The sequence below is a fragment of the Eretmochelys imbricata genome, chromosome 1, assembly GCF_965152235.1.
Source record: "Eretmochelys imbricata isolate rEreImb1 chromosome 1, rEreImb1.hap1, whole genome shotgun sequence".
Taxonomy (NCBI): Eukaryota; Metazoa; Chordata; order Testudines; family Cheloniidae; genus Eretmochelys; species Eretmochelys imbricata.
The window spans coordinates 217,220,904-217,347,413 of NC_135572.1; the positions used below are offsets into that span (position 1 = coordinate 217,220,904).

At 45.0% G+C, this 126,510-nt stretch overlaps 3 protein-coding genes across 3 annotated transcripts; 1 reads left to right on the top strand and 2 right to left on the bottom strand.

Annotated features, from left to right (window-relative positions):
- Positions 1 to 23,826: 23,826 nt before the first annotated feature.
- Positions 23,827 to 26,827, bottom strand: SYCE3 (synaptonemal complex central element protein 3). Its single transcript, XM_077807367.1, has 2 exons — positions 26,719 to 26,827; positions 23,827 to 23,996 (listed from the first exon to the last, which is right to left on the bottom strand). The coding sequence occupies exons 1-2, from the start codon at positions 26,825 to 26,827 to the stop codon at positions 23,827 to 23,829; spliced, it is 279 nt and encodes a 92-aa protein (XP_077663493.1).
- A 27,620-nt stretch (positions 26,828 to 54,447) lies between these two features.
- Positions 54,448 to 68,841, top strand: STYK1 (serine/threonine/tyrosine kinase 1). Its single transcript, XM_077807368.1, has 9 exons — positions 54,448 to 54,514; positions 60,025 to 60,162; positions 61,249 to 61,515; positions 62,118 to 62,299; positions 62,894 to 62,977; positions 64,396 to 64,604; positions 64,901 to 64,941; positions 66,174 to 66,270; positions 68,637 to 68,841. Exons 1-9 carry the CDS (start codon positions 54,448 to 54,450, stop codon positions 68,839 to 68,841), a joined length of 1,290 nt encoding a protein of 429 aa, XP_077663494.1.
- A 7,945-nt stretch (positions 68,842 to 76,786) lies between these two features.
- LOC144267908 (oxidized low-density lipoprotein receptor 1-like) lies at positions 76,787 to 112,956 on the bottom strand. The gene is made up of 10 exons (XM_077822376.1): positions 112,847 to 112,956; positions 109,201 to 109,304; positions 104,691 to 104,789; positions 103,587 to 103,684; positions 90,562 to 90,637; positions 85,556 to 85,692; positions 85,318 to 85,336; positions 85,020 to 85,171; positions 77,017 to 77,159; positions 76,787 to 76,925 (listed from the first exon to the last, which is right to left on the bottom strand). Exons 1-10 carry the CDS (start codon positions 112,954 to 112,956, stop codon positions 76,787 to 76,789), a joined length of 1,077 nt encoding a protein of 358 aa, XP_077678502.1.
- Between the last annotated feature and the right edge of the window lie 13,554 nt (positions 112,957 to 126,510).

Sequence of the window (126,510 nt, forward strand, 5' to 3'; positions counted from 1 at the left end):
TTGCTGGCACTTAAAATTACAAAGGTTATAGAGTAGTTTTTAAACTAAGGGCTGGGGGAAAGCCGACAGGTGCAGAGGAGCATGTGGTTCAGACAGAGACATCCCTTAGAGGAGGATCTATTAATGGAGACTCTCTATGTCCTAGTGAGGAGGAGAGGATGAAAGATGATAAAATACGGGTAGGATATGTGAAAGAAAGCATAGAAACAAATGAAGTAAAAAACTTAAATGAACCAAACTGTACCATAGATTCTCTATGGATAGTAATTCCATGTTCTAATAAGAATATAGCCATAGAGATATATTACCCACCACCTCACCAGGATGGTGATAGTGACTGTAAAAGTTATAAAAGAAAAGAAAAGCTATAAAAATAAAAAACTCAATAATAATGGGGGATTTCAACTATCCCCATATTGACTGGGTACATGTCACCTCAGGACAGGATGCAGAAATAAAGTTTCTTGACACCTTAAATGACTGCTTCTTGGAGCAGCTAGTCCTGGAACCCACCAGAGGAGAGGCAATTCCTGATTTAGTCTTAAGTGGAGCACAGGATCTGGTCCAAGAGATGAATATAGCTGGACCGCTTAGTAATAGTGACCATAATATAATTTAAAATTAACATCCTTGTGATGGGGAAAACACCACAGCAGCCCAACACTGTAGCATTTAATTTCAGAAAGGAGAATTACACAAAAATGAGGAAGTTATTTAAACAGAAATTAAAAGGTACAGCGCCAAAAGTGAAATCCCTGCAAGCTGCATGGACACTTTCTAAAGACACCATAATAGAGGCTCAACTTCAATATATACCCCAAATTAAAAAACATAGTAAGAGAACATAAAAAGTGCCACAGTGGCTAAACGACGAAGTAAAAGAAGCAGTGAGACACAAAAGGCATACTTTAAAAAGTGGAAGTTAAATCATATTGAGGAAAGTAGAAAGGAGCATAAACTCTGGCAAATGAAATGTAAAAATATAATTAGGAAGGCCAAAAAAGAATTTGAAGAACAACTAGACAAAAATTCAAAAAGTAATAGCAAAAACATCAGAAGCAGGAAGCCTGCTAAATAACCAGTGGGGCCACTGGACAATCAACATGCTACATGGGAGGGAGGGATAGCTCAGTGGTTTCAGCATTGGCCTGCTAAACCCAGGGTTGTGAGTTCAAACCTTGAGGGGGCCATTTGGGATCTGGGACAAAAATTGGGGATTGGTCCTGCTTTGAGCAGGGGGTTGGACTAGATGACCTCCTGACGTCTCTTCCAACCCTGATATTCTATGGTTCTATGATTCTAAAGGAGTACTCAAGGATGATAAGGCCATTGTGGAGAAACTAAATGAATTCTTTGCATTGATCTTCACAACTGAGGATAGGAGTACTTGTGGCACCTTAGAGACTAACCAATTTATTTGAGCATGAGCTTTTGTGAGCTACAGCTCACTTCATTGTGAGCTACAGCTCACTTCATCACTTCACTTCATCACTACAACTGAGGATGTGAGGGAGATTCCCAAACCTGAGCCATTCTTTTCAGGTGATAAACTTGAGGAACTGTCCCAGATTGAGGTGTTACTAGAAGAGTTTTTGGAACAAATTGATAAACTAAACAGTAATAAGTCACCAGGACCTGATAGTATTCACCCAAGAGTTCTGAAGGAACTCAAATGTGAAATTGCAGAACTACTAACTGTAGTTTGTAACCTATCATTTAAATCAGCCTCTGTACCAAATGACTGGAGGATAGCTAATGTTATGCCAATTTTTAAAAAGGGCTCCAGAAGTGATTCGGGCAATTACAGGCCAATGTACTTAGATTTTCAGAAAGCCTTTGAAAAGGTCCCTCACCAAAGGCTCTTAAGGCAAAGTAAGCTATCATGGGATTAGAGGGAAGGTCCTCTCATGTGGATTGGTAACTGGTTAAAATATAGGAAAGAAAGGGTAGGAATAAATGGTCAGTTTTCAGAATGGAGAGAGGTATATAGTGGTGTCCCGAGAGGTCTGTACTGGGACCAGTCCCATTCAACATATTCATAAATGATCTGGAAAAAGGGGTAAACAGTGAGGTGGCAAAATTTGCAGATGATACAAAACTACTCAAGATAATTAAGTCCCAAGCAGACTGTGAAGAGCTACAAAAGGATCTCACAAAACTGGGTGACTGGGCAACAAAATGGCAATTGACATTCAATGTTGATGAATGCAAAGTAATGCACATTGGAAAACATAATCCCAACAATACATATAAAATTCCGGGGTCTAAGTTAGCTGTTACCACTCAAGAAAGAGATCTTGGAGTCTTTGTGGATAGTTCTCTGAAAACATCCGCTCAATGTGCAGCAGCAGTCAAAAAAAGCAAACAAAATGTTCATAATCATTAAGAAAGGGATAGATAATACTGCCTCTATGTAAATCCATGATACGCCCACATCTTGAAAACTGAGTGAAGATGTGGTTGCCCCATCTCAAAAAAGATATATTGGAATTGGAAAAGGTTCAGAAAAGGGCAACAAAAATGATTAGGAGTATGGAATGGCTTCCGTATGATGAGAGATTAATAAGACTTGGACTTTTCAGCTTGGAAAAGAGACGACTAAGGGGGGATATGATTGAGGTCTATAAAATCATGACTGGTGTGGAGAAAGTAAATAAGGAAGTGCTATTTACTCCTTCTCATAACACAAGAACTAGGGGTCACCAAATGAAATTAATAGGCAGCAGGTTTAAAACAAACAAAAGAAAGTATTTTTTCACACAACGCACAGTCAACCTGTGGAACTTTTTGCCAGAGGATGTTGTGAAGACCAAGACCATAACAGGGTTCAAAAAAGAACTAGATAAATTCATGGAGGATAGGTACATCAATGGCAATTAGCCAGGATGGGCAGGGATGGTGTCCCTACCCTCTGTTTGCCAGAAGATGGAAATGGGCAACAGAGGATGGATCACTGGATGATTTTCTGTTCTGTTTATTTCCTCTGGGGCACCTAGCATTGGCCGCTGTCGGAAGACAGAATACTGGGTTAGATGGACCTTTGATCTGACACAGTATGGCCGTTCTTATGTTCTCAAGGGTTTCCCTAGGCTCTAAAATTTGCTGTCTCTCGATGCAGCCAGTACTGCTCCCACTCCCAGCACTGGTCCCAGCACTGCAGAGCTGTGGACTCAATGGCACCAGGGGTTGTCTGGCCACCTCAGTGGCAGAGCCCAGTACGATGGCCCTTTTGGACCCCTTGGGCCTACCATCAGGGTCAGGGCTCCAGGGTGGCATCAGTGGTGTCTGCACCCCATGCCTCCCCCTCAGCAATGCTGCTGGCTCACCACAACCCCAGGGCTCCTGAGGACCTGAACGAGACAGGGACTCTGGGCTGTCACACTCAGGCGCAGCTCCCGAACCAGTGCCACCAATTATACTAGAGCCGTCTCCAGTCACGGTGGGGTCTGAGGTACCTGATCCAGCCTCCGGAGAGCCAGAAGGGCAGGAAAACCCAGTCCCACGGGCCGCCTCCTCCTTCTCGCCAGATGAGGCGGTGGCAGGCACCCCGCACCACCCTTACGACAATGGACATCAGGACCTTCTCAGGAAGGTGGCTCTAAACCTAAATCTCCAGGCAGAGGTGGTCACGGAGGAGTCGGACCCGATGGTGGACATCCTTGCCCCGGAGGGTCCATCTAGGGTGGCCTTGCCCCGATAAGAACGATCCAGAACACCACTAGGGTGCTCTGGAAGATTCTGGCCTCAATACCACTCACCGCTAAAGAGGTGGAGAGATGCTATTTTGTGCCACAGAAAGGGTATGCGCAAAAAGAAAAGGAGTACTTGTGGCACCTTAGAGACAAACCAATTTATTTGAGCATGAGCTTTCGTGAGCTACAGCTCACTTCATCGGATGCATACCGTGGAAACTGCAGCAGACTTTATATACATACAGAGAATATGAAACAATACCTCCTCCCACCCCACTGTCCTGCTGGTAATAGCTTATCTAAAGTGATCATCAAGTTGGGCCATTTCCAGCACAAATCCAGGTTTTCTCACCCTCCACCCCCCCACACAAATTCACTCTCCTGCTGGTGATAGCCCATCCAAAGTGACAACTCTCTACACAATGTACATGATAATCAAGTTGGGCCATTTCCTGCACAAATCCAGGTTCTCTCACCCCCTCACCCCCCTCCCAAAAACCACACACACAAACTCACTATCCTGCTGGTAATAGCTCATCCAAAGTGACCACTCTCCCTACAATGTGCATGATAATCAAGGTGGGCCATTTCCAGCACAAATCCAGGTTTTCTCACCCCCCCCACCCCCATACACACACAAACTCACTCTCCTGCTGGTAATAGCTCATCCAAACTGACCACTCTCCAAGTTTAAATCCAAGTTAAACCAGAACATCTGGGGGGGGGGGGTTAGGAAAAACAAGGGGAAATAGGCTACCTTGCATAATGACTTAGCCACTCCCAGTCTCTATTTAAGCCTAAATTAATAGTATCCAATTTGCAAATGAATTCCAATTCAGCAGTTTCTCGCTGGAGTCTGGATTTGAAGTTTTTTTGTTTTAAGATAGCGACCTTCATGTCTGTGATTGCGTGACCAGAGAGATTGAAGTGTTCTCCGGCTGGTTTATGAATGTTATAATTCTTGACATCTGATTTGTGTCCATTTATTCTTTTACGTAGAGACTGTCCAGTTTGACCAATGTAAATGGCAGAGGGGCATTGCTGGCACATGATGGCATATATCACATTGGTGGATGTGCAGGTGAACGAGCCTCTGATAGTGTGGCTGATGTTATTAGGCCCTGTGATGGTGTCCCCTGAATAGATATGTGGGCACAGTTGGCAACGGGCTTTGTTGCCAGGGACTCTAGTGGTTGATGCAGCAAATCATAAGGAGTGACAGGGGCAGCCAGGTTCCGCCTCTAAGTCATGGGACGCTAAGTAGCTGGACCTTTTCGGCTGAAAGGTCTACTTGACCAGGAGGCTCCAGCTTCGAGTAGCCAACCAGCAAGCAGTACTCAGCCACTATACTTTCAATTCTGGGAGTTCATTGGCAAAATTCCAGGAGTCGCTCCCAGCTGACTCGTGCAAGGAGTTTAGCGTGCTCCTTGAGGAGGGCAGGGTGATCTCGAGAACCTCCCTTCAGGCCATGTTAGATGCAGGGGACTCAGCGGCTCGGACTATGGCCACCGCTATTACAATGAGGCGCCGCGTGTGGCTGCAGGAGTTGGGGATACCACCTGAGGTCCAGAACACGATCCAGGACCTCCTCTTTGACTGTACAGGCCTGTTTGCCCAAAATATAGACTCTTGCCCACACAGCCTTGAGGACTCGCGGGTGACTTTGAAGTCTTTGGGGATTCACACCCCTGCGCCCCAAAGAAAGCTGTTTAAACCTCAGCCCCCCATCCCACTTCTACTCTGGGCCTCTGAGGCAAGACTCGTCCAGGAGACGGGGCAGAAATAATAGGAGGTGCCCTCCACAGTCCTCCTCAGGCCAAGGCCAGGGTTCCTCCAAATAGCCCCTGGGCCCGAAGCCAAACTTTTGAGGATGTGCCCGAGGACGGAGCATCAGTATCAACTCGAATCCTTACCCCCCGTTTGTGAATTGAATCTCCCACTTCTATCGTGCTTGGTCCCAGAGCACGTCAGATCGCTGGGTCCTGAGCGTGGTAGGGGTGGGATAGTCTATCCAATTCTGTTCCTTCCCTCCCACCTCCCTTCCCCATCTCTTTCTCACAAACAACTCCTTCTGCAGGACGCACAATCGCTCCTCGGTCTACGGGTAATAGAGGAGGTTCCTCAGGAGTTATGGGGCAAGGGTTTCTACTCACACTATTTCCTCATCCCCAAGGCTCCAGGCTATCCTGTGTCTCTGACTTGGGCCATCTTCCGCAGGCTGGGCCTCATATTGAATGTGCCCAAATCCACAGTAGCCCGGACATAGAGAATAGAATTCATAGGAGCTCTCTTGGACTCCATACAGGCCAGGGCATTCCTGTCTGAGCTGCGCTTCCAAGCACTCATGGACATTATCAAAAACCTTTGCCGATTCCCCACGACCACAGCCAGAAATTGCATGAAACTGTTGGGGCATATGGCAGCTTGCACATACGTGGTCCAGCACACCAGGTTACGCCTTCAGCTCCTCCAGACATGATTGGCGCAGGTGCACGGGCCAGGCAGGGACCCACTGGACACGCTAATGACCCTCCCCCTTTGCATTCTCGAGTCTCTCCACTGGTGGCTGCAGCCACAAATGGTCTGTGCAGGAGTACCCTTTGCGAAACCCCAACCTACGCTATCGCTAGTCATGGACGCCTCAGTGCTCAGTTGGGGAGTGCACCTGGGCAATATCAGAACCCAAGACCTATGGTCCCACGCAGAATTATCGCTGCATATCAACATAAGGGAGATGAAGATGGTTCATCTGGAATGCCAAGCGTTCCAGGCCCGCCTTCAGGGCGCATGTGTGTGGGTGCTGACAGACAACACTGCAGCAATGTTCTATATAAATAGACAGGGTGGTGCTCGCTCCTCTCCCCTGTCCCAGGAAGCTCTCGGACAGTGAAACTTTTGCATCGCCCATTCGATACACCTAGAGGCGTTGCACCTTCTGGGAGCGCAAAACGAGCTAGTCTATCACTTCAGCCACGCTTTTCATGGTCATGGGTTCTCCCCAGATAGACCTGTTTGCAACACAGAGCAACAGGAAGTGCCAGCGGTTCTGCTCTTTCCTGAACCACAGCCCAGGCTCCATCACAGATGCCTTTCATGGACCTTTCACCTTTCACCTGCTGTATGCATTCCTACCCTTCCCTCTCATACAGAAAGTCCTCTTCAAGACTCACCGGGACGGGGCTTCCTTGATCCTCATAGCGCCAGCACTCGTTCACCATGCTGTTGAACCTCTCAGTAGACAGACCAGTAGCCCTTCCTGTGTGCCCGACCCTAATCACACAGGACCACGGCCATCTAAAACACCCCAACCTGGAGTCCCTCCACCTCATGGCGTGGAAATTCTATGGCTGAACCCTCTTGAGCTTCAGTGTTCAGACCCAGTTAGGGAGGTCCTGCTGGGAAGTAGGAAACCCTCCACTCATGCCACGTACCTGGCAAAGTGGAAGCGCTTTTCCATCTGGTCTCTGCAGAGGGGCACTGAACTGTAGCTAGCACCTGGACTACCTGTTATAACTCAAGCAGCAGAGGTTGGCAATATCATCTCTCAAGGTACACCTGGCTGCCATTTCGGCCTTCCACCCGGGAGCAGTGGGTAGGTCAGTCTTCATCAGTCCCATGGTGGGCCATTTCTCAAGGGCTTTGTCATAAATATAAAGGGAAGAGTAACTACTTTTCTGTATACAGTGCTATAAAATCCCTCCTGGCCAGAGGCAAAGTCCTTTAACCTGTAAAGGGTTCAGAAGCTCAGATAACCTGGCTGGCACCTGACCCAAAATGACCAAGGAGGGGACAAGATTCTTTCAAATCTGGATGGGGGCGGGGAAAGGCTTTTATCTATCTGTGTGATACCTTTGCCGGGAACAGATCAAGGATGCAAGCCCTCCAACTCCTGTAAAGTTAGTAAGTAATCTAGCTAGAAAATGTGTTAGGTTTTCTTTGTTTTGGCTTGTGAAATTTGCTGTGCTGGAGGAAATGTGTATTCCTGTTTTTGTGTCTTTTTGTAACTTAAGGTTTTGCCTAGAGTGATTCTCTATGTTTTGAATCTGACTGCCTGTAAGATTATCTTCCATTCTGATTTTACAGAGTTGTTCTCTTATCTTTTTTTGTTCTTCTTATAAAGTTCTGTTTTTTAAGAATCTGATTGGTTTTTTTGGGGTCTTAAAAATCCAAGGCTGGTTTGTGCTCATCTTGTTTATTCTCAAGCCTCCCCAGAAAAGAGGGTGTAAGGGCTTGGGGGATATTTTGGAAATAGGAACTCCAAGTGGTCCTTTCCCTGTTCTTTGTCTAAATCACTTGGTGGTGGCAGCATACTGTTCAAGGACAAGATGAAATTTGTGCCTTGGGAAAGTTTTTAACTTAAGCTGGTAAAAATAAGCTTAAGGGGTCTTTCATGTGGGTCCCCACTTCTGTACCCTGGAGTTCAGAGTGGGGAGGGAACCCTGATAGGCTTGGACAGACTTTATCCCCAGGTACTATGGCCCATTCCTCAGTGGTGCCTCAACCTGGCTCTGTCCAAGCTTATGGGGCCCCCTTTTGAGCCCATGGTGACCTGCCTCTGTCCTACCTTTCCTGGAAAGTGGCTCCATGTCTAGTTGGCAGCCGGTATCAAGTGGAGTGCCCCAAGGGTCGGTCCTGGGGCTGGTTTTGTTCAATATCTTCATAAATGATCTGGAGGATGGTGTGGATTGCACTCTCAGCAAGTTTGCAGATGACACTAAACTGGAAGGAGTGGTACATATGCTGAAGGGTAGGGATAGGATACAGAGGGACCTAGACAAATTGGAGGATTGGGCCAAAAGAAATCTGATGAGGTTCAACAAGGACAAGTGCAGAGTCCTGCACTTAGGACGGAAGAATCCAATGCACCGCTACAGACTAGGGACCGAATGGCTAGGCAGCAGTTCTGCAGAAAAGGACCTAGGGGTTACAGTGGACGAGAAGTTGGATATGAGTCAACAATGTGCCCTTGTTGCCAAGAAGACCAATGGCATTTGGGGATGCATAAGTGGGGGCATTGCCAGCAGATCGAGGGACGTGATCATTCCCCTCTATTCGACATTGGTGAGGCCTCATCTGGAGTACTGTGTCCAGTTTTGGGCCCCACACTACAAGAAGGATGTGGAAAAATTGGAAAGAGTCCATCGGAGGGCAACAAAAATGATTAGGGGACTGGAACACATGAGTTTTGAGGAGAGGCTGAGGGAACTGGGGATGTTTAGTCTACGGAAGAGAAGAATGAGGCGGGATTTGATAGCTGCTTCCAACTACCTGAAAGGAGGTTCCAAAGAGGATGGATCTAGACTGTTCTCAGTGGTAGCAGATGACAGAACAAGGAGTAATGGTCTCAAGTTGCAGTGGGGGAGATTTAGGTTGGATATTAGGAAAAACTTTTTCACTAGGAGGGTGGTGAAACACTGGAATGCGTTACCTAGGGAGGTGGTGGAATCTCCTTCCCTAGAAGTTTTTAAGGTCAGGCTTGACAAAGCCCTGGCTGGGATGATTTAGTCGGGGATCGGTCCTGCTTTGAGCAGGGGGTTGGACTAGATGATCTCCTGAGGTCCCTTTCAACCCTGATATTCTATGATTCTATTCTATGATTCTTTCTGGTGGCCATAACCTCGGCCAGAATGGTATTCGAGCTCAGAGCACTGACTTGCAAGCCCCCCTATATGGTCTTTTATAAAGACAAGGTGCAGCTATGCCCTCACCGTGCATTTCTGCCAAAGGTAGTCTCCCAGTTTCATGTGAACCAAGACATGTTTTTACCTGCGTTGTTCCCTATGCCCCATGTCAGTAACAGAGAGCACATGTTCCATTCACTGGACACCAGGCATGCCCTAGCATTCTACAGTGAGCACACAAAGCCACTTTGTAAGTCACCAAAGCTCTTTATTGCAACAGCAGAAAGGATGAAGAGGCTCCTGATCTCATCCCAGCACATTTCATCGTGGATCATGTCCTGTATCAGGACGTGCTACGACCTGGCTAAAATTCCAGCCCCTCCGCTTATGGTGCACTCCATGAGTGCGCAGGCATCATCCGCAGCATTCCTGGGGCAAGTCCCTATCCAGGGAATAAGCAAAGCAGCAACATGGTCCTCTATCCATACCTTCACGTCACACTATGCCATTACTCAGCAGACAATGGACGATGCAGCCTTTGGCAGGGCAGTCCTGCATTCAGCAACCAGGTGAACTCTGACCCCTCCCCCAGGGAAACTGCTTGGAAGTCACCTATTGGAATGCACATGAGCAATCCCTCGAAGAAGAAAAAATGGTTACCTACCTCTCGTAACTGTTCTTCGAGATGTGTTGCTTATATCCATTCCAAATCCCACCCGCCTCCCCTCTGTCGGAGTATTCCAGCAAGAAGAAACTGAGCAGGCGGCGGGTCGGCAGGGACCTATATACACCGCCACTCCAGGGGTTTCCACAACCGACCCGATGGGTACTGCTAGGGGAAAAACCTTCCGATGATCGTGCATGCAGTGCGGGCACACCTATTGGAATACACATGAGCAACACATCTCAAAGCACAACAGTTACGAGAGGTAGGTAACCAGTTCTTTTTAATTTCACATTCTTTAGGGCAAGCTGCTAACTCCCCTCAGATGCTTATACACAATCCAGAGTTAGCACTATTCAGCTATACACAGTTGAACCTCCACAGCAGAATGCTAAGGATCAGAAAGTATCTGAGATGAACAGTAAGGGAGGGCAGAGTTAATGATTTCTTGAGACACACTGGTACCAATGGCTGTGGCAGTAACCATCCTGCTGCTGGCTCAGCTTCAATGAAGGGAAAAAAATAGCAGGACAGTTTCTGGAATCTGACATAGCTAAGAGTTTGTAGTGGATGTGACATCTCGGAGGACTAGATTTAACTTCAGCAAGTAATAATCTTTGCCTAAGTTTCTCATCTATATTCAGTTCCAAAAGACTTCAACCCCTTTGGTTGAAGGACCCAATGTTTTCTGATTTTAAGAGGTCTGGCCCCTTGAATTCCCTAAGTGATGGACAACTCAAATATTTTGGCCTCCCTTATATCACTCCAAAGTTCATTGTCCCTGTTTCAAGAGCCAGGAAGGCTTCCTGATGTTCTTCCCTTCCTGTGGACTTCCCATCCCCCTGCTGATTTGTATGTAAATGGGGCTTCCATTATTTTGGTTCTACGTCGCTTAATTTACGTTAGAGACCAGTAGACAGCCTTCTCACTTGTCTGGGGGAAAACCTGTTTCTGCCTGTGTTTGGTCACAGACTTTAAAGCATAATATCAGTGAGTGTCCCTAATTCCTTGTGTGGTGTGTGACAAAGTTCCTCCTCTACCTTGGTGGGTCCTGCGCTTATTGGTGGATTTTGCTCGCCTCAGAGATTCACGGCAGCCCTCAGTTTGGCCACTTTTATGGCTCAAATTTGCCATTCACTCAGATAATCTCATCACTGGCCAGCATGGGGAAAAAAGAGTAAGAACAATTCCCACAGTTTCTGCTGATCGACCCTGTGGGTCGGGAACCAGCTCAGAGACCTTCAGCTCTGGTGGAAGCTCCTGTGTTGGGTCAGGAGTTAGGAGGTTTGGGAGGGACCCGGGCCCGCCCTCTACCCCGGGTTCCAGCCCAGGGCCCTGTGGACTGCAGCTGTCTAGAGTGCCTTCTGGAACAGCTGCACGACAGCTACAATTCCCTGGGCTACTTCCCCTTGGCCTCCTCCCAACACCTTCTTTGTCCTCACCACAAGACCTTCCTCCTGATGTCTGTTAACGCTTGTACTCCTCAGTCCTCCAGCAGCACATCCTTTCACTCCCAGCTCCTTACGCGCACAGCTCACTAACTGGAGTGACAGCCTTTTTAAACCAGGTATCCTGATTAGCCTTAATTAATTCTAGCAGCTTCCCAATTGGCTACAGGTGTCCTAATTAGCCTGCCTGCCTTAATTAGTTCTAGAAAGTTCCTGAGTGTTCTGGAATAGTCCCTGTTATCTTACCCAGGGAAAAGGGACCTGCTTAACCTGGAACTAATGTATTTACCTTCGACCACTCTCTTGTAGCCATCTGGCCTGACCCTGTCACAGGTGTTAATGCATAAATTTCACAATGATATTAAACACCAGTGTGTCACTGGCTTTCCTAAAAGACCTTCCTGAATACACAATAATATTGTATACAATCAGTTGATTCAGTCACTTCTGATTTGAGGTTCAGACCCCCTGTTTTTATAGACCAGTAGAGTTTTGCAATATATTCTCACATAAATTATAGTTTGTCCTGCTTGGAAGAGACATCATATGGTCTGGTAAAGACTTCATGCTGGTTCCTCCTCTTGTTAGCTTGATGGTTTTGTTTACCTTTTATGTAAATACACTTCCAATGTCTCTTGATTTACCTTGGAGACACATTCAGTCAGGTGGAACCACATTGCAATCAACGACATGAGACCCAAGAAGACGATCACCTTCTGGTATTGACAGGCCCAATAAAATTAATAGGCAGCAGGTTCAAAACAAAGAAAATGAAGTATTTCTTCATACAACCCACAGTCATAGAATCATAGAATATCAGGGTTGGAAGGGACCTCAGGAGGTCATCTCGTCCTGCTCAAAGCAGGAACAATCCCCAACTAAATCATCCCAAGCAGGGCTTTCTCAAGCCTGACCTTAAAAACTTCAAAGGAAGGAGATTCCACCACCTCCCTAAGTAATGCATTCCAGTGCTTCACCATCCTCCTACTGAAAAAGTTTTTCCTAATATCCAAACTAAACCTCCCCCACTGCAACTTGAGACCATTACTCCTTGTTCTGTCATCTGCTACCACTGAGAACAGTTTAGATCCACCCTCTTTGGAACCCCCTTTCAGGTAGTTGAAAGCAGCTATCAAATCCCCCCTCATTCTTCTCTTCCGCAGAATAACCAATCCCAGTTCCCTCAGCCTCTCCTCATAAGTTATGTGTTCCAGTCCCCTAATCATTTTTGTTGCCCTCTGGTGGACTCTTTCCAATTTCTCCACATCCTTCTTGTAGTGTGGGGCCCAAAACTGGACATAGTACTCAACCTGTGAAACTCTTTTCCAGAGTATGTTATGAAGGGTTCAAAACAGAAAAAAATGGTTACTAACCTTCTTGTAACTGTTGTTTTTTGAGATGTGTTGTTCATGTCTATTCCAATTAGGTGTGCATGTGCTCGTGTGCACGGCAGCTGGAAGGTTTTTTCCCAGAATTATCAGTTGAGTCGGCTCAGGAGCCCCCTGGAGTCGCACATTTATGGGGCTGGATATAATGCCCTGCCAACCTGCCACCACATCAGTTCCTTCTTGCTGGCTGCTCCAAGAGAGGGGTAGGAGGGTGGGCATTGGAATGGACATGAACAACACATCTTGAAGAACAACAGTTATGAGAAGGTAAGTAACTGTTTTTTCTTCTTCAAGTGCTTGTTCATGTAAATTCAAATTAGGTGGTTACAAAGCCCAGGATTTGGAGGCAGGGTCAGAGCTCAAATATTCGCTGACTGTAGCACCGCTCTACCAAAGGCTGCGTCATCTCTGGCCTGCTGGGTAATAGTGTAATGTGAGGTAAAGGTATGCATTGATGACCATGTCGCAGCTCTGCATATTTCCTGCATAAGAAAATGGGCCAGGAACACCGCTCGTGGAGCGTGCTGTAAGTGGAGGGGCAGGTACCTTTGCCAGGTCATAGCATACTTGGATGCAGGACGAGATCCAAGACGAGATCCTTTGGGAGGAGTCTGGAAGCCTCTTAATTCTGTCTGCTACTGTGACAAACAGCTGAATGGATTTCCGGAACAGTTTCGTTCATTTGATGTAGAAACTAATGCCCAGTGAATGTCCGAGTGAAGTTTTTGCTCCCTGTTGCTTGAGTGTGTCTTAGGATAGAAAACCGGAAGAAAGATGTCCTGGTTAATGTGGAACTGGGAGACGACCTTTAGGAGGAATGCCGGATGAGGTCTGAGATGAACCTGGTCCTTATAGAACACCATGTACTGAGGCTTAGAGGTTAGTGCCTTGAGCTCTGACACTCTCCTGGCCGATGTTATCACTACCAGGAACACCACCTTGTATGAGAGATACAGCAAGGAACATGTTGCCAGTGGTTCAAAGGATGTCCCCATCAGGCTGGAAAGGACCAGGTTAAGGTCCCAGGTTGGGACCGGCTGTCATACGTGAGGGTAAAGTCTGTCAAGAGCCTTTAGGAAAAGACTCACCGTCGGGTTGGCAAAGACTGACCGACCCTGCAGCCTGGATGGAAGACAGAGATAGTGGCCAGGGGGAACTTTATTAATAACAAGTTTATTAACAACTTTATTAACAACAAGTTAAGCCCTTGCTGTCTGAGGTGGAGAAAGTAGTCCAATATGATAGGTATGTATGGTAGAGTTGGAGACAGAAGGTATTGTGAAGACCAAACTGAGAATCTCTTCCTTCTTGTCAGGTATGTAGCGCTAGTGGAAGGTTTCCTACTACCAAGGAGGACTTGCCTGACTGGGTCTGAACAGGCGCGCTCGATCAGATTCAGCCATGGACCTTCCACGTCATGAGGTGCAACGATTTGAGGTTCGGGTGCTGGAGATGGCTAGGATCCTGAGTTATCAAGTCCGGGAAGAGTGGCAGGATGACTGGGGTTTCCATGGACATTTTCACTAGGAGGGTGGTGAAACACTGGAATGCGTCACCTAGGGAGGTGGTGGAATCTCCTTGCTTAGATATTTTTAAGGTTAGGCTTGACAAGGCCCTGGCTGGGATGATTTAGTTGGGGATTGGTCCTGCTTTGAGCAGGGGGTTGGATTAGATGACCTCCTGAGGTCCCTTCCAACCCTGATATTCAATGATTCTATGATATACTTTGACTATGAAGCTTTTGATACTGTCTCCCACAGTGTTCTTGCCAGCAAGTTAAAGAAGTATGGATTGGATGAATGGACTATAAGGTGGATAGAAAGTTGGCTAGATGGTTGGGCTCAACAGGTAGTGATCAACGGCTCAATGTCTAGTTGGCAGCCGGGATCAAGCAGAGTGCCCCAGGGGTCGGTCCTGGGGACAGTTCTGTTTAACATCTTCATTAATGATCTGTGATGGATTGCACCCTCAGCAAGTTTGTGGTTGACGCTAAGCTGGGGTGCGAGGTAGATATGCTGGAGGGTAGGGATAGAGTCCAGAGTGACCTTGACAAATTGGAGGATTGGGCCAAAAGAAATCTGATGAGGTTCAACAAGGACAAATGCAGAGTCCTGCACTTAGGAAAGAAGAATCCCATGCACTGCTACAGGCTGGGGACTGACTGGCTAAATGGCAGTTCTGTGGAAAAGGACCTGGGGATTACAGTAGATGAGAAGCTGGATATAAGTTAACAGTCCTTCCTTGTTGCCAAGAAGGCTAATATCATATTGGACTGCATTAGTAGGAGCATTGCCAGTAGATTGAGGGAAGTGATTATCCCCCTCTATTCGGCACTGGTGAGGCCACATCTGGAGTACTGCACCCAGTTTTGGGCCCCGCACTAGAGAAAGGATGTGAACAAATTGGAGACAGTCCAGCAGAGGTCAACAAAAAATATTATTGGGCTGGGGCACATGACTTACAAGGAGAGGCTGGGGGAACTGGGCTTATTTAGTCTGCAGAAGAGAAGAGTGAGGGGTGAATTGATAGCAGCCTTAAACTCCCTGAAGGGGGGATCCAAAGAGGATGGAGCTGTTCTCAGTGGTGGCAGATGACAGAACAAGAAGCAATGGTCTCAAGTTGCTGTGGTGGAAGTCTAGGTAGGATATAAGGAAACACTATTTCACTAGGAGGATGGTTAAGCACTGGAATGGGTTACCAAGGGAGGTGGTGGAAGCTCCATCCTCAGGGGTTTTTAAGGTCCAGCTTGACAAAGCCCTGGCTGGGATGATTTAGTTGGGGTTGGTCCTGCTTTGAGCAGGGGGTTGGACTAGATGACCTCCTGAGGTCTCTTCCAACCCTAATCTTCCATGATTCTATGATTCTTGGACTGTTCAGATTAGAACTGATAATCAAGAGTTGAAAGGTATTTTTGCTGAATAGAACAGGTATCCTAAAAGTGGGACTTCATCTCCATACTGTTTAAGTTCAGACACATTCTGTGCCTGTGACCTGAAGCTGGGTTAGAACCAATGCCCAACTATATAGGTGAAAAGTTCTATACTATCTGCCAACTATTTATCTATATGAAATGAGTGAGTGAGTCTTAGTTTGGTTCCAAGTATCTGTCCAGGAGTCCATGTAAAATAAATAAATGAATCGCCATCACAACTGACACAAATTGACCTGCTTGCTAGTCTTAGCAGAGAGGCTAAGGAATGAAATGGACAGTGAAGCTGGACTCCTTCTCCTTCCTATGGGTGGTCCCTCCAAGTCAGAATTTTGGAATATTGGTGGTAAGCACTGGAGAAAGCGGCACTGCATGCAGCCTTTGCAGCTGTATCAGTTCTGTAGAAGGGAACTTTCCCCTAATACTGTAATAGTAACCATCTTTTGATATTTGCACATAGGTTCAAACGCACTCCTAGTATAACTGTCACTTCAGTGGAGTTCACTAGGTGTTAACTCAGCCCATAAAGTCAAACTGCCCATTTTCATCTGCAACATTTTTGCATTTGGCTTCATCTCTTCAGCACAGAATACTTCAGTTTCAAGAGGTGTCAACCCAGTAACTTTGGTCAGTTTAAAATGCCAGTTTATGTACCAGAGAGACAAAGCTTGTCTCTCTCACCAACAGAAGTTGGTCCAATAAAAGATATTACCTCACCCACCTTATGTCTCTAATATTCTGGGACTGATATGGCTACACCTACACTGCACACAGTTTATGTACCAGTTTACAATCACAAGATGGTGCTGTTGCTTCACATCCTGACCACTGAAAAATTGCTGCATCCCATACCGGTAGGAAACTAGTGTATTTGAATGTGGGTTCTCTGGTTTCCGCTGCAACCCCACACTACCCAGCAAAGCGGAAAATCTACACAGGTGGTGAGATGCATGAAAGAAATAAAACCACACAGTCTCCACAACAAGCTAGTTGATTCTCTCCTTGTAAAAACAGACACCAAAATTCTTTTACTAGAAAGAGAAAATCTATCTTGCTATATCGGATTATGAGGAACATAGGATGTGCCATATAGACCACTCCAACTTTTCAGGATTGAAAACACCATGGGTCTAGAATTCAACTACCCTGATATATTAAGTTCTATCATGCCAGTGGTCTGCCTAGTCCAGATGTGATAATATCTTCTGCAAAGTCACGGCTGAATCCATTGCATTATACCCTGCCTGAGCATAAATGATAATTCAACATCTGAAAATGGAAGTCAGTCCTCTTTCTTAATGTTGGTCCTCAAAGCCTGGCACTTGTCATGCTACTGTAAAGGGCTGATCAATGCTCATTTCTTTCTTTCGTGTGCCTGCTTGGATTCAACCCTGGAGAAACCCCAGGTGGGGAGATCTGAATGGTATTGTTCCTTCCCCCAGCTAACTCAGTACAGGTCTGTTACCTGATACCAAGACAGAACCCTGGAGAAATCTGACCTCTTCAGAGTCTTGCTGGTAGAACAACCAGGAAGTTCTGAGCTGTTCTGGTACCTCTTGGTGATGGCTCACCACTGTCCTGCTCTCTGGTGTTAGGTGAGGAGGTACTGAAGATATCTTACAATGCTTGCTACCTGGGTGGGCACCCCGAGAGACTGTGCAGATGTGAAAATGGAAAGAGAGAGAGTTCTGTGCTGACAAGAGAGAAACTAACTTGTGGTGCTGGGAGGGACCCTGCAGATCCCCAGTCTCTAGTACCTGGACATGATCTTGGCTCTGCTGCTCAAGGAAGAAAGTGGAGCTTTAAAAAGGATACATGTTCCCATTTCTCACACACTGTTCTCCAAAATCCTCAGAGTTGCGGTAGTAAAATCCCAGGAGTTCAGGACTGAAAAAATGCTACCAGACACCCCACTCCTTTTGTGATTGTATTCCCTAATTTCGCCATAGTAAGAGGACATGAAAATCTCTGTACCTTTCATTGTCTGACTCTTCTATCCTGGCAGGCAGCAGAACTCCACCTGGCAAGCTGTCATAATTATAATTCAGGTGAGTACCACATGTGACCCCACTGAATCTCACAGAGAAGCTTCTGATGAATTAAGGGCCAAACTTTCAAAAAAACTCAGAACCAAGCAGTTTCCATTGTTCTCAGTGGAACTGCTGGCACGGGTGCCATTTCAGATTTTTTTTTGAGTGGGCGCAACTTTAACTGTGATTCCAAGTGCTATTAGGCACTTAAAAACTCTAGCTTTTTTGTCAGATAACTTAGCAATTAGCTGACAGGAGCACTGTATCTAATTCCTATATAAAAGAAAGGAAAATAAATATTAGATCCACTCAGCTCTAATACTAACATGTTCTGACATCTTGTGGCAAGTCACTTAAGGGACACTGGTTAGGTTTAAAATTTTAATGTATATTCTTACTTTGTTACTAAGAGAGACTCTGTCAGGACTCCTGGGTTCTATCTCAGCTCTGGGAGGGGAGTGGGGTCTAGTGGGTTACAGCGGGGGGAGGGGAGGCTATATAAGAACAGAATGGCCATACTGAGTAAGACCAATGGTTCATCTAACCCAGTATCCTGTCTTCTGATAGTGGCCAATACCAGGTGTTTCAGAGGGAATGAACAGAACAGGCAATCATCAAGTGATTCATCCAGTCCTCCACTCCCAGCTTCTGGCAAACAAAGGCTAGGGACATGCAGGGTGTTGGATCCCTGCCCACCCTGGCTAATAGCCATTGATGGACCTATACTCCATGAACTTATCTAGTTCTTTTTTGAACCCTGTTATAGTTTTGGCCTTCACAATATCCCCTGGCAAAGAGTTCCACTGATTGCCTGTCAAGTAATACTTTCTTTTGTTTGTTTAAAATCTGCTGCCTGTTCATTTCACTGGGTGACCCCAGGTGTTTGTGTTATGTGAAGGAGTAAATATTTCCTTATTCAATTTTTCCACACCACTCATGATTTTATAGCCCTCTATCATATTCTCCCTTAGTCATCTCTTTTCCAAGCTGAAAAGTCCCAGTCTTTTCAATCTCTCCTCAAACAGAAGTTATTACATACCCCAATCATTTCTGTTACCCTTCTCTGTGTACCTTTTCCAAATCCAATATATCTTTTTTGAGATAGGGTAACCAAATCTGCACACAGTATTCAGTATGTGGGTGTACCATGGATTTATATAGTGACAATATGATATTTACTGTCTTATCTATCCCTTTCCTAAAGATTCCCAATGTTCTGTTAGCTTTTTCGATTGTCAATCCACATTGAGCAGATCATAGAATCATAGAATATCAGAGTTGGAAGGGACCACTGGAGGTCATCTAGTCCAACCCCCTGCCCAGAGCAGGACCAATCCCCAACTAAATCATCCCAAGCAGGGCTTTGTCAAGCATGACCTTAAAAACTTCTAAGGAAGGGGATTCCACCACCTCCCTAGGTAACGCATTCCAGTGTTTCACCACCCTCCTAGTGAAAAAGTTTTTCCTAATATCCAGGCTAAATCTCCCTCACTGCAACTTGAGACCATTACTCCTTGTTCTGTCATCTGCTATCACTAAGAATAGTCTAGATCCATCCTCTTTGGATCCACCTTTCAGGTAGTTAAAAGCAGCTATCAAATCCCCCCTCATTCGTCTCTTCTGCAGACTAAACAATCCCAGTTCCCTCAGCCTCTCCTCATAAATCATGTGTTAAAGACCCCTAATCATTTTTGTTGCCCTTCGCTGGACTCTCTCCAATTTTTCCACATCCTTCTTGTAGTGTGGGGCCCAAAACTGGACACAGTACTCCAGATGAGGCCTCACCAATGTCGAATAGAGGGGAATGATCACGTCCCTCGATCTGCTGGCAATGCCCCCACTTATACATCCCAAAATGCCATTGGCCTTCTTGGCAACAAGGGCACACTGTTGACTCATATCCAGCTTCTCGTCCACTGTCCCCCTAGGTCCTTCTCTGCAGAACTGCTGCCTAGCCATTCGGTCCCTAGTCTGCTGCGGTGCATTGGATTCTTCTGTCCTAAGTGCAGGACTCTGCACTTGTCCTTGTTGAACCTCATCAGATTTCTTTTGGCCCAATCCTCCAATTTGTCTAGGTCCCTCTGTATCCTATCCCTACCCTTCAGCATATGTACCACTCCTCCCAGTTTAGTGTCATCCGCAAACTTGCTGAGGGTGCAATCCACACCAGATCATTAATCATTAAAAATCCAGATCATTAATGAAGATATTGAACAAAACCAGCCCCAGGACCGACCCTTGGGGCACTCTGCGAGATACCAGCTGCCAACTAGACATGGAGCCATTGATCACTATCCGTTGAGCCCGACAATCTCGCCAACTTTCTACCCATCTTGTAGTGCATCCATCCAGCCCCTACTTCTTTAACTTGCTGACAATAATACTGTGGGAGACCGTGTCAAAAGCTTTGCTAAAGTCAAGGAATAACACGTCCACTGCTTTCCCTTCATTCACAGAACCAGTTATCTCATCATAGAAGGCAATTAGATTAGTCAGGCATGACTTTCCCTTGGTGAATCCATGCTGACTGTTCCTGATCACTTTCCTCTTGTCTAAGTGCTTCAGAATTGATTCCTTGAGGACCTGCTCCATGATTTTTCCAGGGACTGAGGTGAGGCTGACTGGCCTGTAGTTCCCAGGATCCTCCTCCTTCTCTTTTTTAAAGATTGGCAATACATTAGCCTTTTTCCAGTCTTCCGGGACTTCCCTGGATCGCCATGAGTTTTCAAAGATAATGGCCAATGGCTCTGCAATCACATCCGCCAATTCCTTTAGCACTCTCGGATGCAATGCATCCGGCCCCATGGACTTGTGCACGTCCAGCTTTTCTAAATAGACCCGAACCACTTCTTTCTTCACAGTGGGCTGGCCACCTCCTCCCCACGCTGTGCTGCCCAGTGCAGTAGTCTGGGAGCTGACCTTGTTCGTGAAGACAGAGGCAAAAAAAGCATTGAGTACATTAGCTTTTTCCACATCCTCTGTCACTAGGTTGCCTCCCTCATTCAGTAAGGGGCCCACACTTTCCTTGGATTTCTTCTTGTTGCCAACATACCTGAAGAAACCCTTCTTGTTACTCTTAACATCTCTTGCTAGCTGCAACTCCAGGTGTGATTTAGCCTTCCTGATTTCACTCCTACATGCCCGAGCAATATTTTTATACTCATCCCTGGTCATTTGTCCAAAAGATCAGCAAGGATTTCACTGTTAAGCCAAGCTGGTCGCCTGGCATATTTACTATTCTTTCTACACATCGGGATGGTTTGTTCCTGTAACCCCAATAAGGATTCTTTAAAATATAGCCAGCTCTCCTGGACTCCTTTCTCCCTCATGTTATTCTCCCAGGGGATCCTGCCCGTCAGTTCCCGGAGGGAGTCAAAGTCTGCTTTTCTGAAGTCCAGGGTCCATATTCTGCTGCTTTCCTTTCTTCCCTTTGTCAGGATCCTGAACTCGACCATCTCATGGTCACTGCCTCCCAGGTTCCCATCCACTTTTGCTTCCCCTACTAATTCTTCCCGGTTTGTAAGCAGCAGGTCAAGAAGAACTCCGCCCCTAGTTGGTTCCTCCAGCACTTGCACCAGAAAATTGTCCCCTACATTTTCCAAAAACTTCCTGGATTGTCTGTGCACCGCTGTATTGCTCTCCCAGCAGATATCAGGATGATTGAAGTCGCCCATGAGAACCATGAGATATTTTCAGAGAACTGTCCACAATGACTCCAAGATCTCTTTCTTGATGGGTAACACATAATATAGACCTCATTATTTTGTATGTATAGTTGGGATTATATTTTGCCACCTGCATTACTTTGCATTTAATCTACCTTGTGTTGCCCAGTCATCCAGTTTTGTAAGATCCTTTTGTAACTCTTTGCAGTTAGCTTTGGACTTAATTATCTTGGAAAATTTGCAAATGATACAAAATTACTCACCTCACTGTTTACCTCTTTTTTCAGATCATTTATGAATATGTTGAACAGTACTGGTCCCAGTACAGACCCCTAGGGGATGCCACTATTTACCTCTGTCCATTCTCACCATTTATTTCTACCCTTTGTTTCCTATCTTTTAACTGCAGTGCCTGGCACAGCTTCCAGGATCATCCAACTATCCTTAATTTAATTTAAGGACAAGTCTTTTGTTACCTTAATCACCCTGCCTCTGTTTATAAACAAAGGCAGAAGCTGGGAGCAGCACAGAACTCATCACATATCACACTCAAGCTGTGTTGCAGTTGAGAGCTCCCTCTGGGGCTAGGGCATGTGTTGTGAGCAGACCTCAGGTACAAAACTTGTGGGGAGGGGAGGGCAGGGAGAGGGCTAGAGCCCTCCCACCCACCTGCCAAATGCTGCCCTGACTGCTGTGGCAAAATGATTTTGTGAAAACTGGCCACTTCATTTAGGTGCCTAAATGGAAACTGAGCTATTTTGAAAATCTGTACCCAATTGTGCATGCTGAACACTTACAAATCTGGTCATAAGGTCAGACAGGAAATAGAAGTGAAACAGATTCCAGGACATTCCTAAACTTGTAGCTAAGTTCAGAGGTTCTGAGGATTTTTTAACACTGAATTAAAACATAAGTGAACTTAATGCTGGTGAAAAATCCAGGCCAACAAGGCTAAAAACTAAAATGCTCTGTTTATACATAGGAGAAGTGTAGTAGTGCTAACTTGCTCCACTGCCCTGTCATTATGTTCCAACCTAGACCTGGAATGAAGACCACTTCAAGGGGTAGGAAGGCAGTTAATTTGTGTGGCCTCCTGGCCAATATTGACAACATGGGAGACAGTTAATACTAACGCTGTTAGTTTTGGTGATGTAAACACTAGCTCCCTAAGATCAACAGGTGGGTCCAAAGAAAAATTCATTCTGAATATTAAGGAAATATTTCTGATCTTGAGATGGTTTAGATAATAGTTTCTTCAATGGAAATGTGGGTAAGCCCCATCACCTTGTATATTTACAATAATACCAGACAAATTGATAGGAAAGTATAATAGAAAAGAAGCTTGGCAGAGAGGCTGACTGATTTCTGACAGTCCTAGAGAATGAAATCCCCTATCAGCGGCACAGCCTTTCACCAGTGCTAAAACATTTATTTACTTGTTGGCTGCTGGTCACTAGGTGGTGCTGTTGGCTCACATATTGACTACAACTAAAAAAAGCATAATTTTTTTTAACCTGCTGTATTGCAGGATCCCATTGAGCTGGAAATCAATGCCTTTGAATATGGCTTATTTGGTTTCCTCTGCTCCAGAGGACCTGCACCAGATTGTCAAGTGCAGACTGCACCACAGTCTGCACCTTACTGAACATTTTCCACTATGGTAAGAAAATTGAAATAATTCAACACAGTCTCCATCAAGCGCTATACAGTTCTCACTGTAATAACACATACAACTTCTTTACAACAGAGAGAGGATTAAAACGGCTTTCTTTCTGGGACAATTTTGAGAAACAATCCATAGAAAAGGTTAAAAAAGTCAAAGAAACACTATGAAATAAGTATGGATGTCTGAGCATAATAATGCAACTTTGCAACTATTAATCCAGCTATTCTGCAATCCCATATTGAACCATATTGGGTCAATCTGGAATTGTATCTGTTCTTTCAACTGGAGAAATCACTCTTTGTTTTTCTTCCTAAGGCCAGTTGCTAAAGCAAAACAACTGCTGTATTTCCATTGCAAAAGCATCTGCTTTTTAGAAGATGGCAAAGAGATCCCTAAATCTACAATTTATAAATCAGATTGGGATCCTCTAGGAAGATATCAAAAAAGGATCAGTTGTATATATGATAAATATAATATAATAATTATAATACTATGCCTAAAATCATAGAATAAGAATACATAAAAACAGAGACATTGTTACTTTTTGTTTCAACAATACATGTATTTGGCAGAACACAGTTGTATATACAGTCACATCAATAATGCTTAATAAACTAGAAGATAATCCATTTGCAAGGCATCTGTAGATATTTCATGACTGAAAAAATGAGTCTGAAATGATTTCTTAACAGTCGCAATTTCACTAACAGATATGAGGGCTGTTTATTCCTGTTTTTGTTCAGTGCCTTTAGTTTCCTTCAGCATCTCTTGCCAGTTCTTTTCCATCTCTTCTTTGCAGTTGAGGAATGCATCTTCCAGTCGCCTCATGGAGTTGGCCAAGTCTGGGTTGGTACGCATAACCACCATATCATATGCCATCCAGGTTGCCTGCACTGCAACAACGCAACCAACAGATATTAGAAATTCAGCAATGTTAGGACAGCAGGGAAATAATTGTTATTCAGGGGAACAGTAGTGGGAATGAATGGTTACCAGTTCTAATCCTTGGCTGAATGTTCCTACAATGGAATAAATTGAACAGGTGGGAAGTGATTTTTTTCTGTTCACAGAAAAATCTGCAATTTTGGATTTTTTTCCATGACAAAATAGAGTGAAAACTAAACAAAAAATGAAATTTCTCATGAAATGAAATGAAAGTTTCTTGAGTCAATCAAAACGTTTTGTTCCAACTTTGATTTTTTCATTTTACATTATATCAAATTTAAAACACTGAAATGAAATGTCATTTCAAAATGGAAAATCAAACCATTCTGTTCTGAAAAGGCTGAAATAGAATGTTTAAACCTTACCAAAATACTTTTTCACATTTTCTTTTGAAACAAAATTTCATTGAAATCGACAGTTTCTACATTTTGCTTTTGACGAATTGGTATTTTCTGACAGAAAAAGTTCAGTCAGAAAATTCTAACTAGCTCTAATAATAGCCAAAGAGCACACTCAGCTCAGTGCTCACAAGTAACCCTGCAGTAACAAATCAGTTTGCACAATCCCATCTTTCCTAATCAATCCCACAATACCAAAACCAATGTGAACAGCTCCAAGTATCTAGGCAGCCTACACTAACAAACTACTGTTAAGTATCAGAGGGGTAGCCATGTTAGTCTGTATCCACAAAAACAACGAGGAGTCTGGTGGCACCTTAAAGGCTAACAAATTTATTTGGGCATAGGCTTTCGTGGGTAAAAAATCCACTTCTTCAGAGGCATGGAGTGAAAATTATAGATACAGGCATTATTATACTTATAATACAATACTTATAATAATAATATACTTATTTATATTTAATATATAAATATATTATACTTATAATAATGCCTGCATCTGAAATTTTCACTCCATGCCTCTGAAGAAGTGAGTTTTTTACCTATGAAAGCTCATGCCCAAATAAATTTGTTAAACTACTGTTAGCAATCCTCTGATAATCAGTTAAGCATTCACCATTAATACCACATTAAATCGGTACAAACTGCTCATCATCTCACAAGCAGTCCTACAATGAGAAACAATTCACACCCACCAGTGCTCATGAGCATATCAATAAAACTTTATAGCTACTTTTATACGAACTGTCTCAAAATACTATGGAGTTAAAATGTTGGAACCAGTAGCAGCATTTCTACACTAATGTTCCTAGTTTTGCTATTACTGGTGCTGCAGCAGTAAGAAAATTGAAGGAAACTTTTAGTGTAGACAAGGCCTCAGAATCTGGTGACGATATTCATGTTTACAAATCTGAAATTCACTTTCCACAAATATTCTTTAAAACCCACTTAAAATTTTATGATTCTGAAAACATCCCTTTCAATAAATTTATTCACTGGAATACCTGTAGAAAATGGGCACAAAGGGTGCAAACATATTATGAGCAAATTTGATATAAATGTAAACAAATATTTGCTGAAAGATTTTTTTATTTTTTACAGTATTTCTTCAGCTCTAGTAGTCAGTGGTGTTTGAGGACTGGGGGTGGGGAAATGTGTGATCTTGTCTTTTGTAGATATGAAGGTAAGAAGCAGTATTCTGTGCATACTGAAAAAATATCTATGATTTAGGGAAGCTCTGCAATAACTAACAAAATAGCATATGCAGTCCTGTGCTCAATAACAACCTTGTGATAACAAATCAGCATTTGCATAAGTGACTCTATTTACAAACCACATGTCCTTACAATAAAGAAACATGTACAGGCATACTGGTGGAGGAAATCCCCCCATATTTCACTTTCAAGTATCTTAGATGAGTTGAAAGAGTGACTTTCCGCTGAGACAAGCTCAGCTCTAAGTCTGGTCCCTGATTGGGCAGCACATCTGCTCATTGGTTATGGCCATTCTAGTGCATGATAAGTAATTTAACACTTAAACTACAAGCATTTTCCAGAACTGACAATGTTAAGCATAGGTGAGCACCTTATCTATGATGACTGGCTAAAATGCTTTAGCTTGCATTGTCTGAAGAGGAGAAGGCTACAGGGAAATCTAGAAGGGAATCATAAAAATGTGTGGAAAGATTTATCTAAACCCCTTCCCATTATGTATACAAAATTGAGATTAAATTCACCTATTATTTTCCCAGTTGGATAATCAATGTTTGTCATTCTCTGATCCTGGAGGTACCAGTTCTTCCAACATTTTTCCAAAGCAAATCTATGTTTATGTTCTAATTATGTTTTTAAACTCTGTAAATTCGTTTGTATTATTTTCTGTTCTCACTACCAACTCCTCCCACTTTAGTATAATCTGTGAATTTCATTTATGAGCTGAGCTATTAACGCCTTCCATTACTAATTATGTTAAATATGACCAGTCTGTTCCTGCAGACATTTATACCATGTTTGTCATCACTGTCTGTAGTAACTAAGGATTTCATGTACTGATGTTCTCCATCAGACACATCCCTCAGTTTAATACATTGTGGTCATTAGAACTCAATTTCATTAACAGATTAGTAGATCTCAATCCTTCTCCTCTTATATTTCTCCTATACAGAGACGTTCTCCTCTACTCTTGCATGTTTACTATTATTATTTCTATGCACTGCTGTAATGTTTTCAGCCTCTAGCAGCAAATCTATATCCTCCCCAGAAGAAAGCTGCACCTGATAGTTTCTCCATTTCTTCCAGAAGTTTTTCTAAGTCCCTGTTCAAGTCCTCCAGCATTTTTACCATATTGTCATAGTTTCTTTCCCGAGGTTCAGATTTGGCCATCTACAAGAAAAGCAAGAGTGGGGCAAGTAGGGGGAGTAAGGAAATAAAACTTTTTCATACTAAGGGGAAAATAACATTTTAAATTGTAGCTCTAATAAGATCTGTAAAATTAAATATATTAATATCCTAGATTCACTTGCTAAATTAATGTAGAGCCTATATGATGCGGTGTGGCTCTTGTGTGTTGCCTAGCATTTTCAAATCAATAGACGTTTTGGACACAAAGATCAACAGCCTGCGGGCTCAAGTTCATGCTCTTTGTGAACTTTATAGGGCACTGTACTAAATCAGACCATTAGCAGGTCCTTTCTAATCTTCTGCTGTCCTGGACTGGGTTCTTCATCCACCTGCTTTGGCAGTTGCCAATACCTGATGCTTCACTGAAAGATGTAAAATCTCCACCAATACACTAAAACCAAACTTGAGTGTCAAGTTAGGGACTTATATACCTTATCTGGGCATCCACATAAATAGCCTGATTTTTAGAGATGCTGAGCCTCCACAATTCACTGACCTTAGCACAGAGATGGGCAAACTACGCCCTGCGGGTCACATCCGGCCAGCAGGCCTGTCCTGCCTGGCCCCTGAGCTCCCGGCCGGGAGGCTAGCCCCCAGCCCCTCCCCTGCTGTCCCGCCTCCCCTGCAGCCACTCTGCTGTGTGGGCAGCGCTCTGGCCCGCCGCTCCTGCCAGGCAGCGCAGCTTGCACCCATCCACCTCCCAGGTTTTCTAATAAGCCTGTCCTGCTGCTCTGAGCAACATGGTAAGGAGGCGGGGACCAGGGGTTAGATAAGGGGCAGGAGGTCCTGGGGGGCAGTCAGGGGACAGGGAACGGTTGGATGGGGCAGAGGTGCGGGGGGGGGGGGGGGGCGGGAGTCAGGAGACAGGGGGTGTTGGACAGAGAGTGGGGTCCCGGGTGGGCAGTTAGGGGCAGGGATCCTGGGAAGGGGCAGTCAGGGGACAAGGAGCAGGGTGGTTTGGATGGGTCAGGGGTTCTGAGTGGGGCAGTCAGGGGGTAGATGGGGGTGGGGCCAGGCTGTTTGGGGAGGCACAGCTTTCCCTTCCGGGCCATCCATACCGTTTCGCAATCCCGATGTGGCCCTCGGGCCAAAAAGTTTGCCCACCCCGCCTTATCAGAAGCTGCAGAAGCTCAACACCTGAAAATCAGGTCACTTGTTTAGGTGCTGAAATACCTAACTTCAGGCAATCAGGTTTCAAAATGTTGGTACTAGCCAATTGTGACCCCAGTGACTTTTGTGAAAAGTTCCAGGGGCAGCAGGTGAGCCCAAAAACATTGAACTAATTATATGTAGCTCTGATGTTAAGAGTTGTGTGTTTTGTTGGTGTGTTTTTTTTTCCCCCGGTAATTTCTCAGTTACATTTGATGGGCATATTTTTCTAGCTTCTATTTTGAATAAATGTTGTGGGTAAGGAAGTCAATTTTCCCCATTAGATTTAAAAGCATTTTAAGGAAAAGGTAAGATCTCCAGCCTAAACCCAGACCCCCCTGAATGCTTAAAGCAGCCAGGCCACCCATGTGCAAATTTCAGGAGATTCTTTGTCTCAAAGCCCTGCTTGTAACAGAACACACCCTCTTGTTGTCCCACAACGCTGTTTGCATTTGTTCACCATCTTACACCACTTTTAAGACACAGGAAGCTGTAAAGCATTGGGCCCCAATCCTGCAAAGGGAGCCAGAGCCTGGTGTCTGACCACAGCGTCCCTGACACCCCCCCCACACACGTGCAATGCAACAGGGGGCGGGGCCTTGAAAGTCAAATGAGCAACGGGGGACACAATTCTTTATTTCTTCACAGACGTACAGAGTCCATTCACGTCTCCTCAGAAACGGGACAATACCTTGGGCGTCGCCTTCAGCCACCCCCCCCGCAGCAGCAGCTGCTCTGTAGCCCCACCCGCAGCTCTGTCCCAGGGCAGGGTCTCTACGGAGCGGCCTGCTCTGTCCCCGCCCCTGCCACAACGGGGGAGGGGAGAGGGGTCCCGCTAACCCCCTGCCCCAGGCTCCGCATCCTAAACACCCGCCGCCCGTGTCCCGCCCCGCAGGCAGAGCTTCCCCCCCCCTCACGCGCGGTCCCTATCACCCCCCTCCCCGTGACAGCCCGGCTGGCTCCTCTACTCTGTCCCGGTACAGGGACCCCGGGACCTCCCCCGCCTGCGGCGAGCCGTTTTATAGCCCAGTTTAAACGACCGCGAGCGCCTCACCCTCCCTCTTTCCCGCCCAAACCAACTGTCTTCTTCCCCGCGCGCGCCCCAGAAAAGCAGCTTTGTGCCAACGCGCGCCCCCTCCTCCCCCGACTCCACGCGCCTTCTGCTGTGTCAGGCGTCTGCGGCCTCGAACTGAGGAAAAAGAAACTAAAACAAAAAGAAAAGGAGTACTTGTGGCACCTTAGAGACTAACCAATTTATTTGAGCATGAGCTTTCGTGAGCTACAGCTCACTTCATCAGAGCTGTAGCTCACGAAAGCTCATGCTCAAATAAATTGGTTAGTTTCTAAGGTGCCACAAGTACTCCTTTTCTTTTTGCGAATACAGACTAACAGGGCTGTTACTCTGAAACTAAAACAAGTGGGCGAGAGCGGGAAACTAAAAACGGATGTTCCCGATTCATCGTCCTCTCTTCTCGATGAAGTGAGCTGTAGCTCACGAAAGCTCATGCTCAAATAAATTGGTTAGTCTCTAAGGTGCCACAAGTACTCCTTTTCTTTTTGTCCCCTCAGATGCTCCGTTGCACAATAAAATATACGTTTCACGCTTTAGGCGGAAGGAAAAACAGGATCGGGAGGGCAAATGCTGGGAAGCTGAGTTAATAACGAGGGCATTGAGGCGCATTAAATCGGGCTAGGGTTTGTGCTGGCTTCACACTCCTATGCCACATTAATTGAAACTAAAGGTTTATTTTTCTCTTTAATATCTAGTTAGCTGGCTCTGACAGGCAAGACCCCAGCCCCACACCCCAGCCCCTCCCCCGAAAAGAACCCCAAAGGGGAAGGTGGAAGCAGCCCCCCACCAAGTGGTGTAAATGCGCTTTTTACAGTGAGAGATCCAGGAGCTAGAAACACGTTCCCTGGTCCGTCACGCCGCACTACCTCAGTCCCTTGGCCCATCTCACCTCAGCAGCAAACCATCCTTTCGTCTGCTGCAGTGGCTTACCTCCGGCCCCGTACGGGGTCATCAAGCCACCGGTGAATTTAGTGTAGCGTCTGACTTTGCTGTACCAGTCAACCCATTGGTCTGTTTGGTACTTCTTGCCATGCTGTATCTACCAAACCATTAATCCAGCTAATCTTGGGTCCTGACTCCTGCTATACCACATGATCTAACCTTTGGTCCATTTGGTTGTCTCTCACCCCCTACTTATCACTGGAAACAGTTGGGAAAAAGACCCGAAAATCGGGACTGTCCCTATAAAATTGGGACATCTGGTCACTCTCCTATACACAATATCCCAATTGTCAGATTCAAGATGTGGGGAGCTTGGGTTCAAATCCCTCCTCTGTCTGCTATGGAGCAAGAACTTCCTCTCCTGGTTGAGCATACTAACCACTGGAGTCTAGGGTATTCTGTGATAGGGAGTCTCTCAATCTCTCCAGCTGAAGCTGTTCCACTTTGTGTAACTAATTAAATATTCATTGGGCCATGTTTCTGAGTATGCCTACCAGATTGAGCCCCAAAGGCAAAACTCCTTGTTTTAAATCCCACCTGAGTTTAGGTGTGAATTAGGTACTGAGCAGCTTGTGAATGTCAAGACTTAGGTGGCTGTGTGCATGCCCAGTGGCAGAAATTTAGGCACCTATTTAGGGGAATTTACCAGTGGAGATTTAGGTGCCTATAGGGTTAGGTGGCACCAGCGGAGTGGTTTTGGGAATATCAGTGATGCCTAAATGTTAGACATAGTTATCTGAGTCCTGCTTGTGAACCTAGTCCATATTATCTTACCTAAAGCTTAGCCTTTCCTTGCAAGTTTAGGTAGTTTCCACTTGACCTAGGCACCCCAGCATTGGGGGTGGGTGAGATAGTGTGCACCCCCCCACAATTTCTGTCTCTGTCTCACATGGCTGTAACTGGGCCAGGGCGAGCAGGGCAGCCACCCAGGTTGCAAAGCTGGCGGGGGTCGAAAAATGGGGTGGCAAAAGATTGGGCCCAGTGGTGTCAGTCCCCCCCACCCCAGGATTGGGCCTAGTGACATCAGTCGGAGCAGAGGTTGCTCAGTCTCATTCCCCCTCCCCCAGATCGGGCCCAGCAGCGTCGGATGGAGCCCAGGGACTCAGGGACCCCCCTCCCCACAGGATCGCGGGCCCAGTGACTCTGGCTGGAGCAGGGTCTCCCCGTAGCAGTAGGACTATGGTGGTGGCAGCAGGCAGGCAGGGCACTGAGCTCCTGCCCGGGAAGGGGGAGAAGCCCGCAGGGAGGTGTTGACTGGTGGGCCGGCACAGCATTCTGGGTCTGTGCCATCCACCCTGCCACTGTGAGAGGGAGAGTGACATTGCCTCCCATCTCCAGTGGGTATCCCCCGCTGCAGGTACCTCCTTCAGTACCTTGCAAATACATCCTCCCAGTACACTCAGACCCTTCCAGCACCCCAAATATTCCCTCCAGTATCCCCCAACAACCCCCTCCCAGTACACACATACCCCTCCAGCACCCCCAGTATACAAACACACCCCAGCACCCCCCAAATACCTCCTCCAGCACCCTCCAACTGTAATCGCCCCCTCCAGTTCCCCCTCTCTCCAGCAGTGTCCTCCTCTATTTGGCAACTTGAATTGTGGTAATCCGAGGGGTCATCCATTCTCATGGCCTCGGTTTCTGAAGCTGGTGGGAGCGAGTCCATCCTGTCAGCAGCAGCTGCCTGCCTCCAGTGCCTGAACTGGGCACCAGACTCACGTGGCTGAGCTCAGAGGTAGGGCTGTGTGTCTGCAAGCCCAGCTGCCACGGAGCTGGAGCTGAGGCTGGGGCAGGGTAGCCAGTGGGATCAAGGGGTGGTTCCACTCTGCACGCAGGGAGTGTGGGAGAGTGACCTGGCTGTAATGGCAGGTCCCCGGGCAGTGAGCAGAGTGTGACCAGGCTGCTGAGAGGCAGGTGCCCAAGGGAGATGCGTCATGCACGGAGCACCTCAGGGAGTATCTCAAGGCAGCCAGGCTCCATGGGCAGGGGCCAGCTCCATGGGGCATAGCTGGCCACTGCCAGGCTCCTTCAGGACAAAGGCAAGAGTGTGTGAAGGGTGCAGCTCATGTAGTGGCAGCACGGCTTGGGGAGTGGGGCAGGGAGGGCTGCCAGTCTGTCAGCCAGCACCCCTCTCCCACCGAGTGGAGAGCCAAGGGCCTGAGCAGGTTGGGTGGTTTCCACAAACTTCCAATCTGCCAGCTCATTGCAGGTAGTGATGGTTTTCAAACTGTGAGGTGCATCGCCCTCAGGATGTGCACCTCACAGTTTGAAAACCTCTCTGCTAACAGGAAGGAACAAATTGGGGGAAAGGGAGGTGTAACTCTGCTTGGCCTCGACACGTTGCCTCTAGGGGGTACAAAACATGAGATGGTTGAGTTCAGGATCCTGACAAAACGAAGAAATGAGAGTAGCAAAATACGGATTTCAGAAAAGCAGACTTAGACTCCCTTAGGCAACTGATGGGCAGGATCCCCTGGGAGGCTAATATGAGGGGCAAAGAGTCAAGGAGAGCTGTCTCTATTTTAAAGAGGCCTTATGGAGGGTGCAGGAACATACCATCCCGATGTGCAGAAAGAATAGCAAATATGGCAGACAACCAGCTTGGCTTAACAGTGAAATTTTTGATGAGCTTAAACTCAAAAAGGAAGCTTACAAGAAGTGGAAATTTGGACAGATGACTAGGGAGGAGTATAAAAATATTGCTCGAGCATGCAGGGGTGTAATCAGGAAGGCCAAGCACAATTGGATTTGCAGCTAGCAAGGGAGGTGAAGGGTAACAAGAAGGGTTTCTACAGGTATAATAGGAACAAGAAGAATGTCAGGGAAAGTTTGGGACCCTTACTGAATGGCGAAGGCAATCTAGTGACAGATGATGTGGAAAAAGCTGACATATTCTATGCTTTTTTTGCCTCCATCTTCACGGACAAGGTCAGCTCCCACACTTCTGTACTGGGCAGCAAAGTATGGGGGGGAGGTGAACAGCCCTGAGTGGTGAAAGAACAGGTTAAAGACTATTTAGAAAAGCTGGACATGCACAAGTCCATGGGTTCGGATCTAATGCATCCAAGGGTGCTGAGGGAGTTGGTTGATGTGATTGGAAAAAGACAAATATAGTGCCCATATTTAAAAAAGGGAAGAAAGAGAACCCGGGGAACTACAGACCGCTCAGCCTCACTTCAGTCCCTGGAAGAATCATGCGGCAGATCCTCAAGGAATCAATATTGAAGCACTTGGAGGAGAGGAAGATGATCAGGAACAGTCAACATGGATTCACCCAGGGCAAGTCATGCCTCACCAACCTGATTTCCTTCCTTGATGAGATAACTGGCTCTGTGGATATGGGGAAAGTGGTGGATGTGATATACCTTGACTTTAGCAAAGTTTTTTATACAGTCTCCCACAGTGTTCTTGCCAGCAAGTTAAAGAAGTATGGATTGGATGAATGGACGATAAGGTGAATAGAAAGCTGGCTAGATGGTTGGGCTCAGCGGGTAGTGATCAATGGCTCAATGTCTAGTTGGCAGCCGGTATCAAGCAGAGTGCCCCAGGGGTCAGTCCTGGGGCCGGTTTTGTTCAACATCTTTATTAATGATCTGGATGATGGGATGAATTGCATTCTCAGCAAGTTCACAGATGACACTAATCTGGGGGGCGAGATAGATATGCTGGAGGGTAGGGATAGGGTCCAGAGTGACCTAGGCAAATAGGAGGATTGGGCCAAAAGAAATCTGATGAGGTTCAACAAGGACAAGTGCAGAGTCCTGCACTTAGGAAGGAAGAATCCCATGCACTGCTACAGGCTGGGGACTGACTGGCTAAACGGCAGTTCTGTGGAAAAGGACCTGGGGATTACAGTGGATGACAAGCTCGATATGAGTCAGCAATGTGCCCTTGTTGCCAAGAAGGCCAATGGCATATGAGACTGTATTAGTAGGAGCGTTGCCAGCAGATCGAGGGAAGTGATTATTCCCCTCTATTCGGCACTTGTGAGGCCACATCTGGAGTAGTGCGTCCAGTTTTGGTCCCCACGCTACAGAAGGGATGTGGACAAATTGGAGAGAGTCCAGCGGAGGGCAACAAAAATGATTAGGGGGCTGGGGCACATGACTTATGAGGAGAGGCTGAGGGAACTGGGCTTGTTTAGTCTGCAGAAGAGAAGAGTGAGGGGGGATTTGATAGCAGCCTTCAACTCCCTGAAGGGGGGATCCAAAGGGGATGGAGCTAGGCTGTTCTCAGTGGTGGCAGATGACAGAACAAGAAGCAATGGTCTCAAGTTGCTGTGGTGGAAGTCTAGGTAGGATATTAGGAAAAACTATTTCACTAGGAGGGTGGTGAAGCACTGGAATGGGTTACCTAGGGAGATGGTGGAATCTCCATCCTCAGGGGTTTTTAAGGTCCAGCTTGACAAAGCCCTGGCTGGGATGATTTAGCTGGGGTTGGTCCTGCTTTGAGCAGGGAGTTGGACTAGATGACCTCCTGAGGTGTCTTCCAACCCTAATATTCTGTGATTCTATGATTCTATGAAATATGGTTGGTCGCCCGAGGGCTAAAATGCTTAGTTACAGTTCAGCTGTCTCAGTCTAACTCAGGGTATGCCTACACTATGAAATTAGGTCGATTTTATAGAAGTGGATTTTTAGAAATCGATTCTATACAGTCGATTGTGTATGTCCCCACTAAGCACATTAAGCTGGTGGAGTGTGTCCTCAATACCGTGGCTAGCATCGACTTATGGAGCGGTGCACTGTGGGTAGCTATCCCACAGTTCCCGCAGTTTCCGCTGCCCTTTGGAATTCTGGGTTAAGCTCCCAGTGCCTGGTGGGACAAAAATATTGTCGCAGGTGGTTTTGGGTACATGTCATCAGTCGCCCCTCCCTCCGTGAAAGGAACGGCAGATAATCGTTTCATGACTTTTTTCCTGGGTTACCCGTGCAGACTCCATACCATGGCAAGCATGGAGTCTGCTCAGCTCACCGCTGATGTTGTGGGCATTGTAAACACCTCGCACATTATCCTGAAGTATGTGCAGAACCAGGTTAAGAGACGCCAGCACAAGGACCACTGTGATGAGGACATGTACACAGACGTTCCTGAAAGCACGGGCTGTGGCAACTGGGACATCATAGTGGCAGTGGGGCTGGTTGATACAGTGGAACGCCGATTCTGGGCCCAGCAAACAACAGCTGGTGGGATAGCATAGTGTTGCAGGTATGGGATGACTCACAGTGGCTGCGAAACTTTCGCATGCGTAAGGCCACTTTCCTTTAACTTTGTGAGTTGCTTTCCCCCACCCTGAAGTGCAGGAATACCAAGATAAGAGCTCTGCTGACAGTTGAGAAGCGACTGGCGATAGCCCTGTGGAAGCTTGCAATGCCTGACTGCTACCAGTCAGTCAGGAATCAATTTGGAGTGGGCAAGTCTACTGTGGGGACTGCTGTGATCCAAGTAGCCAATGCAATCACTGATGTTCTGCTATCAAGGGTAGTGACTCTGGGAAATGTGCAGGTCATAGTGGATGGCTTTGCTGCAATGGAATTCCCTAACTGTGGTGGGGAGATAGACAGAACACATATCTCTATCTTGGCACCGGAGCACCTTGCCAACCAATGCATAAACCACAAGGGGTACTTCTCAATGGTGCCACAAGCACTGGTGGATCACAAGGGACGTTTCACTGACATCTGCGTGGGATGGCCGGGAAAGGTGCATGATGCTCGCATCTTTAGGAACTCTGGGCTGTTCGAAAAGCTGCAAGAAGGGACTTACTTCCCAGACCAGAAAATTACCATTGGGGATGTTGAAATGCCAATAGTTACCCTTGGGGACCCAGCCTATCTTTGCTTCCATGGCTCATGAAGCCATACACAGGCAGCCTGGACAGTAGTAAGGAGCAGTTCAACTATAGGCTGAGCATGTGCAGAATGGTAGTAGAATGTGCCTTTGGGCGTTTAAAAGCTCGCTGGCACTGTTGACTGACTAGGTTAGACCGCAGCACAACCAACATTCCCATTGTTATTGCTGCTTGCTCTGTGCTCCCTAATATCTGTGAGAGTAAGGGGAAGACATATATGGTGGGGTGGGAGGTTGAGGCAAATTGCCTGGCGGCTGATTTTGAGCAGCCAGACACCAGGGCGATTAGAAGAGCACAGCAAGGCGTGCTGTGCATCAGAGAGGCTTTGAAAAACAGTTTCATGACTGGCCAGGCTATGGTGTGACAGTTGTGTGTGTTTCTCCTTGCTGCAAAGCCGCCCCTTTGTTGATTTTAATTCCCTGTAAGCCAGCCACCCTCCCATCTTTGATCACAGCCTTGCAAAGGAAATAAAGTAACTATTGTTTTGAAACCATGCATTCTTTCTTTATTAATTAAAAAAAAAAGTGAGATATCCTACAAGGTAGCCCGGGTGGGGTGGGGTGCAGGAGGAGGGAAGGACAAGGCCATATTGCTTATTGTAGCCACACTACAAATCAAAACTGTTTGAATGACAGCCTTCTGTTGCTTGGGCCATCCTCTGGAGTGGAGTGGCTGGGTGCCCTGAGCCTCCCTCCCCTCCCACATTCTTGGTCATCTGGGTGAGGAGGATATGGAACTTGGGGAGGAGGGCAGGTGGTTATACAATGGGGTCTGTGCTCTTTGTGCAGCGGGGGTCTGTGCTCTTGTTGGCTTTCCTGCAGCTCCAACAGACACTTCATCATGTCTGTTTGCTCCCCCATTAGCCTCAGCATAGCCTCCTGCCTCTGCTCTTCGCATTCACTTAACGCTTTCCTGGCCTCTGCCACTGAATGCCTCCATGCATTAAGCTGTTCCCTATCAGTGTGGGAGGACTGCATGAGCTCAGAAAACATGTCATCATGAGTGCGGTTTTTTTCACCTTCTAATCTGCGATAACCTCAAGGATGGAGATGATGGGGGGAGCATAGAAACATTTGTACCTGGGGGGATATAAAAAAGGAGAGTAAAATTTAAGATGATACATTTCTGAGAACAAAAGGGAGACTCTTTCACAGTGAATCAAGCAGACAGCATATGTGCTTTAGGTGCAAGGTCGCATTTTGCTTTTTATATTGACCGCCTGCTGGTATGGTGACACATCACAAACGGCTGGACAACAGAATTCGGTTTCCAGGCAGCCGTGGTAAGTCTTTTGGTACACGGAGTTGGCTTCCTATGCCTTCATGACATGTGGGAATGGTTTCAAACTGCAACGCCATCCTTTCCCATAGCAAGCAATGCCGGTTGGGTTTCACATTTAAAAGGAGGGGCTGCGGTTTTCGGGTGGATGTGCAGCACACACCTCCCCCAACACCACCACATGGCTATTCTCCGGGATGATTCCTTTTAGCCAAGCGCAAACAACCCAGCATGAATGGGGTCCTTTTACTATTCCCTTACAAAAATTCCCCTATTTCAACCAGGTGACCATGAATGATATCACTCTCCTGAGGCTGACACAGAAAGATAAAGACCAAATGTTGCTTGAATGCGACCAAAACCCAGGACCATTCACTGCCATGCTTTGTGCTGCAATGTTTCCAGACTACTTGCTACCGGCTTGGCATGGTAAAGTGTCCTACCATGGAGGACAAAATAAGGCAGCCCTCCCCAGAAACCTTCTGCAAAGGCTTTCAGAGTACCTCCAGGAGAGCTTCATGGAGATGTCCCTGGAGGATTCCCGCTCCATCCCCAGACACGTTAACAGACTTTTCCAGTAGCTGTACTGGCTGCGAATGCATCCCAATTCTTCAGGGCAAATCAAACATTAAACACTATTGCTTTTAAACCCTGTACTGTAGTTACAAATGTGCACTCACCAGAGCTGCCTTCTCCAGCTTCAGATTCGGGGATCCCGACTTGGGAGGGTACTGGCTCCAGGGTGATGAACAGGTCCTAGCTGCCAGGGAGAACGGATTCACCACTTGCCTGCTGTGCATTCTCATTCTCCTCCTCTTCCTCTTCCACAAAATCCTCCTCCCTGTTGCGTGAGACTCCCCCCTTGCAGGTGTCTACGGACAGTGGTGGGATAGTGGTAGGGTCCCCCCCTAGAATGCCATGCAGCTGATCATAGAAGTGGCATGTATGGGGTTCTGACCCAGAGCGACCATTTGCCGCCTTTGTCTTTTGGTAGGCTTGCCTGAGCTCCTTGACTTTCACGCAACACTGCTGTGTGTCCCTGTTGTAGCCTCTCTCCACCATGCCCTGTGCGATTTTGGCATATATATTAGCATTTCTTCTTTTTGATCGGAGTTCGGCCTGCACAGATTCTTCTCCCCATACAGCAATCAGATCCAGTGTCCCCCTTTCGGTCCATGCTGGAGCTCGTTTGTGATTCTGGGGGGACTGCATGATCACCTGTGCTGCTAAGCTCGCCACGCTGACCAAACAGGAAATGAAATTCAAAATTTCCTGGGGCTTTTCCTGTGTACTTGGCTAGTGCATCAGAGTTGAAAGTGCTGTCCAGAGCGGTCACATTGGAGCACTCTGGGATAGCTCCCAGAGGCCAATACCGTTGAATTGCATCTGCACTACCCCAAATTTGACCCTGCAAAGTCGATTTTAGCGCTACTCCCCTCGCTGGGGAGGAGTACAGAAGTCGATTTTAAGAGCCCTTTAGGTTGGCGGAACGGGGTGGGTTGTGTAGACGCAGTCATTTTAAAATCGACCTAACGCCTAAATTCGACCTAACACCGTAGTGTAGACCAGGGCTCAGTCAGTGTCTCCTCCTCACAGGCAGCCTTTTTATCCATATTACGCATCTCACCAAGGGAGTCAGAGAGACTCCCAGTAGCGGATTCACTGTGTTTTCTGTTAAACACCTGCAACTGAGTTAGAGTCATTGTCTGCCTTCCTAGTGAAGTGTATACCCTCCAGGATTGAGTAAACTCTTTGTTGCAATGTAGCAGACAGTAAAATAGTAACCTTATGCTGTGAGTAAGGATAAGATTATGTCACAGAGGTCACGGAAGTCACAGATTCTGTGACATTTTCCACTCCAGCCCTGGTGTGGCGGGCCAGAGCTGTCAGGCTGCGGGAGCTCTGGAGTTCCAGCCGGTGGCGAGTGGCCCACAGCTCTCAGCTGCTGGTGGTGGTGGTGGGGGGGATCTGGAGCTCCAAGCCACTGGCCTTGGAACTCTCAGCCACTGTGGATGGCGGGGGCCCCACAGCTCTCAGCCATTGCAGGCAGCAGGTGGACTGGAGGTCCGAGCCACTGTGCGTGGCAGAGGAACCTGGAGCTCCCAGCCTAAACCATATCACCAGCAGAGACTGGAGTGTGGAGAGCTGAGGAGACTCACCTTCAGGGAGGAAAGTGAGACAGGAAGCAGGTGTAGTGGCACACTTGTCCAGTAGGGGGGCACTATGTGGCAGCAATGCCCCATGACTGGGTCCTTACAACTTTCTCTGCTGTGTTCACAAGAGCTTCCCCACTTACGCCCTGTCCATGCTACAAGTACTAACCATGTTTTTTTGTAACCAGGTCATGATCCTCTCCTCTAACTCAGAACAAACACAGTGTAGTTGTGTTCAGACAGTACCTTTGTCACAACATGTGTGCATAATTGCCCATATCAGGATGCCTGACCTTGCTTGTATCATTGCATTCTCAGAAATTCTAGGCAGCTCACTCACACTTCTTCAACAGGGTGCAGCGTGCCTGAAGGACATGTCCACAGGCCAGCATCAGCAGCACCTCGGGCAATGGACTGTTTGATTCACAGAAAGGAGCACTGGCTAAATATCAGCCATGGTTAGAGATTCCTTCCTTCCTTTCAAAACAACAGTGCACACTTCAGGAGGTGAGGGCAGCCTTGCCTGCCACCTCTCGGGCTTACCTCAAGCGGGTCCTATGGTCCCACCCACCCCACACCCCTGAGCTCCCCTGGCCACCCCACCCATATACCTTGAGCAGGCTGCAAGACCTGCAGCCAGTTCACTTTCAAACCGCACCAAGGGCACATCTGTAGATGCTCATGGTCCATACTCTCCATTTCCTCACCCTTGTGTCCCACCCCAACACTGAGTGGCGGGACCTAATGCCACCTGTTAAGGGTCAGGAGCCCCGGTGGGCCAGCCTATATTCCACCTTGGCCTCATGGCCTGTTGGGGATATCTGTTGGTGGCTCCTTCACGGAGCCGTGAGTATGGGCATATACCTTGGACACTTCACCCCGTTTCCGTTGCCTGTCCGTTTCGTGGCGTGAGGGAGATCCTGGTGCACGCCTATCTTGAGTGTGCCAGGTTGCACCCCCTCTTCCATCTCCTCCTGGACCTCCTACATTTTTGGCTGCACTCTCCCCCTCACCTTCTTATACATGCACACCCTCTCTGTGGCCCCACAAAGTCACAGGACCTCCTTGTCAACTTCCTCTTAGCGATCGCCAAAGTAGCCATCTATAACACCAGGGAGAGGATGTTGGCTGAGGGAGTTCTCTGCGACTGTGGGGCCTATTTCTGTTCTCTCTCGGCTCACATAACCGGGCAGAGTTCCTCTGGGTGGCATCCATTGTCTCCCTTGACACCTTTGAGGAGCCGTAAGTACCATCCAGGGTTTTCTGATCAGTATCCCCTTCAGGTTCCCTACTTTTGACCCTTTGACCTTCATACCCATCCTTGTTATTTTTTCTGTTGCCCCCTATAATTATTTGAGTCCCAGGTTCAGTGGATCCTCCCCATAGGCTAGGGGAGGGTCCTTTAGCCGTGGGTGGGCTTGTGCCTGCCCACCTCCCGGAACCCAATATGAAAACAACAGTGCACCAGACTTTTACCCAATGACAACCATGTCTCAGTTTATCTGCAAGGGAAAAACACTGTTAGTTGCCATGGTTACTAACTTTTGTCAACGTTGTATTTCAAAAATGAGAGATTGCTTTTTTAGCACCCTGGCCCCACCCTTTCTCCTAACAACAATAATAATAATAAGCAGTACTCCCCTGTTTTTGACAGAGGCATTTCTTGCTACTTTTTGCAGCACTCAGCAACTCCCAATTTGTACAGAGATGAAAAATGGATGTCCCTTATACTAAGGAACTGTTAGCAACCCTATGTATTAATGGTGTGTCTGGGTACAAACTAAGTTTGGCACCAACTATATTCCTGACTGGCTAAAACTTGTTTAAAAGTTGTAGTATACGAGCATCCTTAAGACTTCTTTTCAGCTTAGGCTTTAGAATGCCTATCTATATATTACATTAAGAATATGATTCTGTCGTGGAAGTCATGGATTCTGTGACTATCCGGGACTCCGGGACTTCTCCCGGGGCAGTGTGGAGCAGCTGTTAGTCCCAAGGCTGCTGGAGCAGTGGCTCAAGGGCTGAAGCAGCGACTGGGATTGGGTCAGCCCCACTGTGGCTGGAGCAGTAGCTGTCAGCCCCTGCCGCAGGAGCAGTGGTGGGTCTGGAGCAGCAGCCAGCAGTCAGCCCTAGGGACGCAGGACCAATGACCCTCAAGCCACCAGAGCAGCTGGGGCCACCGGAGCAGTGGTTGTCAGGTAACTGGAAGAGTGGCCAGTGGTCAGCCCTGGGGTCACCCGAACAGCAGCCCGTGGTCAGCCCTGAGGCCGCTGGAACAGCAGCTGGTTGCCAGCCCTGGGGCCACAAAAGCAGTGGTCCCTGAGGCCACTGGAACAACTGGCCGGTGGGCTGACACCCAGAGCAGTTGGCCCAGGGCCCCAAAGCAGCAGTGGGGCTGGAGCAGCTGCCGACAGCACTCTGACTTAATCCCCACCCCATCCCCCCTAGGGTATTTTTAGTAAAAGTCAGGGACAGGTCACGGGCTTCCATGAATTTTTGTTTGTTGCCTGTGACCTGTTCCTGACTTTTAATAAAAATACCTGTGACAGAATCTTAACCTTAGCTATGAGGTTCAAACATTATTTATAAAAAATAATACAGAAAACTTCCATGCTTTTACAAATATATTGAGGGCCTGATTTGGACACACTTTCCTTGCAGATTACCTTCATTTCTGAGTAGTCCCACTGAATACTGGGCAGTATCAGGTCCTAAAATATAAAACCCCAAACAACTTATTTTTATGAAGGCAATGTCTTGTTGGCACTTTGGAAAGGATTGAATAAGCCCAGGCAGGTTTTGATATTAGCAAAACTATATCTGCAATAGTGGCTTGATGATAAAATAATTAAGGGTGAGACCACTCCAGTCTTAGATTGCATGATTTATTGTCTATTGTTTTAGGAATTGTATTGTATTAGCCATTAGGAACTGGGCTATCAAAACTGGCACTCTTGTTGGCAGTCTGATCAGAGAGGCCCAGGACTGAAATGACCACAGTGACTGAATTATCATCCTACCTCCATAAGCATATTGGTAGGGATAGTGTATGTCTGTGTAGTTTGCACTGTCACTGCTTGTGCTGTTGCTGTTCTGAGATCAAAATACAACTTGAGTTAGCAGGGCTGTCAATCCACTACCTTTCACCAGAGCTAAAAATATCTACTTAAACAAAAGTATTTAAACAATGTTGTGTTTTCTTTATGATGTGGAGAGAGAGAGAGAGAGAGGTTTTCTCCTAGCAGAAATGTTTGTTTTTCACAAGAGAAAATCTGAAAGTGACTGATTCCTGTCCCTTGAACCAAACAGGAAGAGGGGCAGGAGAGTGGAACAGGGAGGGGGCCATGTCCTGAGACCTGAACTCTGATCTCTGCAAATATCTCCTTCAACCAGTCTAACTGGAATAGCACAGGAAGTAGATTTAAAAGGGGAAATCAATAACAACAGAAGCAGCTGCTCAAAAGCAGGCTTAGAATATGAACCCCTTATCTCTCCCACCATTCTGCCTAGAGTCAGGAGGTGGGAGAAATGAGACTGGAAGAAGGGAAGCAGGTTGTCCATTAATAGAAACAGGAAACTTGAACATGTTCCCTAGGTTCTCCATGAGGAATGTAACCATAGGTGTCACCTCACAGACCTTGCACCCTGATTAAATAGAGAACAGACCCTTATGATTCATCTGCTCTTTCTACCATCTTTCAATAGGGAACAGGGTGTACAATGGAGTTCCTGCTGTTTTCACAGAAGAGACACCCCTCAGATTCAACTCATCTTCCCTTGCACCAATGTTAATAAGAAATAGTGCCTGGCACTGATTTGCACTGATGATGTTATATCAATATTGGTAACTGGGGCAAATCTTCAATGCAGGTAAGGCCTCACTGGTTCCCAGTGGGCAAGAGTCATCACAAAAAAACACTTTCACTGACACTAATTTGCCCTTACTGCCAGTCTCATTAGAAAGACCAAGCAATGATGGACCAGAGAACCAACAACTCTCTTTCCTACTTCTGACAGGCAGGCTGTACTGTGAAGAGCTAAGGCACAATGGCCGAGGGAGGTTCAGGGAACATCACGACCATCTCTGCTGTTTCTCTTCTGTGGCCAAATGAACTACCTCATTCTCCAGCGTTGTCAAACCATCATCTTTTACCACTGCTAAAATCTACCCAAAAGAAAATCATAAGCACAACACCAAGTGTTAGTAGGGAAAAGGTTTATTCTGCTCCAGGTGGTTGATTGTGATCATATCAGGATGCATCTCTCTCCAAAGCCACCTGCAGCATGTCATTGCCTGGGAAACGGACTCTGTGTCTCAACAGCAGGTGATATGTAATTTCCTGTTGTAATATAACCACCACCCACTTTTATTAAATAGCTGAGCAAATAATCCTGTACCCATTCGCATAACTTGATAGCAGTAACATGAAACTCGAATGGAAGGTTTTACAGTGGCAGCTGAGCTTACTTCTGGAACTGGAATGGCAGTGTGTGCTGCAGATCAGGATTGAGGTGCACTGACTGAGCTGGGTGTGCGACACAGGACTTGAATAGCAGGCGGAGCTGCTAGTCAGGAATCAGATATGAGATGCATTGGCAGAGCTTTTGTGAAGAACTGAAATAGCTGTATTGAGATGAAGAGTTGTGGTAGGTCAGGGTTGCGGGGCATTGACAGAGCTGTGTGTGAGCCCAGGACTGCAATAGCAGAGGGGCTACAGGGTAGGACTGAGGTGAAGTGACAGGTTTATATGTGAAGAAAGCTTGCACTGGCCTCTGTCTATGTGGCCAGCCTACCCAATGCTATCAGTCTTTGTCTCCCTCTCTGAGTCACTAATTCACCCACAAAGGGAGAAAAAAAAGTAGAATAAATATTTGGAAAAATCCCTGCATATTGTCCCTCAGGATCTGTTCTGCTTGAGAAAGGTTCCCTGGTGTCTGGAGCCTTTAGCTTTTGGGATTTTTTTTTTTTTTACAGGTTCTTTATTCTGTGCACCAATTCTTTCTGAAAAATATGACAGAAGTATGTTACTTTGGGTGTTTTCTTGTTCCCCAGTTTCTCTTTTTCATTCTTTCTCTGTGCCTCTGTTGATTTGTGTTTGTGTCTGCCTTTCTTTCTCTTTCTTGATCGCTATGTTCTGAGGTCCCCGCCCCAGGACTCTCTCTGGCCTTTGCTGTCAAAGCTGCAGGGGGTATTTGTATGTGGAAGAGCCAGGCAGACCCGTTTTACCAGTGTGGGTGTACCAGTCAGCCAGAGTGTTAGAAATACAATCACATGATCTCCCTGGGGAGACAGCTGAGAAGACTTTGAGGAGCAAAGAAGGGATGTTGGCCAGGTCCAGGGTACAAAAATCACCAGGAAGGAACTAGTCCTGGTGGGAAACACGCAACATAGCCGTCAGCACTGTTGTGAGATACCTAGGAAAGAAGCAACAGATTGGAGCTTCAGGAAAAGGCTACAGTGTCAGTAGAAGGGGGTTAACTCAGGTAGGCAAGAGAAAACACTGCTGAAAGATAATAGATGATGTATATTTAAATCTTTGAAAGAAATTTTACTTGTGTGTCACCTACTCTATGATGTGGCTCTTTAGCTGTTCAGCTGTTTGTGCTGAGAATACCTGTCTTTGTAAATGCCAATAGTAACGGTGATGTTGGGGCAGTGGGGCTGGGAGAGAGGGAGGGAAGAAAGGAGCTGTGCAGGGGACATTCATCTCAGTTCTGTCTAAGTGAAATGACTTCTAGGGGACTTTTTGGGTGAAGAGGAGGATTTTTGCACAAAATTAAGGTCTGTCCATCAGAAACAAGGGAGTTGAGAACTCTAATGTAGAGAAATGCTGTACACATTGTATATAAGTTCTGTGTTACGTATGTGTGATACATACCTATGGACCTGATTCTGATCTAATTTACATGAGCTTTACATCGTATATGTCTGGTTCAGGGTGGAAAGCATGTCCATTTTATGATGAGCTGGACTGAATCCTCAGAACTCGCCCTTCAGTGCAGCTTGAGGAGCTGCGTAATAGAATGGAAGCAACTTGCAATGATAGGTGAGGGATGAAGAGGACAATACTTCTTGTTCCATGGACTATGGACTTGTCTACATTTAAAATGCTGCAGCGGTGCGGCTGCACCGATGTAGTTGCGCCGTTGTAGTGCTTCGGTGAAGACTCTACTTATGCCTACAGGAGGGCTTCTCCTGTCAGAGTAGGTAATCCACCTCCCCGAGAGGCAGTAGCTATGTTGATGGGAAAAGCCCTCCCATCAACTTAGTGCTGTCTACACCTGGAGTTAGGTTGGTATAGCCGCGTCTCTCAGTGGTGTGGATTTTATACCATCATAAGTTGCTAGTGTAGATCAAGCCTGAGTGTACCAGAGGGACATTACCAGGTTTTCAGGATCTCTCTGGGAAGTCCCAGGATCCAGACAGGGCAGTTGAAATGATAGCTGGGGTATTCTGAAGGAACAGGAGGAATCAGCAGACAAGGGGCCCTGTACACCAGGTATGTAGCTTTTGATTAAATATGTTCTGATGGAGGCCAGTTTGGCAGGCTTAAGGGATGGGGGAAGAGTTATTATGAATGTTTCCTTTAGTGGAAAATAAGTTTTCCTAGTCATTAATTTCAGTCTGTTGCCCCTTTTTATCTGAATAGTTAGCCAGTATGTGGGGCCTTGCTGGGTTGTTTCTGTCAGCAACCATTTTGGATGCTACACATCAGATGTATTTTTTGGTGCAATCCTGTTTATTTACAAAGTGTGTACACAAAGTCATGTTTTTCTGAACACTACAGAAACAAACAGCCGGCAGTTTCCTTCCTCAGAGTTTCCAAGCCTGCATGTCCAGCGTGTTCTGTGCCCAAGGAGCTCTGTCTCTCTGCTCCCTTTCAGGGCTATGCTCATGACTGCTTCTCTGGTTTTGTGGGCTTCCTAACTCTCAGACACTCAGATTCTTGCCAAAAAATCCTTTAGTACCTGTGTTTGCAACCAGCCCCAACAGAAACCCTCTTAGGCTCTGTCCACACTAGAGAGCTTACAGCAGCCCAGCTGTACTGATGCAACTGCGCTGCTGTAAGATCTCTTGCTGAGGGGAGAGATCTCTCTTGTCGACATAATTACACCACCCCCAACAAGTGGCGGTAGCTATGTTTGCGGGAGAAGCTCTCCCACCAACATAGCACTGTACATACTGGTGCTTATGTCTGTGTAACTTTTGTCCTCAGGAGGGTATTTTTCTCACACTGCTGAGCAACATAAGTTATACCGACATAAGTGGTGGTGTAGATATGGCCTAACTCCCCTTGAGTTGACTGTTGCTCTGGCCTTTCCATGTGGCGCAGTCCCTTGGATGGTGGCTTCTATTGTTGTCATTGCATAAAAGGTGCTGAATGGTTCCTTCCATTTAGCCTGAGCAAAAAGTTCTTAACACACCCATCAGCTTTAACCAGGTCTGTGTGACTGTCTAATAATTAAAGACCATCTGGATGGTATAACAAGTCCTTAGTATTTGAAAATTGTTCATAAAGTAAATGATCAAACCTGGCTGTGAAATTTAGGGGTCATGCATAATTCCTTGTACCATCACAGAACGTCCATCAGCTTCTTCATTCACAGACTTTTTTCTCCAGCATCATCTGTACAAATGTCTCTGGTGCAAGCCTAGCAGCATTTCCCCTCTTTCTCTCGAAAACGTCTATTTTTTCTTGGACCCTCAACACAGAGTTTTTCTGAGGTCTCTGTTCACCTACAAAATATAGCCTTTAAAACATCTATTTACACTGACCTCCACAACTCCTCTTCCCTTCCAAACAATTGTTTTGCTCCTATTTTCACAATAAGCTACCACCACCAATTCATTTATTATGAGGAGTATTAGGTACGAATTCTAATTTTATATTCTTACCATTGCTAGTTCAATGAGAAAGTGCTTTGTAAGAATCATAGAATCATAGAAGATTAGGGTTGGAAGAGACCTCATGAGCTCAAAGCAGAACCAACCCCAACTAAATCATCCCAGCCAGGCCTTTGTCAAGCCGGGTGTTAAAAACCTCTGAGGATGGAGATTCCACCACTTCCCTAGGTAACCCATTCCAGTGCTTCACCACCCTCCGAGGAAAAAGTTTTCCTAATATCCAATCTAAACGTCCCCCCACTGCAACTTGAGACCATTGCTCCTTTCCTCATTGCTCCCCAGAAGGCACTGAAATTTGAAACTGAACTGAAGTGTCACTTTTCTTACTTGCATTCTGAGGGAAGAATGGGCTGTTGCTCTGGTAATTAACTATCATTTCTTACTTTTTAATACACTGTCTACTACTGGGCTATGGTTGTCCCAAAGGGCAAGTGGATGGGATTCACGGTAGTGGAATGGATAAGAAACCTCAGGTCTAGGAATATGAAAAACGGGGAAGACCTATTTGTGGATATGCACAGACACATGAATAGAGACTCAGACCAAATGTTTCGGGTTGAAGAGAAGAAAACAAGAGCCACCTCTGACAAACAGGACAGGCCCAAACAGGAGGGCAAGGAACAGAAGCAAGACTACTTCTGAAAGGAGATGGAAATGAGAATGGAGGACAGACAGCTCCAAAGTGAAGTTTTCATTGTGTACAAAGAGGTTCAAGAAGAGATGTCAGAACAGCTGACCCAACAATTTACCAGCAACTGCACTAGTTGCCAGTGCAACACTTAATCACAGAGCAATATTATAAATGGGGACTGCCCCTTATTCTCCAGCTCCCTCACATCTGTACCTAGGGTATTACATCTCTTCATATAACAGAGACATGGTAGTCTGGAATCCCAGACTTGGTCTACATCACCAACTTATATCAGCATAGCTATGTCATTCAGGAGTATGGTAAATACCCACCCCTAAGCGATGCAGTTATCCCAACTAAAATCCTGGCTTCTCCCATCAACATTGCTACCTCCCTTCCGGGAGGTGGAGTACCTACGCTGATGGGAAAAGCTCAGTGAGACACATTGTATGAACTGTAAAATATTATCTCTGTTACCTATGCTTGTGTAAATTTGCTATACGGGTTTGATATTGAATGCTTGTTTGCATTTAATAAAATAGATTATTGAAAAAACCCCTTCACTTGTTGGTTTTTATCTATCGCTGTTCTCAGATATTGCCGAAATATCCTTTGCTGCCTTGCTGCATCCGACCCAAGAGCCTCAGAGCTACTTTTCATAAGTGTCAGCAGTCATCTTAAATATTCATGATAAATAGGCCCAATGGCCTGTGATGGGATGTTAGATGGGGTGGGATCTGAGTTACTACAGAGAATTCTTTCCTGGGTATCTGGCTGGTGAATCTTGCCCATATGCTCAGGGTTCAGCTGATTGCCATATTTGGGGTTGGGAAGGAATTTTCCTCCAGGACAGATTGGAAGAGGCCCTGGAGGTTTTTCGCCTTCCTCTGTAGCATGGGGCACGGGTCACTTGCTGGAAGATTCTCTGCTCCTTGAAGTCTTTAAACCATGATTTGAGGACTCCAATAAGCTCAGACATAGGTGAGAGGTTTATCGCGGGAGTCGGTGGGTGAGATTCTGTGGCCTGCATTGTGCAGGAGGTCAGACTAGATGATCATAATGGTCCCTTCTGACCTTAATATTTATGTATCTATGTATCTATCTATCTTTCTTACTGAGCAAGGAACAGGAGATATGAATTCATTCTAGTCTCTGCTTTTGAGGAAAGGGCTAGTAGGTAGCACTGGTACCCAGAGAATCAGGGATTTTCCATGGAATTAAGAGTGTTTTTAAGAGCAATCACTCTCTGTTACATATTTGTAAATCTCTATATAGATTCACATTTGTATGTCTACACATACTGTCTAGAATAATATTGTAGTTCAAGAAATACTCCTGTATTGTTATTAGAGAGAATTTGTCTTTTATTTAATTTGTCTTTTGAAACATTTGAGAACATGGTGCTGGTGCAAGGTGGCAACCCTGGAGACTGAAGTGCTGTCTTTATTCACAGAAGAGGTATGGAATAGGCAGTGGCAATGCAAGGTTCCTCATTGTGCCTCCACTAATGTGCCTAAACCCTGACCTTGGAGGGACCATTTTTAAGACAGAAGGTAGGTTAGTTTTAAGAGCGTGTTTCATGTTTGGTCTCTGCTGAGACAGTCAGCAGGAGGCTGATTAGTTTGTGTTGTAACCATGTATTTGAGATGTGAACACCTGAAATAAGAGGAACTGGACTGAGATCTACCAATGCATTTCATACAAACCACCCAAAAACTATCCGATGGTAACAACTTTCAGTCAATACTGAACTGATCTGAGCTGGGTTCACTTTGCCTACCAAAAAGTGCGAGTGTCTATAGCCTGGTAGCAAATGTGCTAAGCCAGCCAGTCCTCTCAGGGATTCATTTGCTTAAACTCTTTTTAAACACCATGTAAGTTGAACACTTCATGCCTCTGGATACAGTTTCATGATTGTTACACAATTAATTAGCAAAGAGTGTATTTAGAACGGAACTGGGAATTGGGAAATGTTAAATTCCATATAACCCTTCTTTGTTCCCAAGGCTCTAAAAGGGGGATAATAATACTTATCTACCACACAGGGGGCTTTGTGATCAATCAGTTAATATTCGTGCTATGCTTCAAAGCTGGGATCCTAGTACACAAGAATTGCTATACTGCAGATCAGAAGAGTGGCCCATGTAAAGTGCCAAGTCATTAGAATCAATTTGTGCTTTATATTGAAAATAACACTGAAAAATATTTCAGAAGATTATTATAATTTTGTTTTAAATGGAATGGCGTTCTGGATTTTGTCCCCATTTGGTTCAGTTTTGCTGGAGGGGCTGTTATGTGAATGGGCTTGTCTAAACTAGCCTTTGACTGAAAAAAAATTCTTTCCATCGCTAACAGCAGTGCAGTTCCACCAAAAGGAGTAACAGTGAGAGTGCCAGTGCAAATAAGGTGCTGGTTGCTGCCATCTATTTTATCACCAGCTTGCGTAGACCTGCCCTGATCACGGATAGACATCTTCCTGTATTAATGCTCCCACCACAGCGGTTGCTGATAGAGTGCACCCGTATAAACAACATTGGGATTTTTTTCAGAGAAAGGGATGATGTAGATACAGCCTTTGTGTCCAGATGTTTGTGTGAATTTGTTTGGTTCTGAGCACCTTTGTGACCACACAAGCACATCTGTGTGTAGATACAAGTCTGTGTGCACACACGTCTCTGGGTGTGCATATGTGTATAAGTGTGAATGTGCATTTTTTTGTGTGGATCTGCATGTGTGTCTGAATCGGGGACCAAATGCATGTATTTGTTTGTGTGAATGCTTGTGTGTAACTAGGAATCCAAGTGCCTAAGATTGTACCTATTACTGACTGTGTCCATGTATTTGTCCATGACAGTGTGCGTGTATTATACCTGAGGTGGGTTTACTTAGTTTGCTTGCTTACAAGGTAGGGCTGAAAGGTTTGGGTTGATCTTATTGACTTTTCAGTAACAATCGTCCTTCTGGTTGACTCTGGTTTCAATGATTTGCTCACTTCGGAGCCACTCCCTGAAAACAGGTGAATCTGCTGTTGCACTGAGCAGGAAGAGAATTAGAAAATGAAATACAGCTCCAGGTGGGAAATCCCAAACTGCTGCTTGTAGACTCATAGACTTGAGGCCAGCAGGGACCATCATGATCATCCAGCACATTGCAGGCCCTAGCTTTATCCCACTTTGTTTCTTCCCACCTTTTTTCCTATGCACATGTCAAACACCCACCTGTAATGGTATCCCAAAGTCAGCTCTGTTGAGTGTTTTCTGAACCACCAAAGGCTATAAACCTTATTTGTGTCTGTAAGGACACAGTGCAACACTAACAATTGTGTTGAAATGCAGCAGCCTTGCACAGTCAGCTCTAAATCATGCAAGAACTTGCAGGATCAAGGCCCTAGCAGCTGTGTAATGATCTGCATGAAATGTCTTAGTGGGTTCCCAGGGCCAGGCTTCTGGGCACGAGTTTTGCGAACAATGTCCCACTGGTCCAATACAAGTACCTTGAATGAATTTACTCACCTTTCTGTCAGCTGCTACCATTCACCACAGTAACTCTCTCAAACAATTTAGATATAATGTGCCAGATCCTTAGCTGGTGTAATTCAGTGCAACTCCATTGGAACTATGCCAATTTGCACCAGTTGAGACTCTGGCCTCATGTGTGAGTGACTAGATCTAGCTGCAAAGGGAGGGGGTGGGCACACATTTTTGTCTCATTTGACTAAAATTGCATCAGTGGCAGGGCTGTGATCAAGGTTTTCATGAATACTATCCCACAGCTGTGTTGTGGCCTACTCCAAGAGCACTGATCAAATTACTGGTCTCCATTTTCTAATTCACTACAGTCATTTTCTCTCTCTCCCTCCCTCCTTGTATCTTCAATCTGAAAGAAAGAAAGAAAGAAAGAAAGAAAGAAAGAAAGAAAGAAAGAAAGAAAGAAAGAAAGAAAGAAAGAAAGAAAGAAATGTAGGATGGCAACGGGAACCCTTCCAATGCACATATGCATTCTCCCAGGAGTATGCAGGATTGCATGGTCATGAGTTTCCCCTGAATATTGGTGCAAAAAATGCTTGCACAAATATTTGCAGTAAGCAAATAAGAATGGATGTGATGTGAATATGGTCAAATTGAACTTAAATTAGAATTGAACAGAATAGGGTTGTCATGTTGGCCTAAAACCTAAGCATTTCTCATGACTATGCTAAAGAAGTGTCAAGAAAAATTCCCCAGGAAGCTTTGCACAGTCAGGTTAAGAGAGACAATAAAGAGTTATTAGCAAGCAGAATTTATATTGCTTATAGAACAGAAAATATATCTTAAGGTATAGCCTATTTTTTTCCTGCTGTTTACATTTTTTATACTTTATGATTAGCTGTGCTTTGCAAAAAAAAACACCTTTGTGTTTAACTCTGATTATAACTGAAACACAAGAAAGGCGTATATGGAAAACATAGCATGTCTCACAGGTGCATAGGGAATATTAGTTATAAAGGTGACATTAATCTTTAATTGGTTAAAACTCTTGTTTTAAACCCACACTAAACTCTGCAGTTAAAAGGTTACACTGTTGTGATACTTTGTTATGCTGGAAATTTAGAGCAAATGTAATATATAAGCCATTGGCAACAAAATTGACCTTTGTCAATGATTGAATGGTACCAATCATGTCACTTGCCACAAATTGTAATGTGGGATAAATATCCTGTCTATAAAAGTCCATTGAAACTGCTGTAATGCATACCAGTGTGGGTAGGCAGGCCTGATATTTCAGAATTGGTAAATTAACCTTGTGCTGTTTGATCTTAGCTGTCTAGTCTTTGATTAGTATCAGAGGGGTAGCCGTGTTAGTCTCTATTCACAGAAACAACGAGGAGTCCAGTGGAAACTTACAGGCTGAATTGGCCTTGTCATCACTCTTTCTCCATTTGTAAGGTAACTCCCTTCTCTTCATGTGCCACTATATTTATGCCTATATGTGTAATTTTCACTCCATGCATCTGAAGAAGTGGTTTTTACCCACAAAAGCTTATGCCCAAAAAAATCTGTTAGTCTTTAAGGTGCCACCAGACTCCTCATTGTTTTTGTAGTCTTTGATTAGTAAACCAAATTTGATCTTGATCAGTTGATGTCTCAATCAATAAATAATGAAAAGGACCCATTATTTACAATAGAAACATTTTTCACCCCACTCTATATGTAGGAATTGCAGCTATGTTATCTTGCAAGGCTCATAACATCCTATGCCAAATGACACATATACCTGTATGTTTTATAGTTTTACCAATAAGCTGACACATACCTGGAAATGTTTACTAATATTGGCATTGGAGCTGATGCAAGTTTGTCACTGAGTAAGCATTACTGACATGGTAAATAGTCACCTGCCTGTATTTCACAAATATATATACTATCACCCTGTTACTGGAGTTCAGGTGAGACAATTTAAAGACAGATAGAATGTGAAATAAGTATAGTAGAAAAAAACAGAGTTGCACAGTAGAAAATGCCGCTGTTGCACAGGTGATATTTTGAAGTTATAGGTATGCTGTCATATGTTATCTGATGGTGCACATATTTGTAAATGGATCTTTGAAAAGTGATGAACAGAATTATTGGTATGAAACTGTACCCCTGCATATTATACAGAATTGCAGCTGTTATGGCCACACCTAGATACTACACAGCATTATGGACCAGACTCACCAGTACCTTCTGGCTGCTTTACGCATCTCAAGTAATGCAAAACTGATGTAAATCCATATTAATTGGATGGTTAAAGAAGGTTTACAGCTGCTTTGCAATGCCAGAGTAGCACAAAGCAACTGGTGTGTATTGGTGAATCTAGTCCTATGTATGCAAGGGTGCACAAATGGTAGTTATAGAGATTTCCACAGATAAAGGGTCACTATACATAATTACAGGTGTTAAGGTGCATATTTGCATGTTGCACGGAATGTCAGGTGTAATGAACATTAGAGAGAATTACAGGTGTAATGAATCATATGTATGATGTTTCTTTACAGATCTGATTATGTCTGTAATATGGAATCAGTATTGGAGACCTTAGTGAGAAAGCTGCTATTTCTTAGTATATGTTCATGATGCAATAACATAGTGAAAGCACTCGGTCAGGAATGCCAGGTAGAATGGTGTGATGTGGTGTCTTATGCACATGTGCCTGATGTTTTATAGGCCTGGAGATAAAAGACTGAGTTATTCTTGCATCTGAAATGTGATTTACACAGATAATTTAAAATATAAGTAAACTAATGTCTTTTAACTTATGCCTTCCTGAGGAATGAGAGGTACCTGACTCTCCCGCATGGTACTGCAGAACAAACCTAGCCTCTGCTCCTGTACTGAGATGCCATCACCAGAAATTGATTCTGACTATGCCATATTAGACCATTAACACCTAAGTGCCTATAGCTCCCCAAGTCTCTGATTCACTTCCCCCCACTAATCTGAGGCTGGATTAGAACCAATGACAAAGAGGGTGAAGAGCATAGCTTCTCACCCACTTTCCCAGCAACCATCTTGTCCTGCCACTGTATTTATAGTAATGTTTCATATCTGTGCAGTGGAAATTCCAGAGATGAAGGACATGCTCACACCCAGCTGATCATGGCAGGGAACGTAAGGAGACTCAGACGCATGCTACTGGAATGCAACAACAGTGACAAGTTATGTGGTAAGATTCCAGGCAACTGTTTCCTTGCCTTTTACTTTTGTGTGTCCAGGTCTCATAAGCTGAGCAGCAGGACCTGCTCAGACAACTGTGAGCCACCCTCACCTCCAGAGAGTGATTTGATTGAGCCTCCCCTACAGTAAATCCCAATGCATGACCTCTTCTTCACACCTGCCCCTATCTGTTTTGCCTTTTCAGCCGAGTGTATTGGCTTTTTCACTCAGGGTGGAGAACAAAGAATATGTTTCCAGCACTGGTGTATATGGCTGGGTGGAAAGGATAGGGGAATGATGGATGAAGATTTCCTGTTAAACAGGAGAAGCGATGTAACACCCTGATCAAAGTTCAGACGGAGGTATACTAATTCCACCTGGGGGGGTCAAATTATTATCATCACAGAGCTCTGAGTCAGCCCAAATCAGTGTTGCACTCACACCAGTAGCACTAGAGCAGGGGTGGCCAACCTGTGGCTCCGGAGCCACATGCGGCTCTTCAGAAGTTAATATGCGGCTCCTTGTCTAGGCACCGACTCCAGGGCTGGAGCTACAGGCGCCAACTTTCCCGTGGGCCGGGGGTGCTCACTGCTCAGCCCCTGGCTCTGCCACAGGCCCTGCCCCCACTCCACCCCTTCCCGCCCCCTCCCCTGAGCCTGCCTTGACCTTGCTCCTCCCCCATCCCCAAGAGCCTCCTGCACACCACGAAACAGCTGATCGGGAGGTGCGGGGAAAGAGGGGGAGGCGCTGATTGGCGGGGCTGCCGATGGCTGGGAGGTGCTGGGAGTGGGGGATGGGGGAGCTGATGGGGGGCTGCTGACATATTACCGTGGCTCTTCGGCAATGTATATTGTTAAATTCTGGCTCCTTTTCAGACTCAGGTTGGCCACCCCTGCACTAGAGTATAAGAAATAAACAACACAAAAGCATTCTCACAGGGATGCCCTGCATCTGCAGGCTTGGCAGCCTTAACTGTTCTGGCAGATCACCAAGGGAAACCCAGATGCTGCAAGAAATGCTGTTTGTGACTCATTAGGAGAATCTCTTCTTTCTGAATCACTACTGAAATCAATGCCCCTGCAGGAGGTTAGGGGAAATCATATTTTGGTTGAGGTATATAGATGAGGTCTTGACCACATATGGTCTTTAAAGATCGCATGGTATTTTTCAAGGGACCGATAGTGGTAGGTGCCAAGCCCCACCAGCCCCTATTAATTTCATGGGCAGTTGAAGGTACTTATCACTTCATATGAGAATCATAGAATCATAGAATATCAGGGTGGGAAGGGACCTCAGGAGGTCATCTAGTCCAACCCCCTGCTCAAAGCAGGACCAATCCCCAACTAAATCATCCCAGCCAGGGCTTTGTCAAGCCTGACCTTAAAAACTTCTAAGGAAGGAGATTCTACCACCTCCCTAGGTAATGCATTCCAGTGTTTCACCACCCTCCTAGTGAAAAAGTTTTTCCTGATATCCAACCTAAACCTCCCCCACTGCAACTTGAGACCATTACTCCTCATTCTGTCATCTGCTACCACTGAGAACAGTCTAGATCCATCTTCTTTGGAACCCCCTTTCAGGTAGTTGAAAGCAGCTATGAAATCCCCCCTCATTCTTCTCTTCTGCAGACTAAACAATCCCAGTTCCCTCAGCCTCTCCTCATAAGTCATGTGTTCTAGTCCCCTAATCATTTTTGTTGCCCTCTGCTGGACGTTTTCCAATTTTTCCACATCCTTCTTGTAGTGTGTGGACCAAAACTGGACACATGAGGCTCCAGATGAGGCCTCACCAATGTCGAATAGAGGGGAACGATCACGTCCTTCAATCTGCTGGCAATGCCCCTACTTATACATCCCAAAATGCCATTGGCCTTCTTGGCAACAAGGGCACACTGTTGACTCATATCCAGCTTCTCGTCCACTGTCACCCCTAGGTCCTTTTCTGCAGAACTGCTGCCGAGCCATTCGGTCCCTAGTTTGTAGCGGTGCATGGGGTTCTTCCGTCCTAAGTGCAGGACTCTGCACTTGTCCTTGTTGAACCTCATCAGATTTCCTTTGGCCCAATCCTCCAATTTGTCTAGGTCCCTCTGTATCCTATCCCTACCCTCCAGTGTATCTACCTCTCCTTCCAGTTTAGTGTCATCTGCAAACTTGCTGAGGGTGCAATCCACACCATCCTCCAGATCATTTATGAAGATATTGAACAAAACCAGTCCGAGGACCGACCCTTGGAGCACTCCAATTGATACCGGCTGCCAACTAGACATGGAGCCATTGATCACTATCCGTTGAGCCCGACAATCTCTCCAACTTTATGTCCACCTTATAATCCATTCATCCAGCCCATAGTTCTTTAACTTGCTGGCAAGAATACTGTGGGAGACCATGTCAAAAGCTTTGCTAAAGTGAAGGAACAACACGTCCACTGCTTTCCCCTCATCCACAGAGCCAGTTATCTCATCATAGAAGGCAATTAGATTAGTCAGGCATGACTTGCCCTTGGTGAATCCATGCTGACTGTTCCTGATCACTTTCCTCTCCTCTAAGTGCTTCAGAATTGATTCCCTGAGGACCTGCTCCATGATTTTTCCAGGGACTGAGGTGAGGCTGACTGGCCTGTAATTCCCAGGATCCTCCTTCTTTCCTTTTTTAAAGATTGGCACTACATTAGCCTTTTTCCAGTCATCCGGGACTTTCCCTGATCGCCATGAGTTTTCAAAGAGAATGGCCAATGGCTCTGCAATCAAATCCGCTAACTCCTTTAGCACTCTTGTATGCAGCGCATCCGGCCCCATGGACTCGTGCTCGTCCAGCTTTTCTAAATAGTCCCTAACCACCTCTTTCTCCACAGAGGGCTGGCCACTTCCTCCCCATGCTGTGCTGCCCAGTGCAGTAGTCTGGGAGCTGACCTTGTTCGTGAAGACAGAGGCAAAAAAAAGCATTGAGTACATTAGCTTTTTCCACATCCTCTGTCGCTAGGTTGCCTCCCTCATTCAGTAAGGGGCCCACACTTTCCTTGACTTTCTTCTTGTTGCTAACGTACCTGAAGAAACCCTTCTTGTTCCTCTTAACATCTCTTGCTAGTTACACCTCCAGGTGTGATTTGGCCTTACTGATTTCACTCCTGCATGCCTGAGCAATATTTTTATACTCTTTCCTGGTCATTTGTCCAATCTTCCACTTCTTGTAAGCTGCTTTTTTGTGTTTAAGATCAGCAAGGATTTCACTGTTATGCCAAGCTGGTCGCCTGCCATATTTACTATTCTTTCTACACAGCAGGATGGTTTGTCTCTGTAACCTCAATAAAGATTCTTTAAAATACAGCCAACTCTCCTGGACTCCTTTCCCCCTCATGTTATTCTCCCAGGGGATCTTGCCCATCAGTTCCCTGAGGGAGTCAAAGTCTGCTTTTCTGAAGTCCAGGGTCCGTATTCTGCTGCTCTCCTTTCTTCCCTGTGTCAGTATCCTGAACTCGACCATCTCATGGTCACTGCCTCGCAGGTTCCCATCCACTTTTGCTTCCCCTACTAATTCTTCCCAGTTTGTGAGCAGCAGGTCAAGACGAGCTCTGCCCCTAGTCGGTTCCTCCAGCACTTGCACCGGGAAATTGTCCCCTACACTTTCCAAAAACTTCTTGGATTGTCTGTGCACCGCTGTATTGCTCTCCCAGCAGATATCAGGGTGATTGAAGTCTCCCATGATAACCAGGGCCTGCGATCTAGTAACTTCCATGAGTTGCCAGAAGAAAGCCTCGTCCACCTCATCCCCCTGGTCCTGTGGTCTATAGCAGACTCCCACCACAACTTCACCCTTGTTGCTCACACTTCTAAACTTAATCCAGAAACTCTCAGGTTTTTCTGCAGTTTCATGCTTGAGCTCTGAGCAGTCATACTGCTCCCTTACATATAATGCAACTCCCCCACCTTTTCTGCCCTGCCTGTCCTTCCTGAACTGTTTATATCCATCCATGACAGTACTCCAGTCATGTGAGTTATCCCACCAAGTCTCTGTTATTCCAATCACATCATAATTCCTTGACTGTGCCAGGACTTCCATTTCTCCCTGCTTGTTTCCCAGGCTTCTTGCATTTGTGTATAGGCACTTGAGATAACTCGCTGATCGTCCCTCTTTCTCAGTATGAGGCAGGAGCCCTGCCCTCTCGCGTGCTCCTGCTCGTGCTTCCTCCCGGTATCCCACTTCCCCACTTACCTCAGGGCTTTGGTCTCCTTCCCCTGGTGAACCTAGTTTAAAGCACTCCTCACTAGGTTAGCCAGCCTGCTTGTGAAGATGCTCTTTCCTCTCTTCGTTAGGTGGAGCCCGTCTCTGCCTAGCACTCCTCCTTCTTTGAACACCATCCTATGGTCAAAGAATCCAAAGCCTTCTCTCTGACAACACATGCATAGCCATTCGTTGACTTCCACAATTTGACGGTCTCTGGGTATCCCAGAGTATTGTAACCCAAGAGAGTAAGGATGTTAACCCCAGCATTCTGGCCAAATTCCAAACCAGTTAATTTACTCTTCCGCTCTAATATTCCAGCCCCCCCCACCGTGTTTTAATGGGAGAAGTTATTCACCTCAATTACACTGTTCTACAGCATTGTTGACATAGAATGGCTGCCCAGGCTCCACCCCAGAGCTAGCTGCATTTCATTGGTGAGTGATCCCTAAATGCACTGGCTAACACTTTCATATACAAGTATGTGGCGGAGCAGTGGGTGTCATGCATTCACCCTATTGAGGAAGAAGATAATAAACTCTTCTGGGTTCGTCCACACATCTGCAAGACTTCCTGTGCCTGGAGGAGGAAGCTTAAGAAGGGAACACCAGTCCAAGGGTTGGTAACTGGGGAAGATTATTGTGCCTCAGAGACAGCTGATTACAGGAATAGATTAGTGAAGGGGGAGGCAGTCATTGATCCTGGGATTGCCTGGACCAGGTACAGAATGGATGTCTAGGGAAGGACTCTACCCCTGATCATGACAATAAAATGCCTATAGATAAGCTGGGACCAAGATTTGCCCATGAGACTGAACGCCTTATATCTCCCTTTTCTTTATTTTGGTCTTCCCTGCCCCCGGAGAGGGGGAAAGGTGTGTGTGTGTGTTGTTATTTTTTGAGAGAGACTCTTGTCTACCCCAAGCAGGGGTAGGAATCTGTGAGTGTCAGAGGAAGGAAGCAACCCAAACCGTGGTCTGTGGGGGACGCCAGGAGATCCCATCCACCACAAGGCACCTAAAGAAGTGGCCTGATATTCAGAGGTGAAGAATTCCCATTGACTTCAGTGGGAGTCTTAATAGTCAGCCCCTCTGGAAATCAGGCTAGCAGTTGATGAGGTGCTTAGATACTACTGCAATGAGCACAGCATGGATAGATAGCTCCTTCATGTTGAAAATTACTAGAATGGACTATTATTATGGTGTTGTACAGGCTTTGTTCAGTGTGGGAGTGTTGTACACACGGTGATTTCACTGAGCAATAACGGTTACTCTTTGTTTCCCATTTTCTCTTCCCATTGACAGTTGTGCGTGAGTACCAGACTGAAGTGATCATCATCCCTGTCTTCCTAGTGGGTGTCTTTGTCATCCTGTTAGGTGTGATCCTTTGGCTCCGCTATCGAAGCTGGAGGTCGAAGCAACAGCAACTGCCCAGACGCCAAGGTAACAAAGAGGGGAGAGCTGGGTTCAATGGAAAGTCTCTCATTCCCACCCCCAGGGCTTTCAGAGACAAGGAGAACTGAAGAGCCTGAGCTTGGAACTCAATGGCCTTGTCTACATTAGGAAAATTGGGACCTCTAGTTCACCACTAGTACAGCTCCACCAATGGTAGCCATGGTGGAGGTTGTAGCATAGAGGAGACTCAGGTCCATAGAGCATTGTGTCATCTCACCCTGCTGGGGGTACAGTTAGATGACGTAGTGGTAAAATCACTTGAAACCTGTCATGCAGGGGACATGGTTTCAAGCTTTAGCCTCAATTCCTTCAGGGCCAGTGTAGGCTGACCACAGTGCCATCTGGACGTTAATACTCTGCACTGCAGTAGATCCAGATTCAGTTTCCAGTCATGGTGTCCTATGGCTAGGAACACTATGAGGCTAAATTGGTTGGCATATTCTGTGTGGGTATCACAAATTTGATTCCCGGTTATAGTGGCCAATTCCCAGGAGTCCACTCAGTTGTAGCTGGCAACGCTACAGAATTGGGGTTTGCAAAGTGGCTAAAGCAAGAAACCCAGATCTGAGCTTGTTTTATATCCATGCACAAAGAGCAGAACAAGTACTTCCAGTCTAAAGTGAATTGGTATTTTTTAATTGGTATATATTAAGGGAATTAAGAAAGAACGAAAGTAAAGTCTCTAAGGACACTGTATGTCTCTTCTCTGTAACAATCTACAGCAATTCTGAGAACAAAATGGCTGCTGTATCTACACACTGTCAGAGTTCTTAGACGTGTAAAGATGCAGTATCCAGAAAACAAGGGTTTAGAAGTTACATACACCATAGATTTCAGGTCTCAGTTTCTCCTGCCTCTCAGCCAAGTTGGGTGGGAGTCCTGGGGAAGCAGAGTCCTCTGTCTCCTTGTGGGCTGGCCTAGCTGAGACCAAATAACACTTCCCCAGCCATGATTCTGAAAATCAAAATAGAGCATGAGCCTAAGGGAACAGTTCATAGCCAGTGGCAAAATGTAAAGGAGGAAAATTCATCCCCCAAACACTTATATATCATTTGGCTTTTATTTTTGCAACAGCTGTTGCCCCATTGCCAGCAGAGGACAAGAGCCAGAAGGAACACAGTGAGTCAGAGAACACCTACATCCAGCTGAGTGAGACAACTGTGGAGAGTCTACTGAGATCTGCAGCCTTGACTCTGAAGGAGCTGGAAATACCACGAGACAGACTCATACCAGGGTCCTCGAAGCTGATACACAATGGCAGTTTTGGGGGAATCTACAGAGCAGAATTGGAGACTGGGAACCCTGGGAAAACTAAGACAGTCATCCTGAAAGCCTTACAGGGTAACAGAGGTGGCAGGAGTGCTCCATTTTTATACACTTCTCTGTTTCCCACTTGTGTGAATCCACTAGAAATTCCCCATTCTCTAGCTCTGAGTCCGTTTTCTTTCTTAGCAGTTGCACAAGGGGCTGCCCCTTTCTCTGCTGTGAGCTACTGCTCCCTGCTTTCCTGTGTGCATCCCCCCAGTGATTCCTCTCTGTCTGTGTACCCTCTCAATCTCTCTCTATGGCCTTGACTTCACTACAGAATTTGATCATATTTGAATATGCCTGTAAAGGTGTGAGATGACAAGATGCTGACCATGAATTTGCATTCAGTGTAGGCAAGCACAAGTAGTGTTAATCATTATGTCAGCTAGTCATGGTTAAACTTTGGTCTTAGCAGGGTTTAGTCACAAGCAGTATATATGCATGTTAAAGGAGGTTGTATTGCATGGTCTAATAATGCTTAGTCCTGCCATGAATGCAGGGGACCGGACTAGATGACCTCTTGAGGTCCCATCCACTCCTATCATTCTCTGATTCTGTGTTGAGAATATTGAATATGATCTTTTCACTTCTTTGCCTCCCTGTGGTGATGCTGTCTTTTTCTCTGGTACTTTCAGACACTGCTGGACCCAGTGAGGTGAAGGATTTCCTGGGAAGGATTAAGTTCCATCAGTCCCTTGGTCATCATGATAACATGGTTGAACTGATAGGATGTTGTGTAGTCCAGCTGCCCCTTTATATGATCCTGGAGGATGTGTCCCATGGGGACCTCCTGAATTTCTTGTGGACCTGCCGCAGGGTGAGTCTGAGGAAGTGAATGCCAGACCAATTATCATGTCTATCCTCCACCTCTGTCCATGTCTCTTACATACATCTATTTAAGAAGATATCTTTATCATGTGTGGTTCTTTTAATCCATCCATCCTTAGGCTTCTCTAACCATCCATCCATTCACAATACAACTCTTGCTTTTTTATGTATGTATATTTCTACCTAGTCATTCACCTCCTGTCACACTTCCCCTTCCTTGCTGCTTACCCACAAGCTATCCCCACTATATCACTCACCTGCCCCACCAACCATCCATTCCTTCAACGTACCACCTACCCTTCAATTGTCTAACCGTTCACCTTTTTACCTCTTCCATGTTTGTGTTTGATGCAGTACCTGAGCATTATAAATGTTTATAAAGAATAACTATCTCAAGCAGGGCCAATAATGCCAATTTGCTATTGGGCACATAAGGAGAATGATGCCTGTAGGAGGATGCAAGGGTTAGATGGATATGGTGCCATTTGCTGAAACCAGAATCTCATCAGAAAGAAGCAGAATTCCCCCTCTTTTTCTCTACTGTGGCATTTGTTTGATGTGCTTTCTGCTTCTCTTTCTCTAGGATGTAATGACCATGGATGGTATCCCGTATGACTTCACGGAGAGGCAGGTATATAAAGTCGGGCAGCAGGTTGCAGCTGCCTTGGTAAGTCTACATCTTGATTCATTTACCATGATAGGAGAGACAAAAAAAGAGACAGAAACCCACCCTAACGTCAGAGTCCAACCTGGGGGAACTCTATTCTTTCAAATTTAGAATCCACTAAAAATTATGTGTGCTAGATTTAAATAGGAAGCACAAATGGTTTTAGTTCCTCCTAGATTTGATAAGACACTGTTACTGCCTGTTTCTATTAATCCTTGAAACAGGCCAGGAATTACTTTCATTCAAGAATCTGTATTGTTTACCTGCTGTAGTAGCACAAACTGACATTTAAGTAGAAAAACTGTAGTTTAAAAATGGAAGTTCCCAAGAAACAGAAGAGATAAAAATGGAGGAAGGATGGTAGTATGATTAAGGCACTGGACAAAAACTCAAAACATCAATGTTCAATGGCCAGCTTTGTCACAAATTTAGGCAAGTCACTTAAGCTCTGTGTGTCTCAGTCACCTGTGTGTAAAATGGGGATAATAATACATTTCTATTTAGACTGTAAGCTCTTTGGGGCAGGGGTTTCTCTTACTATGCGTTTGTACAGTGCCTTGCACAATGGGGCCTGATCTTAGTTGCGGCCTTTAGGCACTACTGGAATACAAATATTTAACCCAGCTAGAAAAAGATTTGTGAATCTCACAAATACAATAATAATGCTGAACAGAATATTATTAGAGAAACCCAAAATGCCCTTCTGTTTCATGAATGAAAATGTTATAGCAAAGAAAGGGGGAAGCACACACAAGAGTAACAGGGAAAAGATAGGAGGCAATGGGTTTCCCCACTGTTGGATTTTCCATTTCAGCAGGACTGGATTCCCCCACTGGATGGATTCACCCTCCCCCTTCTCACTAGTTAGAGCAGATGTTCCCTCTCAGTGGAAGAGGAAGGTCTCTCAATTAGTGATTTTCACTCTTTTAGGAATAGAATGTCCTCCTTGGCAGATTTTCCCATCCAGTAGAAGTGGGTATCACCTGACTGGTGGATTTTCCCTTCAGTAAGAGCAAGGACCTTTATTGGTGGATTTTCCCACCCCCACCTCCCCTTGGTGGATTAGGTGTGGACCCTGCTGATGGATATTCACTATAGGTGGCTGCTTTCAGTGGTGGTAGCTGAAGTGAGTTTCCTTAGGAATTTTGCATGAAAGGCCAAAGGGCTGAGGAAGCATGATAGATCTTTGTGTGGTATTGGAACTTCTTGGCCTAACCAATGAGAATATTCCTCTGATAAAAGCTCCTCGTGATATTATGTAGGTGTGCCAGGTACACTCACCACATGGCTGGCTGCCAGGGACCCAGGTCACTGTGGTGCATGCATCGTTGGTGGGGGCAAAGGGCATAAATTAATTGATTTTTTCAGTCAGTTAAAGAGAAAAACAACTAACTCTTCCCCTTTTTCCAACTTGCTAGGAATTTCTCCAGCAGAAGAAACTTTTCCATGGGGATGTGGCAGCCAGAAATGTTCTGATTCAGTCTGACTTCACTGCCAAACTCTGTGGGCTGGGTCTGGCGTGTGAAACCCACACCTATGGCACCAGCTGTGTCAGACAGATTGTGCCACTCAAGTGGCAGGCACCAGAGCGGCTATTAATGAAACCTCCCAGCATCAAGGCAGACATGTATGGTTTGTTCTGGGGTGAAACTATATCTAGCTTTCAAACCTTATCTATCACTTTCAATTCCTCACACAACACTGTGTTCTGATCCACAGATCAAAACTCCACTGTAGGGCTCACCCTTGCTTCCAGCATGGAGCTCCACCTGGTGGCTTGCCCCTTCCTCCCTCTGCTCACCTCCCCAGCTCACCCTCATTGTTATCATATGTTTAAATTATTACCTTGCTTTTTTCAGTTGCTTTCAGGCTAGAGATTGGAATAAGACCTGCCAGTGAAACTGACACTGTGTTTTCTTACAGATGGTCCTTTGGAATCTTACTGTATGAGATGATCACATTAGGTAAGAAGAAAAAATAAAATCCTAGGGAAAGGCTGGAGTGTCAAGGGACAGCTCAGGCTAACAGTCTCAAACCTGAATGTGTACAGTTAGGTGTTTAAATAAACAGTTTGATTTTTTTCAAAGGTGTATATCATCCACTACTCCTTTTGGATTTCCTGTCAATGGGATTTACCTTAGTAAATCAGGATGCCCTTTTAGGAGCATAAATATGGATTTTGGTGCCTAACCTTAGGCACCCAAGGTTGAAAATTTTGACTTATGGGCCTGAATTACATTGGCAGTATGGCTACAGAAAAAAAGATAGGCTACATTCTACTGCTGCTGCATGCAACATCAGAATCAAGAGTGTGTGGGAAATGGCCATGGTGTCTTTTATGTCATGTGGTCACTTCTGTTTGCTAGGAACTGGACTGAGACCTCTACAACTCATTTCACAGAGACAACAGAACAACCTTCAGAGGAGAATATCTTTCTACGTTTTCTCACCTAGTGTCAGATAACTTAAAAAAGAAAGGCTCTGCCCCCTATTCCACAATCTTCCTGAGCCATCTAGTCCTCCTAGTTATTCTGGAAACATTGCCCTAGAAATGAAAGGTTCCATATCCCATTCTTTAAACTCTGTGCTATCTCATCACTCCAGATTCCATTTCTAGAGGGGCTTCTCCAGCAGTTATCTTCGTATTCCCCAAATAAGGATGCAACTTATGCTGTATCTAAAAATGTGCCTCTCTTCTTCTGGCCTTACAAACATGGGAAGAAGAGAGAGATAGGAAAGACCAAAAAAGAATAAAAAATTTAAGTGATTAAAAGACTGCAGTTCCTGTATGTTGCCACAGTGTGTCACCCTTATTCCTCACCTTACTTTATGCTGCACATTTCCACACTGTGGCTTAGGGCTGTCACTTCTGAGCTGCAAAAAATTGGGACATCCGAACCATTTAATCTGGGACAGCGACGTTAAAGGAATCATCCTGGAAAAACCCAGACAATTGGCCACCCTAACCTAGTTACAGATGCTACTTTTGCTCTGTGCAATTACCCTGTCCAGCCACCAGGTGTTAACCTTTCATGATTCATCACTCAGCATTTCTTTGAGGGGAAAAGAAAGTTGGCATCACACCTTCACTGGTTTATTTGTGGTAGGAAAGAGGATAGGCCTCATGTAGGAGCTGGAACTTGGAAATCATTTTCTCTGATAATTTTAACTTTTGTTGTTCATTTTTCTCTTCCAGGGGCTCCACCGTTTCCTGAGGTGCCACCTTCTCATATCCTACAACACCTTCAGAGAAGGAAGGTCATGAAGAGGCCCTCCACCTGCCAGCCAGCTATGTAAGGGGCTTCCTCTTCTTCTAACCTGATCTGAGTGGTGGGGCTTATACTCTGCTCCCAGCTCAGAGCTGCATGGAGAAGCTCTTACAGCCACGGTTTGCAAATTTTTCCAGTCGCATCCCTCTTACCATTCATTGAATTTGTCTCCCCACCCCACCATTACTTGTAATCTGAAGTAATCCCCTACTTTTGTGCTGTTGCTGGTTATGGTGCTCTCTTTAGAGCTGGGCGCTGGAGAACAGCATCTGCTGGCCAGGGCATTCATTTTGTTTGTGGCATGGGAGGACTATTTTATTAATTCCACACCCATCTTGCAATACCCACTCTGTTCCCTGCTCCTGCTATTATGGCGGCAGGTCCAGCGGGACCCATGGGATACAAGTTTCTTTATGCTCCTCTCAGGGAACCTCCTGCACCCCCCTCCCCAGAGGGGTAATCCCCCAGTTTGCACACCACTGTCTTACAGTATTTACACCTACCCTCAAAGATCACACACTGTCCTTGCTACTACTTGCTAAGGGTTTTCTTCTTTTTTTCAGTCTCAGTCTATATCTGAGCACTTCACTACCAGAAAGATGTTGACAGACTAGTGAGGAATTCTGAGAATGATTAAGGGAGTGGAGGAAAGATTTGAATAGAGAGGTTAGGAACTATTAGGAAAGGGATATATAAGACAGAAAATATCATAATTCCACTATATAAATCCTTGGTATGACCACACCTTGAATTTTGTGTGCAGTTCTGATCGCCTCTTCTCAGAAAAGATATATTAGAACTGGAAAAAATACAAAGAAAGGCAACAGAAATTCTTCGGGGTATAGAACAGCTTCCATATTAGAAGAAATTAAAAAGACTGGTACTGTTCATCTTGGAAAAGAGTTGACTAAGGGGGGGATATAATGGAGGTCTATAAATCATGACTGGTGGGGAGAAAGTAAATAAGGAAGTGATATTTACCCCTTCACATAACACAAAAACCAGGGGTCACCCAATGAAAATAGGCAGCATGTTTAAAACATAGTGAACTACTTCTTTACACAATGCACAGTCAAACTATGGAACTCATTGCCAGGGGATATCGTGAAGGCCAAAAGTATGGTTGGGTTAAAAAAAATAATTAGGTAAGTTCATGGAGGATAGGTCCATCAATGGCTATTAGCCAAGATGGTCAGAGATGCAACTCCTAAAACTCTGACTGCTAGAAGCTGGGACTGAGCGACAGGAGGTGGATCACTTGACAGTTGCCTTGTTCTGTTCACTCCTTTTGAAGCACCTGGCATTGGCCACTGTCAGAAGACAGGATACTGAGCTAGAAGGACCATTGGCCTGATCCAGTTTTGCCATTCTTATGTTCTTATATCTGAGGGGGATAGAATGGACTAGAATATTTGTAGGATGTAAATAATAAGGGAGCTAAGTTATTTACTCTGGTACTGGTAAAAGAGAGTATTGCAAGTGCTAAACTGAATGAAAGTGAGTAAAGGGAAAGTTGAGGCTGGATATTGAGGAACATTAAATAACAGTGAGGGACTATGGAACAGATTTTTAAAAAAAGATTTGTAGGTGCCTAACTCCCATAGATTTCAGTGGGAGTTAGGTGCCTAAATACCTTTAAAAATCACACGCTATGAGACTATAGGAAGGAAGGAAACAGAGGAGGCCAGTCACTTGGAACACTTAAAACTAGGACTCAAAAAAAGCCTGGAGAATAGACTAGGCAGCAATCATTTATTGGCTAAGGAGATATGGGAGGATGGACATGATGTGCTCTAACAGATCTCTTTAATCTCTTTGGGATGCTACTGTATGAAACTTTGACTGCCAAAAGGTCTCCTTCCTTCTCTTGAAGTTTATTCTTGCCACTTTGATCCCCCATCTGTCCTGCTGTGCTGTTGTTCCATCTGGGTCTACCCCAATTTGAACCTGGTTTTCTTGACTCTCAGAAATTAGAGGAAATGTCAAAGCAGTGATCAGGTCTTCCAAATGGTACAGGAGTCTCCTTGATAATAACTTGAATTCTCCCCTAAATGAATGAATAATCTTAGTGGGACAGTACCTCCTGTGCTGACATCAGTCCTGGACAAAAGAGCCCCTGGATATTCAACAAGGAGTCCTGGTAGCTCTCTCAATAATCAAGGAAGTGGTATGACTTAATGAACATTACCCCTCCTCCCCCATTCCATTCTCATAGGTGAATTCTAATAGTAGCAAGTGTGCGATTTCAAAGGTCCCTTATGCTAGCTGTGTATGTAGGTGAGATCAAGGTGTGGTCTCCAGAGTTTTCACTGAGGGGTGGGGATTCCTTTGTAGCATAAATTTGTCCTTGTGCCTCATTCCTGGCTTCTCACCACTCCTCTGTCTTACAGGTATGGTATCATGAAGTCCTGCTGGCGGTGGAGTGCTACAGATCGGCCGCCACCCAGAGAGCTGATCAAGCGCCTGCAAACAGCAGCCAAGAGCAGCAATGACCAAGTGGTGCTCCAGGTGCCTGAGCTGGTGGTGCCTGAACTATATGCTGATGTGGCTGGCGTTGATTTGAGGAGTCTTGCCAGGGACTACACTGTGCTCTGAAGCATGCCTCTGTGTACTGGGAAGGAGTGGATCTCTGACTTTGCCCCTCTTTGGGGAAACAAGGGGCTGACCCCTCTGGAAATCAGAATGGAGTGTGTGTTGGGAAAGTTCCTCTATTTTTTTTTAATGCAGAATGTAGTTAGGAGGGTGGGAAATTCTGAAATAAACACTAGGATCCAGAAGGGACTCCCAACTCGGAATTGAGAAATATATCCTGCACCACTCAAACGCCTCTCTACATCATGATTGGCTGCACTGAAGGGGACCAACCAAACAGAAACAATCATTCTGAGTGGCCTCAAGGTGGTGCTCAGTTATGAAGTTGTACAGCTTTGAGTGAATGAAATCTGTGACAAGGAAGCATTCCAGTACCACCACAGGGAGAAGGGTGGGGGTGGTTAAAAGTCTTGTCACCCATGACACCCCCACTTTTGCTGCTTTTTCCAGTCATACATGTGAAGAGAAGGCTCCGACCTGCAGCAATAGCAACTATGTGGATGGGACTGAAAGTTGTTTTGTCCTGCATTGTGCAGGAGGTTGGACTAGATGACCTCCTGAGGTCCCTTCCAAACCTGACATTCTATGATTCTATGAAAGCTGTCTACAAGGATTTACAAGAGGTGGACACCATGGGTGGCAAGGGATTGCTTTGGTTCCAAAGCATGTAAGTGGGAGGAAACTGGATGAAAATGAATGAAGGGAAATTACAGGTGGATATCAAGAACCATTTCCTAACCATAAGGATTTTTGGAAGTCATCCTACCCGTTCCCCCCACTCCCATTCCCCTCCAAGGAAGTGCTGGAAGTGCCATTGCTTGAACCTTTTAAAAGAGAATATGCTATAGGACACAATCTTGAACTGGCCCTAGAGATAAGAAAGTGGATGGATTAGGTGTTACCAAATAAGTCTTTTCCATCTCTAACTCCTCTATTGACTGAGGGCCCAATCAGATGAAGGGTAACATTACTTGTAAACATTCCACCCCATGGATGGACCTCTCAGGTGCTTTATGCCATAACCAACTGCAGAATAGTGGACCCTGTGTATTCTGATAGAATGAAATACCCTAAATGTTAAGGGATGCAGCAGAAATAGCTATATTAACGTAGGTTTCAGAGTAACAGCCGTGTTAGTCTGTCTTTGCAAAAAGAAAAGGAGTACTTGTGGCACCTTAGAGACTAACCAATTTATTTGAGCATGAGCTTTCGTGAGTACGAGTACTCCTTTTCTTTATATTAACAAGCACAAGTACTCCTTTTCTTTATATTAACGTACCACTTGATGCAGGAATGTGTCTTATTTTGTGGTGAGTGGCAGGGGTGGCTAGTTGTATGGGCCCGTGGTGCCCAGGCTCCAGCAAATTCAGGGCCTGGGGTCCCAGCTCCACCAATGTTCTGAGCCAGGTCTCTCCCTCAGCCCTGCCTGCCACCCCGGCCCTGCCTGTCGCCCCTGCGTGCCTCCCCCGGAGTGTCCCTGCCTGCCCTGGGCAGTGGGCGGCTTTCCCCTGCAGCTCCACGCTGCACTTCCTCACCAGCCGCTGCCAGCTACAAGGGAGCAGCACTGGGGGCAGGCTAAGGTGGCTGCTGCGCCTGCGGAGGGAGGAGGTGCATGGCAGCCCCCCCCCGCCCCGCAGGTGACTCCGAGTGGGGAGGGGCTTATCTTGGCTGGACCTCCTGAGCAATAGCCTGGGGGGGATTGGGTGAGTGTCACGCTGTGGGGAGGGGCCCCTCTCTCCCCCAGAGCTTGCTGCTGCCGGCACCAAGAGGGCTGGGGGAGTCCTCCTCTCTGGCCCCCTACCCCGGCCCCAGGGCAGCCTTCCTGCTGCACCCCAAACTCCTCATCCCTGGCTCAGCCCCACACCCTAGTCCCACACCCAACCCCCCTCCCCCCCCCCCCCCCCCGCATCCTTCCTTCATCCCAACCCCCTGTCCCAGCCCAGAGCCCACACCCAGCACGCAAACTCCCTACCGGAGCCTGCACCCCTCCTCTACCCAAACTCTGTCCCAGCAAACTCCCTACCGGAGCCTGCACCCCTCCTCTACCCAAACTCTGTCCCAGAGCCTGCACCCCAAACCCCCTTCTGCACCCAAACTCCCTCCCAGAGTCTGCCCCCCCAACTCCTCCTGCACCCAACCCCCTGCCCCAGCCCACAGCCTGCACCCAGCACCCAAACTCCCTCCCAGAGCCTTGGGGAGGAGGGGGGGACTTGGACCCATTCTGGGCACTACCAAAAATTATGCAAACCTGCCGTCCCTGGTGAGTGATGGCTGAGGCGTCAAAGGGTTGCTCAAGAGTAAAAGCTCCCATCCCATCATCTCAGAGAGAAATCCTCACTGAGATCACACTGTCAGGGAAGGCATCTGATGAGCCTTTGTTCTGCCCAAGTGATGCAGAGCAATTTATTTTCTTGTACATTTATCCTTTCAGTCTCTAGCTCCTATAAGGTGGGTAGAAAGCTGGCTAGATTGTCGGGCTCAACGGGTAGTGATCAATGGCTCCATGTCTAGTTGGCAGCCGGTATCAAGTGGAGTGCCCCAAGGGTCGGTCCTGGGGCTGGTTTTGTTCAATATCTTCATAAATGATCTGGAGGATGGTGTGGATTGCACTCTCAGCAAATTTGCGGATGATACTAAACTGGGAGGAGTGGTAGATACGCTGGAGGGGAGGGATAGGATACAGAAGGACCTAGACAAATTGGAGGATTGGGCCAAAAGAAATCTGATGAGGTTCAATAAGGATAAGTGCAGGGTCCTGCACTTAGGACGGAAGAATCCAATGCACCGCTACAGACTAGGGACCGAATGGCTAGGCAGCAGTTCTGCGGAAAAGGACCTAGGGGTGACAGTGGACGAGAAGCTGGATATGAGTCAGCAGTGTGCCCTTGTTGCCAAGAAGGCCAATGGCATTTTGGGATGTATAAGTAGGGGCATAGCGAGCAGATCGAGGGACGTGATCGTTCCCCTCTATTCGACATTGGTGAGGCCTCATCTGGAGTACTGTGTCCAGTTTTGTCCCCACACTACAAGAAGGATGTGGATAAATTGGAGAGAGTCCAGCGAAGGGCAACAAAAATGATTAGGGGTCTAGAACACATGACTTATGTGGAGAGGCTGAGGGAGCTGGGATTGTTTAGCCTGCAGAAGAGAAGAATGAGGGGGGATTTGATAGCTGCTTTCAACTACCTGAAAGGGGGTTCCAAAGAGGATGGCTCTAGACTGTTCTCAATGGTAGCAGATGACAGAACGAGGAGTAATGGTCTCAAGTTGCAGTGGGGGAGGTTTAGATTGGATATTAGGAAAAACTTTTTCACTAAGAGGGTGGTGAAACACTGGAATGCGTTACCTAGGGAGGTGGTAGAATCTCCTTCCTTAGAGGTTTTTAAGGTCAGGCTTGAGAAAGCCCTGGCTGGGATGATTTAACTAGGAATTGGTCCTGCTTCGAGCAGGGGGTTGGACTAGATGACCTTCAGGGGTCCCTTCCAACCCTGATATTCTATGATTCTATGATTCCTGGGTTAATTGCTTTAGTTTTTTGAGATGTTATTTTAGCATTGTAAAATACATCTGGTTACTGACATGACACAGCTAATATGAAAACAATATGGTGATTACATGGATAGGGTAAGAATAAAAGGTGATGGTAGAGTATTGTGAAAATTACATGGTGGTGATATCTAATCTGCTGTGTGAATAGCAGACATGGCTACTCTGTGACAAATGTGGCAATGCCTTATGTGCTGCGTGAATAAATTGATGACTACATCGCTATTTTGTCTTAATGTTGTGACAGCATAGGTACTCTGCGAATAACAATGAGCTGCTGGATTTGAAGTCAAGATTTAGTGGTGACAGAGGCTTTGGATATTATACTTTATATGGCACCCTTTGCTCAGGGCATGTACAAGTGCATGTCATTTTACTGTGAATTTCAGGCCTTGTCTATACTAGGGTTTTAGTCACCAGTATAGTTGCATTGGTGGTCTATACTGGTTCAGTATGATTTACATTGGGGAAGCTTACTCCAGTTGAGGGGAAGCTGTCCCAGAGCAAACCTCACTGCACTGATGTCAGTTGTGTCTACACTAGTAATTTGCCACAGGGCAACTACACTAGTGACTAACATCCCAGTGGAGAGAAGGGCTAAGTCTATTTTTCACCATGCCACCCTCATCTCAGAAGTGTCTGCATGGAACAGGGATAAATGTATTAGAATAATCATAAGGATTATTTTGCATGCTTTATAGTCTATTTTATAATTAGTGACATATAAATCTTATCTGAAAATATCTGGGGGCTTGTAAGATTTTTTTTTTAATAGGCATCCAAACTTTTACAAAGCTTGAGGCTGCTAGTCTTGAAGTCAGTGGCATTTTTTACCGTTAACTTCAAAAGAAGCAGACTCAGACCCTGAGCAAACAGACTTTTCACATGAGGTTTCCACAGTTTTCTGTTTTCAGTGGAGCTGGGTGTACCATAAAAACATCCTTTGCTGGGATTATGTTTCCTGTGGCATTGTAATCTGATGTGAGGCTTCTTCTGCCTTTCCTGATGAAGTTGTTCCAGTTTGGATAAATAATTAAAGAGTGAGTGGAGCAGGTGAACTGGGCCCTGCAGCCATTCTCTTCCTGTCCCATTGATTATTTAATGACAGGTTTCAGAGTAACAGCCGTGTTAGTCTGTATTCACAAAAAGAAAAGGAGTACTTGTGGCACCTTATAGACTAACCAATTTATTTGAGCATAAGCTTGTGAGCTGTAGCTCACGAAAGCTTATGCTCAAATAAATTGGATAGTCTCTAAGGTGCCACAAGTACTCCTTTTCTTATTGATTATTTAAGTATTTAGACACAGTAAAATAACTTTAAATACCAAGACAGTGACTCTAGTCCATGGGTTAGGACACTCAGCTGGGAGGAGGAGATCTAGGGTCCAGTCCCCCTGCTCCAGTCACTTTTTAGTTATTTATCCAGACTGGAACAACTTCAACAGGAGAGAGTGAGGAAGGTGACTATAAGAATAGCCTTTAACCCCATGATTAGAGCATGCTGTCCTGAGTAGTGGGAGAGCCTGGTGTTAATTCTTTCTCCCTACCAAGTGAGGGAGAGAAATTGAACCTGGTTCTCCCACATCCCAGACAAGTACTCTAACCCCTGGTTAGAGGTAGGCACCACCATCTTCTACTCCATTTGTTTTGTGTGGAGTTAGGCACCTGACTAACTCATTCTCACAAGAAGTAGCTTAGGTGCCTACGCTGACTGCCTCCAGAACAGGGGTTCCTATGCGTGAATCACTATCAGGGCTAAGCACCTCTGTGCAGTCTGGACTCAGGCTCCTATCTCCCTGAGTGGGGTGGGGCTTAAGACACATCCCTGCCTAGTGTCCTGGCTTCTCTGAATCCCATTCTGCTTGTCTCTCTCCATTCCTTGTATAAGGAGCCTAGACACCTAACTCAGTGTGCATGTATATCACAGTGTGTTCCTATGTCTTTTTAGGTGCCCAAAAGTGAGGTGTTGCAATGCTCAGCATCACAACATCTAAGGACCTTTTGTGAATCCAGGTCACAGTCCTTTGGTAGCTGGCTAGGGTCCATCAATACAGTTTGGGTCAATACTTTTATTTCTTAAGATGCAATGAAGTATTTTGCTTTCCCAAAGTGAGATCCTAAGGTGCTGAGTATCCTGATTTTACACTGAAGTGAACAAAGGAGGCCCAAAATGACTGTTAGCATTCTATCTTGCAGGGCTTTTTTCCTCAAACAAAAGAATATTTAAAGGGGAGAAAAAGAACAGCATATCACGCCATAGCAGTGTCCAACCCTGGGTCTGTCACAGATATCATGTACATGAACTGGACTCTTATGTGCCTTCTTTGGCTGACACTACACAGGAAGTGGTAACTGGCTTGTATATGTGCTGTATTTCTCACCAAAGCTCTGCGGGGGTGGACATATGTATCTTTACAAGAGAGAGTTTCAATTTGAATTGCCTGACCACCTTGGAATTCACTTTGCTAAAGCAAAAAGAAAAGGAGTACTCCTTTTCTTTTTGCGAATACAGACTAACACTGCTGCTACTCTGAAACCTTTGCTAAAGTACTGGTTTGCCTTTTGTATTAATTGAGGCACTCACGGTGCCTGGAAACTCCAGATGCATGAGACGCTTTGATCAGCTAAAAGTTTACATAATCTTGGAAAATTTACAAAAATATAGATGAAGATTCTTAGCACAGAATGGCAAATTTGATAAGTGTGTATGTGTGTACCCACACACATGCATAAAGAGATGTTAGGATTCTGTCGTCAATTTAAATACAAGGCATTTATTTAACGGAGTGGCAGCAGTGCTATGATTTTTTTCCATTTTTGTAGAGCAGCTCATTTCAGATGCAAAATATTACAGACAGAGTCACTGTTTTCTCTCTTTCTGTCTCTTATACACGCTATAGTTCTGTGTCTGTTTGTTGTTTCCCTTAACGTGGTTTTCCAACTTTTCTCACTGTGGTGGCTGATTGCCAGAAAAAGAGCCAGATCCACTGCCAGTGTAAATGCCCACTAAAGAATTTCTGCCACCTTACCCTGTCATAACTGGTGACAGATGTTCGTGGATGCGGAAAGTGTCTCCAATCCCATTTGCTGAGGGGTGGAGGGTTAGGAGGAGAACACCGCACGGCACGGCACTGCCGCCCTCACTTCTCTGTTGCTGCGGGCATTGGCGCTGCTGTTAGCGTTGGTGCTGCTGCTCTCTGGCGACCTAGCTGGGGAGGCAGCACAGAAGTTCGGGTGGCAATACTGCGACGCCCCCGACAGTAGCCTAGCAACCTCCCCCCCTTCATCCCACAACCTCCCAGTTTGAGCAACTCTGACTTAAAGACTTTACATGTTTATATTTTGCCATTTAAAAATACATATTCATGCTCTGTTCCAACACCATGACATTTAAGATTTCTATATCTGAAACCATGACATTCAAGTTTTTAAAACTTCTGTGACCATGAAATTTGCAAAAATGGACTGTGAATTTGGTAGGGCTCTAATTATAAATATGGTTCCAAGAAGTGTTTAAGTCAATCTCTTTCTGCATTCACAAGAGGCCCTAGAGATGGCACTGGTGTGCGAATGGAATGTGACCCGTTAGGTCTAGTGGGCTTGCTGCTTCCCAGCCCATCTAATCTCATCTTGCAGTGAGGTCATAAAGCTGAGCTTTTGATGTCCTTTTGTTTCCTACTATCTAGTAATGTTCCGACATCACTCCAAGCTCCAGCAGCAGGAAGAACCATGCTGGAAGGGAGAGAGACAGACTATATCAAACAGTCATTTAAAATAATGAGAGATAGGCCCAAACAGTAGAGGTAATACCCAGGTCAGAACTTCCCAAACTTTGCAGGGGTTCAGATCTGGTTCAGGTCACTGGTTTGAGCTCATGGCTCTAAAAATGATAAGAGGAAAGCAGGTAGGAATGACAAGCCAAAGAAACTTTAGGGTGCATCAATACTCTTCTTTTGCTTTAAAATCAGTTCTAGTGATGAAACTCCTCTTTAGTGTGCTCGTGTTTAGCTCCCTCTGATTCTGAACTGAGAGATTCTGCTCTCATTTGCAGAGGTGTAAATCAGGAGTAACTCCATTGGCTTCAAAGGAGTTACTACCATTTTACCCCTGTGTAACTAAGAGCAGAATCTCTCCTTTATTCAGGCTTGTGGGAGAAGTTTGACCAGATAAGGAACATTCCCAAGGATGTAGTTTATCAAATGAGGCTGCTGCTCCACATTCCTAATCCCTCAATATTTGCCCCGATCATTAAAACCAGTTTTGTTTAATAAAATTGTACATAACAATATATGTTGTTTTGTAACATCCCAAGGGACCAGTCTCTTATCAATTCAAAAGTCCTGGGCTATACTTATCTTTGTTCCATTCTGCTTCATCTTCTTTTCTTGGTGTCTTAATCCAGTCAGGCACTAAATCTTCCTTTCTTCTCACGGATAGTATATCCCAATTGCCAACAATCTCCAGCCAGGACTTTTTCACCTTGAAAATAGGGACAAACCCCATTCCGATAAAATTTATAATTATTTTCTGGGATTTGAAACCTGGAATGCAAAGTCAGATTTCACATTTCATTTAAGGCAGATACCTTTAATCCTATTGCAAACATGAGTTAAAATGCCAAGAGATATGTACAGATGAGAGGATAAGGTGCTGCCATCCTCCCACACCCACTTCTTAATGGCTGTGTTATATGACAGTCCAAACCAGTAATTTTCATGGTAACGAAGACCTTGGCAAACATCAGAAAGTTTAAATAACTCCTGCATTATGAAATCCTGCACAAGAACAAGAGAACTAATGTAAGTACTAAGTTTCTCCTATTTGAATATTTCATTGGAAATGACAGGATAGTCTCATTAGAGTAATTAATGTTAGTGCTCTTGCACAGTGATATGTATCATCACTGGAGTTTCATGCAGTTAATGATTTCACAGGCCAAAGATGATCTCACTCAGGTTAGAAAAATTCTTGCCTTCAGGATATGCTAACCAGAAGGAAAATAAAGTCAGCTGAGTCCCTCTCTTTAGTGTCCTGGAATAAAATAGCTGGCTGTCTATCAGCCCCCCATTCCTTTTTTCTCTCCCATACCAGAAGCTTAGGTTTATAGTTGGTTCTCTCAAATAAAATTAAAGTGCTTTCAGAGGATATTAGGAGACAATAGGCTAGATTCTCAACTGGTGTAAATCAGCATAGCTATATGAGAGAGCAGAGAGCTTATTTGTGTGCAAAAGTTTAATTAAGTAGCATAGCTTTCTGCTGCCAAACAGCCAAAAGCCTGTATCTCAAACCCCAGGCAGCCGGGCTAATATGGTGACATAGGTTTATAGTTGGTTCTCTCAAATAAAATTAAAGTGTTTTCAGAGGCTATTAGGAGATAATAGGCTAGATTCTCAACTGGTGTAAATCAGCATAGCTATATTACCCTCAATAGACTTAGCACCAGTTTATACCAACTGAGGATCAGGCCCAGAACTTTTAACGTTTGAGAGGCTTAGATTATAAATTGCCCAGAGCTGGAACTGTCTCTTTGTTATATGTTTATACAATCACTAGCACAACAGCACTGGGACCATGCTTTATTATTGAAATGCATATTTATTATTCAGTACGTCTGCCAAAATGACATCACAAACTTTATTGTTCATTGTCCATTGTCTCTCAGTAACTCAAGATGAAATTTTGACAAATTACAGGTAAAAATATACCTTTATCTAACTGCCATCCCTGTAAACTCAACCTGGAGCCTGAGGGTCAGATCTTCAGATGGTGTAATTTGGTGTAGCTCTATTGAAGCTAATGCGGCAACATTGATTTACTTTAGCTGAAGATCTGGGGTAAAATTTTCAAAAGCACCTAAATGACTTGGGAGCCAAAGTGCCATTTTGAAACATGTCCCAGGCACTTATGAGGCGAAGACCCAATGAGTTTCAATGAGGCTCAGGCTCCTAAGCACTTAACTTGTTTTTGAAAATGGGACTTTGACTTCCAAATCACATAGGTGCTTTCGAAAATTTCATCTCAAAGTATCACTTTTATCACTAAGCTAAGCAGCTCTGACTCTGACTGCACACACAGGGAGCTAATCTGTGAAATAATAAATTGCCATTTTTATGAAGTCATTTTGGAGAGTAGATCTGCACTTTTAAGTTTTCAGATCAGTAACAAAATATAATTGTAGCCATTAGCAAATCGCTTTTTGTCAACAGTTAGCATACATTGTTTTCTTTATTTTCAGCAGGAAATAACTGTAGTAACAATGTGGTAATTTTGTATTAATGGATGACAAAGTTTATTTTTTTAATGGCTATCATTCCATATGAAAATTATATAATTTTAAAATGAAATAGTGAAACTCATCTCTTCCTTCCCTTATCTCCCAAGACCTAAGTTCATGCTGTTGTATTTGTCCTGAGTCTCAATCATGTTTTCACCATTATTAATTACTATCAAATTAGGGCTGTCAAACGATTAAAAAAATAATCGTGATTAATCATGATTAAAAAAATAAATTGTGATTAATTGCACAATTAATCACACTGTTAAACAATAATAGAATACCATTTATTTAAATATTTTTGGGTGTTTTCTACATTTTCAAATATATTGATTTCATTTACAACACAGAATACAAAGTGTACAGTGCTCACTTTATATTTATTTTTTATTACAAGTATTTGCACTGTAAAAAAACAAAAGAAATAGTATTTTTCAGTACACCTCATACAAGTACTGTAGTGCGATCTCTTTATCATGAAAGTGCAACTTACAAATATAGAATTATGTACAAAAAACTGCATTCAAAAATAACACAATGTAAAACTTTATATCTTACAAGTCCACTCAGTCCTACTTCTTGTTCAGCCAATCACTCAGCCCTGGTCTACACTAGAACTTTAGGTCGAATTTAGCAGCATTAAATCGATGTAAACCTGCACCCGTCCACACGATGAAGCCCTTTATTTCGACTTAAAGGGCTCTTAAAATCGATTTCCTTACTCCACCCCTGACAAGTGGATTAGTGCTTAAATTGGCCTTGCCGGCTCGAATTTGGGGTACTATGGACACAATTCGACGGTATTGGCCTCCGGGAGCTATCCCAGAGTGCTCCATTGTGACCGCTCTGGACAGCACTCTCAACTCAGATGCACTGGCCAGGTAGACAGGAAAAGAACCGCGAACTTTTGAATCTCATTTCCTGTTTGGCCAATGTGGCAAGCTGCAGGTGACCATGCAGAGCTCATCAGCACAGGTGACCATGATGGAGTCCCAGAATCGCAAAAGAGCTCCAGCGTGGACCGAACGGGAGGTACGGGATCTGATCGCCGTTTGGGGAGAGGAATCCGTGCTATCAGAACTCCGTTCCAGTTTTCGAAATGCCAAAACCTTTGTCAAAATCTCCCAGGGCATGAAGGACACAGGCCATAACAGGGACCCGAAGCAGTGCCGTGTGAAACTGAAGGAGCTGAGGCAAGCCTACCAGAAAACCAGAGAGGCGAACGGCCGCTCCGGGTCAGAGCCCCAAACATGCCGCTTCTATGATGAGCTGCATGCCATTTTAGGGGGTTCAGCCACCACTGCCCCAGCCGTGTTGTTTGACTCCTTCAATGGAGATGGAGGCAATACGGAAGCAGGTTTTGGGGACGAAGAAGATGATGATGATGATGAGGTTGTAGATAGCTCACAGCAAGCAAGCGGAGAAACCGGTTTTCCCGACAGCCAGGAACTGTTTCTCACCCTGGACCTGGAGCCAATACCCCCCGAACCCACCCAAGGCTGCCTCCTGGACCCAGCAGGCGGAGAAGGGACCTCCGGTGAGTGTACCTTTTAAAATACTATACATGGTTTAAAAGCAAGCATGTGAAAGGATTACTTTGCCCTGGCATTCGCGGTTCTCCTGGATGTACTCCCAAAGCCTTTGCAAAAGGTTTCTGGGGAGGGCAGCCTTATTGCGTCCTTCATGGTAGGACACTTTACCACTCCAGGCCAGTAACACGTACTCGGGAATCATTATACAACAAAGCATTGCAGTGTATGTTTGCTGGCGTTCAAACAACATCCGTTCTTTATCTCTCTGTGTTATCCTCAGGAGAGTGAGATATAATTCGTGGTCACCTGGTTGAAATAGAGTGCTTTTCTTCAGGGGACACTCAGAGGAGCCCATTCCTGCTGGGCTGTTTGCCTGTGGGTGAACAGAAATGTTCCCCGCTGTTAGCCACAGGGAGGGGGGAAGGTTGAGGGGGTAGCCATGCAGTGGGGGGAGGCAAAATGCGACCTTGTAACGAAAGCACATGTGCTATGTATGTAATGTTAATAGCAAGATTTACCCTGAAAGAGTGTAGCCACTGTTTTATAAAATGTGTCTTTTTAAATACCGCTGTCCCTTTTTTTTTCTCCACCAGCTGCATGTGTTTCAATGATCACAGGATTTTCTTCTTCCCAGAGGCTAGTGAAGCTTAGAAAGAAAAAAAAACGCACTCGCAATGAAATGTTCTCCGAGCTCCTGCTGTCCTCCCACACTGACAGAGCACAGACGAATGCGTGGAGGCAAATAATGTCAGAGTGCAGGAAAGCACAAAATGACCGGGAGGAGAGGTGGCGGGCTGAAGAGAGTAAGTGACGGGCTGAAGACAGGGCTGAAGCTCAAATGTGGCGGCAGCATAATGAGAGGAGGCAGGATTCAATGCTGAGGCTGCTGGAGGACCAAACCAGTATGCTCCAGTGTATGGCTGAGCTGCAGCAAAGGCAGCTGGAGCACAGACTGCCACTACAGCCCCTGTGTAACCAACCGCCCTCCTCCTCAAGTTCCATAGCCTCTACACCCAGACGCCCAAGAACGCGGTGGGGGGGCCTCCGGCCAACCAGCCACTCCACCACAGAGGATTGCCCCCAAAAAAGAAGGCTGTCATTCAATAAATTTTAAAGTTGTAAACTTTTAAAGTGCTGTGTGGCATTTTCCTTCCCTCCTCCACCACCCCTCCTGGGCTACCTTGGTAGTCATCCCCCTATTTGTGTGATGAATGAATAAAGAATGCATGAATGTGACGCAACAATGACTTTATTGCCTCTGCAAGCAGTGATTGAAGGGAGGAGGGGCGGGTGGTTAGCTTACAGGGAAGTAGAGTGAACCAAGGGGCGGGGGGTTTCATCAAGGAGAAACAAACAGAACTTTCACACCGTAGCCTGGCCAGTCATGAAACTGGTTTTCAAAGCTTCTCTGATGTGTACCGCGCCCTCCTGTGCTCTTCTAACCGCCCTGGTGTCTGGCTGTGCGTAACCAGCAGCCAGGCGATTTGCCTCAACCTCCCACCCTGCCATAAACGTCTCCCCCTTACTCTCACAGATATTGTTGAGCACACAGCAAGCAGTAATAACAGTGGGAATATTGGTTTCGCTGAGGTCTAAGTGAGTCAATAAACTGCGCCAGAGTGCCTTTAAACGTCCAAATGCACATTCTACCACCATTCTGTACTTGCTCAGCCTGTAGTTGAACAGCTCCTGACTACTGTCCAGGCTGCCTGTGTACGGCTTCATGAGCCATGGCATTAAGGGGTAGGCTGGGTCCCCAAGGATACATATAGGCATTTCAACATCCCCAATGGTTATTTTCTGGTCTGGGAATAAAGTCCCTTCCTGCAGCTTTTGAAACAGACCAGAGTTCCTGAATATGCGAGCGTCATGTACCTTTCCCGGCCATCCCACGTTGATGTTGGTGAAACATCCCTTGTGATCCACCAGAGCTTGCAGCACTATTGAAAAGTACCCCTTGAGGTTTATGTACTCGGCGGCTTGGTGCTCCGGTGCCAAAATAGGGATATGGGTTCCGTCTATGGCCCCACCACAGTTAGGGAATCCCATTGCAGCAAAGCCATCCACTATGACCTGCACATTTCCCAGGGTCACTACCCTTGATATCAGCAGATCTTTGATTGCGTGGGCTACTTGCATCACAGCAGCCCCAACAGTAGATTTGCCCACTCCAAATTGATTCCCAACTGACTGGTAGCTGTCTGGCGTTGCAAGCTTCCACAGAACTATCGCCACTCGCTTCTCAACTGTGAGGGCTGCTCTCATCTTGGTATTCATGCGCCTCAGGGCAGGGGAAAGCAAGTCACAAAGTTCCATGAAAGTGCCCTTACGCATGCGAAAGTTTCGCAGCCACTGGGAATCGTCCCAGACCTGCAACATTATGCAGTCCCACCAGTCTGTGCTTGTTTCTCGAGCCCAGAATCAGCGTTCCACAGCATGAACCTGCCCCATTAGCACCATGATGCATGCATTGGCAGGGCCCATGCTTTCAGAGAAATCTGTGTCCATGTCCTGATCACTCACGTGACTGCGCTGACGTCGCCTCCTCGCCCGGTATCGCTTTGCCAGGTTCTGGTGCTGTATATACTGCTGGATAATGCGTGTGGTGTTTAATGTGCTCCTAATTGCCAAAGTGAGCTGAGCGGCCTCCATGCTTGCCTTGGTATGGCATCCGCACAGAAAAAAGGCGCGGAATGATTGTCTGCCGTTGCTCTGACGGAGGGAGGGGCGACTGACAACACGGCTTACAGGGTTGGCTTCAGGAAGCTAAAATCAACAAAGGGGGTGTCTTTACATCAAGGAGTATTTCAAGCAGGACTTCACGGAGGGTTCCAATAAGAAATGGTGCACCTAAGTTATTGTTCTTATTGGAACAAGGAGGTTAGCCTGGCCTCTGATTGATACATGGCTAGATTTACCTTGCTGCACCTTCTCTGTGAGTGACTGCAGTGTGACCTAGAGGAATGAGTCCCCTAGACAGGGGAGGAGGCAAATGAGTACAAAACAAATCTGGTCTATTTCTTGTTTTGATCCACTCCATCTATCTTTTACATCTTTGGCTGGCAGCAGACGGTGCAGAAGGACTGCATGCCATCCACATCTCATGGCTGCTCGGCAGAAGATGGTACAGTACGACTGCTAGCCATCCTCATCTCTTGCCTGCCCGGCAGAAGATGGTACAGTACGACTGCTAGCAATCCATATCGCCTGCCTGCTCACCATAAGATGGTTCAATAGGAATGACTGCAGGACTAAAGAGAATGACCTGGTCAAGTCACTCCAAATTTAGTCCCTGCGCCCATGTCTGCCCAGGCGCTCCCAGCCGACGTGGCCAGGAGCACCTCGGACATGACGATGACGGCTACCAGTCGTATTGTACCGTCTGCTGCCACAAGGCAAGGGGTTGCTGCTACTGTGTAGCAATGCCGTACCGCGTCTGCCAGCACCCAGGAGACATAGGGTGACGGTTACCTGAGCCTCCATGCTTGCCGTGGTATGGCGTCTGCACAGGTAACTCAGGAAAAAAGGCACGAAACGATTGTCTGCCTTTGCTTTCACGGAGGGAGGGAGGGAACGGGGGCCTGACGATATGTACCCAGAACCACCCGCGACAATGTTTTAGCCCCATCAGGCATTGGGATCTCAACCCAGAATTCCAATGGGCAGTGGAGACTGCGGGAACTGTGGGATAGCTATCCACAGTGTAATGCTCCGGAAGTCGACTCTAGCCTCGGTACTGTGGAAGCACTCTGCCGAGTTAATGCACTTAATGCACTTAGAGCATTTTCTGTGGGGACACACACACTCGAATATATAAAACCGATTTCTAAAAAAATGACTGCTATAAATTCGACCTTATTCCGTAGTGTAGACATTCCCTCAGACAAACAAATTTGTTTACATTTTCAGGAGATAATGCTGCCTGCTTCTTGTTTACAATGTTACCCGAAAGTGAGAACAGGCATTCGCATGGCACTTTTGTAGGCGGTGTCGCAAGATATTTATGTGCCAGATGCACTAAAGATTCATATGTCCATTCATACTTCAACCACCATTCCAGAGGATGTGTGTCCATGCTGATGATGGGTTCTACTTAATAACAATCCAAAGCAGTGTGGACCATCATTTTTACAGAGCAAATATTTGTAATAAAAAAAAATATAAACTGAGCACTGTACACTTCGGATTCTGTGTTGTAATTAAAATCAATATATTTGAAAATGTAGAAAAACATCCAAAATATTTAATAAATTTTACTGTTTAACAGTATGATTAAAATTGTGATTAATTTTTTGGGTTAAAGGTGTGAGTTAACTGTGATTAATCGACAGACCTACTATCAATTATTTTTATTGCTCCCAAAAGTGTGCTAAGCAGAAAGCCAGCATGCAGCCTTAATGCTTTTAAGTCCCACATAAGCCCTCACAATAGGTCTTAATTGGGACTCAGGTGGTGCATAGGACATGTCAATTTGACCCCCTACAGGACTCTAATGTTCTGTAACAGTGCTGAAAATAGTTCTGTCCCATCTGCTCTAGCAGTTACTTGTGTTTTAATGTCAGTTGAGGGGAAACCAGTGGGGTTATTCTCAGTATTGGGCCAATGAAGCAAGCACCACCAGCACTACAGCCTGTTAGGAAGATAATTGAACAGTGAAAAGCATTTCTAATAAATACTGCAGTTACATTGTGTTCTAAATAATGAATAGCTGCAGCTTTCCTTTACCCATATAACAGTGGGTTGTATAGTTTATTCTGCCCTAGGCCATTAAGACATTTTTATCTTGTTGATTTATGTCTACCACTATTAAAAAAGAAAGAAATATTTACCAGTTCTTCTTTGCTGTCTGTCTGAAGCAGCTTGGAAGTGAGTGAAGAACAATAATCTTTATTCTTTTGCCAAATTTTAAATTCATTAGAAAAGTGGTAGCAATCCTCTCCGTGCTGTAGCCATTTATCTGGACAAAGGCAGCATTTGGAGCCTTCAAAACAAAACCAAGTTGAGGGTTACACCATATTTATCAGTCATTTGAGGGTGATGCAGTTTAATTTCAGAGTAATTTACCTAGCAAAATTTCATTCTATGGCTGGAAACTTTTGCATTTTAAAACTCTTTAGTACCACTCACCCATCATTATTTCTTCGGTCTATTTGTAATAGGACTTATTGCCAAAAATGGCATTAGCTGTTGCATGATTAAGGGCCTTACCCTACTCCTACTGAAGTGTCAATGGCAAAATTATAATTGATTTCACCATGAGCAGAAGCAGGCTCCAAGTGTATAAACATAGTTTTGCATACAATTATGAAACTGCCTTGGGGTGACAGCAGATTCCCCAATATGGTTTAGTACTTCAGTAGCTTGCCAGCTGCTGGACAGCCTCTGAAAGGTTTAAGTTCTGTGCTTGGAGAAGCTCCAGCTGCTGGGTGAGGTTTTCCAGGTTTTCCCTCTGCTGGGTGAGGTTGTCATGCTCTCTGGTTTCCAGGCAGGACATCTGAGAGGCTTCAGATCAGAATAAGGGAACAATACATTGTTTTTACTGGGCCATGGAGGAAATGAAATAATCGACAGAACAATGATCACTCTAACAGCTGTAATGTTTTATGTTATACATCATAGTCCTGCCCTCAGCCACTGCAGGCTGATACCAGTCAGCTCTGTGTTTTTGGGGAATCAGGGTGCAGTATCTAGCCTGTCTGACTAATGAAAGACACCCTCACCCTGCACCAGTCTCTGCTTGAACCAAAACCAATCAGAGAAAAGGCTTGCAGAGAGCAGTGAAGGTCATTGGGAGACACACCTAGACCCCTCCTGACAAGGGTGACAAGATTAAGACATCTCCATTAGCATACAGAATGAAGAATAGAGACAACTTCCCTAGCCTCATCTGCATGAAAGGTGGGACAGGGATTAGCATAAAGAATGAAGAGCAGAGAACTGCACTGAACTCTGGGACCAGAAAAGCAGGGAAGCACTGTATCATGGGAATCTCTGCTCCAGATGTTAATAAACCTATGCCTGCACACACCCAGGTCAGCAATTATCAGACCAATTCTAGTAATAAATCCTTGATTGGTATCCAAAATACTGAAGCAGCTTAGTTGCATTGTGAGCTCCCTGGAAGAAAACACCACCAGCTTGAAAGTGCCAAGAGTGATCAGCTCCTTTTGTCTAGCCTAAAGAAAACCCTTGAGTCATCAGTTTACCTATAAACAAATCTAGTGTTCTTCCTTGAACCACTGTATTTTCTCTACAAAAATCCCTACTCACCTTCCAGTCAGTGTTCTGATGCTTAGATCCAAACTATGAATCAGTTCCACTGGGACTCCATCTCCTGACTGATTGTGCTGGGGGCTCTGCCTGTCTCCAGCACTCAGGACCCTGAGCTACCACCATCACCCAGGAACCCCGACCAGTTCATGCTCCATGGAATGGGTGAGATCCCGCTCTTTCTCTCTCTCTGTTTTCTTTTCTACCTCAGGTATTAATCTTTAATAATGTAACTGTTATGTTGGTTTAGGCTCTCCTTGTGTAGTTATCACTATTATTCAATAAATAACTTTTATGGTTAAGCTGGTTGCTTCTCTCTCTCTCTCTGAACTTTACTCTTTTGGGTTTTAGCTTCCCCCATTTACTCTGCAGCAGCACTTCTTTTACCTAAGATAAAGATCCCTGTAGCGCCCAAAAATACTGTGGGGTTTGCTCATCCAGTGGGTTACTACTGGTACAATTGTGACGTGAAGGTGGGGATAGGGACGTGTTAAACCTGTGGCACGTAAGGGGCAGGGGGCAGCTGAAAGTGCTGCTTAACCCAGCCCATTGAGTACAGGGACATATAAGGGGATCAGCTTGAGAGTGCTGAATGACCTGGTTCACTCAGACTTGCTCTGTTAGTGTGTGTGTGTGTGTGTGTGTGTTCATCTAGTCCTAGGGCTGGAGGAACCCAGTCCCGGGGAGCCTAGTTCCTGCAGGATAGTTCCATTGGGAGGCGACTTGCAGAAGGAAGGAGTAGAGCTCCATATGAACACACAAGTGACACAAGCAGTACATTAATAGAATTACAGAAACCCCTCCCCCCAGAAGAGTAACCCTAATAAATGAGCATACCCCAGAGTAACGGGCACATCTGGTAACAAGGCTGCTGCAATGTTTTTGGTCTAATTTTGCATCATAGTTGTCTTTAGGCAGGAACAATGGACCATATTCTGATCTCACTTAGACTAATGGGTGATGGGGTGTGTACCCCATGCTGGCACTGAAAGGGTTAAGGGTAGCTGGAGAGCTCAACTAAGGCATCTGGTGGCAACTACAATATGTGTCAGGCCCAGTTAAGGATGAGTCCCAGCTGGGTCAGAGCTAAGTGGAAATATAAAGGAAGGGCTTCAGGACAGTAGGGAGGCAGGAAGCCCAGGGAGACCAGGCCTTGGGATCCTCTTCTAGGAAGGGAACTCTGGTAAAAGGCCAGGAGAGACACAGGGAAGCCACGGTGGTGGAGTGAAGTCCTGTAGTGAGCTATGATAAAAGGGTAGGAGCCAGCCTCCAAGAGAAGGCCCTGGGAGACATTGCTCCTTACAGGAGCTGAAAGAAGTCGTTGAGCCTGAAAAGGGGCTGTGGAAAAGGACCTAGCGACAGGCTAAGGTAGGAACAGTCCTAGGAGGCAGTAAACCCTGATACAAGGGGTAAGGACTATTGAAAGCCTGGAGACAAGGGGTATAAGGAACACTGAGCCCACAATTAGGAGCCAAAGAACTGGCATAACATCATTGGACTATTAATTGTGGGACTTTCCTACCCTGGAAGGGGTGGGACTGAATGCAACCTGGCTGGAAAGCCAAGTCATGAGAAGAATCAGACCATTGCAGGGTTGGAGTGGTTGTTGGCAAGAGGCACTAGACAGGGGAGCGGGAACAATTTGTAGAGTGGGGGAGCTGAGAGCCATTGAATCATACTGTAAACCCTATATATAATGGAAACCACTTCAAGCCTGGGGGTGCAGCAGCACCCCCAGCATCCCTAGTTCCAGCATCTATGGCACTAGAAATGGAGATCCTGCTATGAGGGGGGATGCTGGCTGGTGAAATTAGGAGAAACTGCACTGAGGTAAAACTATTGTAAGTCAGATCAGAATCAGGCCTCATCTATTTACATTTGCTGGAAAGGAGCCATGTACACCTACTGTGCTGTGGTATGGTAAAAGAAAGTTTGATAATGAACATTACTCCAATGTGAGAGTCAGCCACTTATGAGAAGAAAATACTCCATTTCAAGATGTCCATCTCCTGCCTGGAGAACATCTTAGGACAAATTATGTGAGAAGAAAGGGGAACTGAAATTACCTGAGACTTGCTGACAACATTCACCTCTTTGCTGCAACCCACTGGACACACTGAAGGTCTATGACTCAGCATAATCAGTTAGCAACAAGGAATTACGGTGAGTAGGCTGAAGAACACTGTGTTTAATGTATGTCTGGAAAGGGAAGATATCCACCTGGCTTTGGTAAAGAATCAGACACCATGAAGGAATGTTTCTGCCTGAGTCAGTCATTCCCCGATGTTCTGCATCAGCAGATAGAGATGAAGAGACGAATCAAGCCTACAGAGAGCAAGTGAAAAACTGGAAGTTCCCTGAAAAGCCAGTTTCCTGTCTAATGGCTGTGCCAAATGAAGCAGAAACCTGCACAGCTTGCCAAGATAATGAAGAAGAAGTTAATGGCTGGGCAGTGTGTCACTGGGAAGCTAGTCTGGCTACTGTGTAAACGGGTGAGCTAGCAAATGTGCAAAGGAGCAAACAGATTTCGAAGAGTGATAAGCAGATAGAAGTCAAATGAGCTGACTATCTTAAAATGAGAGTAAAATGAAAGTACCATTAAATAGAAAAAGAGATTGATAAATGGCACTAGCCAAGGGCTGGTTAGATGAAACCCTTAACTTGTGACACAGTCATGTTTTCATGCATATTTAAACATAATTTTGGGGAGGATAGGTCCATCAACGGTTATTAGCCAAGGTGATCAGAGACAAAACCTTGTGCTCTGGGTGTCCCTAAACTACTGACTGCCAGAATCATGGACTGGACAACAGGGGTTGGATCACTTGATAATTGCCCTGTTCTGTTCATTTTCTCTGAAGCTGCTGGCATTGGCCACTGTCAGAAGATACGATATTGGGCTAGATGCACCATTTGTCTGACCTTGTATGGCTGTTCTTCTGTTCACATATGAATATCAATAAAGGGGAAAGATACTGGGTGCAAAAGGGAAGAACAAGGAACCACTTCTGATGAGTTTAACCAGAGGCCAAGGCAACAAAGAGCTGTCAAGGATTAGAGACCTGAGAGCAGATAAGAGAGGAGAAATAGGATTGTAGGGTCAAGATCAGAGCTGAAGGAAGAGAGGACAAAATGATAGCAAAGGAAGTCAGCAAAATCCTGGAATTTCCTCCAAAAGTACTCAGCTGAGCAGAGCAGATGTAATGGTGATGAATAAGAAGCCAAGGCTGGGACCTGTGCAGCTGACAAGAATGGTTTAGGGGACCAGCATGGTCAAGGGTGAAAATGGCAGGGACAGTAATAACCATGCAGCCATCAGAACTGGAGGCTGAGAGGGAATTGGAGGAGCTGAGCAGCTGCTGGATTGAAAGTTGTGGCATGCAAGATGGTTGAGAGATTTGGAAGAAGGGAGGAAAAGTTTATTTGCCTCTGCCTATTGCTCTACCTGTTGCTTATCTCTTCTGTTTTCTTGTTAAGTGGCCCTTCTATTCAAAATCCATTGGTACCGTTGTTAACAATTTACAGTAATTATAAGAATTCAGGAGAGGTAAGAATCAGAGACCTGAAGTAACTGAGGGAGAGGAGGGAATGGAAGGGGAACAAGGATGCAGATAGAACAAAAGGAGGAGAAAGAGAAGGCAGTAGGGGAAGTGACAGAAGGGGAAGGGGACAGGGCAGAAGGGAGAATGGAATAGTCCAGAGTGGGGTATAGAAGGTGATAAAGAAGCAGAATGGAGAGGGAGGGGAATAGAGAGAACCATCAGTCTTCACCTATGTTGAGCCAGCAGGACCCCGCCCCAGGTTTCGGAGAGCTGGCTGTGGGTGACAGATAAGCACAGGAGACTAATGCCCTGATATGTATAGGGGAGAGGATAACTTACTTTGGATTTAGGGTTTTGTACGTTGTTAATGCTTGCATTTGGCATGGTTTATAGGCCAAATTCTCTGCTGGTATAACTCCACTGGAGACAATGGGCAGAATTTGGCCCTATATGTCTAAATGCATGTCCATTAGGAAATATGTGAGTTGATTTCTCCATGCTGTGGCTGTATGTTTATTAGTAGAACGATCACCTTTAGTATCTACCTGCTGATACTTACAGTTGGCATCAAAGACTCTCGCAGTTATCAGCAAAGCCAAACAGAGGATCTCAAGAATCACTGCAATGAGCCACCACTGTGGAGATGGTGATAGAGAATGTAAGAGGGAGAAAAATAACAGAAAGACAGGTGGAAGAACTCATGGGCAGGCTGAAAAGTAATTGCGCTGTTTGAGTCCAGGTAGGCAGCCCCTGGCTGGAAATTGGAAAGGTCAAGCCAACCAACATACCCCTATGCCATTAGAATGTGCTATGCAATGCACTCTTATCCCAGCTGGAGAGCACTGGCCAATGGGCCCCTTCAGTACATGAGCGTACTGGCCAACTTGCCTCTCCTTTCCTCCCATAACAGAATAATTTGCTGATGTGTGATTGTGACTCTCTGTACCTCGGGGGAACACCCAGCATCCCCATGTTCATCCTTGTAAAATGATTGTGTGGTATCCAATGCAAAGTTTGTCATATCAGGTGTCTTCAGAAGCTTCATGATGCACTGAGCATTGTTGTTACAGTAATGTTGTAATGTTATAGGTTATAATTTCATGTATGTAGTTATGAAGCTGAAAATGTACCCTCATGGCTTAAAATAAGCCCAGGCAAAAACTCTCCAACAGCAGAGAGGCAGTTCACACCTCATCAGGGCAGGTATGAGACAAACCCAGCCCAGCCTCACAGGAACAAAGGACAATGGCCTAGGCAGCAACAAAAGGATCTGTTGGACTCTCGAGTGAGTCACCCCCCCTTCCTTTGGTCAGTTTGGGACTGCGATGAGGTAATGCTCACCTGACTCTGAAGTGGGGTGGGCAAAGCCAAGAGGGAAGAAATAACATTATAAAAGGGAGAGACATTTGCCATGCTCTCTCTCTCTCTTCCACCTACATCTACAGACACCACACCAAGCGACTGAAGCCCTGATCAAAGGGGAGAGCCTGGCAAAGAGCAACCAGTCAGCCTCTGGTGAGAAGCATTTAAGTTTGTAAGGGCATTGAAAGTGTTAAGATCATCTTAGAATGCGTTTTGCTTTTATTTCATTTGACCAAATCTGTCTTGTTATGCTTTGACTTATAATCACTTAAAATTTATCTTTGTAGTTAATAAATCTGTTTGTTTATTCTACCTGAAGCAGTTTGAAGCATGTCAGAGACTCCCCTTGGGATCACAAGCCTGGTACATATCAATTTCTTTGTTAAATTGATGAACTCATATAAGCTTGCAGCGTCCAATGGGCATAACTGGACATTGCAAGACGGAGGTTCCTAGGGTTGTGTCTGGAACCGGAGATATTGGCTAGTTTCATTCGGTTGCACAATCCAAGGAGAAGCTTTCATGCCAGAGGCTGTGCGTGAACATCCCAGGAGTGGGGGTTCTCACAGTAGAGCAGGGTAAGGCTGGCTTCCAGAGTCAAGGTTTGGAGTGACCTAGCAGATCACCGATCCGGATAACACAAGGGGAACGTCACAGTGATATATTGCAGTGATTTCCAAACTAGTTCAGTGGACTTTATTTTGTAATTTGTGACAGTGAAATTTTGCAACTGCATAGAGAGTGAGCTGAATTACACATTAGAATCATAGAATCATAGAATATCAGGGTTGGAAGGGACCCCTGAAGGTCATCTAGTCCAACCCCCTGCTCGAAGCAGGACCAATTCCCAGTTAAATCATCCCAGCCAGGGCTTTGTCAAGCCTGACCTTAAAAACTTCCAAGGAAGGAGATTCCACCACCTCCCTAGGCAACGCATTCCAGTGTTTCACCACCCTCTTAGTGAAAAAGTTTTTCCTAATATCCAATCTAAACCTCCCCCACTGCAACTTGAGACCATTACTCCTCGTTCTGTCATCTGCTACCATTGAGAACAGTCTAGAGCCATCCTCTTTGGAACCCCCTTTCAGGTAGTTGAAAGCAGCTATCAAATCCCCCCTCATTCTTCTCTTCTGCAGGCTAAACAATCCCAGCTCCCTCAGTCTCTCCACATAAGTCATGTGTTCTAGACCCCTAATCATTTTTGTTGCCCTTCGCTGGACTCTCTCCAATTTATCCACATCCTTCTTGTAGTGTGGGGCCCAAAACTGGACACAGTACTCCAGATGAGGCCTCACCAATGTCGAATAGAGGGGGACGATCACGTCCCTCGATCTGCTCGCTATGCCCCTACTTATACATCCCAAAATGCCATTGGCCTTCTTGGCAACAAGGGCACACTGCTGACTCATATCCAGCTTCTCGTCCACTGTCACCCCTAGGTCCTTTTCCGCAGAACTGCTGCCGAGCCATTCGGTCCCTAGTCTGTAGCGGTGCATTGGATTCTTCCATCCTAAGTTCAGGACCCTGCACTTATCCTTATTGAACCTCATCAGATTTCTTTTGGCCCAATCCTCCAATTTGTCTAGGTCCTTCTGTATCCTATCCCTCCCCTCCAGCGTATCTACTACTCCTCCCAGTTTAGTATCGTCCGCAAATTTGCTGAGAGTGCAATCCACACCATCCTCCAGATCATTTATGAAGATATTGAACAAAACCGGCCTCAGGACCGACCCCTGGGGCACTCCACTTGACACCGGCTGCCAACTAGACATGGAGCCATTGATCACTACCCGTTGAGCCCGACAATCTAGCCAGCTTTCTACCCACCTTATAGTGCATTCATCCAGCCCATACTTCCTTAACTTGCTGACAAGAATACTGTGGGAGACCGTGTCAAAAGCTTTGCTAAAGTCAAGAAACAATACATCCACTGCTTTCCCTTCATCCACAGAACCAGTAATCTCATCATAAATGGCGATTAGATTAGTCAGGCATGACCTTCCCTTGGTGAATCCATGCTGGCTGTTCCTGATCACTTTCCTCTCATGCAAGTACTTCAAGACTGATTCTTTGAGGACATGCTCCATGATTTTTCCAGGGACTGAGGTGAGGCTGACTGGCCTGTAGTTCCCAGGATCCTCCTTCTTCCCTTTTTTAAAGATTGGCACTACATTAGCCTTTTTCCAGTCATCCGGGACTTCCCCGGTTCGCCACGAGTTTTCAAAGATAATGGCCAATGGCTCTGCAATCACAGCCGCCAATTCCTTCAGCACTCTCGGATGCAACTCGTCCGGCCCCATGGACTTGTGCACGTCCAGCTTTTCTAAATAGCCCCTAACCACCTCTATCTCCACAGAGGGCTGGCCATCTCTTCCCCATTTTGTGATGCCCAGCGCAGCAGTCTGGGAGCTGACCTTGTTAGTGAAAACAGAGGCAAAAAAAGCATTGAGTACATTAGCTTTTTCCACATCCTCTGTCACTAGGTTGCCTCCCTCATTCAGTAAGGGGCCCACACTTTCCTTGGCTTTCTTCTTGTTGCCAACATACCTGAAGAAACCCTTCTTGTTACTCTTGACATCTCTCGCTAGCTGCAGCTCCAGGTGCGATTTGGCCCTCCTGATTTCATTCCTACATGCCCGAGCAATATTTTTATACTCTTCCCTGGTCATATGTCCAACCTTCCACTTCTTGTAAGCTTGAATTAGTGCGGACAGAAGAAAGGTTTCAACCTGTTTATCCTCATTTTACTAAAATTCCTATTGAAAGGAGTAGAATACCCCATCACTTTCATTCTGTGACATACCCAGAAGGAAAAACAGCAGGAGGATTAAGTGTAAATGTTGAAACTCATTTCTTGAAACACAGAGGCAAGTAAGTGATGTTGGGTTATCTGTTTTAAAAATGAAAGGAGCATTTGACAACACTACAGTGATAAGCACATTATAAATGCGTAGACAATAGAAAAGATTCATAGTCCAAGTCATTGTATTCATCTAGTCTGACCTCCTGTACAACACAGGCCATAAAACTTCCCCCCAAATAATTCCTAGAGCAGATCTTTTAGTAAAACTTCCAATCTTGACATAAAAATTGCCCATGGTGGAGACGCCACCATGACCCTTGGTAAATTCCAATAGTTAATTATTCTCATTGTTAAAAATGTACTCCTTATTGCCAGTCTGAATTTGTCTAGTTTCAAATCACTGCCACTGGATCATGTAATACCTTTCTCTGATAGGTTGAAGAGCACATTATTAAATATTTGTTTCCTTATAGTTTATAAGTATAGACTTATAGTAATCAAGTCACCCCTTAATCTTCTCTTTGTAAAATTAAATAGATTGAGCTCTTTGAGTCTATCACTAGAAGGCATGCTTTCTAATCCTTTAATCATTCTGCTGGCTCTTTTCTGAACCCTCTTCAATTTTTCAACATCCTTCTTGAATTGTGGACACCAGAACTGGACACAGTATTCCAGCAGCGATCTCACCAGTGCCAAATGCAGAGTTAAAATAAGTTTTCTACTCCTACTCGAGTTTTCCCTGTTTATGCATTCAAGGATTGAATTAGCCCTTTTGTCCACAGTAATATTCAACTGATTAACCACCACAACCCCCAAATATTTTTCAGAGCCACTGCTTCCCAAATAGATGGCTAGACTTCTTATAAGATGATAATTAGATATGTAAGTGGTACCTGGAGATCTGAAGGCAGAAGCTGGAGTTTGTGAATAGAATTTTAAAGTGGTGTATCCATCCTCATTCTCCATAGCTAACCCTCTCTTTTGCTCCTCCCTGGCAGGTAGTTACCCTTGACAGCTAGGCACATTGGCTGTTCGGTTATAAGAGGGAAGAAGTAATTTATAGAAGAAATATTAATGACCTTTGAAGGTTCTGGCTGAAACCACACAGGAAGTCTTAGACATATTCTGCTAATTTGATGTGCTGGCGCTACCCAAAATGTTCAGAGCGAAGGGGTTTTCATATCTTTAAGAAGTAGAGTGATTCTGACAGGGTTAAGGGATCTAAGATTTGACTTGTTTTTTCTCAATTCTGTTTCCAAAGTGCATTTAATTTATTTATATACAAAAATTAGTGATGGTCCCAATTCTGATGACAATAGGTGGGATGATGGAAGGCTGCCAGGGCAAGATATATTTAGGTCATTCTGTGAAGAATCTAAGAATCCTCTGTCACGAAGAACTTTCATAACTTAATGGAGGATCTGAACTGATTTGTCCAGCCTTGTAGAAAACTAGCAGCAGCTGCAAAACAGCTTCTCTCTTTCCCCCTCACACCCACCCCACCCTTGAGCACTGGGGCACCTTGGTGCTGCTTCCTATTCATTGCCTGTGACACACAATAGCTTGGTCTCCAGAGGGTTATAATAGTTGGTCTGATTTTGGTTGCTGGCTTTAGTATGCAGGTGGATGGGTGGTGTTGGAGGTTTGGAGATGCAGGTGGAAACTATGGTTGAGTTTCAAAGGGGATTCAAGCAGATAGCAGAGGGAAGGTGCGTGGAAGCTGAAGGGAAAACTCAAGATTTGCTGATGCAAGCTGGACTGAAGAATTCTGAGGGGAGACTGCTGGGTGAGGAAAGTGGCCAGTGGAAGTATGTGACTACAAGAATCAGGCAGAGGAAAAGACCAGCCAGTGAAGGAGAAATAGAGCTCCGGAACAGGTTTGCTGAGTTGGAAAAAGAAGAAGTGTCACAGCAGGCAGCAATGGAACGTGAGAGGGGAAGAAAGGAAAAAAAAAAAGCTTCTAGTCCTACAAAATGAGGGGAAGAGTCCATGGAGATAGCCAGAGTTTGGAGCCCCAGGGGAAAGAGGATGACATGCAGAAGATTGCAAGTGAGACTGGAACACAAGAAGACTTGCAGCCAGAAAGAACAGGAGGGCAAAGGCCATAGAATTGCACCAACACTAGGAAAAGGCAGGTTTATATGATTGGTGACTCCCTACTAAGAAGAACAGAAACCACTGTCACCACACGTGATCTGGAGAACAGGAGGGTGTGCTGTCTGCCAGGACCTAAGATATGGGATGTGGACCTGAGGCTGAACAGGATCCTAATGGGAGCTGGAAAGAATCCACTGATTCTCCTTCATGTGGGAACAAATGATACAGCTAGATTCACACTGAAATGTATCAAGGGAGACTGTGCCAGGCTGGGGAAGAAGCTTAAAGAAATGGAGACTCAGGTGATCTTCAGTGGGATTCTACCTGTCCTTAGAGGAGCAGAGTGAAGGCAAGACAAGATTATGATGATCAACAGATGGCTCAGGGTGTGGTGCTAATAAGGGGTTTTTTGGGATGTTTGACCACTGGGAGGCATTCATGGACAGAGGACTGTTCTCATGGGATGGACTCCACCTGAGTAGGGAGGAAAATGGACTTCTGGGATGGAGGTTGGTCCAACTGATTAAAAGAGCTTTAAATTAGGAACTCGGGGGAGATGGTTGGGAGATGCTCATGTAGTCTATGCCTGATTCTAATACTGACTGGGAGGAAAATCAAGAAGGAGATAATACAGCAATGGAGAAAGGAGCAGCAGTGGGCAGAAGAATGGACATTAAGAGGAGATATAGTGCCAATACCAATGAAGCTAACAGTCAGGTAGGTGATACTCACAGTAGAATGACTGTACCTAATCGGGTGAGGAATCTGGGTGAAGCCAAGCAGAAACAACTAATAAGTTTGTATACCAATGCAGGGAGCTTGGGTAACTAAATGGAGGAACTAGAACTACTGGTGCAGGAAGTGAAACCAGATATGATAGGCATAACAGACCCATAGTGGAATAGTAGTCATGACTGGAGTACAGGTATTGAAGGGTATGTGCTGTTCAGGAAAGACAGAAATAAAGGCAAAGGTGGTGGAGTAGCACTGTCTGTTAATGATAAGGTAGACTGTAAAGAAACTAGAAGTGATGGAATGGATAAAACAGAGGCTGTTTGGGTCGAAATAACTTTGGGGAAGAAAGCTACAAGAGTGTCTCCTGGAATAATGCTTGGGGTATGCTACAGACCCCAAGGGCCTAATTGGGATACGAATAGAGACCTCTTTATTGTTTTTAATGAAATAAATACTACTGGGAATTGTGTGATTATGGGAGACTTTAACTTTCTAGATATATGTTGGATGACAAATGCTACTAATAATAGTAGGGCCCAGATTTTCCTAGATGTGATAGCTGAACCTACAAGAGGTGATGCCATTTTAGATTTGGTTTTGGTGAGTAGTGAGGACCTCATAGAAGAACTAGTTGTAGAGGACAACTTTGGTTTGAATGATCATGAGCTAATTCAATTTAAACTAAATGGAAGGATAAGCAAAAACAGAGCTGCAAACTTTTAAAAATTAAGGGAATTAGTTAGGGAATTAGTTAGGGAAGTGGACTGGACTGAAGAACTCAAAGATCTGAATGTGGAGGAGGCTTGAAATTGCTTTAAATCAAACTTGCAGAAACTATCTGAAGCCTGCATCCCAAGCAAGGGGAAAAAATTAATAGGGAAGGGTTGCAGACCAAGCTGGAATGAGCAAGCATCTCAAACAGGTGACTAAGTGAAGCAGAAAGCCTACAAGGAATGGAAGATGGGATGGATCAGCAAGGAAAGCTACCTCTTGGAGATCAGAAAGTATAGGGATAAAGTGAGACTGCCAAAAGCCAAGCAGAGTTGGACCTTGAAAAGGAAATTAAAACCAATAGTAAAAGGTTCTGTAGCCATACAAATAAAAAGAAAACAAGGAAAGAAGAAGTGGGACCACTAAGCACTGAGGATGGGGTGGAGATCAAAGGTAATCTAGGCATGGCCCAACACTTAAATATTTTGCCTCAGTTTTTAATAAGTGTATTGAGCAACATAGGATTGGTGGCAGAGTGGCTAATGGGAACAAGGATATGGAAGTAGAAATTACCACACTTGAGATGGAAGTGAAACTCAAACATCTTAATGGGATTAAATCGGAAGGCCTGGATAATCTCCATCCAAGAATATTAAAGGAACTGGCACATGAAATTGCAAGCCCAATAACAAGGATTTTTAATGAATGTGTAAACTCGGGGTCTTACCCTATGACTGGAGGATTGCTAATATAGTACCTAGTTTTCAGAAAGGGGAAAAAAGTGATTCAGGAAATTACAGGCCTGTTAGTTTGACCACACTTGTATGCAAAGTCTTAGAACAAATTTTGAAAAAGAAAGTAGTTAGGGACATAGAAGTAAAGAGGAATTGGGATAAAATACAACATATTTTACAGAAGGTAGATCATGCCAAACCAACCTGATCTTTTTCTTTCAGAAGATAACTGATTTTTTTAGACAAAGGAAATACAGTAGAACTAATCTACCTGGATTTCAGGAAGGCATTTGATACAGTTCCACATGGGAAATTATTAGTTAAATTGGAGAGGATGGGGATTAATATGAGAATTGAAAGGTGGATAAGAAACTGGTTAAAGGGTAAAATACAATGGGTATTATTGAAAGGTGAACTGTCAGGCTGGAGGGAGGTTACTAGTGGAGTTCCTCAGGAATTGATCTTGAGACCAATCTTATTTAACATTTTTATTAATGACTTTGGCACAAAAAGTGGGAGTGTGCTAATAAAATTTGTGGCTAACACAAAGTAGGGAGGTATTGTCAGTACCGAGGAAGATGGGAATATCGTACAAGAAGATCTGAACTAGCTTGAAAATGGAGTTATAGAAGAGGGATGAAATTCAACATTGTAAAGTGCAAAGTCATGCACTTAGAGATTGTGACGGGGTGTATCAGCAGAAGAGACTCCGGAGATGGATAAAAATGGAACACAAGAGGGATCCTAAGTGCAACACATGATGACATCGATGGGACTGGAATAAGGATAGGAAGTGACCCAGGGAGGGCGCTTAGGGGTATCGGACCCTAGGCCCTGTACAAGGGCTACTGTTTCAAAGGGACCTGGGTTGGAACCTGGTGGAGAAGAGTGGGCCTGGGTTTCCTTACACCCTTCTCACCCCAACACTTCCCTGAGCTACAGCTGCTAGGCAAAGCGGCTCAACAATGGGCAACACTTCCCTGAATTATAGCAAGGCAAGAGCCTTTGGACTCTCACCATTAGGCGTTACACCCTGAAATGCCATCATTAGGTGACAATGCCAGTCTGGAGCATGTAGCCAACCCCCAACAGGGACTAGCAACAAGAATTTTTGCTATAAACTGGAGACTTATCAGTTGGAAGTTACAGAGGATGAGAAAGACCTGGGTGTATTGGTGGTCACAGAATGATTATGAGCCATCAGTGCAATGCAGCCATGAAAAAGGCTAATGCAGTCGTAAACTGCATCAGGTGAGGTATTTCCAGTAGAGACAGGGAAGTGTTAGTACCATTATACAAAGCACTGGTGAGACCTCATCTGGAATCTGTGTGCAGTTCTGGTCTCCCATGTTTAAGAAGGATGAATTCAAACTGTATCAGGTGCAGAGAAGGGCTACTGGGATGTTCAGAGGAATGGAAAACCTACTTTATAAGAAGAGACTCAAGGAGGTTGGCTTGTTTAGCCTAACCAGACAAAGGCTGAGGGGAGATATGATTGGTCTGGATCAATACATCAAAGGGATAAATACATCCAGGGAGGGAGAGGAGTTATTTAAGTTAAGTGCCAATGTTGAGCACAAGAACAAATGGATATAAACTGGACAACAACAAGTTTAGGATTGAAATTAGGCAAAGGTTTCTAACCATCAGAGGAGTGAAGTTCCAGAACAGCCTTCCAAGGGGACTAGTGGGGGCAAAAAACCTAACTAGCTTTAAGACTGAGCTTGATAAGTTTATGGAGGGGATGGTATGATGAGACTGCCTGCAATGGCATGTAGCCGACCTGCGACTGCAAATGTCCCCAACAGCTAGTGATGGGACACTAGATGGGGAGGGCTCCGAGTTACAACAGAGAATTCTTTCCCAGGAGTCTGGCTGCTGGGTCTTGCCCACGTGCTGCAGGTCTAAGTGACCACCATATCTGGAGTCGGGAAGGAATTTTCCACTGGGTCAGATTGGCAGAGACCCTCTGCAGCAGTTAGGCTTCTAGTTTAGTATTCTTTCTTGGCCTGCCTAATTATACATTTACACTTGGCTTGCCAGAGTTTATGTTCCTTTCCATTTTCCTCAGTAGGATTTGATTTCTAGTTTTTAAAGGATGCCTTTTTGTCTCTAACAGCTTGTTTTACTCTATTTAGCCATGGTGACATGTTTTTGGTCTTCTGTTTTTTTTTCTTAAAAATAAATTGGGGATATACATTTAGTTTATGTCTCTATTCTAACAGAATCTGGTTCTGTGAAAGTTTCTCCAGCCAGCTCTGAGTACAATGTATCTCCTTATTACCAGCTTGAGAGAAGACTGAATCCATTAAAATATATATGGATTATTTTGGCTGATGTTTATGTTACTGCTTAGCTTGGATATACAAATCTTATGAGAAAATGATCGGAGGCTTAGTTTGGATAAGCAGGCAAAAGTTGAACTTTTCATGTCTGCAAATCTTGTGAGAAAGCAGACTTCCAACATTAGATTTCCAGTGCTTTCTGCTTCTGGTTGGGCTGGAAACACCACAGGAACTATCTGTCTCTTGTATTATTTTGGCATTTCAGGCTAGGATCAAAAAACACAGAGGCTGCTGGTTCAAATGATAAATGCACTTAATTCAAATGCTGTTTTGCTCTTAGAAATGATAGCACAAATGTCATTGTGGAGTCCCATATTTATTGTGTCTGTGTGATTTCAGAGCAAATTTGCTCTATCTACAAGTAAAAATATGCCTTTTTTCTAACTACCAGTCCTGAAATTTAGCCTTGGGATCTGACAGTCAAACTACATTAATAGACTGAAGTGAATGACAAAATTAAGTTAGAGATTAAAAAATAATCCAAATTTTTAATTAAAATATGAAATTTTTACAAAAACATCAACATTTTTCAATTTCAAAATGTTTCAGTCAGCTGGTTGAAAAATAGGATACATTTTTCTTGAGAATGTCAAAAAATCTAACTTATTTTTTCATTGAAATTTGCAAGGATGGGGAAAAAAAGAAAGTTGTGTATCTTGAAAATTTCATCCACCTCTATTTTTAATGATTGTGTTGTTTGAGGGTCTGATCCAAGACTCCCATTGACTTCAATGGGGTTTGGATCAGGCCCTGAAAGAGTCATTGCAGAAGATGGAACATATCAAGACCTTCCAATTAAGAGTTTTATGTGATAGCAGTAATTTGCTATAGGAAGAAAACTGCACCTTAGTCTAGGAAAATAAGAATGTTTCTGTGGGTAGATAAGGATTCAGCAGACATTTTCAAATGCATCTTTGAATGCAAAGTGTGAGAGATATAACAATATCCTGGACAAACCTTACTGAACTAAGTTTGTCATTGTGGGTGAGGGATTGTATGTAATTCCATGGAGGAGTGGGACCACAGCTTCCGTGAACTAAGAACAGTGGGAGATGATTAAACAGATTTACTCAGCAACTCCAGAGAGATACCACCACCTGGATAGTCTAGCAAATACTGATACAAACTATTTCCGGGGACCAATCAACAAAGAAAGGACTTTTAAATAAATAGCCTCAGTTCAAACTGACTTAAAGCCTTCTTTCGCTCCAGCAAGCAGACAGGGAATTTGGTTCAAGGGATGCCCCAATCCTGAGAGAAAGGCTAGAAGGACTTTGGCCTACTGAGGCCCCATAAGACTGGATGTGCTGGTTCTGAGCAAAAATTGTGATGACCTTGTGACCATAGGAGAAACCTCTGTGTAGTGTTTGAAGAACTGTTCACTGGCCAGAGCCCTTGTTGTAGTTGGTAAGCTTATTAGCAAGCATATAGGTTCTTTTATTGTTTTTAATGTTTTCTCTGTAATACTTTCACCTTAAGAATGTGTTTGCTTAGCAAGAGCTGTGTGGTAACTTAACTGTGGGCAATTACACTGTTTACTGTCTCTGAGGATAAAAGTAAAGCAGGCTGGCTTAGGCAGTCTGACTTTGCTGGGGAGGTCACAGTATATGCATAGAACTGTGCAATCCAGAAATATTCCAGTCAGGAGGGAGAAAGATGCACATCTCCATCCAAAAGAGGTGATGGCTGAGGAGCCAGGAGCTTAGAGTGGGTGCCCTTGCTGAACCATCAAGGAGGTATAAAGGTCCAGTTGCTCTGAACAGTGACACAAAGATCTTGAATAAATTGCTATATATTTATGTACATCATGACTCTTTATTGTAGATTCTGCTATGTATACAGTAGTGAAGCATTCCACATCTACATAAGAATATGCAATTTCTTCAATGAGTATTTGTAGCTATGCCCACTGTTGATTACTACAAGCTTCTTATTAGTAGAAACATATTTATTAGCTTACAAAGCTCAATTTTGTAGTACATTTTAAAATCTTTTTGCACTTCTCTAGCACAGAAGAGATTATGTGGCCCTAAGTTGTTATAACCAATCACTGAAGTTTTTCCCTAAATATAAAAATAAAAAGTAGTTCAAAGTTCATGTCAAGCTTATCTCTGTCTATCTCCAGAAGAATTTATGGAATCTTGCAGCTAGCTGGATTTAGTTTACTGGAGGAAAATAATTAATTTCATCCTCTTTCCCCCACCCACCCCAGACTGTCTTGTATATTCTCCTCCCCACACCGTGTCCCAGATAGCCCACTTTATGACAGCATTATAATAGAAAACTAGGACACTTTTTTAAACAACAAAAATATGGTCAGTTTAATCAGGACTAATAAGACCGACCCACAAAATGGCGACTTCTAGGCATATCTCTCGGTAACAAGAACCATCTGTATACAACTAGTAATTTTCAGCTGGGAAGAAAATCTGTCAGAAAATGGAGATGATTTATTATGGACAAGATTTTTGATCAGTTTCTGCATGAGCGTGCAGGCAGGGAATGGCCATTGTAGTTCTTGCTTTTCCCCGCATAACAAGATGTGCTCCTTCCTCAAGCAGCTAGCTGCACTAATCACCTCAAAAGGGGTGGGGAGGAAACAGGTCCATGGTCAGCCAAGGAGGGGAGCACATGCCACCCCTTGTTAAAGGGCAGCATAAAAGTTCCAGTTACCAAGAGCTCCATGAATAGTTGTGCCTCAGTGAGGCACTGAGGGCCACTGAAGAAGCCTCAGTGTCTTTCTCCAGTCTTTCTTATGCTGGTATAACAGGCTTCATCTAAGTGGCCCTCTGCTCACAAATATAGGGTTTTGATTGTGTACAACCATAGGAGTGGGCTTCTCCAATTCTGAAAGCTGCACAGTCACCGCTATTAAAATCTGGATGTTCTGCAAACCTGGAAATGAAACATACATGTACTGTTAACTGGCATGTACTGGCAAAGTCAGAAGTTGTTATTAATGCCCCTAACTAGACATGCCAGAGACTTACAGATTAAGGGTTAGAGCTGTGCCATCCTCCCAAACCCAGGATTCATTGATCCCATTACGGAATAATCCGATCCAGTGATAAGAAAATGCTAGAGGCTTTATGAAATCCTGTATGGAAACAATCAAAAATTGTCTTAGTCTCACATCAGTATTTGGACTTTTAACTCTACCCTTTTAGCGCCTGCTCTTTCTGAGTAAGTGGGCCTCTTGGGGTGGGGGGTGGGGAGGAGACGGGACTGACAGTGCCTGTTTATACTTAATGAGAGTCATTGCAGACCATTGTGTGGACCTGCTTTTCTAAGCACCAGCTGAACTGTAATTGCAGTGTTCCCAGACCTGCGCAACCTGGAAATTGAGATGCCAGAACATGGAGTCAAACCAGGTTCTTCCATGCAACACTACAGACATGAAATCAAATATTGTTCTCCTTGTCTCTGACTAATCTGCTGTTTGTAGCCTGAAAAGTCCCCACAATTGAATTCTACCTGTTTTTTTTTGCTGTGTATCTTCAAAAGTCTGGAGCCCCGAGAAGAACAATAATCTCGACTCTCTTGCCAAGTTTTCCATTCAGTAGAAAAGTGGTAACAGTTCTCCTCATGCTGTATCCAGTTTTCTGGGCAAAGGCTGCAGTTGTCTCCTTCAACAGGAAATACATTTTATAGATTGATTTTGTTAGTGCATTGCTCATGATCATGCCATTTGATAATGGTTTTAGACCACATCCAAGCCACCCTGAGACCTGCAAGATATTTGCGTGGGGAAGACTTTCATAAAAGTGATATTGGTAGAAAAAAAAATTGAACTGATCTGAGATCACTCAAGTCACCTGAAATTTGTCAGCAACACTTACCCCTTTGCTGAAACTTCTGGAGACTCTGGAATCTTTTCTTTGTTTTTCCTGAAAATACTTACGTTTGACACTCTGGAACCCCACAGCTCCCAACAATACTACACAGAGGATCCCCAGAATCACTGCAACATATCGCCATAGGGAAGATGGAGAAGCAAAATCTAACAGGAAGGAAAGGCAAACAATAAACAAAAAGACATTCAGGGAATCCAGTGTCACAGTGGAATTAACTGTATCTAGGCTCCACCAGGCTTAACTAACAGCCCTAAAATAACAGGCATTGACAGTATGCAATTATTTTTCTTTCACTGGAGATATCGAGCTGATCCTTTTTACCTTCTCCATTCACTACACTTCATTTGGGTGAATGAATTGTCAGTTATTCCCAGAGCCAGGAGGGCCATAAAATCCCCCCCTCAGTTCCCCAGCAGGAGTGACTTTGCTGACATTTCAATGATCATCTGAATAGGTAAAACAGATATTTTACACCAATATTTCTGGGGAGGGTGGTTATTCAGAAAAGACAGTTCATGTTTCACAGCTGTTTGGAACACACCACTGGAATTTGGACATGTCTTGAGACAAGGTCTGAAATTCTTCCATTATTTTTTGTTCTTCTGGTAAAATAGAAATCCCATTGAAATTATTGGAATATGCAGTAACCATACAATTTCTCCTGTTATGCTGAGATTGTAATGAAATGGATCAAAGGTGAACAAAAAAATCCAGAGCAAGAGGGGCCCCAGCTGCTACAGTCCCATGTGAGATTTCTGCATGGTTAGGAAGATAGAAATATGCATAATTTTATTTAATACAGAACAGGAAAAGCACATTTATTCCTCTATCACTGCCTTCCTATACATTTCAGTTATACCTACTTATATTAAATTTGCTTTGCAAAAATATTAAAGCTTTTATGAAATGCAAAGGCTTATATTAATTTAATGTTAATGGTTAAAGTTAGAAATTTAAATACCATGGAGCTTTGACATTTTACACCACCTGAAGATCTGTCCCTCAAAATTTTCGAAACAAGGAAGTTAAGATTTACCTACTTATGTTGATTCACTGACGTTGCAACTATTTTTTAATAAGATAAAAATCTATCTGCATGACTTGTAATCCAAATATTCAATGACCAAGTTCCTGAAATGTAGCTGAAGACCTCTCAGCACAGATGCTGTAAAGGTGATTTAAAAACTACTTTTACTTCTCTGGTCATGGGGCTGTCAGGGCACAGTCTGGTCCCCAACATAAATAAGAGCAGGCTGCCTCTAATTTTTGCCATTTGCCAACTACCAAAAGAAGCTATTACAGCATTTAGGGATTGTTGTGTGTCAAGGTTCCTCCCCCACTCTGAACTCTAGGGTACAGATGTGAGGACCTGCATGAAAACCTTCTAAGCTTACTTTCACCAGCTTAGGTTAAAACTTCCCCAAGGTACAAATTAATTTTATCCTTTGACCCTGGATTTCCACTGCCACCACCAAACTTTAACTGGGTTTACTGGGAAACGTAGTTTGGACATGTCTTTCCCCCTAAAATCCTCCCAACCCTTGCACCCCACTTCCTGGGGAAGGTTTGGTAAAAATCCTCACCAATTTGCATGGGTGACCACAGACCCAAACCCTTGGATCTGAGAACAATGAAAAAGCATTCAGTTTTCTTACAAGAAGACTTTTAATAGAAGTAAAGGAATCACCTCTGTAAAATCAGGATGGTAGATACCTTACAGGGTAATTAGATTCAAAACATAGAGAATCCCTCTAGGCAAAACCTTAAGTTACAAAAAAGACACACAGACAGGAATAGTCATTCTATTCAGCACAGTTCTTTTCTCAGCCATTTAAAGAAATCATAATCTAATACATACATAGCTAGATTACTTACTAAAAGTTCTAAGACTCCATTCCTGTTCTATCCCCAGCAAAAGCAGCATACAGACAGACCCAGACCCTTTGTTTCTCTCCCTCCTCCCAGCTTTTGAAAGTATCTTGTCTCCTCATTGGTCATTTTGGTCAGGTGCCAGCGAGCTTACCTGTAGCTTCTTAACCCTTTACAGGTGAGAGGATTTTTCCTCTGGCCAGGAGGGATTTTAAAGGGGTTTACCCTTCCCTTTATATTTATGACATTGTGTTATAGAGATGTCCCAGCTATGCCCACACCACTGAAGCCAGGATGTGGGTGGCATAGGAGTCACTAGAATTTCTGCACCACCATCTGAGAATCCAATTATGCAAGGGAATCTGCCAGGATTATGCAAGGGAAATTGCCAGGTGCCATCCCTGCCCATTCTGGCTAATTGTCATTGATGTACCTATCCTCCATGAATTTATCTAGTTCTTTTTTGAACCCTGTTATGGTCTTGGCCTTCACAACATCCTCTGGCAAGGAGTTCCACAGGCTGTGTGTTGTGTGAAAAAATACTTCCTTTTCTTTATTTTAAACCTGCTGCCTATTAATTTCATTTGATGACCCCTAGTTCTTGGGTTATGAGAAGGAGTAAATAACACTTCCTTATTAATTTTCTCCACACCAGTCATAATTTTATAGACCTCTGTCATATCCCCCTGAGTTGTCTTTTTTTCCAAGCTGAAAAGTCCCAGTCTCATTAATCTCTCCTCATATGACAGCCGTTCCATACCCCTAACCATTTTTGTTGCCCTTTTCTGAACCTTTTCCAATTCCAGTATATCTTTTTTGAGATGTGGTGACCACATCTGCATGCTGTATTCTAGATGTAGGCGTACCATGGATTTATATAGAGGCAGTATGATATTTTCTGTCTTATTATCTATGCCTTTCTTAATGATTCCCAACATTCTGTTTGCTTTTTTGACTGCCACTGCACAATGAGTGGATGTTTTCAGAGAACTATCCACAATGACTCCAAGATCTCTTTCTTGAATGATAACAGCTAATGTAGACTCCATCATTTTATATGTATAGTTGGGATTATGTTTTCCAATGTGCATTACTTTGCATTTATCAACATTGAATTTCATCTGCCGTTTTGTTGCCCACTCACCCAGTTTTGAGAGATCCTTTTGTTGCTCTTTGCAGTCTTATCCCATGAGTGATTACTTTGCTTAAGAGCCTTTGGTGAGGGACCTTGTCAAAGACTTTCTGAAAATCTAAATACACTATATCCACTGGATCCCCCTTGTCCACATGCTTGTTGACCCCCTCAAAGAATTCTAGTAGATTGGTGAGGCATGATTTCCCTTTACAAAAACCATGTTGACTCTTCCCCAACAAATTATATTCATCATCTGTGTGTCTGACAATTCTATTCTTTACTATATTTTCAACCAGTTTGCCCAGTACTGAAGTCAGGCTTACTGGCCTGTAATTGCCAGGGTTACCTCTGGAGCCCTTTTTAAAGATTGGCGTCACATTAGCTATCCTCCAGTGATTTTGTACAGAAGCTTATTTAAATGATAGGTTACAGACTACAGTTAGTAGTCCTGCAATTTCACATTTGAGTTCCTTCAGAACTCTTGGGTGAATGCCATCTGGTCCTGGTGACTTATTACTGTTTAGTTTATCAATTTGTTCCAAAAACTCCTCTAATGACACCTCAATCTGGGACAGTTCCTCAGACTTGTCACCTAAAAAGAATTGCTCAGGTTTGGGAATCTCCCTCAAATCCTCAACCGTGGAGACCGATGCAACAAATCTCATTTCTCCGCAATCACCTTATCATCCTTGACTGCTCCTTTAGCATTTCGATTGTTCAGTGGCCCCACTGGTTGTTTCGCAGGCTTTCTGCTTCTGATGTACTTAAAATTTTTTTTGCAATAACTTTTTGAGTCTTTGGCTAGCTGTTCTTCAAATTCTTTTTTGGCCTTCCTAATTATATTTTTACGCTTCATCTGCAGAGTTTATGCTCCTTTCTATTTTCCTCACTAGCATTTAACTTCTACTTTTTAAAGGATGCCTTTTTGCCTCTCACTGCTTCTCTTACTTTGTTGTTTAGCCATGGTGGCTCTTTTTTGGTTCTTTTACTATTATTTTTTTAATTTGGGGTATACATTTAAGTTGAGCCTCTACTATGGTGTCTTTAAAAAGTTTCCATGCAACTTGCAGGGATTTCACTTTTGGCACTGTACCTTTTAATTTCTGTTTAACTAACATCATTTTTGTGTAGTTCCCCTTTCTGAAATTAAATGCTACAGTGTTGGGCCACAGTGGTGTTTTCCCCACCACAGGGATGTTAAATTTAATTATATTATGGTCACTATTACCAAGCGGTCCAGCTATATTCACCTCTTGGACCAGATCCTATGCTCCATTTAGTACTAAATCAAGTATTGCCTCTCCTCTTGTGGGCTCCAGGACTAGTTGCTCCAAGAAGCAGTCATTTAAGGTTTCAAGAAACTTTATCTCTGCAACCTGTCCTGCAGTGATATGTACCCAGGCAATATGGGGACAGTTGAAATCCCCCATTAATATTGAGTTTTTTATTGTAATTCTGGGGTTAAGTTAAGGAAAGTTATTGGACCAAGAGGTTTGACTCTTGAGAGTAAAATAAAAACATGTACAGAGTTAGCAGCTTGTTATGTACAGTACCTTTGGTCTTGGTCTTCTCAGCTCTTTGCCACATTTGCTGTTGAGTAGGAGTGTGAAATTTCAGTTCGGTGTAGGTTATTTCCTGCTCGCTCATTTCTGGTGGGCTAAAGGATATAATGTTTACACTCTGATTGAGTGGATGGAAGTGGCTGACAACAGATCTGTGGGCCTGATTCTCCCCTTTGTTACACTTGTTTCATGTTGGTGTAACTCCAGTGACACCTATGGACTTACACCAGAATAAAACTGGTGCAGTTACATGAAGAATCAGACTCTACTGATTTATCATCAGAGCAGACAAATAATATCAAGGCCTATTTCATATCACAATAGGTTGTTTGAAAGAAGCCAGGCAGAGAATTGTAGCAGGGAGCTCAGAGAGATGTATTTCTTATAATCTTTAAAATGTCTGACCTCTATTTAATGTTCCAAGAGAAAATAATTAGCTGAACTGAAATTAAAGCTGTCCATGCATTTCAATAACTTAAGCAAAACAAACACAATTTACAAAATTGCAGATCAAAAGATGGAAATTTTACAAAAACATTACAACATGAAGAAATTGTAAATGAAGGCAAAACTTTGTTTTAAAAATGCTGAAAAATATATAAACACAAAGTTAAGGTACCATATTCTGAAGAACTTTACATGTAGCTCTATTCTGACAAATTGCAGTGTAAAAATGACACTTTCTCCCTAAAGAGAGAATTTCACATGTACAGGCTGACTTTAGTAACTAAAATAATTGTGTCTACTTTTTACTCCTGAACCTCAGTGGGTTTTATGCCTGACTGTCACATGCTTAAGTGCTTTCCTGAATCCCTTTTTGGAAGCTCTTTAATGACTTAGAAGCTTATGGCCCATTGAAAAATCATTTTCAATGTTTTGAACATGTTACCCAGGGACCCTAATTAATTTAAAGAATCATCGTATTATTAAAGGGAGAAAAGCTGAAAACATCTCACCTAACCCCATTCCTGGCTAAGAGTCTCCTTAAGAAACTGAAGTAATAAAATGATGAGCCTTGCATCATGCCTTGAAGACCAAAAACCTCATAGAATAGCAGAACAGCAGGGGAAGTTAGAATTTAAGATCTTCCGCTGAAACCCCCTCCCCAGACTCTCAATGAGCCCATATCTAGAGCTATTAACATAAGCTTCTCCATTGTATATTGAATAGGGACAGCTAATTTGTCTCAGTTTCATTTTGTTGGATCCTGTCCATATTTCTACCCTCTAACTTCTGCTCCAAATGCCTTCCAATTCAATATGAGATGGAAATTTTATTAACATTTTGCTTGCATTCTCTTTCAGATGATTTAATCAGACCTTGAATAAGCGAGGAACTATTGTTGATTCTCAGTGGCACTTCACTAGAAACCCACCCCAGATTAAATAAACTGGTGTTTACCATTAGCCTTATTTTTATGGCCCACTCAGCAAATTCTCAGTCAATGGATTTATGATCATTTCTAAGTTAACTGGAATGATTTTTTAAAAACAAGTTTTCTTCAGATTGTGTACTAAACACTTTACTAATAACTTGATATCCTAATTTTTGGTGGTCTTGTAGATATGGTGGATATGGCAAAAAAAACCACACAGTTAAACATGTAGAACTATTAGCTCCATGGATTGACCAATATCATACATCCAAAACCCACATTTGTGCTGCTTAGATTAAGGGGGGGGGATACAAAAGTTAGAAATAAAGAGGAATCCTTTTAAATAAAAATAATAGTTGGGATTTTCAAGAGAGACCAAGAAATTTAGGAGCATAAGTCCCTGTAACAGGGTACAGCCCTTGAGCATGCCCTCTTCTGGTCCTGCATGGCTCTGCAGGTGGGCTACTCAGCTTTCTCCTGGTGCTTGCAATCATTTTCTCAGACTCAAGTAATCCAAGCAGATAACCCCTTTGTGGGGTCTCCTTTATTAACCTTTCCTACAGAATATAAAACTTCTTCTTTAGCCCCTTGAGTTTAACCTTTCTTCTGGCCCTGGGTACTAATTCAGAGAAGTGTTCTCTCACCAAGTTCAGAAGACCCCAGCCCTTCTTCCTGAAGCATGGTGAAAATTCAAACAGTCTCGCTCTCCTTAGGTGAGGATTCCACAGCTATCATCCTGGAGCTGGGTTCTGATACAGGCCAGCTGCAGTTCTACAAGACTACAAGAAGGATGTGAAAAAATTGGAAAACGTCCAGCGGAGGGCAACTGGAACATATGATTTAGGAGAGGCTGAGGGAACTGGGATTGTTTAGTCTGCAGAAGAGACGAATGAGGGGGGATTTGATAGCTGCTTTCAACTACCTGAAAGGGGGTTCCAAAGAGGATGGATCTAGACTGTTCTCAGTGGTAGCTGATGACAGAACAAGGAGTAATGGTCTCAAGTTGCAGTGGGGGAGGTTTAGGTTGGATATTAGGAAAAACTTTTTCACTAGGAGGGTGGTGAAGCACTGGAATGTGTTACCTAGGGAGGTGGTGGAATCTCCTTCCTTAGAAGTTTTTAAGGTCAGGCTTGAGAAAGCCCTGGCTGGGATGATTTAGTTGGGGATTGGTCCTGCTTTGAGCAGGGGGTTGGACTAGATGACCTCCTGAGGTCCCTTCCAACCCTGATATTCTATGATTCTATGATTCTTAGTCAGCTTCTCCCCAGCTAGCCCCTTTTTTACTCAGTCCTTTCACCTGTTGGCTTAGAGAGGTCAGCGGGCAGCAGTCCTCCTCCTGCTAGAGTCTGCTAGAGTCATATATGCTGCCCTCTCTCCAAGGCTCATCCCAGTTGGCTGTGAGAGAGGGGAATTTTGCCCCACACTGCATTACAAAGCTTCTGCTCCTGGGCCCTTAAAGGAACAGAAGAACTATGGATTTCCCCAAACACTGTTTCCCCAGGAGTGCTTCCTTCTTCCCAGTATCTTCCTCTGACACTTCCTAGACCCTTCCAAACTCCTCAAACCTTGAAGAGCCATACCAAAGAACAGGGGGTGGTTGACCTTTAGTCCCTACTGCCCTTAAAGGGGGCAGACCATCCCTGCTAGAGTCCCATTGACTTTCAACAAGAATTATGCTCATAAGTCACTTAGGGCCAGATTTTTAAAAGTTATTTAGGCTCCTAAATCCCACTGATTTCAATCTGGTTCTTAGGCACTTTTGAAAACATCACCCATCAACACACACTTCCTGAGTTAGTCTGAAGAGAAAAATCCTACAGCAGTTACATTCCCTAACAATGAAAGACCCCACAAGCACTTGGAGATGATACCTGTGGAGGTGTTTTCGGATCAGTGAGCAGGAGTCCTGGAACAGAACTTTAGGAGGCGTACCCGTCTAGTCCTGTCTCAAAATCCTCAGTGGAGACAGAGAGCGGCAGAGGGTCAGCATGAACTGAGAGAGGAAAATTATTTGCTCTGCGATGTTCCGGCTTAAACCGCAAAGGAAGTTCTCGCTCTGCTAGTTCGACGGATGTTGCACCTACACAATGTGCTCAGAGAAATGGGTCTTTCATCTTTATCATTACTGAGTAGGCCTCAGGCATTAACTATAGAGCTTGGTTTGGACACTGACATACTTGAATTACTGCATTAAACAACTGTGACTAAGAAAAAAATGCTCAGCTTGTGTACAAGCACTTTCAAAAACCTGGTCTTACTCACCTTCCCTGCTTTACCTCCAGGATGGACTCTTTGCCACCCAGTTCTCCAAAGCAGGAGCTTCCTGTCTCATTGCCTGGACTGGAGAGAGCTTGGGGGTCTCTCTGCTCCATTGCACTTGAAATGTTCTTTTATTTTCATTGGTTTACTTTACCATCAGTGCCACCAGTATCATCACCAGAAAGAGGAGAGGATACAAAATGACTGGGTGCAATTAGCATTGGCATGAGCAATGTGTGCACGCACAGCACTGGTAACTGCATCACAAGCACCAACACTGCGAGAGACATTGGATCTATCAGCTTCCACTTCAAAGGCCCTAGAAGCTCCTGTATGCATTTTTGACTAGACACTGCAATACTTGAGTCAAGAGAGGAAACAGTCACGATGCAAAGATTCTACTTTGGGTCAATTGGCAGATTCTGGGAAATGCTGATCATGTGTGACACTGTAATCAAAGCAGGACCTCAAATATATCCCCATACAGCTCTAAAAATTGCGATGTGTGTTTGTGTTAAAATCATAGAATCATGGAATATCAGGGTTGGAAGGGACCTCAGGAGCTCATCTAGTCCAACCCTCTGCTCAAAGCAGGACCAATCCCCAACTAAATCATCCCAGCCAGGGCTTTGTCAAGCCTGACCTTAAAAACCTCCAAAGAAGGAGATTCCACCACCTCCCTAGGTAAGGCATTCCAGTGTTTCACCACCCTCCTAGTGAAAAAGTTTTTCCTAATATACAACCTAATATCCAAGAAATGATGTTCTCTGGTGGACTCTTGGTGAGACATTATGTGGATGTGACTTTGGGAAAGGATGGTTTTTCGAGGGAAAAAATTACAATCTTATATCAGTCAATCTGGTTACTGGAGCTCATTAAAAATTTTCTGACAAACATGTGGTTTCATCAAAATGGTGATTTTTCCATGGGAAAACACTGATTTCCAACATGTCAACATTTTTTCTTTCAGTTTTCTGAAGCAATATTTCAAAATTATCATTTTGAATTGCAGTGTAATTGTAAGTGGAAGTGTCAGCTCTAAACACAAGGTTTTATTTCTAATTGACATTTTGTTTCCACAGTTTGGGGATGTCAGAATATTTCATTTTTATCCAAAATGTCAACAATTTTCATTTCAATATTTCCAAATCAAAATTTTTTGGAACTTTTCATTTTCTGAGAATTATCAAAATTTCAACTTTTTGTCCCAATTCAGGAAAAAAAAAGTCAAAATATTGGAATATCCCAAGGGACGGAAAATACATTTTCCAGCCAGCTCTACTGGTAACACAAGGTGGGTGCTGAATTCATTGGAAGTTGCATCTGCAATCTCATAGATTGATCAAGATCCTTGCATTTGTAAGCCAAGTCTGAATGAGCTCTCCCCTGATATCTAGTGATGAGTTGCGGGTGGTGTGGGCAGGGGTGGGGGAGAGATTTCAGGAACAGACTGAAACCTGGTTTACCCTATAAACTTAGGTTGACAGAAACTGCCTTAGGTTGACCTAATAACATATGTATCTACACTGCCAAGTCCCTTCCTCCGACCTAACTCACCTGTAACATTGCCTTAATTACTCTACCTCCATGAGAGGTGTAGCACTTGATTCGATGTTGATGGGTCAACAAAGAGTCAGTGTAGACGCAGTGTTGTGTAGGTTGTCTGAACTGGCATCTAGGTGTCCCACAATGCTCTGCTGTGACTGCTCTGGAGATCATTTTAAACTCCACTGCACAGCAGCCAAGTACACAGGAAACAGCCCCTCCCCTGTTAAAGCCCTGGAAACTTTGAATTCCCATTTCCTCTTTGATCAGCGTGGAGAGCTTGCTAACCCAGGTGATCATGGTGACTCAACACCCAAAACATGCTCCAGCCTGGAGTACACAGAAGGTGGTGGGACTTATTGGTCAGTGGGGAGATGAGTCTGTGTAAGCACAGCTCTGATCCAGCTGAAGAAATGTAGACATTTATAAAAAGATCATGCAGGGCATGGGGGACAAGGGCTACACCAGGGACACACAGCAGTTCCGTGTCAAAATGGAATAACTTTGACAGGCGGACCAGAAGACAAGGGAGGTGAACAGTCATTCTGGTTCTGCACCACAGACATGCTGCTTCTACAATGAGCTGCATGAGATTCTCAGCGGCAACCTCACAACGACCCCCAAGAGCAGTGTGGATACCTTCCAGGAGTCTGAGTCCCGGGCCACCTCAGACAACAATGAGGAGGACATAATGGATGAGGAAGAGGAGAAGGAGGAGAATGGGTGACAAGTGAATAGTGGATCCATTCTCCCCAAGAGCCAGGAGCTATTTTTAACCTTGATCACAGGACAGTATGGTGGCCGAGTGTGATGCTGGGGAAGCAGGGCTGCCCTTAGGGAAAATGGTGCCCTGGGCAAACTTGTATTTTGGTCCCCGTGATTGCAACTTCTCCCCCATTGCTCCTGGCTCCCCTGGGCATGGTGCCCCCTCATTGCCCCTGGTCCCTGTGGGTGCCCCCACATTTCCCATGGCCCCCAAGAGCTCCCCAGGCTCCCCACCCCCTGGTTTGTCCCTAACCCCTGCACTGTGCCCCCTTCACCCCTAATCCCTGCACTCCTTCTTGCACCCCAATCCCTGCACCCCCTTAACCCCTAACCCTTGCACTCCCCCCTTCACCCCTAATCCCTGCACTCCCTCCTGCATCCATGTGGGGAAACTGACCTAGATGCATGGAGCAGTGGGCATTGCTGCTCGATCCCCCCCAGGACTGCTACTCCTCTGCCCTGCACACCCAGGGGCCTGTGGGGGTGGGGGAGCAAGGAGCGATGTCAGGGTTCCCTGCATCCAGGTCACTTTCCCCACCTGGGCTATGTAAGGAGAGGGCAGGAAAGCAGCATCTCCTGATGCTCACCTCACAGCACAGCCCAGGTGGGGAAAGTGACCTTGGTGCAGGGAGCCCTGGTGTTGTGTGTGTTGGGTGTGTGTGTGAGTGAGTGAGCGAGAGAGCAAGCGTGTGTGTGTGTGTCTGTTGGGGGGAGTGTGTATCATAGACTGTATGTATGAATGTGTGAGAGAGTGTGTGTATGTGAGAGACAGCATGTGTGTTGGGGAGTGTGTGTGTGTTGAAGTGAGTGTGTAACAAAGTTAGGGTTGCCAACTTTGTATTTGCAGAAAACCGAACACCCTTGCCCTGCCCCCTGCACCGCCCCTTCTCCAAGGCCACACGCCTGCTCACTCCATTCTCCCTCCCTTTGTCGCTCACTCTCCCCCACCCTCACTCATTTGCTCATTTTCAACGCCTGGGGTGGAGGTTAGGGTGCGACAGGGGTGAGGGCTCCGGCTGGGGGTGCGTGCTCTGGGGTGGGGCCAGGGATGAGGGGTTTGGGGTGCAGGAGGGGGCTCCAGGCTGCGGTAGGGGGTTAGGATGCGGGGGTGTGTGTGTGAGGGCTCCTGCTGGGGGTGCAGGGTCTGGGGTGGGACCAGGGTTTGGAGTGCAGGAGGGGTTTTAAGGTGCAGGCTCCGTGCGGCACTTACCTCAGGTGGCTCTGGGAAGCAGAGACATCTCTCTCCAGCTCCCAAGTGGAGGCACAACCATGTGGCTCTGTGCTCTGCTCCCACCTGGAGGCACCGCCCCCTCAGCTCTCATTGGCCACGGTTCCTGGCCAATGGGAGCTGCTGAACTGGTGCTGGGGGTAGAGGAAGAGCTCAGAGACCCTGTGGCAGGAGGAGCGAGGGGCAGATGCTGGCAGCTTCCTGGGAGCCTCGTGGAGCCAGATAGGAAGCCTTCCTGCACCGCCAACTGGATTTTTAACAGCCCAGTCAGCCGTGGTGATCGGAGTTGCCAGGGTCCCTTTTCGACCGGGTGTTCCAGTCAAAAACCGGACACCTGGCAACCCTAGACAGAGTGTGTGTGTGTGTGGGGGGGGCAGTGTGTGTGTGTGTTGAGGGGAGTGTGTGTGTGCCTGAGTGAGTGTGTCGGGCAACTGTCTCTTTAAGAAACCACTCAGGATCAGGAACCTGAAGGCTTGTTCAGACCCCAGCACCATCGGTAGCTGCCACTGTGGGCCCAGAGAGGTAGGAGCACAGACGGATTTCCCCCTGTCCCACCACCCCAGCTCAGCGGAGACCGGGTACATGGGCGGGGGGAAGGGAAAACCCTGACATCAGCCTCCCCTTTCCCACCCATTCTGCACAGCAGACAGGACACTCCCAGTCTCGAGCAGCGTGGCCAGGGGTGGCTCTGGGGCAGAGGGGGAAACAGAAGCAGCAGCGGCCGCACACGGCAGTGGAGCAGCGGGAGGAGGGGCACCCCTGCTCTGGAGGAGTCACCTGGCCGATTATCCAACTGCTCCCCTGCAGCTCGGGTCCCTCCGCCCTCACCAAATGCTGCTGCTCACCTGCTGGCTGCCTCTGTCAGCCCAGCTGGCTCTCAGCAGGTCATGTGCGAGTCAGGTACCAAACTCTATGCACGGCACCCTCTTTGGCGGGTTGTCCTGTGCTGCCGCCCAGGCCGCCCACCACCAAAGCTGGCCTGCGGGGAAGGCAACTTTGGTGAATATGCAAATCCAACCAAACTGTAGTGGTTACATGCTCTTATATTTTATGTTTAATCTGAAGAAAAAGTGAGGTTTGGTGGGTATCTGCTTCCCAGTGACCACTCCAGCTACACAGAGGTTGCCCCATGGAAAAGACTGTTTATGTGCGGAGGAATGGACCTGGAATCCTCCATGGAGATCTCCAGGAGACTCTCATGGAGTTACTCTGCAATCCTTTGCAGAAGGTTTCTGGGGAGGGCTGCCTTATTTCTTCCACCCTGGTAGGACACTTTCCCGCTCCACTCCAGTATTAACTCTGCCGGCATCATTGTGGTACACAATATAGCAGCATAAGGACCAGGTCTGTACCCAGATGTTTGCAGCATCTGCTCTCTTGCCACCTCTGTTACCCTCAGGAGACTGATATCAGCTAGGGTCACCTAGGGGAAACAGTGGAATTTTTCATTACAAGTTGCTCATACCTCAAACATTAGAGCATGTGATACACCACCCATGGTGACTTCTGAGTCTCTCAACCATGCTTTTCCTAACATGGTGGTGGTTTGGTTGGCAGCGATTGGCATTGACCTCAGATTCTGCAAATCCAGGGTGACTACTACCAGCAGCGTAGGGGGGTGGGCTTCCTATGTTATCTCATGGCCACAGACACTTGGAGAAAGACTGCAATTTGGGAGGTTTAATGCTGGTCCCTGGTCTCAAAGCAAAGTCCATATTGTTCGGTGGAGGGGGAATTGTCCACCTGACCACCGGTGCTCCCAAAGCAGGTTTGCCACAAGTTGCAGTACAAAGTCCATTGCCCATGTCCCTGGGCCATACTTACCATGGCAGGAATAGCACACCATTTCATTGAATAGCTAGGGCTTCTGATTATGTTCTGGCTTGCACTTAAGTGTAATAAGGGGAGTGTTTTTTAAATAGAAACCTTGCACCAGACCTGGGGCATGGACTGACAATGGTTACCTTGTGCTTTGCATGCCTTACAGTGGAAAGCTTGGCCTTCAGCACTCTTGTTGTGAGCATTATAAACATCTCACTTCTTATCCTGCAGTATTTAAAGAGCCGAGACAGGAGCTGGTGCATGGAACATTCAAGCAACCCAGCTGCAAGCCATAGAATGAAACAATTCCCAGTTGCTGCTAGCAGTCACACAGCAGCTGAACATGGTGAAGCACCATCTCTGGTCCCGAGAAACAAGCACTGACTGGTGGAATTGAATCGTTATACAGTTATGGAATGACGATCAGTGGTTGCAGAACTTTCGTATGTGGAAGACCGCTTTCCAGGAAATGTGTGCAGTGCTCTCCCCAGCCCTGCAGCACAGTGACACTAAAATGAGACCTGCTTTGACAGTGGAGAAGCGAGTGGCGATTGCTGTGTAGAAGCTTGCAATGCCAGAATGCTACCATCAGTGGGGAATACATTTGGATTTGGTAAATCCATTGTGGGGGCTGCTGTGATCCAAATATGCAGAGCCATTAATTGCCATTTGCTAAGAAGGGTAGTGACTCTTGGCAATGTGCAGGACATACTGGATGGTTTTGGTGCAATGGGGTTTCCTAACTGCAGTGGGGTGATAGATGGCACAGATATCCCTATCTTGGCACCAGACCGCCTTGCCAAATAGTACATCAATCATAAGGGATACTTTTCAGTGGTGGATCACTGAGGGCATTTTACTGACATCTACATGGGATGGTCAGGGAAGGTACATGATGCCCACATCATTAAGAACGCTGGTCTGTTCAGAAAGCTGCAAGTGAGGACTTACACTTCCCAGCTTATGGCTGCCCTGTTGCTTAGCCAAAGGCCTTAGCCTAAGAACAAGTCCTCAGACTATCCTAGTGAGAGAAGGCCCCTACACAGGCGGACTGTGATTTTGATTCTTTGTTTTATACACCTGTAACTAGCTAACTGATAAAAATACACCTAAGTTCTTAAAAGTATAGGCCTTTACAGGCAGGCCTGAATATCTGTATTCTAACACAAGCCTTGGCAGAGGCAGCATTGGGGGTAGAGGTGGGGGTGGGTGGGTTGCAGCAGTGAGAGTGAACAAGCAAATTTCCCTTCCCCTCAACACTGCACTCCTGCCACTGTTCGTAGCTGTGGCCCAAGTCTTGAAGCTTCTCCCCCTGCCACCCAAACCACCGGCATGTCTGGGAAACCATGAAGGAGCGGAAAAGCACAATGGGGGTGGGATTACATACACTATTGTTTGCAGTCCGAGCAATTGAAATGAAAACTGCCACAATCTCCCCTAGGTGACCCTAGCTGATATCACTCTCCTGAGGGTAACACAGGCAGCAAGGGAACACCTGCTGCAAATGTCTGGGTGCAGACCGGGTCCTTATGCTACTATGCTGTGTACTGTGATGATACCAGCAGAATTGACACTGGAGTGGCACAGGAAAGTGTCCTACTGAGGTGGAAGAAACAAGACAGCCTTTCCCAGAAACATTCTGCAATGTATTGCAGAGTACGGCCATGAAACTTTCCTGGAGACCTCTGTGGAGGATTCTTGGGTCATCCCTGTGCACCTAAACAGTCTTTTCCATGGGGCATCCTCTGCTTATCATAGAATATCAGGGTTGGAAGGGACCCCAGAAGGTCATCTAGTCCAACCCCCTGCTCGAAGCAGGACCAATTCCCAGTTAAATCATCCCAGACAAGCCTTTGTCAAGCCTGACCTTAAAAACCTCTAAGGAAGGAGATTCTACCACCTCCCTAGGTAACGCATTCCAGTGTTTCACCACCCTCTTAGTGAAAAAGTTTTTCCTAATATCCAGGCTAAATCTCCCCCACTGCAACTTGAGACCATTACTCCTCGTTTTGTCATCTGCTACCATTGAGAACAGTCTAGAGCCATCCTCTTTGGAACCCCCTTTCAGGTAGTTGAAAGCAGCTATCAAATCCCCCCTCATTCTTCTCTTCTGCAGGCTAAACAATCCCAGCTCCCTCAGCCTCTCCTCATAAGTCATGTGTTCTAGACCCCTAATCATTTTTGTTGCCCTTCACTGGACTCTCTCCAATTTATCCACATCCTTCTTGTAGTGTGGGGCCCAAAACTGGACACAGTACTCCAGATGAGGCCTCACCAATGTCGAATAGAGGGGAACGATCACGTCCCTCGATCTGCTCGCTATGCCCCTACTTATACATCCCAAAATGCCATTGGCCTTCTTGGCAACAAGGGCACACTGCTGACTCATATCCAGCTTCTCGTCCACTGTCACCCCTAGGTCCTTTTCCGCAGAACTGCTGCCTAGCCATTCGGTCCCTAGTCTGTAGCGGTGCATTGGATTCTTCCATCCTAAGTGCAGGACCCTGGACTTATCCTTATTGAACCTCATCAGATTTCTTTTGGCCCAATCCTCCAATTTGTCTAGGTCCTTCTGTATCCTATCCCTCCCCTCCAGCGTATCTACCACTCCTCCCAGTTTAGTATCATCCACAAATTTGCTGAGAGTGCAATCCACACCATCCTCCAGATCATTTATCACATTTATCACTATCATTTAGCTTAGCTGATGTGGCCACTGGGAAGCAGATACCCACGGCACCTCATCATGTTAAAAACATTAAACATAGAGTATAAGAACATGTGACCCCAAATATTAATTGGAATTGCATACTCACCAGAGGTGCCTTTCCTGGCATCAGGGTTAGCCACGATGCTGTTCTGCGACTGGCTGGACTGCTCCGAGGTTTCAAAGAGCTCCTGACTCTCCAGAAGAATGGATCCCCCATTCGCCTGTCTCCCATTCTCCTCTTCCTCCTACTCACCCAAGACCTCCTCCTCACTGTTGCGTGTGGTGCCCTACTCTAGCCCTACTCCACCTCCTCAGAGGTATCCACACTGCTCTTGGGGGTTGTTGTGGGGTCACCGCTGAGAATCGCATGCAGCTTATTGCAGAAGCGGCATGTCTGTGGTGCAGAACCAGAATGACTGTTCACCTCCCTTGTCTTCTGGTTCACCTGCTGAAGTTCTTTCATTTTCATGCATCACTGCTGTGTATCCCTGCTCTAGCCTTACTCCCCCATACCCTACATTATCTTTTTGTAGATGTCTACGTTTCTTCAGCTGGATAGGAGCTGTGCCTGCACAGACTCTTCTCCCCACAGACCAATAAGATCCACCACATCCCGTGTACTCTAGGCTCGAACACATTTGGGGTGTTGAGTCGCCATGATCAGCTGGGCTGGCGAGCTCTCCATGCTAAAAAAACAGGAAATGGGAATTAAAAAGTTCCCAGGGATTTAACGGGGAGGGGGTGTTTCCTGTGTACCTGGCTGCTGAGCAGTAGAGTTGAAAACATTCACCAGAGCGGTCACAGCGGAGCACTGTGGGACAGCTCCTGGAGGCCAGTAAAGTCGACATCAGCAACACACTGTCTACACTGCCTCTCCATTGACCTAACATCAACTAACATCAATTTAAGTGGAGGTGGGGTAATTAAGCTGACGTAGCAGGCGAGTTACATTGGCAGAATGGACCTGGTAGTGTAGACACAGACATTATAAGCTGCCTTATGTTGACCTAACTGTGTAGTGTAGACCAAGCCTTAGACCTGGTATGGGACAGTGTTACAGTGAAATAGACTGAACAGCCTGCACTAGCAGTGAGGTTGCCCACTACTTGCTGAAATCACTGAGACCTGAGTTAAGTGGTGGTACTTCAGACTGTGAAGTCACAGCAGAGAGTTAGCGGAGGATGGCAGCCGCGGAATGGCGGTGACAGAGTAAATGGTGGTGGCAGTGATGGCAGAGTGAATGGTAGCAACTATGAGCCAGTTATAGTGGTGGCCACAGAAGCTGAGGCGTTGTTTGAACCCTTTCCCTTCCTCTCCCCCACGCTGGAGTGGGAGGTGTACTCATGTGAACGCACCTCTGAACTCTTGTCTTCGCTGACCAAACAGCAGCTGTGAGTGGGGTGCAGTGGAGGGAGAGGTGAGTGGCATGTGACAGGAACATTTGTTTGTCAGACTTTCACACCACAAGGTGAGAAACTGAGGCAAAGGACACTGCCCAACATACTCTGAAGTTGGTGTTTGCTCATGGTCATATGCTTTTGAATCATTGTTGTGGTGTTTTCCCAGATTAATGCTGTGTTCCTTTTCCCATTTTATTAAAAGTTTCTTTGCTATACACAGACTCAGAGTTTGTGAGAGGGGAAGTATTGCCTCTTAGAGGTGCCCAGAGGTGATGTTTAATTTTCCCAGATTACTGGGCGGGGGCTTGAGCTGGTTCTGTATTGTATTGTTAAGAGGAACCTTTGGATATTGAACCTGGTCCTTGTTGCTGCTGCCTCCACCTGGCAGAAAGGTTACACATTTATCCACTCCACCCCTCTGAAAAGGGTTCTTGGTTTCTTACTCAGACATATTCCATTGGTGTTAAGGCAAATCCCTATTTTCCTTTAAAAAATGTCCTTGCTCATACTTTCAGAATGTCGGCAGTAATTATACTGGAATGTGAGTAGACCTATCAAATAGGAGTCAATGTAGATACTGCATATAACTATTTTGTTCCCTATATAACAAACCTGTATAATTCTTCTGGATTTCTATATAGCTAATCTAAATTGATTAATCTAGCAGCCTCAGTCCTCTTGAGTTGCTGAAAAATAACATGAACAATTTATTTAAGAAAACATGCAAAAACTAATAGAATACAAAATCATACTATTTCACACTTACCTAACTCTCACATCCCATCATTATTGCACAATAACAAATACAATTAGGTTTGGATACAGATTTCAAATTCCTTTAAATTTAAGATTTTTAGTTCAAAACAAATTATAGAGTTGCCCTCATTCTGAAACATGATCTGTCTTCAGGCCCAGATTTTGAATCTTTCCAAAATACAATCAACCAATTTGCAGAATATATATTTATTCTCATGAAAAAAATTGACTTTTTCAAAAAATGTTTTGAATTCTGGAACATTTTTCATTCTAGGTAAAAAAAAAAATTGTGGAAGTTTTTGTGTTTTCATTGAAAAAAAGAACAGAGGTGTTTCCTACAAATTTCCATTTCACAGCATTTTCAGGGCAAAAAAGTTTGACTAAATTTTTTGACCCGCTCTCCTACTTTGTGGTTGGCTGCCACAAACCATATGTTCCAAATAAAGGGACTTGCATCTAAAGCACTAATCTAACACAGCCATAGCCATGAGTTCCCAAATATGATCTGTTATTCCTCTCATAGCTGGTTGCAAAGTATTTCTTTTACTTTCTTGTCTTGTCTAAATTTATTATTTCCTGATAAAGCACATGTAATACTTATTTACAAAGAACAGTACATAGAGACAGACAGATATTCCAGAATTTATGAGCTGGGATACTGTGAAAAAATGGAACCTTGTTGGTCCCAGGGAGCAGGAGAGTAGGTCCCAAACATGGCAAAACATGTACTCCTATGCTAATGGCCCACACTCAGTATCACTTCCTTTAGCTCCTTTAATCAGTGTTGATTCTAAATTTTCTCCACATCGCTAGTGCTTCAGGGCTACCAGATCCTTTAGCCCTACATGGGATTTAGGGTGTCACTTTATCCTGCCAATATTGATCTTATCTACCTTCTCTGATTTCTGCTGGGTGGTGAGTTAATGGTCTTGAGGGACTAGGGAAATTTTACAGCTGATGTCAGACAGTTGAATTTCTGATTTTGTTTAGATTTTTTTAAATTACAACTTTGCTTTTAGATGTACCCCAAAAATAAAACAAATAATTAAGTCACTGCTTTTTCTCTCATCTGCACCTTATAATCTGGAAAATATAGGAATACAAAGGAAAAAAAAACAGGCTTTACTAGCTCTTCCATGTTGTCTATATAAAGAAGTCTGGAGCCCAGGGAGCAGCAAATCTCTTCACACAAAGGCCAAGTTTTTATTTCAGATGACAGTTGGTCCCTTTCAAGCTGTGCCTGGTTCTTTGGGCCAATGGTGAATTTGTTTCCTGCATGAGAAAATACACATCTGGATTGATCAGATTTCTGTGTAGCTAAGTGTGATTCATTTAGAGACTAGGGTGCTTAGATCCTCAAATCATCCGGAGAAGTACAGGCAGCATTGCGAAGTTTGATACTCTACCCGCTGAATATTTAGCAAGGAGGGTAATTACTAGAGCTGGTTGAAACATGGGATTTCTGGTTCATGGGAAATTTTGTGGTTTCAAAATTTGGTTTAATTCGAAATCCAAATTATTTGAAATTTCCTGGAAAGAGAAATGTCCCCTCACCCCCGCCAATGCATTAAAGAGAAACTTTATTTTGCAAAAAGTAACACTCCTTCCAGGTGGGCAGATGGAGAGCCATCATTTCAATTTTCTGAAGAGAACAATATATATATATTTTTTTAGCAAAACTGAATTTTCATGGAATATTTGTTTTGCGAAAAGGGCATTTTTTTTGGCTGGAAAATCATTCTGATGAAAACTTTTTAAACAGCTCTAGCAATTACTACTAGTGAAGAATTGAGTGGGAGTCTTTGTTTTGTTTTGTTGTGTTCTGGCCTTTAGGGATAAAAATGAGGCAGACAGTTGTAACGGGTTTGGTCACAGAGACCCCCTTGGGTCTGTTACTGACATGCTGAAAGTACCTCTGAGCCCATTTTCCCTGCCAGCTTGGGACTCCAGAACCCTGCCTTGTTGAGCCAGACATGCTACTCCCCTGCAACACAGACCCAAGGTCTGAACCACACCCTCAAACCTGCAGAATTTAACTAAAACTGCTCAGCAGGTTTCCTATCTTCAGCACCCAGACACCCACCTCCCAATGGGATCTAAAACTCAAATAAATCTGTTTTACTCCGTATAAAGCTTATGCAGGGTAAACTTATAAATTGTCCACCCTTTATAACACTGATAGAGAGATATGTACAGCTCTTTGCTCCCCCAGGTATTAATCACTTACTCTGGGTTAATTAATAAACAAAAGTGATTTTATTAAGTATAAAAAGGGATTTAAGTGGTTTCAAGCAGTAACAGACAGAACAAAGTTACCAAGCAAAATAAAACAAAACATGCAAGTCTAAACCTAATACATTTAAGAAACTGAATACAGGTAAATCTCACCCACAGAGATGTTCCAATAAGCTTCTTTCACAGACTAGACTCCTTCTTAGTCTGGGCCCAATACTTTCCCCTGGTACAGTTCTTGTTAATTCCAGCAGGCATCTTAGGTGAAAAGCAAGGGATTTCGCATGACTGGAACCCCCTTTGTTCTGTTCCACCCCCTTTTGTATCTTTGGCACAAGGCAGGAATCATTTGTCGGTCTCTGGGTTCCCCCCTTCCTTCTAAATGGAAAAGCACCAGGTTTGAGATGGATCCCAGTATCATGTGACATGTTCACATGTCCTGAGAAATTTCATTACTCACTGGCTGGCACCCACATATACAAGAAGGCTTAAAAGTAAACAGAGCCATTTACAACCAATTGTCCTAGTTAGTGGGAGCCATCAAGATTTCAAACTACCATTAATGGCCCACACTTTGCATAATTACAATAGGACCTCTGAGTAATACTTCATGTTTCTAGTTTTAGATACAAGAATGACACATTCATGCAAATAGGATGAACACTTAGTAGATTACATCTTTGTAATGATACCTTGCAAGAGATGTTTTGCATAAAGCATATTCCAGTTACATTATATTCACACTCATAAGCATATTTCCATAAACATATGGAGTGCATGTGCTGGGAATTTCAAGCTAGAGTGTTGGGAGTAATGGGAGGTTAGGCCAAAAATCCATGAAAGGACACAGACCAGCCCCTTTTCAGGGACATATCTGGTGGGATCTCTCTGTAGAGCTCTAAAGGAGACAAACACACATGATACTCACATTTTCTTTATACAGACCTTCAGCGAAAGGAAATGACATGCATCACACACACACACACACATGTGCGCACGTCCACTGGTGCTGGGGTGTGCTCCAGGGCACCTGGTGGTGCTCTGAGGGGGCATCCTGGGACCACTGCCACTGCTGGGGGATTGCCCAGGACTGCCGCTGCCACAGCTGGTGGGGGGCAGCCAGGACCGCTGCCACTGACGGCTGCTCCAGTGGCCCAGGTGTCAGTCACCTGCCAGCTGCAGAAGGCATGGACACCCTGGAAAGTCACAG

Bases quoted from the DNA above. Each gene is read 5' to 3' on its own strand.
- STYK1 (XM_077807368.1), top strand. From the start codon at position 54,448: ATGGCAGGGAACGTAAGGAGACTCAGACGCATGCTACTGGAATGCAAC. The intron at 61,516-62,117 runs GTAACAGAGGTG...TGGTACTTTCAG, and splicing joins CATCCTGAAAGCCTTACAGG to ACACTGCTGGACCCAGTGAG. The intron at 62,300-62,893 runs GTGAGTCTGAGG...CTCTTTCTCTAG, and splicing joins TCTTGTGGACCTGCCGCAGG to GATGTAATGACCATGGATGG.
- LOC144267908 (XM_077822376.1), bottom strand. From the start codon at position 112,956: ATGGAGCAGAGAGACCCCCAAGCTCTCTCCAGTCCAGGCAATGAGACA. The intron at 103,685-104,690 runs GTAAGTATTTTC...TTTCATTTCCAG, and splicing joins GGGGTTCCAGAGTGTCAAAC to GTTTGCAGAACATCCAGATT. The intron at 90,638-103,586 runs GTGAGCAGAGGG...CCATCTCCACAG, and splicing joins ACAATCAAAACCCTATATTT to TGGTGGCTCATTGCAGTGAT.
- SYCE3 (XM_077807367.1), bottom strand. From the start codon at position 26,827: ATGGCCAAATCTGAACCTCGGGAAAGAAACTATGACAATATGGTAAAA. The intron at 23,997-26,718 runs GTGCAGCTTTCT...GCGTTGTTGCAG, and splicing joins AGAAATGGAGAAACTATCAG to TGCAGGCAACCTGGATGGCA.